General features: G+C 42.5%; 1 long non-coding RNA gene across 2 annotated transcripts; it reads left to right on the top strand.

The window, feature by feature from the left end:
* The first annotated feature begins 44400 nt into the window (after positions 1 to 44400).
* LOC126065876 (uncharacterized) lies at positions 44401 to 107470 on the top strand. 2 transcript variants are annotated; one of them, XR_007514946.1, is made up of 4 exons: positions 44401 to 44740; positions 72706 to 72834; positions 80366 to 80464; positions 106983 to 107470. It is a non-coding gene; the product is annotated as an uncharacterized LOC126065876 (long non-coding RNA). The 2 variants fall into 2 exon arrangements; XR_007514945.1 differs by lacking the exon at positions 72706 to 72834.
* The last annotated feature ends 36709 nt before the right edge of the window (positions 107471 to 144179 follow it).

Here is a 144179-nt window from a genome sequence, read left to right as displayed (position 1 = left end):
TGTGTATAACTTTTTGTATGAGAGACTGACTTGATTTGTAAACTTTTGCTTAAAGCACAATAAATAAACTAAAAACAAACAAACAAACTGGGACCCAGAGACACAAAGACACAGAGGAGTTGGGTCAAGACCACAAAGACCCTTAAGGTCAGACCTGGACTGAGTGTCACATCTCCTAATTCCCACACCAGTGCTCTTTCCATCAGCATTTTCTTTGCTGTTAAAATTCTGCTCTTAACTTCCTTTCTGTAATCATTCCACAGCAGGGCACAGCTCTGAGTTGTTTTCAGCAAAGATCAAATGTCCCCATCACCCTGCGGCTCCAGAAAAACCCAACTTCATGCCTCAGGGTCAGTGAATCCTCCCCAGAATCATAGCACTTTCTTTCTTCTTCCACCACCATACCTCCATCTTAATCTCAAATTCCTGGTTTAAGCATCAAGTATTTTTTTTTTTTTTTTAGAAGGATAAACTAGGTTACCTTCGTGTGCTCACTGAGATTCTGATCTGTGGTCCACAGGTCACCAGCCTACCACAGCTTATGAGGGACATTCTACCAGAGGGACAGGGAGCCAGCATTCATCACCCTTTCTGACAAGGACCTAAACCTAAGCCTGGATCCCTGGATATCTGGAAGTTCTGAAGAAAAACAGGCAATACCTTTGGTCTCTCCACCTGTCCAAGGCAAGGTGAAGTTTGGGACTTAAAGGCTTTTCAGTAAGCTCCAAGGAGCTCACCTTGAACTATACTCTCACATGACATTTCTGAAATTCTAATTGATCCCCATTCTGGTGAGTCCTATTTCAGTTTCCAAAACGACCTTCGTTTTATGTTAACATTTATCAAGTCTCTCATTCCAGGACCACTGCTTTCCCATTGACTGGGCCAGCAGACTATGGCATGGGGACACCTGTCTTTTTTGGGTAGGGTTCTAAAAGATATGGAAAAACACTCTAGGAGACGATTCTTCTCTGAGAACCCCTCTCACAGAAGTCTCATGTCTGGCTTTAGCCTGGCTGCTTCTCATACTAGTCATTAGCTCTTTCATCATTAAAAATTTCCATTCAGGACTAGACTGAAGATCATATGTCATTCCACCCTAACTATAGGAGAATGATTTGTGGAGATGTGTGAAAAGAAGAGATAATATCTATTCTTCAGTTCTGTCAAGGAGGAGTACATCAGGACCAGGGGTCCAGGGAGGAACAAGGGCTAGAGTCCTGAGGTCCTTAATCAGCCAGCAGCCTGGAAGAGTGATTGAACCTCTGGGGACTTTATTTGGTTCATCTGGAAGGGGTAAAATGATTCCAAGTCTACTTTGCAGCCCACCTCCTCAGAGAGAGGGTAATCAAAGAAAATGAAGTGTGGAGGAGTTGGCAGCATACCCTACTAGCAAGTGAAGTACCCAGGAGAAAATAAATAGCCTCTTGAATGCCAGGATAAATGTATCAAGAGATAAGTGTCACAGAGAGAATTGAAGTAAAACAAGAACTGAGGCCTGTTAAGTCTCTGAAATTGACAGAAAGAGACACAGTTGCCTTATAGGGTAGCCTGCGGAGGATTCAGGGGTTAAGAAATATGTTTAGAGATACTCAGAACCACAGCGTGCACAGAAGTCAAATATAGAAATGAAACTTAGATTACTGGAGAGTCTTCTCAAAAATTATCTCCTTTATGACACCACCTGGAGTCCTTGGGAGCCCTGGTGGCATAGTGGTTAAGAGCTTGGCTGCTAACCAAAAGGTTGGCAATTCAAATTCACTAGCTGCTCCTTGCAAACTCTATGGGGCAGTTCTCTTCTGTCCTATAGGGTCGCTATGAGTCGGATCCAACTCTTTTTTTTTTTTTTTTTTTGAGTACTTGGGTAGTGCAAATGGTTATCACACTCAGCTGCTAACTGGGAGGTTGAAGGTTCGAGTCTACCCAGAGGTAGCTCAGAAGAAAGGCCTGGCAATCTACTTCCAAAAAATCAGCCACTGAAAACCCTGTGGATCATAGTTCCACTCTGACATACATGGGGTTGTCATGAGTCAGAATCAACTCAATGGCAACTGCTATGACACTTTCCAGACTCCTCCAAGCAGAATGACTAGTTGTCTGCCTAGTACTTCCATGTTCCCAAAGTGCTTCTACCTGCTTCTCCCAGAGTACTCAGCACACTCCTTTATAAATATCTGATTCTAGGTTTACTCCTCCCTTGAGATCATAAGAGCCCCAAAGGCAGAGGCCAGGGCTAATTTATCTTTATAGCCCTGTGTTTGGCACATCGAAGTTATTCAATAAATGCTTGTTAAACTGATGAGAGGAATTTAGGGAGTGACCTGCCACAAATAACCAAGACTAAAATAGCCAAGAAAAGAGTAGAAGGCCTCACAAATAGGCAAGGCTGGGAGAGGAAAGGCAGCTTCAGAATTAGGTGAGTTTGGAAAAAGAGGCTTTGGGGAAGGGAAACCTTAGCAGGCAGTGTTTCCCGGTTGGCACTCTCAGGAATTATCAAACCACAAGTTTTCGAGGAAGGTAGCAATGACTGAAAAGAAAAAAAAAATCTATGGTCAACTGAGAAAATAAAGGACAAGAGCCTGGGAACCTATATTGAAATCTCCGTCTTGAAGGTTGGCAGAGAGGTACACATCACTCAAAGCTTGGCAAAGGATGTTTTAGAAAGGGAGAGGGTTTGATCCATTTCCCCAGGGCTAAGGTAAGGGAGCAAGTGCCACCCAGACAATATTCATTTGAAAGGGTCTACCTGCTTCAAACATCTTTTTCCCAGGACTTAGGACTACTGCTCTCATCTTTATGTTAGCACATACTCATTTACTAAGAACCTTCTGAGTACCAGACACTGTGAGACATATCCTGGGTTCGAAGAAGAATGAGTTGGGTCTTTGCTTTTAAAATGCTTAAAAACTCCTTACCTGGCCAGAATCCCTCTAAGTCAGAAACAAAACAAAACAAAACAAAACTATGCATTACCATCAGGAGACCATTTACACAAAACAAGAAGGGGAAGTGAGAGTCTCCTTTCTTCTTTCATTGGCACCTTTTCCACTAGTTGTACAGATGATGAGGGTGTAAAAATGGCATGGTGGCGGCATCTGAACTCCTCTAACTTCACGAGGAGGAGACAGAATCAGCATCAGCATCAGCCCAAAGCTGATTCCTATGAGGCAGAGGTCAGACATACTGCCCCTCTCCAAACTTTTTACCAATTCTGACACCAGCTGTCCCTCCCATGGCACTCTCTACTCCTCTGCTGGGTTTGAAAATTCATTGCAATGGCCACACAGAGTTCACAGACCACAGTCACAGTTATGGGGTTTATTAGGGAAGTAACAGATTATAATTCAGAATCAGAAATGACTCAGGATACATTTCTTTGATCAGGACGCCACTTCTCAGCTGTGCCTGCAGTCAGGCTTCTCTCTGACCCTCAGCCCCCTCGGTCCCTCACCCCTCAGCCTGGCCTTTGCTTGGGCAAGTGTTACAAAGCTCTTTAGCTCCACCAATAAGTACCAAGAGACACCCCACTCTGCCAGTAAGCCTCGGCCCGAAGATGCTCAGCTCTCTAGTTCCGTGGGCCGGCAAGCTACCTCTGCTGCCAAGTGCTCAGAGACATCCCACTTCACCAGCAAGCCTCCTGCCTGAAGGCACTCAGCTTTCTCGCTGTGTTGGCCAGGAAGCCCATCTCCTGCTGGTCTCCTGGTTCTGCTGCCTCTGCTGCTGCCATTTCTCTGCCACTGCTTCTCACAGTCTCTTGCCGTCTCCAGTGTTACAACTGTCTTCTGGGTCTAGGAGGCTTTCAGCACAGGTATCCCTGGTCTAAAGGACACACTCCACTCCTAGCTTTTTTTTCTTGGTAGTGATGAGGTCCCCTCTCCTGTCTCTGGGATGGCTCGTTTTAAGCCTAGTGGTATGGCAGAATTGACCAATCCCCTTGGCTAGGGTTCCATTCACTTTATTTGCATGGTTCCATTCCCATAAAAGCTCTGTACACCTTACTTGCATTAGCAGCAAGCTGTCCAATCCCCTTTGTGGGCCACAAGCACCTTATTTGCATAGTCCCACCCAATCGTTTCGATGCAGTTACAAGATCAGTGGTGAGAAAGGACATATAAAAGTGATCCATCACATCTCAGAGGGTCCGTATAGGTATAACTTGTGAGGAAGAACCTTCCAGGGGCAATTTCTGTTTGGGTAGGAGCAATACAGAGCATTAGAGTGGAAACAGCAGACCCTAAATGGTGGGGTATACCCAGGATTGGAGAGGGTGAAATCAAGATAAAGGTAGTGAGAGGTGGAGCCAACACGACATTATAGATGGAAGCCCCACACCATCCCTCCACAGCGAAGACCTGAAAAATTAAGTAAAACAGAGACAAACATCAATCCTGGAACCCTAAGTGTCAAATGAAGAGATAAAAAACTCAACCAAGCATGGAATGAACTAAGAAACTGACAGAGAACAGAGAGCAAGGAGAGATTCAAGTGGAGGTAACTATGAGCTAACGCAGCATGGATTCACCACCTTGGACTCCTATCCTATTGGAGATCGGTGGATAGGAAGTATGGAAAGCAGCTTCATGGAGCTCCCAGCAAGAGACAGAGCACTCAGTAACCAGCAATACATGCTTTCCCACCCCCCACCTTTCTTCCCCCTGCTTGGCCTCTGCAGCTTCCCAGAGGGCTGAGGTCACTTGGCCAGGAGGCACTGGCTTCGTGCAACTTGGATTTGCCCCACCCACACTGGCCAGCTCCTTCAGTGCCATTTCATTGTTGCTGATGTTGCTTTTGTCAGCTTCTTTTGGTTTCTTCCCTGCCTCTCACCTCCTTTCCCTCCTTTCTCTTGAGCACCTTCTTTTGTGTGCCATCTTGCTTCTTCTTGACAGGCTGTCAAGTGTCGCTCAGCTGAAGAACTGCTTCCTTGGTCCATGTTGCCACCCTGGTGGGATCCCCAGGGACTTTTGTTTTGTTTATTTGTTTGTTTTCTTCTTCTTTTCACAGCTTGAGAGTCCCTTCTAGCCGGGCTGTACTGTGCAGCTTGGGAACCACTTCCTTGGTCTGTGAAGCTGCATCAGTGGGATCCCTGGGGCATTTATTCATTTATTTTTCTTTTTTCCTTCTTCATTTCTCAGTTTCTCGTCTCTCTCTACTTACGTTCTTTTCCTATATCCTGAATACCTGGCATTCTGTGCCATCTATGCCCCTTCTAGTTGGAAGGTACTGAGTAGCTTGGGAGCTACTTCCCTGGTCTGCACAGCTGCACTGGTGTGATCCCCAGGGGCTTTCCTTCCTTCCTTCTTTTTTTATTTTATTATTATTTTATTTTTTCCTTTTTGTTTTTCTTCATTTCTCATCTCTCTCTACTTATCTTCTTTTCCTGTCTCCTGAATAACTGTCTCTGCCCCTTCTAGCCAGACTGTACTGTGCAGCTTGGGAGCCATTTCCCAGGTCTGCACATCCGTGCCAGTGGGATCCCTGAAGGCCTTTTTTTTTTCTTTCCCCTTTTCCTTTTTGTTTTTCTTTACTTCTCAGTTTCTTATCGCTGTTTTCCTGTCTCCTGAATATCTGGTGCTGTGTGCCATCTCCACCCCTTCTAGATGGGCTGTGTCATGCAGCATGGGAGCCACTTCCCTGGTCTCCAGTGGAATCCCTGGGGGCATTTCTTTCTTTCTTTCTTTCTTTAATCTTTTTTCTCTTTTCCTTTTTGTTTTTCTTCATTTCTTGGCTTCTTGTCTCTTCACTCCAATGGAAAACTCCCTGAGCACTTTTTTGTTGTTTGTTTGGCTTCTGTTTTCTCGCCTCTCTTTCTTCTTTCCCATACCCATTTTAATTCCACACATCACAAACTCCCCCCTCCCTCCTGTCTACCTGAACCATGCACTGAACATCATATCCCTCAGGAGCACAGGCACAGCCTACCAGAACCTGCCCTTCATTGACCCCCAGCCCACCCTGTCAGCCACAGTACATGCCACAAACAACCTATCCCAGTGCCTCCATTATAGCTGGACTTGCCCTGCTGAACCATAGCTGAACGACTGGCCCTTCCCATTTGACAAGGAGGTAAAAAGTATCATGCCCACAGACGAGCAAACAGCCACGCACAGTCCACCTGCTCAGACGTAGCCAAATAAAAGAAAAAAACAGGGCAAAACAAATAAATCTACAATCAGTAAATGAAGAAAATAACTACTGAATGCCTGAAAGACAGCAGACAATATCGAAACATATTTAAAAATAAAAGGACAGGATGGTTCCAGTAAAGTATCCAAAATAAAACAACAAATGACTTTCCAATAGAAGAAAAGGCATTAGAACTATGTAATAAGGAATTAAAATCTCTAATATTCAGAGCTATCCAAGAGTTGAAACAAAAAGCAAAAAAAAAAAATGAGAAAAAAATAGACAAATTCATGGGAAATGCAGACAAAAATATGGAAGAATTCAGGTAAATAATACAGGAACAAAATGTCAATATAAATTCACAACTAGAAATCATACAAAAGCAACAATTAGAAATCCAAAAGATAAACAACAAGATTTCAGAGCAGGAAGACAGGATCAGTGAAATTAAAGATGAATACTTGGATACCACTTTGTTTAAGGAAAAATTAGAAAAAGAACAAAGAAAAATAAAGAAACCCAAGAATTATGTGAAATACAACCAAAAGCAAAAATTTGTGAGTGATTAGAGTTCCAGAATAGGGAGAGAAAGTGGAAAACACAGAGAGGATCATTGAAGAATTGGTGACAGAAAACTTCCTTAATATCATGAAAGATGAAAAGCTGCCTATCCAAGAAACTCAACGGACCCCATATAGGATAGATCCCAAAAGAAAATCACCAAGACTTCATAATCACACTCACTAAAACTTAAGTCGAAGAAAGAATCCTGAAAGCAGCTTGAGAAAAGTGAAGAGTCACATACAGAGGAGAAACAATAAGACTAAGCTCTGACTACTTGGCAGAAACCCTGCAGGCAAAAAGGGAATGGGATGACATATATAAAACCTTGAAAGAAAAAAACTGTCAACCAAAACTCTCATTCAAATATGATGGTGAAATTAGGACATTTCCAGATAAACAGAAATTAAAGGAACATGTAAAAACCAAACCAGACTTACAAGGATTATTAAAGGGGGTCCATCGATTTGAGAACAAACAACATCAGACCATGAACTGTGTCTAGGGTGCAAGATCACACCAGCCAGATACCAACCTAAGAAATGAACTCTTAAGGACATTCAAAATCAAAAGATTTACAATAGGGAACCAGAAATGTTAATCTGTAAATGACAACAATGTCAGAACAATAAAAGAGGGAATAAAAGGTACAGGTATAGAACTTTCTAATGGAGAGGAAGGCAAGGTGATACCAAGTAACAATAGACTGATTCAAACCTTAGGAAGATAAGGGTAAACTTCAAGGTAACCACAAAGAAAGTTAACAAGCCTACTCATCAAAATAAAGAAGAAAAACATAAAGTCTCAATAAAAACAAAACCTACGAAAACAAAAGAAATGAAAAAAACAAATCCACGAACAAAAGGAATTCAGCACAGGAGAGTAAGAGGAACAAAGAAAACATCTACACCAGGGAAAAAGCACTACAAAATGACAGCAATAAACTCACACCTATCAATAATTACACTGAATGTAAATGGCCTAAGTGCACACATGGAAAGTGACAAAATGGATAAAAAAAAAAAAAACAGGATCTACCAATACGCTGTCTACAGAGACACACCTCAGAAACAAAGATGTAAATTTATTAAAAATCAAAGGATGGAAAAAATATATATCAAGCAAACAGCTACCATAAAAGGGCAGGAGTGGTAATACTAATCTCAGATAAAATAGACTTTAAAACAAAATCCACCATAAAAGACAAAGAAGGGAACTATACGATGATTAAAGGGATGATCCGTAATGAAGACATAACCATAATAAATATCTACGCACCCAATGACAAGGCTCCAAAACACATAAAACAAACTCTAACAGCACTGAAAGGAGAAATTGACAGTTCCACAATAATAGTAGGAGACTTCAACACACCCCTCTCAGTAAAGGACAGAACATCTAGAAAGAAACTCAACAAAGATACCGAAGATCTAAAGGCCACAATCAGCCAACTTGACCTCATAGACATACATAGGACGCTTCACCCAACAGCTGCAAAGTACACATTTTTTTTTTCCAACACACATGGAACATTCTCCAGAATAGAAGACATCTTAGGTCACAAAGCAATCCTTAACAAAATCCAAAACATTGAGATAATTAAAGTATCTTTTCTGACCACGATGCCATCAAGTTAGAAATTAACAACAGGAAGAGCAAGGGCAAAAAAATCAATTACATGGAAACTGAATAACACCCTGCTTAAAAAACACTGGGTAATAGAAGAAATCAAAGATGGAATAAAAAGATTCCTAGAATCAAAGGAGAATGAAAACACATCATATCAAAACCTTTGGGACACAACAAAGGCAGTGCTCAGAGGTCAATTTATAGCAATAGATGCACACATCAAAAAAGAAGAAAGGGACAAAATCAAAACATTAGCTACACAACTCAATCAAAAAGAAACAGAACAGCAAAAAAAGTCCACAGCCACCAGAATAAAGGAAATAATAAAGATCAGAGAAGAAATAAATGAAATGGAGAATAGAAAGCAATAGAAAAAAAAAAAACACAAAACCAAAAGTAGGCTCTTCTAAAGGATCAACAATATTGACAAACCACTGACCAAACTGACAAAAGAAAACAGGAGAGGATGCAAATAACTCAAATAAGAAATGAAATGGGGGACATTACAACAGACCCAACTGAAATAAAAAGGATCATAATGGAGTATTATGAAAAACTATACTCCAACAAATTTGAAAACCTAGAGGAAATGGACAAGTTTCCAGAAATACAGTACCTACCCAAACTAACACAAAATGATATTGAAAATCTGAACAGACCCTTAACAAGAGAAGAGATTGAAAAGGTAAAAACAATCAAACAAAAAACTCCCAACAAAAAAAATCCCTGGCCCAGATGGCTTCACTGGAGAATTCTACCAAGTATTCAGAGAAAAGCTTACACCAGCCCTACTCAAACTATTTCAGAACATAGAAAAGGAAGTGATACTTCCAAATTCATTCTATGAAGCCAGCATAATCCTGATACCAAAACCAAAGACACCACAAAAAAGAAAATTACAGACCAATATCTCTCATGAATATATAGATACAAAAATTCTTTCAACAAAACTCTAGCCAATAGAATTCAGCATCGTATCAAAAAAGAGTACACCACAACCAAGTATGATTCATACCAGGTATGCAAGGATGGTTCAATATTAGAAAATCAATCAATATAATCCATTACATAAATAAAAGGAAAGAAAAGAATCACACAATCATCTCAATTGGCATGGAAAAAGCATTCGACAAAGTCCAACACCCATTCCTGATAAAAAAAACTCTCAATAAAATAGGTATAGAAGGAAAATTCCTCAACATAATAAAGGGCATCTATACAAAATCAATACCCAACATCATTCTTAATGGAGAGAGGCTGAAAACATTCCCCTTGAGAACAGGGACAAGACAAGGATGCCTTTATTATCACTCTAGTCTTAGCTAAAGCAATAAGGCAAGACAAAGAAATAAAGTGCATCCAAACTGATAATGAAGAAGTAAAACTGTTCGTATTTGCAGTTGATATGATACTATACATAAAAACCCAAAAGACTCTGTGAGAAAAATACTGGAAGTAATAAATTCAGCAGAGTAGCAGGATACAAGGTAAACATACCGTAATCAGCTCAATTCCTATACACCTATACAGAGAATGATGAAAAGTAAATCAGGAAAGCAATACCATTTATAATTAAAAAAAACCAAACCCACTGCCATCAAGTGAATTCCGACTCATAGCAACCCATTTATAACAGCCCCTAAAAAAAAAAAAAGGAATAAATCTAACCAGGGATGTAAAAGACCTATTAAAAAAAAACCAAAAAAACTACAAAACACTACTGCAAGAAACCAAAAGATATCTACATAAATGAAAAAATATACAATGCTCATGGATAAGTAAACTCAATATTGTAAAAATGACAATTCTACACAAAGCAATTTACAAATACAAGGCTATCCAGATCCCAATACCAAAAACATTCTTTAGTAAGATGGAAAAACTAATCACTAACTTTATATGGAAAGGGAAGAAGCCCCTGATAAATAAAGCACTATTGAAGAACGATGAAGTAGGAGGACTCACGCTACCTGACCTCAGAACCTACTATACAGCTATGGTAGTCAAAACAGCCTGGTACTGGTACAACAACAGATACATTGACCAATGGAACAGAATTGAGGACTCAGACGTAAATCCATCTACCTGTGGTCACCCGATCTTCGACAAGGGCCCAAAGTCCATCAAATGGTGAAAAGCTAGTCTTTTTAAGAAATGGTGCTGGCAAAACCGGATGTCCATCTGCAAAAAATTAAACAGGACCCATACCTCTCACTACATACAAGAACTAATACAAAACGGATCAAAGACCTACGTATAAAGCCAAAAACTATAAAGATCATAGAAGAAAAAATAGGATCAATGCAAGAGGCCCTAATACATGGCATCAACAAAATAGAAACCATAACTAACAACACACTAACTACGCAAGATAAGCTAGATAACTGGGACCTTCTAAAAATTAAACGTTCGTCAAAAGACTTCACCAAAAGAGAAAAAAGAGGACCTACAGAGTGGGAGGAAACCCTGGTGGCTTAGTGGTTAAGCACTATGGCTGCTAACCAAAGGGTTGGCAGTTCGAATCCGCCAGGTGCTCCTTGAAACCCTATGGGGCAGTTCTACTCTGTCCTATAGGGTCGCTATGAGTCGGAATTGACTTGATGGCACTGGGTTTGGTTTGGTTTGGTTTGGGTACGGAGTGGGGAAAAATTTTTGTCTGTTACAAATCCAAGAAAGGTCTAATCCCTAAAATCTACTGGAAAATCCAACACCTGTACAAGTAAAAGACAAATAATCTAATTAAAAAATTGGGAAAGGAAATGAACAGACGCTTCACCAAAGAAGACATTCAAGCTAACAGACACATGAGGAAATGCTCACGATCACTAGCCGTTAGAGCAATGCAAATCAAGACCACAATGAGATACCATCTCACCCTGGCATTACTGGCACGAATCAAAAAAACAGAAAATAACAAATGTTGGAGAGATGGAAACTCTTATGTGGGAGATGGAAACTCTTATGTGGGAATGCAAAATGATATAGTCATTTTGGAAAACAATATAGTGCTTCCTTAGAAAGTTAGAAATACCATATGATCCAGCAATCCCACTCCTAGGAATATATCCTAGAGAAATAAGAGTTGTCACACGAATAGACAATACGCACACCCACTTTCATTGCAGCATTTTCCACAATGCAAAAAGATGGAAACAACCTAGATGCCCATTGACAGATGACTGGATAAACTATGGTACATATACACAATGGAGTACTATGCAACGATAAAGAACAATGATGAATCTGCGAAGCATCTCACAACCTGGATGAATCTGGAAGGCATTATGCTGAGTGAAATACGTCAATCACAAAAGGACAAATATTGTTTGAGACCACTACTATAAAAATTTATGATGATGGTTTGCACACTAAAAGAAACAATCTTTGATATTTATGAGGGAGGGGAGGGATGGGGATGGAAAAACACTAAATAGACAATAGATAAATGGTAACTTTGGTGAAGGGTAAGACAGTACACAATACTGGGGAAGCCAGCACATCTTGTCCAAGGCAAGGTCATGGAAGCTCCATAAACATATCCAAACTCTCTGAGGGACTGGATTACTGGGCTGATGGCTGTCGAGACCATGGTTTCGGGGAACATCTAGCTCAATTGGCATAAGATAGTTTATAAAGAAAATGTTCTACATTCTACTTGGGTGAGTAGCATCTGGGGTCTTAAAAGATTGTGAGCAGCCTTCTAAGATACTCCACTGGTCTCACCCTGTTAGAAGCAAGGGAGAATGAAGAAAGCCAAAGACACAAGGGAAAGGTTAGTCCAAAGGACTAATGGACCATAATTACCACATCCTCCACCAGACTCAGTCCAGTACAACTAGATGGTACCTGGCTACCACCACTGACTGTCTGACAGGGATCACAATAGAGGGTCCCCGACAAGAGATGGAGAAAAATGTAGAACAAAATTCTAATTAAAAAAAAAAAAAAAAAGACCAGACTTACTGGCCTGACAGAGACTGGAGAAATCCCAAAAGTATGGCCCCTGGACACTCTTTTAGGTCAGTAATGAAGTCAGTCCTGAGGTTCACCCTTCATCCAAAGATTAGACAGGTCCATAAAACAAAATAAGACTAAAGGGGATGCATTGGCCCAGGGGAAGGTCGGAGAAGGCAGGAGGGGACAGGAAAGCTGGTAATAGGGAGCCCAGGGTTGCGAAGGGAGAGTGTTGACATGTTGTGGGGTTGTTAACCAATGTCATAAAACAATATGTGTACTTACTGTTTAATGAGAAGCTAGTTTGTTCTGTAAACCTTCATCTAATGTACAAAAAAAAAAAAAAAGATAAAGGTGGTGGTACCCACTCTTACAAATGTGGCAATATTACAATTGTACCCTGGTTCTCCTGCCTCCATCCCGTTATAGGACAGGGCAGGAGAATGCTGCAGACTATCTCTCCATTCCAAAAATTCCCAAGTGTATAAGTAGATACATAGATAGCTACCATTTAGTTGGTTCCAACTCATGGCGACCTTATATACAACAGAATGAAACATTGTCCAGTCCTGCATCATTCTCATGATCACTGGCATGTCTGAGTCTGTTGTTGTGACTCTCATGCCAGTCCATCTCACTGAAGACCTCCCTTGCCCTCACTGGCCCTCTACTTCACCAAACATGATGTCTTCCTCCAGTGTTTGCTTCCTCCTGATGACATGTCCAAAGCATGTAAGTTAGACATTTTTCTGTCGTGATCTATAATTTTCAGAAGACGATTACCAAGTCTTTCTTCCTAGTCTGTCTTAGTCTGGAAGCTCCTCTGAAACCTACTCAGCATTAGTGACCCTGCTGGTATTTGAAATACCAGGGGTATAGTTTCCAGCGTCATAACAACATGCAAGCCACCATAGTACAACAAACTGACAGACAGGCGGTTGCCCTAGCATATTGTCCTACGTTTATTCAACACGTTTACTGAGAACTTATGATGTACCAAGTAATATTCTAGGAGCGGAAATACAGGAGTGAACAAAACAGACAGAAGTACTTGTGCTCAAGGAGCTTACATTCTAGTGGTTGGTGGTAGGCAATGAACAAATAAACAAGTACAGGGTTTACAGTAGGTCAGAGAGTGATAAGTGCAACAGAAAAACATATGGAGCAGGTGGATAGGGAATGGAGGGTCAGAAAATTTAAATAGAGTGGACAGGGCAGTCTTTACTGAGATCATGACTCTGGAGGAAAGATCTGAGGAAGTAAGAGAGCAAGCCATAGAATATCTAAGGTAAGGAGCATTCTAAGCAGAGAGAATAGCAAGAGTAAATAAAGCCCAGAGGCGTGATCCTATATCAAAAGGATTTGGATTGAAACTAGCCATTCTCTGGGTCAAGAGACTAAAATGGCTCCCAATTCTTTATAAACAAATCTAAATTATCCAACCTGATATTCTGTGTCTGTTGGAACTATCCAGTCTTACTTTCCTAACTCCCTACCATAGTTCATCTCACCCAACTAGGCCAGACTCTTTAATATTTCCTGTGCTAAGCTCATTCTATCTCTAGGTTGCTATCAGGCCCTACCCAATGCTCGTCATGAAGCATAATCATTTAAAGATGTAATTGGGCTTAGATGCAAAGGCTGAAGTCTGGCTATCAAGAAAGTTTTCGAAAGAAGGAATTTACCTAAAAAATTGGCATGGGATCCAGTTTCTTGCTCACTCAATCTGTCTCTTCCCAACCCCACTCACCATAGGCTGTTCCACCTCTTGCTTCCTCGTTTCAAGCTGGACTCACCTGGTTATATAGAGTCACCCAGCTTTAGCACTCTTAGTTTCTCAGCTTGGGTTGGATCTGGCTGTCCATTTTCTCCCCGTCCTCAGTGATAGCACTGTTTCTCCTGTGCCCCTTTCTAATCCTGACGTGCTTAACCAATTCTATCTCTTGGTCTCAATTGCCATTCCTATCACCCATTTCAATCCCTCTTGGTTTCAAGTCCACACAGTTGGAAGCCAGCTATTAAAATTAATTCTACCTGTGTAAACTTGAGCAGGCATCTTCCTCTCTCTGGGTACCCTGTTCTTCATCAGTTGGAATGAGGGTGCTGGACTTGAAAATGTTCAAAATCTCTTTTGGTTCTAGCATTCTGAAATTCCATGTCTAATTCTCACCCTCATCATTTTGCTCATACTGCTTTCCAATATTCAACCCTCAATCAGTATTTGTGAAACTCAGCACAAGGCACTGTGTCATGTCCTGGAGATGAAGATGAACAAAACACAGTCCTTGCCCTAAGAAAGCTCAACAAACCAGGCAACCACCAATGCAATACACCATAATGAGTGCTATGAAGGCATGTGCACTTCTGAGCTGTGGGAACATGGGATATGGAAAGGAAGCAGCAGAGAATGTCTGAGGAGTCTTCTTTGGTGTGATGCATAAGCTAGATTTTGAAGAATCTATAGTGTAGCCCTGGTGGCACAGTGGATAAGAGCTTGCCTGCTAACCAAAAGGTCAGCAGTTGGAATCCACCAACCTCTCCTTGGAAACCCAATGGGGCGGTTCTACACTGTCCTATAGGGTCACTATGGGTCAGAATCGACTCAACAGCAGCGGGTTTTCAGGTAGGAGAGAATTAAGTAAGGGAGTATAAAGAAGAAAGTGTTCCAGGAAGGGAAGATGGTTTGTGCAGACAGGCCTGGGAGAACATGAACTATTTAAGGAACCTCCAGTAAAAGAGAAAGGCTGAAGCATATGGTGGATGTAGGTGTACAGCAAAAGACAATGAGCAAGAGGTAGGTAGTGGCCAATTCATGTAAGTCCTTGAAAGCCGTTTTAAAGAATTTGGTTATTAGCATAAAAGGGAATGGGAATCTTTAAGGATTTGAAATGAAGATGTGGTACAAACGCATTTGCTTTCCAGAAGGACTACTTCAATAGCGGCGAAAAGAAGGAATTTGAGCTGGGCAAAGCAGGAGGCAAAAAGAACAGTTAGAAGACTGTTGCAGTTATCGCAGTAAATGTGATAAAAGCCTGAACAGAGAACAGAGGGGGGCCCAGAAATCAGACTGTGGGATTCACTTTCAGAGATAGTTAAGAGAGAAAATCAATAGGACATGGTGTCCAGTAGGTTTGGTGGTGAGGTAGGAGGATAAATCAAATTTCCAGCTTGAGTACCTAAATGAATGGTAACTGCCTTTAAGTGAAGACATCATGTATATTTCTCTGCCTGTAAATCTTTCTACCTCTTAATCCTTAATCCCTGATTGTCATATTAAGGCCACACTCTGGTGACTATATCTCTATCAGCACTTAGATATAAGATCATCTCTATCAATCTATCTACATTTAGTTTTTATCCCATGTGTACCTTATTTTTACGCAAATAACGTGTGCCTTCTGTGTTTGTTTACCAACAATGCCCTCCCTCAGAGATGTATTTTCATAAGTGCTGCTATGCCATTTATTTTTACATATCGCTATAAAAAAACTAGCACAGCACGCTTATGAAAATATCTCTCGGGGGGAGGGTGCAGTTGGCAAATGTAGGAGGTGTATGCTATTTGCGTAAAAATACAATATATCCATCTTGCATCTTATCAGAGAGCTCACCATCTGTTTAAGCCTCAAATCCTCTACATCCAGGTACCTATGGGGCCTAGCACAGTGCCCAGCTCAAAGCAGATGCTTTCTAAAATGCCTTGTTGTCAGGGCCCCAGGAAATAATGTGGGTGGGAGAGACCATGACTCCTCTCTCTCTCCTGCACTTCAAGAACACATGTCCTCCAGCATGGAGGGCAAAATCAAGCTGCATGTTTCATGTTCACTCTTTTATGTTGCCGTTTTAAAATTTGATGTTCAAAAGCTCACAAGCTGTAGTAGGCAATCAATCCAAAGGGAAATGTGTGAGGGCCGATGGAGCAAGGGGAACAGGGTTCTGAGGGTCGGGTTTTTCTTCCTTATGATTTTTCTTGTGCCACACAGAAAAATCTTTCTAATAACAAAGAGAAAACTTGTGAAGATGAATGGGATAATGAACTCCACTCTCTCTCCTTTAAGGATGGAAGTGGAACTGTTTCAATGTGAGTGTCTGGGCTGGAGCGTGAGGCTGTGCCTGAATTGTGTGTGATTTGCTGGGGTGACAAGAGACAGGCATGATTTACTGCAGGGTCTGGGAGAGGAAAGTGAGAAGGGAGTAGCAGACATAAGGGAAAGGGAAATGGGTAAAGAAAAGGTCAGGGGAGGAAGGAGCAATCTGGGCCAAGAGGAAAGGGAAATGTTTTGATCTAGTGTGTCACCTCCCAGAGGTAAAGAAGGGAGAGTGAATTGACATTTATTGAATATCTATCATGTGCCTGGAGTTCCTGGGTCACGCAGATAGTTACCATGCTCTGCTGCTAACCCAAAGACTGAGGTTCAAGTCTATCCAGAGGCACTTCAAAAGAAAGGCCTGGCAATCTACTTCTGAAAAATCGTCACTGAAAACCCTATAAGCACACTTCTACTCTGACCCACATGGGGTCACCATGAATCCGAGTCAGCAACTGGTTTTTTGGTTTATTTTGTGCCAAGACCTCCAATATAGTTTTACCTCATTCTCTCAACAACTCTTAGGCAGTTTTTGTTATAATTAAATCATTATCGTTATTATCATTTGAGGGACATCCTTAACCACTTGTCTCTATCAGAGGGTCTCAGGCATGACCTCATCCACTTTGAAATCCAAAGCCCCACTGACCTTTCCCTTAAACTAATAGCATCACTGGGGAGTGAGGAAGACATCCACATAGGGTAATTCACTCGAGAACTGAGCAAAATCTCAGGCTAAGATCATACCAGAGTCACCCCCACTGAGACACCATTAAACAAGGCTATGGCTGCCATGAAAAGGCTATCCATACAAGACCCCAAGGAAAGCAGAATCACACTCTGGGTGAAGATGATGAACTCCGAGTGGCTTCTGTGATCCTCCTGGAGGTCTGTGCTGCTTCCAGGCCCTGCTGGGGGTTTAGGGAAGGGAATCCTTACAGCTGCTTCCTCTACCTAATGATGACTGCACAGTCCTTGGACTTGCCACTTCTCTCTTTCCCTTCCTCCTCCCTGAAGGCTGGGAAAGTCTAGGAGGAAGGCTTACTCTCCCCACTGCCTCTCCAAGACATTGGTGTATACCTTCCAATCTCTGTTACCACATCTACAAAACTCTCCTTTCCCTTCTTGTTCGTTCTCAACAGACCTTTGCCAGATTGTCTCAATCGTGATGGTAACTGAGAAAAGGCATCTTATGTACAGAGAAGAATACCATAATTTCTTTCATGAGCCTAAAGTCTACATATTACAAATCAGAGATGGCTTCTCAGGGGTAACATTTGGCCACAACACTTGCTGTTGGAAGGGCACATGTCCCTAGCCTTCAGACTCCCACCAAGTCACACGGCAGTTGCTTATATCACATGCATATCAGGTGACAATCCCACCAGGGCCTGGAAGAATCGTTCTTTATTCTCCCATCACAGGTGTTCATTTAATCAGCCAGTGGTTCCGGAGATTCTGGCTACCTGCCTGACTGCTTACCAGGTGCAAGTAACCAGAAACAACCCCAGCACATTCCTGACTATTAATGAAGAGACTGGGCAAATCAAAGGCCAGTCTTCCAAGGTCAGTTTCCAGGGTACCATCGCCCCCAGCAAACACCAGTTAAGGTTTTGTGAAATTCTGTTTCACACTCCTCATGGCTGAAGAAACCCAGGCCTTACTAAGCCTACAGCTGCTTTTTTTTTTTTTTTTTTTTTTTGTTAAAGGCAAGGGGGGTCTAACTTTCAAATCTGCTGCTAAGGAACAGAAAGGGAAAAAAACCCAAAACATTTGTTTTAATGTTTAAGCATTCTTAATGACGATATCTTGGCATGTTAACATTTTTTTACAGATGAGGAAACTAAGGCTCAGCAAGGTTGATCTGTTGATTAGCCTCTCTGATAAGCCTTGGTTGGAGATCTATAGGGTCTTGGAAGATGTTTAAAGGAGAAGTTTGAATCAGGAAGAGAATAAGTCTTTGTTGTGTATTTATCCATACTTCAAGGTGATCTTTCTTCTAAGTCAGCTACCAATCAACAGAAAAACAAAAAACAACTCCTTTTATCCACCAAAGGGTGATCAAAGTATAGGAGAAAGAGAAAGGGAAAGCCACCAGTTCCCACCTAAGCCCCATGGATGTGGAAGTACTATCCAGAACATAAGGTACACACAGGGAGCTCCTACCACCACCACAAAACAGAAAAGGGTTGTGGAAGGATATAGAGATGATCGGCTCAGCACATTAGCAGACCCATGGTTGTCACTGGATGGTAAAGGTGTGGCAAATCATAGGTAACCAATGAGAATGGTGCTGTTCATTGAGCTCCTACTAAGTGCTGGGTACCTGTAATGGATTGAATTGTATCTCACCAAAATATGTGTCAACATGGTTAGGCCATATGTGGTTGTCCTCCATTTTGTGATTTTCCTAATCATAATCTCTGCCTGTGGTTAAAAGGATTAGGGTGGGATGGTAATGCCACCCTTTCTCAGGTCACCTCCTCGATCCAATGTAAAGGGAGTTTCCCTGGGGTGTGGCCTGCAGCACCTTTTATCTCTCAAGAGATGAAAGGAAAGGGAAGCAAGCAGAGAGTTGGGGGCCTTGTACCACCAGGAGCAATATGCATCCTTTGGACCTGAGGTTCCTGCACTGAGATGCTCCCAGATCAAGGAAAGACTGATGACAAGGACCTTCCTCCAGAGCCGACAGAGAGAGAAAGCCTTTCCCTGGAGCCGGCACCCTGAATTTGGACTTCTAGCCTACTGGACTGTGAGAGAATAAATTTTTCTTTGTTAAAGCCATCCACTTGTGGTATTTCTGTTACAACAGCTCTAGAAGACTAAGACAGTGCCTTACTTCATCTTTGTAATGCCACTCTGACAGGCATATATTATTATCTCTGATTTACAGATGTGGAGAACTTGAGACTTAGAGAAATTAAGTGACTTGCCCATGGTCACAACTCTTGATGACAAGTTGAGCAGAGATCTGAGCCCTGATCTGGTTGATTCTACAAACCACATTTTTCTCACTTCAACCATTATCATGGTGGGGTACATATAAACCCAAGAGTACCTAGCTATGGGCCAGGAGACAAACAAAGATGCAGGGTAAGCATAGGATGATTTCCTGGAGTACAACAGTAAAAATCAAAACATATTTTCATGTTAAAAACATATATTATGGAATAGAATGCAAAATTTACAAATATTTTCCAAGATAAAACACACGGCTTCAAAGAAATTTCACACTGACAGCTAGCTGCCTTAGGCAATACTCCAAGGCCCCTGGGGGTATGTGTTCCCAGCTCTGCTCTTAGGGCCCCTTCCTTGGAAAAATTGAAGATAGGCTACCCTGCATTAGTGCATGAGACCTGGGCTTTGGAGACACACCAGTCTGGGTTTGAATTGTGGTTCTCATTTACCATCCATGTGACCTTGAACTCTTTTTTTTTTTTTTTTTTTCACTTTAAGCAATTATTTAACCTCTCTGAGCCTCATTTTCCTTATCAATAAAATAGGGAAAAAATAGTGCACCTGCTTCATTGGGTTACTGTGAGGACTAAAGAAGTAATATACAAAAAGTGTTAATAATGATGCCTGGCACATGTTGTTAGGGTGTTAGGTGCCATTGAGGCAGTTTTGACTCATAGCAGCCCTATGTACAACAGAACAAAACACTGCCTGGTCCTGTGCCATCCTCACAATCATTGATATGTGTTGCAGGCACCGCGTTAATCCATCTCATTGAGGGTCTTCCTCTTTTTTGCTGACCCTCTACTTTACCAAGCATGATGTCCTTCTCCAGGGACTGGTCCCTCCTGATAACATGGCCAAGGAGAATTCTGGCTGTACTTTTTCAAAGACAGGTTTGTTTGTTCTTCTGACAGTCAATATTTTTTGCCAACACCATAACTGAAATGCAGCAGTTCTTCTTTGGTCTTCTTATTGACTGTCCAGCTTGCATGTGCATATAAGGCAGTTGAAAATACCATGGCTTGGGTCAGGCACACCATAGTCCTCAAGGTGATATCTTTGCTTTTTAACACTTTAGAGAAGTCTTTTGCAACAGATTTGCCCAATGCAATATGTCCTTTGACTTCCTGAGTGCTGTTTTCAGGGGCGTTAATTGTGGATGCAAGTAAAAGGGAATCCTTGACAACTTCAATCTTTTCTCTTTTTATCATAATGTTACTTGTTGGTCCAACTGTGAGGATTTCTGTTTTCTTTATGTTGTGGTATAATTCACACTGAACGCTGTGGTCTTTGATCTTTATCAGTGAGTGTTTCAAGTCCGTTTCACTTTCAGCAATCAAGGTTGTGTCATGTGCATATTGCAGGTTGTTAATGAGTCTTTCTCCAATCCCAACGCTGTGTTTTTCTTCACATAGTCCAGCTTCTTGGATTATATGCTCAGCATACAGATTGACTAAGTATTGTGAAAGAATAGAATGCTGACCCACACCTCTCCTGATTTTAAACCATGCAGTATTGCCTTGTTCTGTTTGAATTACTGCCTCTTGGTCTATGTACACATTCCTTGTGAGCACAATTAAGTGTTCTTGAATTCCCATTCTTCACAATGTTACCCATAATTTGTTACGATTCACACAGTCAAATGCCTTTGCATAGTCAATAAAATACAAGTAAACATCTTTCCAGTAATCTCAGCTTTCAACCAAGATCCATCTTACATCAGCAATGATATCCCTCATTCCACATCCTCTTCTGAACCCAGGTAGAATTTCTTGCTGTTCCCTATCAACGTAGTGCTGCCAACCATTGTTGAATTGTCTTCAGCAAAATTTTACTTGCATGTGATATTAATGATATTGTTCAATAATTTTCGCATTCTGTTGGATCACCTTTCTTTGGAGTGGGCACAAATATGGATCTCTTCTAGTTGGTTGGCCAGGATTTCTTGGCATAGACTACTGAGTGCTTCCAGTTTTGCACCTGCTTATTTAAACATCTCAATTAGTATTCTGACAATTCCTGGAGACTTGTTTTTCTCTAATGCCTTCAGTGCAGCTTGGACTTCTTTCTCCAATACTATTGATTTTTCATTATATGCTACCCCCTGAAATGGCTGAGTGTTGACCAATTCTTTTTGGTACAGTGACTCTGTGTATTCGTTCCATTTTCTCTTGATACTTCCTGTGTCATTCAATATTTTGCCCATAGAATCCTTCAGTATTGCAACTTGAGACTTGAATTTTTTCTTTAGTTCTTTCAGCTTGAGAAATACTGAGCGTGTTCTTCCCTTTTAGTTTTCTGACTCCAGGCCTGCCAAACAATATGCACTACATATGTGTTCTTCTTTTCATTATCTACTCTGACTCTGTTTTCTTATATATAATATTGGAAAACTAATATGTGCCTTGTAAGAGTGTCAAGGGGGCAGTGTTGGTTCAGCTGCGGAATTCTTGTCTTCCCTTCCTTTTGGGAGACTCAGGTTTGATTACTGGCCAATGTGCCTCAGGTACAGCCACCACCCATCTGTCAGTGAAGGCTCGGGTGTTGCTATGATGCTGAACAGCCTTTGGTGGAGCTTACAGACTAAGACAGACTAGGAAAATAGGCCTAACTTCTGAAAAATCAGACAATGAAGACCCTATGGATCACAATGGTCTGATCCATAGCAAATCATTGGGATGGTGCAGGACCAGGCAGAATTTCATTCCATGTACATGGGGCTTCTATGAGTCAGCAGTCAGATCAATAGCAGCTAACAACAACAACAGGAGTGTCATGAGCATTCAATTAGATATTACATGCAAGACACACAGCACAGTGCCTGGCAAATAGTAACTACTCTACAAATGGTAGTTATTCCAATGATTTATTATCAGTATATGTGTTGTTGCATCATGCCACCATTCCTATGTGAAGGCCAAGATGCACCTCTAATCTCCGGATGTGAGTTTCCTAGTTTTCACCTTCCTTGATATTTCACTCACTTTCTAAACAGGTCTCCATAGAAGATAGAACCCTGGTCTCTTTGAATCATAGATTTGAACCAATATGGCATTTCTGAAATTCTTATGAGTGTTGTTTTTTCTCTCTGATGCAAAGAAAAAACCCTAGGCAAGACATACACTTGGTCCTGATCTTTTCCATTCTCCAAGGGCCTCCTCAGCATCCTCCAGAAAGGCTTACTGGATAACCCCATCCCTTCCCTCTACGTCATCTCATATAAAACCTTTTAAAGGTTTATCTGGTGCCTTTTCCTTTGTGTCTCTTTTGTCCCTCCAAGACCTCCCTTTGGGATGCAGTTTGAGCCTGACAAAAGTATAAAACCCAAAGCAAACCCACTACAATAGAGTAGATTCCATAGGACAGAGTAGAACTGCCCCATAGGGTTTCTAAGGCACGAAAGTACAAAGTAGGGGCTGAAATCCAGCCAGCCCTCCACTCCCCAAAGCATGAGCTCTATTTCTAATCATTCGCCCAAAGAAGAGGCTTTTTTTAAAAAAAAAAATAATTGGAGGTAGCTTTTTGCCATTTTTCTGCTCTAAGGGGGCACCTTTTTGTAATTTGTACAAAACATCCAACATATAATGGTGCTGTGGGAATAGGCACCAAAAGAAGATTTAGAGTGTCTTAGAAAGTATTTAAAGGAGAGGTTTGACTCAGGAAGAGAAGAAAGCCTTTGCTGTATATTTACGCATAAGCTTCAAGCTGATCTCTCTTCTGAGCAGAAACACCAATCAAGAATGGGCAGTGTTGAGAACACCAGTGGTGCTCAGTAAATATTTGAAGATGGATTCCGTCAATTCTGAGTCTGAGTTTTTGGTTTCCTTAGCATCCTGAGGAGCCAAGGATATAGTAGTTCAGAACCTCAGGAGATATCAGGGAGCAAGCAGAACCTGAGTCTTCAAACTGGGAAGCCAGTAAAACTTCTTTGGGAGTGATTATTATGAATAGTAATAGAGATCTATGATACTACTGAATGTGTGGGACTTCACCGTCTCTGGGTATAAGTGTGGTCAAACCCTGTTAACAATAATCCCCAAATGGTCAGTGATTGGACCCTGACTACAGGATACCCACTTCCTACCTTAGTGCTTCCTCCCCAAGGTCTTCCCTATTGTTTCTGAAAATTCCTAGGGTACCACCCACATGCACAGAAGCATGGATGGTTTCCCTCTTTCTTCACTCAGGCCTCCTGAAAATGACTGTTGTTCAAGAATCCCAACCCTAATGGAGGTGCCCTCATTGTCCTCCGCTGCTGGTGGGAGATGCCTGCTCTTCCAGGTGCCCCAGGCTGTCCCTCCTTCCATGGTGTCCACGCTGAGCCCTCAGGGTTGAAGCTGTATATGGTCTGAGGGAGGGGCAGGAAGAATAACCCCTCGCTCCCAAACCCCAGGCACTAAACAGAACTATTTCGACCCAGACAGACAATGCCCAGTTTCTTCAGCTTCTGAATCTAACTGCTTCCTCCTCTCTTGCTGGAAAGAGTCACTCACCCTGGGCATCAAGGACATGCTGCCAACCCCCACCCTTCTCCTTACCATACATCTATTGCTGTTGAAGCAATTCCCACTCATAGCGACCCTACAGGACAGAGTTATTGCCCCATAGGGTTTCCAAGGAGCAACTGGTGGATTTGAACTGCCAAACTTTTGGCTAGCAGCTGAGCTCTTAACTGCTGTGCCACCAGGGCTCATACCTGCCCCCATCTCTTCTCATGCCCCAGCACAGCCACAGAAACAATCAGATATGCAAGCAAATAAACCTCCTGAGATCTAAAATAGGGAAACATTATATATGTGTGTGTATACATATATATATACACATACATATGCAGATTTAATACTATATATATATCAAAAAATCCATTGCCATCAAGTCGATTCTGACTCAGAGCAACCCTATAGGACAGAGTAGAACTGCCCCATATGGTTTCCAAAGAGCGCCTGGTGGACTTGAACTGCCAACCTTTTGGTTAGCAAACATAGCTCTTAACCACTATGCCACCAGGGCTGCAATGCCATATATATAGTATTAAAATCTCAAATGTAGAAGAATGTATGCAAATGTCAAACTCCCTGAGTCCTCCTGTCACCACCTACACAAAGGGCAAATGAACCGGCTCAGCTAGGACACCTGGATGCATTTAATTTATTTAGCTTTTACACCACAGAAAACACAGTCACATATATTATCTCAATTGATCCTTATAAGAACTTTGTGTTGTGGTAGATGTTTTTAGCCAATCTATTTTTTTTTTTACATTGCTCAGAGCACAGAAAAAAAGCACCAAATTAAGTAGGCATAAGCATTAGGTGCACAGATAAGTTCTCAGGGAGGAGCTGGAAGAGTTTAAAGCTTATGCAGAACTATAAGCAAGGGAACAAAGCCTTTGGCTCCTGGGCCTGACCCATGTGAGTGTGTGTGTATGTCTATGTATGTGTCTGTATGTGTGTGTACATGCCGGTCGTGGGCTGCAGAGCCATGAAGGAATGCCTGAAATGTTCTCTTCGAGGTTCAGGCTGGGAATGGAGAAGGTAAATCTCAAAGAATCTAGGGAGATGAGTGGTTTCATTGTCTTGTATCATAACAAGAGCCCTCGAAAGCTCCTGGGCACTGTGCCACCCATCCCAGTTTCTGTCCAAGAGAGAGGCCAGATGGAGGAGGCCAGTGGAGGGGCAGCCATTCCCTCAGCCATCTCCAGGCTGTCAGCTCTAAATGATCAACACAAAGAAAGCAGTTTAGCTAAGGTGATGTCATACGTTGAATGAGAGGTGGTGAACATGGAGAGGAACTGTAGGGGAACAGGTAGTGGACTTTTTCCTCCTATTGGGGGTGGGAGGACTGGCTTCCATGTGAAGGTGGGGAGGAGGGACTGAGAGGAAGGCTAGAAGAAGGGATCTGGGACAGACAATGTCTGCAGAGAAAATGATACTCGCCTCATCAGCCAACTGTCCCACCTGCTGCTGAGTCTCATTAGAATCAGATGTCTTCTCCCACATTATTCCTAGTATGGGGCAGAACCTTCTGATGCCAGATTGCTGTCCAGCAGCATCAGCAGTGAGGATGCAAAAAAAAAGCAAGACATGGAACGAGTTACAGAATAAGAAAGAAGTGGGGAAATAGAGAGATGTGAGATATAAAGAAATGTCTTATACCTTACATACCCATCATATTGCACTTAATGAATGTTGGAATGAAAGGGGGTGAATTGGGAGATCAAGGAAAATGTAGGAGGTGGAAGGAAGACACAAAGAGTAGGAGAAGGAGGAAGGCAGGAAAGGGGAAGAAGAAGGGATGTATCGGAAAGTTGCAACAAAAGCAAGAGAGAAGAGGGAAAGGAGTAAGTAAAAAAAAAAAAAATCATGAAATAGGTGAGATTTGCCTTCAGAGATGGAGCAATGACGGAACAATGGTTAAAGTGATCGGCTGCTAACCGAAAGAGGTTGGCTGTTTGAACCTACCCACTGCTCCGCAGGAGAAAGATGTAGCAGTCTACTTCCTCAGAGATTTACAGCCTTGGAAACCCTGTAGGGCAGTTCTACTCTGTCCTAAAGGGTCAACTATGAGTCAGAACCTACTAGACAGCAACAGGTTTGGAGATGAGGTGATCTAAACCTTTAACTTTATACAAGAAACCACAGTTCAAAGCAGTGAATGGATGAAGACAAAATGTCATGTAGTAGAAAGACCATGGATGTTGGAATTCCAACCCAGGCCTTAGCAACTGTGCGACCTCTGTCAAGTAACCTTCTTGAGCATCAGTTTCCTCAACCATAAAATGGAAATAGAAGAACTCGGTTTCCAGAGTTTCTTTAAGGATTAAGAGAAATAATGGCTCTGCAAGCTGTAAAATGGGTCAATGTTAAGTGTGGGCTCAAAGCTTGTTTCAGCCATTGTATTAGTTTTCCATTGCTGCATAACAAATTACCCCAAATTTAGCAGATTAAAACATAAATTTATTCACAGTCTCCATGAGTTAGGAGTATGGGCACAACTTAGCCCAGCCCACTGTTTAAAGTCCCATCAGTCTGCAGTCAAGCTATTGGCCAGGGATACAATCTCATCTGAGACTTGAGGTCCTCTGCCAAGCTCATTTGTTGTTGGAAGAATTTAGTTCCTTGTGATTGTTGGACTGAGATTCTCAGCTCCTAGAAGCCACCCACAGTTCCCTGCCATGTAGCCCTTTCTACAACATGGCAATTTGCTTCTTCAAGTCCAGCAGGAGAATGACCCGTAAGCTACGACAGAGTTTTACACAACATAATCACGGGAGGGATGCCCCATCACTTTTGCCATATTCTATGTTTTTTTTTTTTTTTTTATGGGTTAGAAGCAAGTCACAGGTTCTGCCCACACTCAAGGCAAGGGGGACTATGCAAGGACATGACTCATTAGAAGTCACCGAGTGTGTGTCTGGCATGGCCATTTACTAGCTATGTGTCCCTGGGCAAGTCAATCTTCCTGGTCTTCATTTTCCGTCTATGGAAATATGGCGATTTATAAGAGTATCTACTCCATAAGTCACTGCGATGGTTCAATGAATTAATATTTGTACAGCACTTAGAATGATATCTGGTTCACAGTACATATCGCATGTGTTTATTCAATTTTTTTTAATAAATTAATTGATTTTTAAAATATCTGTCACATAGCAGGCACTCAATAGAGGAAGCAATTACTGGAGGCCATGAAGCTGGGTAGTGCTAAGAGCAGGTTCAGGACCCAGCCACCCTCGCACCCACCCAGGGCCCTTACTCTCTCTGTCGTTATATCCCTTGGGGAATAGAGACCTGGAGGTTTATACTTAAAAATATAGAATTCCTGGTTCAGGGTCTTTTTCCTTCTAATCAATTGTCACAGTGCATTTCCTGTTTACTTCCCAGGGCCCCTGAGGTGGCAAGAGCTTCCTCACAGTCAGGCTCACAGCACACACCTCTCCCAGCCCCACCGGGCTCTGAAGCGGCCTCCAGCAGCAGAGGGGGGTCAGGCCAGGAGCCAGTGCCTGGCCGCTCAGCCCCGCCCGCCTCTAGCCCCGCCCACCGCTACCCCGCCCACCTCACAGCCCCGCCCACCCATCGGCCCTCGCCCACCTTTCAGCCCTGCCTGTCTCCTTGGCCAAAGCCCCCATTGCTTTCCCCATTTCTAATCTAATTTATGCATAGCTTTTCTCATATTTGCAAAACATAAAAAATCCTTAAAACTAAGAGGCTGTTTTCCATTTCTGAGGTGGGCTCCGCTTGCTGCCACGCAAACTCACACGCATATATTTGAACAAGTTTGATTCAGTGTAGCTGACACAAAAACCACTTAGTCGTTTCTCCTACATCATCCCAAGTTAATACCTCTGACAGGCTGCAGGAGGCTTTTCAGCAATTTTTCTATTTCAGCTTTTTTTGCCTCTGCCTCCCGCCACCTCCCACCTCCCCCTTCTCCTCGCTCCCTTCCCCTGCTGCAAAATTTGCTTTCGACTCAAAAGCTGACCAAACCTTTGCAATTTGTATCCATCGCATCTTAAGACCAAATTGAAACGCGAGCAGTAGCTCTAAATGGGAGCGGGGCAGCCCAGCCTTGCAGGGATGGAATCTATTTGTGCTTGAGGTAGGGGAATTTGACTGTTCTGGAAAGATAAGGAATGCGCTTGCTGGAGTCCCTTCATCAAGGAGCCGCTGCTCGGAGGGGGCGCCGCAGCCTCTGGCCGCCTGTCTCTATAGTTTACCTGCTTCAGCTTCCTGCCTAAACTAGTCCGTCCCTTTGTGGCCTGCAGTGGGCAGCCGGCAAGTGATTTTCAAAGCTTTGGGCCCCTTTTCTCAGGTGTAAATCTCTGGGCCCAAAAGGAAGAATGCTGAAATGTGCTAAACAAACACATTTTCTCCTCTCTCTAACATACACACACGCACCGGTGCACACATACGCAGACACATGCGTGCATACACACACGCACATGCACAAACATGCACACACAGTCAAATTTGTGGGCTTGTGGCCCCGATGCACAATTCTACCTTTCACCTCCCCTTCTGCTTCACCCCTTTTACCCACCCCTGCTCTTTGTCATTTTCTATTGGATCAAGCTGCCCTTGGGGTTCACTTCTACCTGGATAGTGTGTGTGGAAGGCATTTGCAGATTGGCCCCTGAATTCAGCTTCATCAATAAAGCAGTTTCTTCCGACAGGAAAGTGGCTGCTGCTGTGTTCCCATGTCCTCAATTTGCCCCCACTTCAGCCCTGGCTGAAGGCTGACCTTTCACCTCTGCATCTTCCGCCCCACAGCCTGGGAAGCTATCTTGACCAAGGCCCAAAGCAGCTTTCCAGGGTTGGGTGGCCAGCAGGGGGCAAGCTGGCTGCGCTGCTGGCAGCCCTGGAGCCTGGTGACAGGCAGGAGGGGTGGGGAAGTGGCAGCAACTAACCTTGTGTGAGGAGGCAGTTATTTAGGGCCCAAACTTCTCTGCTGCGGCATCGTATTTCCTGAGAAGGAGCCCTAAGACTGAGGGCCAGCCAGGAAGAAGCTCTGTGCTCATTGAAAGCCATTAAAGGGGAAGCACAGAATTAATAACACCTCTTTTTTTTTTTCTCCATGGGACATTTTTTTTTTTTTTCGTTGTGGTGGGTTCTCCATGGGACATAGCCAGTTTACAGGTGCAGGGCCTGGGCTGCTGAGGCCTAGAGGAAAAAAAAAAAAAAACTCCATTGCCATCGAGTCGATTCTGACTCAGAGACCCCTGCAAAAATGGTACACTTTCAGAAAAATAGTGAAGAGAAAAAAGCATGGGTATCGAGTCGGAATTGACTCAATGGCACTGGGGTTTATCATTATTTAATTGTCCTATGTGTGTTGTCTCCTTTAATTTGCCACAACATCATAGGCATTAATATGGACTCCATTGTAAAAAAAAAAAAAAAAAATTTGTAAGGATGTGAATATTGAACCTCAGAGAGGTTAATTAGCCCCCAAAAGTTACGTGGCAGAGAAAGGATTTGAATCCAGGACTGGCTGAGCTTTGAAGCCCACTCCCAATACAACGGCACACTGCCGCTTCATGGGTAAAGCTTCAACCCATCCTCCTCCCTGATATGGGGCCATCTTGCCCTCAGCCAGCTTCTGCACAGGCTCCTAGTTTAGAGCCAAAAGTGTTTCTACCCTTCCCCCAGGGGCTTTCTTATTTTCAGTGGGAACTTCAGGCTCACAGCACACACCTCTCCCAGCCCCACCGGGCTCTGAAGCGGCCTCCAGCAGCACAGAGGGGTCAGGCCAGGAGCCAGCGCCTGGCCGCTCAGCCCCGCCCACCGCCCGGCCCCGCCCACCTCACAGCCCCGCCCACCCATCGGCCCTCGCCCACCTCTCAGCCCTGCCTGTCTCCTTGGCCGAAGCCCCCATTGCCTGTAAAAGGTCCCAGGACCCAAAGATTTAAAGAAGCATCGGAGATGAACTGGAATGAGGGTAAAAACATGTTGGTCTTTGCTCTGGGTTGACCATTACTTAACTGAGTGACCCTAGGTAAGTCTCTTGACATCTCTGTGACTCTATTGCCTTGTCTTAAAAAATGAAGAGCTATTACTACATCCAGGAGTCTTAGTCTGGAGCCTGTGACTAGGTTTGGTGGATGCATGAATTCTCTACAGTTGAATACAAACATTACTGTGAATGGATATACGTACATGTGCATTGATCTGGGGAAATCTTTGGTAGCTTCCGTCAGATTCTCAAAGGGGCCTGTAATCAAAGACAGTTTGAGAATGACTAAATCAGATGACCTCTAAATGGCTGACATTGGAGACAGATGAGTGACTCTCTAATGAAGGAATTTCAAGACCATTCAGACTAGACATCTGAAGGCCAGGGAAGGACTTCCGAGAAATCCCCTAACCATGACGTTTAGGTGTCACAGGCTATGTGACAGTCCAGCTGTGGTAATCCAAAGTATCTCCTGAGCCTCCCTCTCACCTGATTACAGGTATTCTTACACAGGCTTGTATTGTTTAAGTAACAGGGAAAAGGATTGCTCACAGGAGACTCTGATAAATGGAGACACCCCTGACTCAGCCCCGTGGTGACAGTATCTCACTGATCTTCTCAGTCAAAGGCCATTTTAACTGCTTGTCAGTCTCACCTGAACTAAGCCAGGCCTTTTTGTAGCTAGATCTCTAAAGATATTTGCAAGGTTCTCTGTGGAACTTCCAGAGAGTGATGAAATATTGGTCCATGTCTTGGGAAACCCAGACTCATGCTGCGTAAGGTAAGACGGAGGTAAATCTTACTGTCCATTATCCCAGTTGGCTCTTATTGCCAATGTATCTATTCTAAGATCAGATCAGATTAAAATAATGATCATATTTGTCCTTGATGAGAAAGAAGAAGAGAGGAGGGTGCTATACATTAACAGCAAAAGTAGTTTAAGGAGTGTAATGGTGGGCATGGAAGGAGAGTTCTGTCCCCTTTGTATTGTGACAACTGCGATATAGTGAGTTGGTTATAAGGCTGAATGTCTCAGATGTATCTGGCGCTGAGTGGCAGAACGACTTCCTTCTCCCCAGGTTGCATCCCTAGTCATGTCAGAAGACCAGCGATTGAAAGCTGCAGGAAGACAACCCACCATCAACCATCCCACCACTCCCCCCCAACCCGTCCCCCTCCCCAGCCACCAGCCTAGTCAGGCTCTTAGGCCTATTCTGCACGTAACATGTGCAACGTCCCCTCTGCACCTCTCAGGACACATTCCCTCTGTGTCTCTGCAGGGCTGGGCAGTCAGGACCCAAGCATGAGTAGAAGCTTGGGATTTACTTGGGTACCAGGCAGCTCTGCGGGGCAATGCCTAGGCTGAGATTAATGGCATTGTGCTGTTCCACTTTCATTAATGTAAGCTAATAGGATATCATTTCATAATGACTTGACTTTCCCTCTTACATTGCAAATATTGGTAGAATACGAAGTTTGCTCAAGTTCCACTAAAATGTGTCTTTGGATCACCTGGGATTTGAAATTGAAATTGTTAATAGCACTCCAAGTCAGCCAGTGCCCACCAGTCCAGGGAGTCTCATCTGGCGGGGCCATAAAGGTTTCTGTTGCCGTCTGAAGTTGAAACATGTAGACATACACCAAAGCTCCAGGTATACACCACATACCCAGGTATAAGCAGGCAGGGAGAGAAGGTTTGGCTCTGAAGGGCATGGTCAGTGTCAGAAAGCTGCTGCCAGGGTCAATGGGCAGTGACCTAGAGAGAAGGTGGAGGAGCCTGTGATATGGACTCAGAGGCTGTGATGTGTGAAGGTGAAGAAGCAATTAGGTTGTCACCATCAGAGAAGTCTGAGCGGAGACAGCAGGGTTCCTGGGGTTCAGAAGCAGAAACCCAAAGGACTGGTGAACACTGGGAAAAGCGAAGTGGGAACCCAGCCCTGAGGCAATGGAGTGCTGTGCAAGTGACCCAAGTAAGGTCTCCAGGCCAGGTATTGGGACTTCTGTATGCCTGTAAGTCTTGGTCTTAGAAACAAGACAAAAAACAGATGTCTGAACCATGGCATAAGGTCAGAGAAATTCTCTGAGTTGATGCTAAGGACAGGATTGTCCTGAACCTAGGTTTGGCATTAAACTATAGGTAGAGCTCGAAGATGGCTCTGAGTGGTGGTCCTAAGGACCCAACTCTGGGGAGAAAAGAGAAGTAGAGGCAAGAGCATTGTCTCATAAAAAAGGAAAAAGAAACAAATACATCATCTTCCCAAATGGAAATGGAATCCCTGTGTTCCTTTTGTGGGACAGTCTGACACCTCCGTTGCTGGAGCTAGACTGTCAAACTTGGTGGCTCAGCTGAAGGTACCAAACCCTGTGATGCTCTGCATATGTGAGATGTCTCCAGAAGGCACAGGCAACTCTCCCCACATATAAAATCACTGGAGGGGCTGCAGACACTGATTCCATAGGTAAAAGCAGGGAGCTTTCATTTGGCCCCCTCTGATGCTCTAGCCCAAGACAGACTGACTCAGGAGACACCTCTCTCATAGGGGCAGAGAGTCATGGGTCAGGAGTGGTGGTGGTGGTGGTGAGGGGGCCTTAGGCATGATTCCGCTCCGGTTTCACAGGGAACTTCCGAATCCATAGTGGGCTGCACAACCAAGTTGGTGGTGACTTTATAACGAATGGAAGTGTTTGCAAAGACAACTAGATTCTGATTATAGAAGTGAGTGATGAGTGGATAAGCAACTCTCTCCCACTCCCTCCAGCCCTGGTGCCTTGACCATTTCAATGTCTCTTGGCCAAGATTCAAGAACGCTTGTCTTCACATGGCAGATGAGCTGCTCTGGCAACAGGCATGGTGGAAAGAGCATGAGCTTTAGAATCAAGCCCTAGTTCAAACCTAGCTCTACACCAACGAGCTTAACACCTTGGAATAGTTACCTCACCTCTCTTGAGTTTCAATATATTACCTATTTAAAAGGTATAATGAAACCTATTTCATAGAGTTTTTATGAAGATTAACTAACAGCAACAACATTTATTGTTAGATGTGTTAGGCACCATGCTAAGCGACTTACATGAATTATGTCATCCAAATGGGCTGTGTGCTTCATTTCAGTTTCCTATTTTTATGCCTGCAAAGGTAATAGTTAAAATATTGCAGACCTTGTGTCCTTGAGCAAATGAACAGTCCCTAAGGGGCTGGCCTGGCAAGTCCGTTTCTATTCAGTAAGTCCAAATATGATGGTCAAGCAGGGTAAAGCTCTAATTCTGAGTTTCAGAAAACACTGGTAACTCCCCAGCGCCTTAAAAACGAAACCAGGTTCCTTAATCAGCCACATCAAGCCCTTTCTGATCTGGTCCAGACTCTCTTCTCAATCCGAGCTCCCACTAAGCTCCAGGAATGAATGCCTATTTCCCCCAGCATACACTGCCTGCCCCCTCTTCAACACTCTGTTAATACTGTTCTCTTTCTCTATCTGGGAATACTTTTTTTTTAATTTATTCATTTGTTTTATTCGTACTTTCTTTTTTAATTTTTATATTGTACTTTAGATGAAGGTTTATAGAACAAACTATTTTCTCATTAAACAGTCAGTACACATAGTGTTTTAAGACATTGGTTAACAACCCCATGACATGTCAACACTCTCCCTTCTCAAACTTGGGTTCCCTATTACCAGCTTTCCTGTCCCCTCCTGCCTTCTAGTCCTAGCCCCTGGGCTGGTGTGCCCCTTTAGTCTCATTTTGTTTTATGGGCCTGTCTAATCTTTGCCTGAAGAGTGAAGTTCAGGAGTGATTTCATTTCTGAGCTGAAAGGGTGTCCAGAGGCCATACTCTCAGGGCTTCTCCAGTCTCTGTCAGGCCAGCAAGTCTGATCATTCTTTTTGAGTTAGAATTTTGTTCTACAGTTTTCTCCAGCTCTGTCTGGGACCCTCTATTGTGATTCCTGTCAGAGCAGTCAGTGGTGGTAGCCGGGCACCATCTAGTTATACTAGACTCAGTCTGGTGAAGGCCATGGTAGATGTGGTCCATTAGTCCTTTGGACTAAATCTTTCCCTTGTATCTATAGTTTTCTTCATTCTTCCTTGCTCCCAAAGGGGTAAGACCAGTGGAGTATCCTAGATGGGCACTCACAGGCTTTTAAGACCTCTATCTGGGAATCTTGCTGAATCCTTAAGCCCTCACTGAAAACGCCTTCCTTCCTTGGGCCTTCCCAGATGCCCCTGGACAGAATCTAGTTAACTCCTCCTCTTCTGCTCACTTGATCCATTTTAAACTTCTGCTCTAGTCCTATTTAAGTTTGTCTTACCTCAGCCATCTGTGGGTGGATCTGCTTCCTACACTAAACCCTTTTTCCATTGAGACGTATGTGATCACCCCCATGATGGAATCTGCTTAGTGGTACTGGGGGGGTGGGGCCTGCAGTGGCTCACCACGCCCTCAGCCTTCATCTCTTCACCTTCCGCCGTCTATTTCATTCCTTCCCACTTGCCTTGCAAAGGTTGTTGGCTTGTTCTGGATCCAGCAGCTATCTCTTGTCTGACCTCTGGTTCTCGGGACTTGAGCTAGCAGATTACCTGTCCATCTTGGGATTCACCAATCTTCACAGCCTGCGAGCAAGAGTCCTGCTCTCCGATCTGCCTATTTTGGGTTCACCTGCAACTGCAGCTAAATGACTCAGGAGAAACCTTAAGGTCTTGACCTTGGGGATTCCTCCACTGTCACAGCCTGTGAGTAGGAGCCCTGCTCTCCGACCTGCTTATCTGGGGTTCACCAGCTTCTGTGGCTCCATGAATTTGGAAAGGACTCTATCCTGATCCAAGGACTTGAGGCATTCCAACCGCTACAATCGCATGAGCTGTTTCCTTGATATAAATCTCTCTTTATATATTTATACGTAGTGCTGGTTTTGCTTCTCTAGAGAACCCAGCCTAAGACAATCCACTTGCCTCCTGTAGGAAGTAAGGACAAGTGATATTGTATCCTAGGTGGCTTTAGACAAACAATGAAGTGGGTTCATCATCAGGTGACTCCACCCTCCTCTTTAGGCCTATGTTCCTGTCTCCAGGACCCCATGCCTCCCTGTGCTTTCCCACTGCTGTTCCCCCATGGGCTTCCTGAGCAGTGCTTTAAGCTCTGGTACATGTCTTCTGCTCCAATCCTACAACTTATTCAAAACTTGTCTACCCTGAGTTGCATTTCCTGAGACTGTTATCTTATACAGGGATAGATCTGACAATGAAGTCAGTCAAGTGTTATTGACTGTCTATATGTAACACGCCTGTTCAGGGGGTATGCAAGGAAGGCCTTGGAGGGGCCTTAGCCCCTTCCTGTGATTTCCCTCATCTCTAAGACCTCCCCAAAGAATCACATGCTCTGCTCTGGGGATGGAGGGACAAGAAGGGATGATCCCTCTGTTGCGTAGCAGAGCCTCCTTTACCTTCATGTCCCCTTCACTTCCTCCAGAGTTTTGCCCTTACTGACTGCAACACAGGCTGCTCCACCTCAAGTGCCCCACAAGCAGCTGGGGCAGTGCCTGTTGCTCTCGGACAGAAAGATGCTCAGCCTATGGATTACTCCTTCCTCTCCCCGCTGGGGTACTGCCACACATCCATGACTCAGGCACATGTGCCATTTCAACTACCATCTCTTTTATATCTTTTCTAGAGGAGGAAGAAGGTGGTTATGAGCCTGATCACTTTTCCTTAGACAAAAACAACCCGAACATTAAAACTGAAACAAACAAACAAAAACTGCTATTGAGTCAAGTCCATGTGTGTAGAGCAGAACTGTGGTTTTCAATGGTTGAAAATCAATGGCTGATTTTTCAGAAGTAGATCACCAGACCTTTATTCCAAGGCACCTCTGGATGGATGTGAACTGCCAACCTTTCTGTTGGCAGCTAAGCATGTTAACCATTTGTGCAGTCCAGAAACTTCACCTGAACAACAACCCCTAAGTAAAAAGGATTCATTTTCTAGCATATTGAGTTTCAAGGCAAGTCTCTTAACCACCCCTCCCCATTCTTACAAACCAACTGTTGGTCTCAAGCCTATTCTATACAGACCTTCTGGAGTATGCCCTCCAATCAATGGAACTGAACAGCAAGCCCCAGGGCTCAGGCTCAAGGGAATGTGCAGAGTGGAGATTTCCAATCTGAGACAGGCTCATGGGTGAGGGAGATTGAGTGGGGAACAGAAGAGAGGGAAGATGCTAGGGAGAGGTGAGATGTGCAAAGAAACAGAAAATTTGACATAGGTGGCAAACTCATTTGCTTTCATAACTTGCCTAGAGCTGGCCGAGGCAGAGCAGCTCCTCTGTGGCACCACCCTTCAGGGCTGGCCAGCTTGCTGCCACAGCTGGCAGGCGCTCCTGCAGGTTCAGTCCTCAGCCTTGCTTCCACTCTGCCCTCCCTCTCTCCCCCTCAGCAGCTCATTTGCTTTCAACAGCTTCTCATTTCCCGGTGTTGGTTTAGTCTCAGGCCTAGACCCGGTTCAATATTTGTCTCCTCAGCTCCGCTATTTGCTCTCATTTCCATATGTTTAACATACATATTAGCTACCTCCTGCCTTGTCCCATAGCTGTCACTGGCTCTTTCAGCTTCAGTCTTGATCCCAGGGCCACTGGGCACCCCAGGATCTGCAGCATCACTCTTATCCCCTCCCCTCCAGAATGGTGCTGGCGAGCTGCAGCTAGAGCTGAATGACTGTGCCCAGCCCTCACCCTCACCTCCAGGCCCCTCCCTATAGGGGACCCAGGCCTGGTTGGCAGTGTCTTGGAGCTATCCCCAGTGCTTCTCCTCATCCCCTCAAGTTGCCTTTTCTTCCTTCTAGCAACATATCATTGACTGATAGTCTAGAACTATAATTTCTCCTTTAATGAGAAGCCAGAGTAAGAATACAATTAAAAGTTTTAAAAATGGACTCTAAGGCCCTATTCTGATTGTCCCTTCCCTTACCCATAGCCCTCATCTCCTGCTAAACTCGTTTGATATCCCCACACAGTCTCGGCCAAGCTGCCTTCCTCACAGGAGTCTGAATTCATAGACACTTTGAAACAAGCCTTAGAGATCATATAGGCCAAGCACTGAGCTACAACTTGAATGCTCCTTCAATGTCTTCTCCAAGCACCTTCTGTGTGCCAGGCCCTACATCAGATGTTGGGGAAACAGGGATGATTGCAGACTAGGCCTTGCCTGGAAGGAGCTCATATCTAGTCAGGGAGGCAGAGTCACACTAAGTATAATGCAATGTGATGTTTAAAACAGAGGTATGAAGGGGCTGCCAGAGGAGGACCCTGCCTTAGCCCAGGACATCAGTAACAGCTTCCTGCAATCCTTCACAATTGAATATTTCAAGTTAAGGAAACTCACTTCCTCTCCAGGTCTCATTCTTTCTCCTTCTGAGTCTTAACACATATACTTTTCTCTGTATGTTCCTACTGCCTGCAAGTGACAAGCTAAAAGTTTAGTAAAGAGATTCAGGAGCCTTGAATGAGCCATGTCTTTCTGCCCAATGTGGATCTGACCATGTGTGACTTCTGAGGCTTCTGCCTTGCTTCCTCTTTGATCACCCACTCTGGGACTGCCAGCAGCCATGTCATGAGACATGCAAACCACCTGCAGAGAGGCCAATGCTGGCCAGAGCTGAGGTCTCCTGCCACAACCTGCATCAACCTGCCAGCCATGCGAGTGAGCCATCATCACAAGTGAATCCTTTAGCCCAGTTGAACCTTCAGATGACTGCAGCCCTGACCGACACCTTGCCTGAAACCTCACGAGAGACCCTGAGGGAGAATTATCCAGTGAAGCTGCTCCCATTCTTAATACGGAGAATCAGTGAGAGATAGCCAAGTCTCACTGCCTCAGTGCCCTCATCTATAGAAAGAAGAGGATCAAGCTCAGTGGTTTCTAGAACCTCAAATCCTATTGGCTCCCAAACTGCCCTCTCCTCCTCATCCTCAGATTTAGAGCATCATATTGCACAGCATTAGGTAAAAAATTCAATAACTTTTACCATCTTGCTTTAAAATATATGTTTCTTACAGGCTTCTCTGCCTAGTTTGGCAGCATCTTTGAGAACAGGACACATGGCATTCATCTCTAGATATATAAACCCATTGCTATTGAGTTGATTCCTACTCATAGCAACCCTATAGGCAGAATAGAACTGCCCCTAGGTTTCCAAGGCTGTAATATTTACGGCAGCAGATCACCACCTCTTCCTCCTGCGTAGAGGCTGGTGGGTTTGAACCTCTGACCTCTGAGTTAGCAACCAAGTGTTTAACCACTGTGTAACCAGGGCTCCTTCTGGATATATAGTGCCTAACAAACTGTGTGATGCAAAAAGTAGGCAATAAATACATCCTGGTGGCAGAGCGGTTAAGAGCCATGGCTGCTAACCAAAAGGTTGGCAGTTTGAATCCACCAGGCACTCCTTGGAAACTCTACAGGGCAATTCTACTCTGTCCTAGAGGGTCACTATGAGTCGGAATCTACTTGATGGCAATGGGTTTGGTTTTAGTTTTTTTTGTCTAATGTATTAATTAACTAATAATTACTTTTCAAAAACCCTAAATATCTAGTCTATGTATCTCCTTATTCAACTACTTGGTACTTCAATTTGACTTTCTTTCAGGGTCCACCTGTCCCCTCTTCCTACTCCACACCCTAAGGCCTTCACCTCCAATTTACTGACCACTTTGCAGCTTGAAAAAAACCTTTTATTCCTATAATGACCTTCTGAGGTTTGCAGAACAGAAGTTATCAGGTATGCTCTACATATAACTAAGTAGAAGCATGAACAGGTTAAGATACATGCATGAGCTTTTAGATTAGAGAGTCCCAGTTTTCCTGACCGAAGTTCAATCTCTGTGACACCATACTGTCTCCAGTAGGTAAGCTGGATGCTACAGGTATGCTGCTGCTTCCCCCTGATAGCCTATTGCTGGAGGTTTCTGAAGAAGCCCAGTCTCCCTGCTCCCTGCTCCCTGCTCCAAGTGGCGAACACCCTTAGAAGGTGTCATGGATTAAACTGTGTCCCCCCAAAATATCTGTCAACTTGGCTAGGTTATAATTCTCTTGTAGGACTGTATGATTGTCTAACATTTTATCTTCTGATGTGATTTCCCTATGTGTTGTAAATCCTATTACTATGATGTAACAAGATGGATTAGCAGTGGGTATATTGATGATGAGATATACAAGATTAAATAGTGTCTTAAGCCAATCTCTTTTGAGATATAAAAGAGAGAAGCAAGCAGAGAGACATGGGGACTTCACACCACCAAGAAAGCAGTGCTGGGAGCAGAGTGTGTTCTTTAGACCTGAGTTTTCTTTGCTGAGATGTTCCCAGACCAAGGGAAGACTGATGAAAAGGACGTTACTCCAGAGCTGACAGAGAGAGAAAGCCTTCCCCTGGAGCTGGCGCCCTGAATTCAGACTTCTAGCCTACTGGACTGTGAGAGAATAAACTTCTGTTTGTTAAAGCCATCTAAGACAGAAAGGTTTACTGCCTGCCTGTCCTTCTCACCCTCCCAGGCCAGGAAGCCTACCCACCCTGGGCTATGCCAGGACTGAGTCTGGGGCCTCAGATGTTACGTGGTATACTAGCTCCTGTCACCAGCTGATGCCACTGGAGCCCAGTTAAGGCTGTGCACACACACTACAGGCTTCCTGCAAGGACCACTGTTGTGTTTGCTTTGGGAGATTGTCTGGAAAATGACCTCTCTTCCAGGCATCCAGAAATAGTTCTTGATAATATCTTAAAAAACAATTTTGGAACCAAATTTAAAATAAAGCTGAGGGTCAGTAAATGCTTACATAACTGCTCCCAAAGGGAACCAGAAAAAAAATTTCTAGAGCTGCTAATGAGTCCAACTCATGGCGACTCTCTGTGTGTCGGAGTAGAATTGTGCTCCATAGGGTTTTCAGTAGCTGATTTTTCAGAAGTAGATTGCAAAGCCTTTCTTCTAAGGCACCTCTGGGTGGACTGGAACCTCCAACCTTTGGGTTAGCAGCTGAGTATATTAACCGTTTGCACCACCGAGGGACTCCAATATATGCCACACATATACTATACTGGACACTTTGCATCCCTTAACTCATTCAAGTTTCACAGCACTGGTGTGAAATAGGCATCTCTCTTTTTCAATAATCAATAAACAGAAACCTAGAGTTTCTGCTCACCATACAGTAAATCAGTGACAGAGCTGGGCGGCAAACCTTAGCTCTTTCCACCACACCAGGACGTCAAGTAAGACAATATATTCTAATGTGCTTTAAACATAAAATTCTTTTTAAAAAATTATAACATGATAGAAAACTAAGAATCTCCTCATTGGGAGGAACATTTAAGGTTTGAATAAATGGGCCAGCATTTGGAGACAGGCCCGTGATACATGCCATTCTTCTTGGTCTTCTTTCAACATCCTAAGGCAAAAAGTACACCCTAAAGCCACAGGAGACAATCCCTATTCTTGTGCTTCTGGAGAGAGGGAGAGGGAAGGATGTGTCCTCACACCCTCCACAGACCAGCCAAACCCCACTCTCACCTGCCAGTCTTCAGCTCAACCTAAAACCTAGACCATCCACAGCACACCCAAGATTCACAGCCTCCCGTGGGTGCTAGAGATGGCTCAGTTTTGCATTCTTTCCCTCTGAAAAGTACTGCATGTGAATTTTTAAAAGTAAAATCGATTGAAATTGATTCTATTTAAATTTTCTTTTTTATTTTAAAGGTTTCACATGCCTCTAAGGGTATCTGCAGCGTCTACGTGTGTTCAAAAACGAACCTGGGAATGCCATATTGAACACACATATAACTCCTTGTAGGTCACAAAGGTTGTTCATTTCAAAGCTAAAATTCTATATTCTGTCAACTCCCAGTTCTCCTGTGGGAGTGAACTCTGTGAATAGCACAGCGGCCTAAGACCACACTTGGCTGATGTTCAGGAAAAAGCCCAGAATTCAATCTTTTACCTGTCCAACATTTTTCTTCCAACTCAGATTCAAAGCTTATTTGTACACTTATTTGTTTGTTTAGGGAATTCCACACAGAAGTCAAGCTGTCTTCATCTCTGCCACCATTCCAGTGTTTGACTTTGATCGAGTCACTGAACCTTCTCTGTGCCGCAGTTTGCTCTTGATGATAACTGTCACTTGTGGATATGCACAGTCCACAGCTTTTGTGAGGATGACATTAAAGATTCCACATGATGAGCCAAGCCATCGTCAGCTCTCATAGTCACTGGGCTGAAAGAGGCACTCAGGACTAGACTCTTCTCCAGCCACACCTCAAAAGCTAAAAAAACAAAACAAAAACCTGTTGCTGGTGAGTCAGTTCTGACTCGTGGTAACCCCATATGTGTCAGGGTAGAACTCTGCTCTATAGTGTTTTCAATGGCTAATTTTTTCAGAAGTAATTGCCAGGCCTTTCTTCTGTGGCACCTCTTGGGGGACTCAAACTTCCAGTCTTTCAGTTAACAGCCAAGCGTGTTAACTGTTCGCTCCACCCAACCAAAAAACCCAGACCAAACCAATTGCCGACTAGTTGATTCTGACTCATGGCAACCCCATATGTTGCAGAGTAGAACTGCATCCTATAGGGCTTTCATGGCTGTGACCTTTCGGAAGCAGATGCATGTTAATCACTTGTACCACCCAGTGACTTGGTGCAGTGGTTAAGGGCTAGGCTATGAAAAAAAAGGTCGGCAGTTCAAATCCACCAGCATCTCCTTGGAAACCCTATGGGGCAGTTCTACTCTGTCCTATCTACAGGGTCGCTATGAGTCAGAATTGACTCCAAGGCAACCGGTTTATTTATTTTTATTTTTATATTTGGGGGGAGGGGTTAAGGACTCCAAAAGCTAAGGCCTAGAGAGAGAAAAGCTCAGTTGACCATTTCAGTTTTCTCTGCTTAGTTTATCATGCCTCATCCCCATTCTCTAGCCCCACCCTTCATCTGGCTAACTCATGTCAATTCTGCTGGGAAACCTTACCTGGTCAGACCCAGTCTGAATTAGGTTCCCTTTTCAAGAGATCCAACATAATTCTATCGTAACCATCACACTGTGGTAGAACTGTCTATTGGTTGGTCTTGTCCACTAAACTCTAAGCTTTGTGAGGGCCAAGACCACTTTTACCTTGTTCACCATTGTATGCTCAGAGCCTAGCAAAGTGGCTGGCCCACAGCACGCATAGAAAATGTCTGTTGAATACACCCGCTCATCTTGCCACCTTCACCAGGCTGTTAGGAGAATTAGGAGTGAGTCTTTCAGCAAGCCATTTGCCTCAATTTCCTCATCTGTAAAAAAGAATGGTTTGAACTAGATGTTCATTGTAATTCTCTCCTGCATAATAATCTATACTTCTGTGATTCTAAATAAGGCAATACGTTTGAAAGAACATGGACAACTATAACATGAGGATTATGTTTAACGCTACTATTATTATTCCACAAGGTTTTTTGGAGCTGTGCATCCTGGCAGCTCACCCCTTAGAATGGATGCAACCTCCCTCCCACAGTGAAAAGACTTGCCTTGCCCAAGACTGCCCCACAAGTCAGCAGCGGCACAGCCACCAGCCCCTCGGGTCTGTCCTTTCCTTTTCTCTTTCCTCTGAAGGGCCTTGAGAAGTTGGTGACAGTTCATTTTCCTGACATCTGAGCATTGCCCGAGTCCGGTGGCTCGTACCGTGTCTTTTCCAACACTCTGGTGACCTCACTGAATTTTCTAATCTGGCTTGTTGGTTTTGAGGGTGTTTTTCTTTTTGCAGCAGCAATAAAAAAAGAAAAAGAATTAAAAGTCAATAATGCAAAAAAAAAAAAAAAAAGAAACCCAAAAACTACTAAAGGAGAAGACAAACCAGTCAGTGGCCCTGAAGTTTAAAATAGAATACAACGCTTTAATGCTCCCAAAGACCAGAGTATTGTTTCTTATCAGATTTCCCCTTGAACAAGCAATTGTGAAGCCAGCCTGTCCAGAGGAATGAGTTGTCATTCCGCCAGATGAGCAAACACCATTGATTTTTATGTGCGTGAGGGAAACAAGCAACACTGAGTACTCCCTCCACATGCCCTGTGCTGGACACTGTTCAGCAGAAAGCAACGGCCTGTTTTGTTAAGTCTCCAGAGAAAGCACTAAGTGGCAGGGGAGGGTCCAGCACTGGATGGAAGGACACTCCTCTAGACAGAACTTGGACCCTGGGAGCCCCTGGGTTGTAGGGAAGATGCTGAGTTATGAAACATGGGCTGTCAAGAGATCCACAGGTGGAAAGCACTGGAGCCAGGGAGGAGAGGTGGGGGGTGGGGTGCAAATCCCCTGTGAGGATTTGAAAAGGAAGTCAACACACCATCTCCCCATCTGGAAGTCTGCAGAGAGCCACTAGCTGGGAGATCCTTAATGGTGAAGGCAGGCGCAGGGGTAAAAAAGTGGTGGGTAGCAATGGCAGGATCTGTTAGAGGGGGCTTGCAATGAACACCTGGCCTCAACTGTGAAGAGAGCAGGCCTTGGGGTTTTGCCAGTGAGTTATCTGTTATCAGAGGACAGTGGTAGAATTCTCACCTTCCATGAAGGATAGACCCCCAAAACCAAACCCACTGCTGTTGAATCGATTCTGACTCACAGCAACCCTGTATAGCACAGAGTAGAACTGCCCCACAGGGTTTCCAAGGCTGTAATCCTTCTTGGCCAATGCACCTCAAGCACTGCCTCCAACTGTCAGTGGAGGCTTGCGTGTTGCTATGATATTGAAAAGGTTTCAGGGGAGCTTCCAAAATAAATAGGAAGAAAGGCCTGGGGATCTATTTTGGAAAATCAGCCAGTGAAAAACTCTGCGGATCACCACGTCTGATTGGCAACCAAGCGTGGGAATAGCATAGGGCTGGGCAGTGTTTTGTCCCATTGTGCATGGGGTCACCTTGAGTCAGGGACTGACTGGACATCAGTTAACAACAACAATCTGTTTTGAAAACTAGAAGCCTACCACTGTACTAACGAGGATTTTATGAGTAATGAAAGATAGCATTTCCCTAGCAACCAAAGAACCTCCCTCAAAGCCCCTCCCCAAAAAGATTCTATGGTATACCATCACTAGTAAATTTCTGCCAACCAAATAATCACAGGAAACCCTGGTGACCTAGTGGTTAAGTGCTACGGCTGCTAACCAAAGGGTCGGCAGTTCAAATCTGCCAGGTGCTCCTTGGAAACTTTATGGGGCAGTTCTACTCTGTCCTTTAGGATCGCTATGAGTCGGAATCGACTTGACAGCACGGGGTTTGGTTTTTTTTTTCTTTAAATATTCACAGGTTTTCTCTTCAAAGACCATGACCTCAGGTCTGTGGCCTTTTCTGTGTACTTGGTTAATTAGTAGGTATCAAATATTTGTCTATTCACTGACTCACATTCTGAAATAAACGCACGGCAATAATACCGGAAGGAACCAGCAGTTAACACATGCCAGGAGACTGGTTACACAAGGGGCCTGGGTGAGACCAAACAAAATCTAAGCAGACAATATTGGCCATTGATAATCAGGTAAACATTCTCTGCACTTTCCAAAATACCTTACTGTCCTGGAACCCGGGGGAGAGAAGAGAGGCCTTTTTAGTCTGGAAGGAAGGCTCCAGTCTGGAAGCCAGAATCTGGCTTTGTTATCAACAACACAGAGCAAAGACATACTCCAGGGTTTATATAACCCTTCAGGGTTCTGACAGCTTTTCCATGAACGTTGGCAGTCTACAAAAGGGTGGCAGTGAAATGCTCAGAGCCCCAAGAACTTGACGATGAGGGAATACACTGGCCCTCTGGGAGTTAAACCTAGTGAAACTCACACACAATGGAAGTGATTAAACAACTGTGAAAGTAAATGCAGAGATTATCTATAATTATGTGGCTGAAGAGTTTGGGAACACCCAAAACCCCAGTCAAGGAGAGCTGGAAGCAATCTAAGGGAGATAAAATTGGAACGAGATTGCCATTCGGTAAGCAGAAAACTAATCAACAGTATTTTGCCTTCTTAGGAGAAAGACCTCTTCAAAAGCTGCCCTGTCAGGGTGGTATGAGTGTCCGTCCATCTGAGGGGCAAGTACCTGCTGTGGAAAGAGAAGCATCAGGCTATCAAAGCCAGGAAATATTTGAGTCATAAAATCATTTTCTCTGGTTCTGATTCCATGATCCTCAAACCATCTTCTGCTCATTTTTCTTTTTCTTTTTCTTTTTGTCCACATACCTTCTTTGCAGAGAAAGAATGTGCTGGAGAGCCTTGTGTAATTTATATCCAGTCCATCTTGTAGCAGGATTTCTCATTTTCGACGAATAAATTGGCATTCTCTCTTTCTACGTATGCCTCTTGTGACTTTTGTCAGTGTGAATCCATTTCTCTGAGTTCAGGTGACAGGACGGCGGGCGGATGAGTGCACAGTGCTGAGGTCCAGGCCGCAGAGGGGCAAATTCACCAGGGAAATAAACGGAGGCTTGAAGCCTGAGACTGGGTGGCCAGCTGGCTTTCACAGACCACACTCCCAGGGAAAGCTAGGTGTTGGATAGACCTCTTTTTTCTGAAAGGAAGCATTCAGTCATTTAATCCTCACCATTATATGACATAGGTTTTAGCATTACTGTCCCATTTATCAATGAGGAAACTCAAGGTCACACAGCATGTGATGTTTTGACTTTGTTGGTGTTAGCTGCCAATCAAGTCTAGTCCAACTCCTGGCGACCCCATGTGTTACAGAGGAGAACTGTGCTCCACATGGTTTTCTTGGCTGTAATCTTAACAGAAGCAGATGGCTGGCCTTTTCTTTCAAGATACTGCTGGGTGGGTTTGAAACACCAATGTGTAGAGCAGTCTAGGGCAAATCGTATGCATTATCCAGGGACCTTTTGATATGACTTCACACAACTCTGAAACTCCTTTGGTAGATAGGGACAGGCCTTCTCATCATAAAAAGAGGCATAGAGGACTTCCAAAGATCCCTGCCAGTCTAAACAGCCTGGGAAAATGCTCCTCATAGTCCTATTCAAAAGGGTGGCCAGAATGGGGAAGCCTCTTCAGTCAGGCTTTCTTTGTAAAGACAAAGGTCAAAAGGCACTTTTAAACAGCCCTATGGCCTATTTTAAATGTCCTGGCTGCTGCGGCTTCTAGCCTTCTTGAGAAGCCTCAAGTTCATTCCGGAGACTCTTGGCAATTAGGTCCCCCTTGATGAGAACTGGAAACCCTTGTGGTATAGTAGTTAAGAGCTACGGTTGCTAACCAAAAGGCTGGTAGTTCAAATCCACCAGGCACTCCTTTTAAATCCTACGGGGCAGTTCTGTTCTGTTCAGATAGGATTGTTACGAGTAGGAATCGACTCAATGACAACGGGTTTGATTTTTTTGGTTTTGATGAGAACTTGGAACCCTGGTGGCACAGTGGTTAAGAGCTTGGATGTTAACCAAAAGGTCAGCAGTTCAAATCCACCAGCTGCTCCTTGAAAACCCTATGGAGCAGTTTTACTCTGCCCTATAGTGTCGCAATGGGTTGGAATCAACTTGATGGCAATGGGTTTGGTTTTGGTTTGATGAGAACTGGAAGGCATGGCCAAGAAGGGGTCTGTTGGCTAGCTCTGAAGTGGCTCCTCCTGAGCGTTCCTTTTCAGTCATAGACCTGGAGCCCCAGGCCTGAAAAACAGCAGTACTGGTATGTGACCGTGGAGGAGGAGCTTCAGGAAAGGGGGAGGATAGCCAATGGCTTCCAGGTACTTCAAAGTGACTGGAGAGGCAGACCTGCTTTTCTCCTCCTTTCCACTGGCCTTCCCCAGTCACAGCTGACAGACACTCCCTGGGGAATCTCCCAGGGAGCTGTAACCTCAGGATCACAACTTTCCACAATCCCTGTAGCTCTTTTCTGGATGATTAGCCCATCAACATCACACGCAAAGTCCAGGTTTTCTAAGAGTAAGGGTCTCCTTGGTGGCTGCCCATGAGGGCAATATGGGCATTGGATTTTACATGGCAGATTTTAGGTTCGGAGTTGTGCCTTAAAGGGTCTCCCTCTTGGTCAGCATCCCTGCCACCACTACCAGCTGCTGTCAAGTCAACTCTACTCGTGGCGACTCCATGTGTGCAGCGTAGAGCTGTGCTCCTTAGGGTTTTCAAGCAGATAGCCAGGCCTTTCTTCTGAGGTCCCACTGAGTGAGTTTGAACCAACAACCTTTTGGTTAGTAGTCCAGCATTTAACCATTTGTGCCACTCAAGAACTCCTTTCAGCATCCCCACCAGGCCCTAAATCTGATTTTTTTCTCAGGCCAGGACTCTTGCTCCTATTCCCAATTATGTTTTCACCCTTCAGAAGAGTCTCAAAAGTCCTTTTTCATCTCCTGCTTCAGCAACCTTTTCCAGTTTATCACCTGCCTTCCTCTCACTCCCTCTTGGGCGATTTTTCTCTTTTAAATGTCTGGCACCAGCATTAAATGCCTGTCACTACCTCCCCAAACTCAAAACTCCAACTGAGACTCCTGCTCCCTCTGCTTCCCCTTTCCTCCCCTCCTGGCCTTACCATCCACTTCACCATCTCTTAAAGCATTTGTGGCTGACCTGGCAGACGGCTTCCTGCGATTGATTTATTTATTTATGAAAAACGAGCTTTCAATTATGGCACATCCGTACAGAAGAATGCAATGGAGCCATTTAGGATGAAGGGGGAGAAAAAATTTAATGAGGTGGAAAAATGTTCACAACAATATGTTCAGTGGAAGAAAAAAAGAGGCTTTAAAACATTGTGTACAGAATGTTCACATTTTTGTAAAAAATATGTGTGAATTTTTACATACAGCACTGAAGGTAGAATTACGTGCCTAAATGATGACAGTGGTCACAGCTGGGTGGCAAATGATGGCTTTTTCTTTGTGCTCTCCTGTATTTTCTACTTTGTTTTAAAGAGAGGAAGTATTACTTTTATAACAGCGACGACAAAAAAATAACTGTGATTTTTTTTTTTTTTTTTTCCCTTGAGATAACAGTGAAATGCCCTTCCGAAGCCATCTCTCTCTCTGTGGCCTTCCTGTTTTTATCCACGTTGGCATATGTACTTGTTATTTTCAGCAAATGAGCCAATTGAAATAAGACTCAATTGATGTGAGCAGAACGTGGCTGTTGGTAGTCCGAAAAATGGTGTCGACACTAAGTAATGGTTCCTTCAATTGTACTCAAGGAACAATTTTTCTCCAGTCTCTCTCCACCTAGGTCTGTTCAGCTCTTCCTGAAAGTGCTACGGACAATATTGCTGTCAGAATTCTTCCACATAATTAGAATTCTCCCTTTGCCTTGAAGAAGCAATGTTGTATAGTGGTTAAGGGTGTATATTTTTTTTCCCCTAAGATTGACATCTTGCATTCAAGTTTAAGCTCTACCTTTCAGCTATACCATTTATTGACTCTGACTACTGACCTTCTGAGCCTTGATTTCCCCATCTGGAAGTTGATAATAATGACAACGCCACTTAAAACTAAATGAATAAGTATAATACAATGCCTAGCACAGTGCTTGACATGTTGTTAGTTGCCATTGAGTTGGCCCTGATTCATGGTGCCCTTATGTATAACAAAAAGAAACATTGTCCAGTTGTGTGCCATCTTCCAGCACTACATGGGACAATATTTATTATGATCCATAAAGCTTTTCATTGACTAATTTTCAGAAACAGATCACCAGATCTTTTTTCCTAGTCTGTCTTAGGCTGGAAACTCTACTGAAATCTGTCCACCTTGGGTGACAGGTTTCAAATACCAGTGGCATAGCTTCCAGCATCATAGCAAGACCTAAGCCATCACGGTACAACAAAGAGACAGATGGGTGGTGGACATATAGTAAGTGCTTAATAAATAGGAATCATTAGTCACCTCTGAAAAACTCCATTCTTTGGAGGAACAACACTTAGAGTTGTTGTTAGTCTTTTATGCTTCATTTTGGATAAAGGACTTGAGAGTAGGTTTTGACAGTTTAGAGAGGAAAAAGAGGGGAGGGGTTAAGGGGATGAATTCTGCTTCTGTTGCTTCCATCTCAGAAATATTTGCAGGTACAGACAGGGTGCATGAGCAGATAAAGTTCCTTCAGAAGGACCCTTCTTTAAAAGGTCACCAGTCTAATTTCCTGTGTCCTGAATTATTTCCTGTGTCCTGTGTCCAATTATGACCTGCTTAAAATCACCAGAAAGTCTTCAGAAAAATAGAATCTGAGGGTCGAAAACAACCATAACGCTCATCCAGATCAATTTCCAGAGTGATGGATGTTTGAATGTCTTCTAAAGCACACATCCCACATCACCATCTGGTCTGTACTTGATCACTGCAAGTGACTAGGAACTTTCATTTTTTCATCATGCCTTTGGTAAGTGTATTAGACTGGGTTCTCTAGAGAAGCAAAACCAGTAAAGTGTATAAATCTATATACATATATATACAGAGAGAGAGAGATTTATATTAAGGAAACGGCTCACATGGTAGAGGCTGGAATGCCCCAAGTCTGTGAGTCAGGCTGGAGGCTTCTCCTGATTCACTTAGCCGCAGGGGCTGATGAACCCAAGACAGGCAAGTCAGACGGCAGGGCTCTGGCTCACAGGCTCTGGAGACCAACAAATCCCAAGATTGGCAGGTAAGATGGCAGGTAAGCTGCCAGTTCAAGTCTCAAGAGCTAGAGGTCAGATGAATAGGAACCAGCTGCGGGATCCAGTGCAAGCAAAAGCGCACAAGCCTTGTCAAAATGTCCACCTATATTGGATACAGGCCACACTCCCAAGGAAACTCCCTTTCAACTGACTGGCTACTCACAGAAGATCCCATCATGGAGGTGATCACATTATATAAAATCTTATGATGGAGGTAATCACATCACATTGTTATACAACTCCCAAATTACATCACAGCTGCCAAACCACTGAGAATCATGGCCCAGCCAACTTGACATACAGCCTTAACCATCACAGAGGGGCACTCAAAAAGTTAACCTAAATCTATCTCTCTGTCACTTTCAAGTTTTGTCCCATTTCTAACACTTAGAGGAAAAAGAAAAGACTACTTCTTTTCCCTATGTCATCTTTTCAAATATTTGCAGCCAGAGACTATGTATTCCTCTAAACTTTATCTTCTCCAGGCTAGATATTACCAAATTCCAAAATAATTACTTACATGTAAGGTTTTTGTGGATTGTTATCATTCTGGTCCCTCTCCTCTGAACTTGGTCTAGCTTAAGTATGGTGTCTGGAACAAGAATCCCTCCATATGTGATTTAATTTACACAGAATATAACAAAATTTTCATTTCCATCACTTTGAAGTTTATGCTGTTGTTATTAGGTGCCATCCAGTAGGTTCCAACTCATAGGAACCCTACGTAGAACAGAATGAAATACTGCCTGATCCTGCGCCATCCTCACAATCGTTGCTATGTTTGAGCCCATTGTTGCAGCCAATGTGTCAATCCATCTCATCAAGAGTCTTCCTCTTTTTTTGCTGACCTTCTACCTTACCAAGATGATGTCTTTCTCCATGGAATGGTCCCTCCCGATAACATGTCCGAAATACGTGAGATGAAGACTTGCCATCCTTGCTTCCAAGGAGCACTCTGGCTATACTTCTATAGTCCAATTAATGTAGCTTAGAGTACATTTGCTTTTAAATGATCACAATGAATTTAATCTCAACTAAATCCCAGATATTCTTTTCCTTTATATGTACTACTACTACATTGCGATTTTCCTATCCTGTAACAGTGGGGTTGTTTTTTTAAACTCGGTGTAGGATGTTACATTTTCCTTGGTTAAATTTTATCATTTTGGATTCACTCCATTCTTTCAGCTTGTCCAGAACTTTTGGGGACCTGATTCTGTCCTCCAGCATATTTGCTAAGCATCCTAAATTGATGTCATCCACAAATTTGATGACTATGTCTTCCGTCTTCATAGAAGTCATTGATATATAGATATTCTGGCAAAACTCGCTTGCTTGCTGTGGATCCTGCATCTGGTTTGTCATTATCTGACCACCCGTTCTTGGGACTTCAGCCAGCAGCCTGCCTTATTGCCTGCCAATCTTGGGATTCATCAGCCTCCATAACATGTGAGCATGCAGCCTACTGTCTTACCAGCCGATCTTGGGTTCATCAACCCCTTCAGCCATGTGAGTCAGTAGAAGCCTTCAGCCAAGGTCTGACCCATGGACTTGGGACTTGCCGGCCTCTACAGCCACATGAGCCATTATTTGAGATACGCCTCTCTCTCTCTATATATATATATACATTTCACTAGGTTCTCTAGGGAACCTAGCCTAAGACAATGGGGTTCCATGGTTTGAAAGTCAAAATACTGATGCAGTATAAGTATTATGGCAACTGAAGTAAAAAGGTAGCAGTGTTTAATACAAAACTAAATGATCAAGCTCATGATTTTGGAGGTGGTGAAGATTCTGGTAATGATTATATCCATGGAAGTGAGTGATGAAAGTCATCAGACATGAGAAATTCAAGAAACCAAGAGGCCAGGCATAGATGTACAGTTCATGTGGATGTCGACTTGCCTAGGACAAGGGCAGGAGTTGGAATAGAAGTGGAAGATGGTGACCTAAGTGCTAAGTCTTAATGAATAAGTATGCATGATAAGAAGTTCCTCACATGATTATTAGGAGAAAGGGGAGAAAGTGGTATGGATATTTGGCTTGAGCCTGAAGATCTAAGAACTGTTACAAAAGGAGGGAAAAATTGTCTGGAAGTGGCAATGGGAAGGAAATTAAACACTTGCCATTTATCCCAACTTTAAAATATGAGGGACATGAGAGAAAAAAAAATCTGTATTTGAATAAAGTCAGCCAAATTTTGGCTAGGGCAGAAGATAAGAACTGAAGCATGGAGGTTAACCACTCTTGTCCAGAGTCATACAGTCCATAAGTGATAGAATCAGGATGGTCCCAGGCTGTCTTATTGCAGAGTTCACACTCATAACCCCCAAGCTAGAGTGCCTCACAATAGGTTTGTCAGAAAAGGAAAATTTAAGCAAAATGTATAAATGTACACATACATCTTGATCTTCTCTTGATGTTTCATCAATTCATTATAATTTTGTAGGGGCAGAGTGGTCATATAAGTTTGAGAAATATGGATATAAGCTGTCATGTCATGGAATTAGTAAATAGATGATGAAAGACATGGCATCATAGAGAAGATGGGCACATTTTTACACAAAATAATTCTTATTCAGGTACAGGCCCCAATCTCAAAAACATTAGTTATGGGTTTATCTTTGGCAACCTCCTTTTGCATTCTCTCTCCCCACTCTAAAAAGGACTGTTGTTGTTGTTCCGTACTGTTGAGTTGATTCTGACTTATAGTGACCCTACAGGACAGGTACAACTGCCATGTCATATGGTTTCCTAGGATGTAATCTTCATGGGAGTAAATCACTAGACCTTTTCTCCTGCAGAATGGTTAGCTAGTTCGAACCACCAACTTTTCAGTTAGCGGCCAAGCCTTTAACATTGTGCTGCCAATGCTCCTTTCAAGAGGACTGGAGCCCTCAAACTGCTTGAGTGACTAGGGTCACCCATTTTGATCCTCAGTCCAGTGATGCCTCCTCTTACACATGCTAAACTCTGAACCTTTCTTTGCTTCATTCCATCAACACCTACCCTATAGGCATTGCCAGTTGACTGGTTTCCTCATATTTCCTCAATTCTATGTGGTTATCTATTTAATAGCAGCTCCTTTTTTTTTAAAGATAGAAGATAAACTATATTATATGTAATATATACGATAATTGTAAGATTTGATTTGTAAATCTTAAACATGTGAAAACAAATAGTACTTTAAGATTTGAGGAAATAAGGTATGGTGTTTAACAAATTTCGTCTTTAGGTTTCTTTTTATAAATTGAGGATACTATTGATATTTCTTAGGATTATTTTAATATTAAAATGATCACATATACAAGGATGGTGTGGATATTAAGTAGAATTAAGGAGCGACTAGTAGATTCAAACTGCTGACCTTTTGGTTAGCAGGTGAGCTCTTAACCACTGTGCCACCAGCATTCCATATACATATATATGTATATATGACAATTGAAATGACATAATGTGCTACCCTTCCCAGAGGAAAATGAGAAGTGGTCACTTGTCACCTGGCAAGCAAAAACATAATTTCTCAGAGCAATATGCATGTGACAGTGGGAATTTGAGGCTGCACTTCGGAACAGTACAGGCTTTATGTTTGAACAGGCCAGATATTTACTGTTGCCTTGAAATCTTATCAAGGAGATACGTGCCAAGCACCTCCACCTGAGTTTGAGATGTGCCTGCCTGTTGCTTCCCTGCAGTCACTCCATCCCATCCGATGACAAAAGCAGCTGCTTAGGGTTGCAGAAATTAGGTTCCACCTGGAATCGCTTTTGTTGTTTGTGTATTTATGCTCATGACATGGGAAGTGCCAGATTCTGTCATGGAGTGAAGCATAAAGTCTCAGCATTCATCAGTTGAGGCCATTCCTTTTCCTTTGATGAGCTGAAGCCTGAAACAGCACATATTATCACACTTCCTGCGCAGCCAGTGGCAGCCTGCATATACCATCTCGCCAAGGAGCCCGTCGCTGGGGCGAGAGGGAGTCATGTGGTGTGGCTGTAGGGATTGATGGCTTGTTAATGCAGTGAGACAGTTACATTGTCTCATTCTGACAATACTGCCATTTAACATCCCCACGGGCGGGCACCGTGACCCAACCACACAGCTAATGAGGCTTGGCACACCCCGGCTCAGTCTCATCCTGGGAATATTAGTTACCTTCAATATCTACAAGCATAAATGCTCAGCAGACCCATGGTGGGTGCAAAATGGTACACAGAGGCTCTTGGATGTGGAAGTGGTGCCACTGGAGCCCCTGACCTTTTGGAGTGATATGTGTGCTACCAAGAGGGCAAGGAGAGAGCGAAAAGATGAACATTCCCCAGCCCTTCTTCATACAGAGTCTTATACGAAGGTCCTGGAAGAAACCTCAAAGCACATCTTGTCCGTCATCTTTGCTTCACATATATAGAAGCCTGGATTGGAGGAGTAACTTGGTTAAAACTAGTGTTGAAACAAGACTTCAGCCAAAGGCTTTTGAATCCCTCAGCCACTGCCTCTTCCCAAACAGAAAAGTCCTTTACATGGAGCCTCTTTCAAAATGAAGATAATAGCTTGATTGTATCTGGGCTTAAACTATGGGCCCATCCTTGATATCCCACCCTCTCGCCCTTCATAGACACTCAGTCACTAGTCCACTGTCTCCTGAATTGCCCCCCTCTCTCAAGCCCTTCCCTTGCTTTTCTACCTTCACCTTGGTTGGGTGCTCATGACCTCACTCCTTGACCATGAATTTGCTCCACCAGTTCCTCTGCAAGCCACTCCTAGATGCAGTTTCTGAAAATTCCTTTTATTCTCTGCTCAAAAATCTACTATGGTTCTCTATGACCACTGGACTAAGATTCACACTCTAGGTTAGCACTCACGGCCTACTCAACCTGTCTTAACTCTTCAGTGGTTTCCTATGTGCTTCCAATCAAAATGGCCTTCCTGTCAACCTGCCCCTCCAACACTCTTGCCATGTATGCCGAAATAGTTTCCTCCTCCCATTTAGAAGGTCTTCTTCATTTCTCCCTAGATAAATACTATACTCTTTCAAGCCCACTCTTTCCCTCCTGCACTGAATGCTTCCTGAATACTGCAGATGCCCTGTCTCTCATTCCTCTGATTTCTGACTTCCTGTAGGTCTTATGAAAATCCTGGTGGCACAGTGGTTAAGACCTATGGCTGCTAACCAAAAGGTTGGCAGTTCGAATCCACCAGGCATTCCTTGGAAACCCTGTGGAGCAGTTCTACTCTGTCCTATACAGTCACTACGAGTCAGAATTGACTCAGGAGCAATGGGTTTGGTTTGGTTGGTTTTTGGCAGCTCTTATTGTCTCTCTGCTCACGTGAGCCTATATTATATATTATATTTTTTTATATATAGTCTTTATTATCAATTTTCTGCATTTTTATGTGTAGCTGTGCAACTATATTCTGTGTCTTTTCAAGCAATTGTAAATTGCTTAAAGCTGGGGGTGATGTCTTCACTTTTGTCTCCCATAATATCTAACAAGAGGCCTGCACCACAATGGGTACTTAATATATTCCCGTCAATTGAATTTTAAGCAAAACGTAGGTCCACTTTATCTCTCAGCCCAGCATTTATTGGCATCTTCTCCATGTACCTTCCAAAAGGTAGCACTAACTCTACAGAAAAAAGAAAAAAAAAATCCTGTAATTCCCAAAACCAATTATACATTCCAACTCCCTGTTAATCATAAAATAATTCAAGGCCCACTTACCTCAACGAATGTGAGGTACAATCAAAATCCACAGAAAAATCAAAACAATCCCCTAAAGCTTATCATAATGGATTTGATGTACCCGGGGAAAACTCTTCACGGTTTAATATAGAATATTGTGTAATAAATCACAAATCAACCAAACTGAGCCTTGTGCTAAGTTATTCAACATTTCTGGGTCTTGGTTTCCTTACCTATAAGACTTAATAACACACACACACACATACACACAAACCTTTGCCTTCGAGTAAATTCCAACTCATGGTGATGCCAAGTGTTGCAGAGTAGAACCATAGGGTTTCCTGGGGTGTAATCTTTACTGAAGTAGATTGCCAGTCCTCTTTCCCCTGGATGTTGGCTGGGTTCAAACCGCCAGTCTTTTTTGGTTAACAGCCTAGCACAAGCTTTTTGCACCATCCAGGGATCCCTTTTAATCGAGTTGAGGATTAAATGTGTTAGCATTTGTGCATTTGTGTAGCATGATGCCTGAGATATAGTAGGTGTTTATAAAGTGTTTTGTTTTCTTCCTTGTAACTAATCATCTAGCAGGAGAGCACCAAGGAAATAGCAAGCGCCTTACTTTGTATGGTAGGATCAAGGGTGATGGATAAGTACTTTGGTCTTTTCACAGGGACAGCAGAAGGATGAGAATGCTCTTTCCACATCTCCACGCCCGGCTCATCTGACCCTCCCCTCCACTTTCTGGAATCAGGTTGGCCATCCTTTAGCTCCCGGCAGCCTAGCTACCTGCTAGTTTCCCAGGTCCTCTCTCTGTCAGCTTTTGCCTCTCTGCTGCAGATTCTGGGGTGGGGCTGTGAGAGCAGGCAGGAGGGCAGGCAGCCAGGCAGAACACATGAATTTTACTCACCTCCCACTCCTCTGTCCCCTGCGCTGAACAGGCCTTGAACAGAATGCCCTGTTAATTCATGGCTTATTCATAGAGCTGTCCTTAGGGAGAAAAAATTATGGTGGATTGAGGTAGTTCAGGGATTCCAGAGAAGAATAGGAGGAGAAAATGTGCTACCTGTCACCTCAATGCAGCAAAGTATTTTCTAGGGGACACCTAGCCCACTTCTGGGGGACTTTATAAAATGGTTTTCCCTTCTCCACTCTGTGACAAGGCAGAAATGGGACAACTCACATGTCCAAGCTATTCACTGCCATTGCCCCCAGCACTTCACAGATTTCCTTCTTTCTGTGAGAAAGTTGGCATTTCAGAGTTGACAGCTTCTCTCTCAAACTATGTGTTTGCTTTGATAAGTGATAAAATTAAGTCTCCCCCAGGGATGGGTCATTACAAACAAGGACTGCACAAGATAAATTGGGGAGATCTGGTGGGGTGGGATGGAGGCAGGAGGGAATATTTGGCCCACTTCTTCCAGAAAAGAATTATCAGGAGAATCATGGCAGAGTAGACCCCTATGGAGGAAGGAAATCAAAGTGTCCAAATTACAGAGCACTGGAGTGGAGTCAGATCTTGCATCAAATCTAGTTTTTTTCTGCCACACTGGAAGGTCAAAAATTCATCACTCCCCCAGCACTTTGTAAAGCAGAGGCCCTTGACTTGACCTGTTCTTATCACTAGCACAAGAGGTTATAAGCTTATAGAAAAAAATGCTCTTCTCTTCTTTGCCCCCATTAAAGCTACTTAGGATGAATCATCTTGCAGGGAACACACATTCAGAGCCCTGACTTCCACAGCAGGAGAAATGACATCACTGCAGCCAGTGGGTGGGAGATAGAAGGAAAAAGGTCTCACAAACATTTTAGGCAAAACTCTAACAACTGTGGCTGCTAATAATGGAACCAACTGTACAATAGCCAGTGAGGTCTCTACCAATAGAGGTGTCCAGGAAGAGTGGGGCAGAGTCATTAGTGACAGCATCTCTCACTGGGCAGTAGATTGGGCTAGGTGGTCTCCAATCTCAGGCATCTTCTGACTCTAATGTTCTATAGGAAAGCCAACTACCTTCAGAGGAGGTGATAAAAAAGGATAGAATAGATTCTACCCAATTCTGTGAACCTGTACTGAGGTATGGCATGCACAAGGCTCAAGGTTTAGTACATTGGAAGTTCTTTGCTAGGCCTCCCTGCACTTCTCCTATCTCCTTCTCTGGCCTACCTAGTTGGTTCCACACAAGTTCCTATTTCTTTTCTTGGAGGGGAGTATTAAATGCTAATGACCTCTTGGGTGGAGGATTTTCTCTTGGATCTCCCTGTTGCAGTGACTTGGAATCCATCATCTAGAGAGAAACAGTGCAGAGGTGACAAACTGTACTGACTCCAGCCCTTCTGACTCTCATTTCACTTGTGGCTTCTGCCAGAGTCTGAGGGCCTTTTGAAGAGACTCCAGTGATTCTTTCTGAGGCCCTAGCCCAAGTGACCACAGACCCACCTCCCATAGAGACACCAGAAGAGTAGTGGCTCTGACTGTGGGATCTGAAGTCAGGAAGATGTGGGCTTGGATCCTGGCATTACCACTTTTACCAATTACTAGTCATTGTGCGACCTGGGGCAAGTCATTCCAGTCCCTGAGCCTCAGTTTCCTCATCTGTAAAATACAGACGATGATAACCTCCTGTCATGGATTGAATTGTGTCCCCAAAAATATGTGTCAACTTGGTTAGGCCATGATTCCCAGTGTTGTGTGGTTGTCCTCCATTTTGTGGTTGTAATTCTATGTTGAAGAGGACTAGGGCAGAATTGTAACACCCTTATAGGGTTGCTATGAGTTGGAATCAACTTGATGGCAGTGGGTTTGGCTTTTTGGTTTTACTAGGGTCACATCCCTGATCCAATGTAAAGGGAGTTGCCCTGGAGTGTGCCCTGCACCACCTTTTATCTTACAAGAGATAAAAGGAAAGGGAAGCAAACAGAGAGGGAGACCTCATACCACCAAGAAAGTGGCACCGAGAGCAGAGCACATCCTTTGACCCAGGGTTCCTGCACCTGAGAAGCTCCTTGACCAGGGGAAGATATGACAAGGACCTTCCTCCAGAGCCGACAGAGAGAGAAAGCATTCCCCTGGAGCTGATGCCTTGAATTTGGACGTGTAGCCTAGTAGACTGCAAGAGAACAAAATTCTCTTTGTTAAAAACATACACTTGTGGTATTTGTGTTATAGCAGCAGTAGATGACTAAGATACCTCCTCATCAGGATTGTTCTGAATCCCTTATATAAACCATTTAGTACATTCTACATGTGCAGTGAAAAGTGGTTGTTATTATAGCACAGCATTCTATTCACCAGCAGCATCTGTATCCACATGCTCTGTCTTCCTATATGTTACTACAGATCTGAGCCCCATTAAAGCCAGTCTGTGCACTTGTGCACTAGCTTCCATTCCCCTCTTACATGTTTAAGAGCACTGCTTCAGCAATTCTGCCCCACCCTCTCTTGCATCATTGATTTTTCATTTTCTACTGAACCAGTGCCATCAGCATACAAAAATATTGCTATTTCTCTCATTATAAAAAAAAAAAAAACCTCTTTTGATTTTCCCTTTCCTGCCAGCTACTAACCTATTTCTTTGTTCCCCTTTGCAGAAAAACCCTTGAAAGTGTTATCTATATTCACTGCCTTCAATTCCCCTTTTACCATTCTCTTCTAAACTCACTCCAATCAATCCTTTGGCCACACCAGTTCACTGGAACTACTCTTATCAAGGTCACCAGTGACCTCTGCATTGCTAATCAATTCTCTGTCCTCATTTTAATTGACCCTTCAGTAGGACCTGAACCAGTTGATAACACCCTCCATGTTTATACATTTTCGTTGCTTGGTTTTCGGGACACCACTCTCTCCTGATTTTTCTTCTGCCTTACTGGCTACACTCTTTCAGACTCCTTTGCTGATACTTTCTATTTACTTCTACCTATTCATGATACAGAAACCCTGGTGGCATAGTGATTAAAAGCTACAGCTACTAACTAAAAGGATGGTAAAAGTTGGTAGGTGCCATCAAGTCAGTTCAGGCACATAGCGACCCCTATGTACAACAGAATGAAACACTGCCTGGTCCTGTGCCATCCTCACAATTATTATTATTATTTTTTTTATTAACTTTTATTAAGCTTCAAGTGAACGTTTACAAATCCAATCAGTCTGTCACATATAAGTTTACATACATCTTACTCCGTACTCCCACTTGCTCTCCCCCTCTTGAGTCAGCCCTTTCAGTCTCTCCTTTCCTGAGAATTTTGCCAGCTTCCCTCTCTCTCTATCCTCGCATCCCCCCTCCAGACAAGAGTTGCCAACACAATCTCAAGTGTCCACCTGATATAATTAGCTCACTCTTCATCAGCATCTCTCTCCCACCCGCTGACCAGTCCCTTTCATGTCTGATGAGTTGTCTTCGGGGATGGTTCCTGTCCTGTGCCAACAGAAGGTCTGGGGACCATGGCTGCTGGGATTCCTCTAGTCTCAGTCAGACCATTAAGTCTGGTCTTTTTATGAGAATTTGGGGTCTGCATCCCACTGATCTCCTGCTCCCTCAGGGGTCCTCTGCTGTGCTCCCTGTCAGGGCAGTCATCGATTGTGGCTGGGCACCAACTAGTTCTTCTGGTCTCAGGGTGATGTAGGTCTCTGGTTCATGTGGCCCTTTCTGTCTCTTGGGCTCTTAGTTGTCGTGTGGCCTTGGTGTTCTTCATTTTCCTTTGATCCAGGTGGGTTGAGACCAATTGATGCATCTTAGATGGCCGCTTGTTAGCATTTAAGACCCCAGACGCCACATTTCAAAGTGGGATGCAGAATGATTTCATAATAGAATTATTTTGCCAATTGACTTAGAAGTCCCCGCAAACCATGTTCCCCAGACCCCCGCCCCTGCTCCGCTGACCTTTGCAGCATTCATTTTATCCCGGAAACTTCTTTGCTTTTGGTCCAGTCCGATTGAGCTGACCTTCCATGTATTGAGTGTTGTCTTTCCCTTCACCTAAAGCAGTTCTTATCTACTGATTAATCAATAAAAAACCCTCTCCCACCCTCCCTCCCTCCCCACCTTGTAACCACAAAAGTATGTGTTCTTCTCAGATTTACTATTTCTCAAGATCTTATAATAGTGGTCTTGTACAATATTTGTCCTTTTGCCTCTGACTAATTTCACTCAGCATAATGCCTTCCAGGTTCCTCCATGTTATGAAATGTTTCACAGATTCGTCACTGTTCTTTATCGATGCGTAGTATTCCATTGTGTGACTATACCACAATTTATTTACCCATTCATCTGTTGATGGACACCTTGGTTGCTTCCAGCTTTTTGCTATTGTAAACAGAGCTGCAATAAACATGGGTGTGCATATATCTGTTTGTGTGAAGGCTCTTGTATCTCTAGGGTATATTCCGAGGAGTGGGATTTCTGGGTTGTATGGTAGTTCTATTTCTAACTGTTTAAGATAACGCCAGATAGATTTCCAAAGTGGTTGTACCATTTTACATTCCCACCAGCAGTGTATAAGAGTTCCAATCTCTCCGCAGCCTCTCCAACATTTATTATTTTGTGTTTTTTGGATTAATGCCAGCCTTGTTGGTGTGAGATGGAATCTCATGGTAGTTTTAATTTGCATTTCTCTAATGGCTAATGATCGAGAGCATTTTCTCATGTATCTGTTGGCTGCCTGAATATCTTCTTTAGTGAAATGTGTGTTCATATCCTTTGCCCACTTTTTGATTGGGTTGTTTGCCTTTTTGTGGTTGAGTTTTGACAGAATCATGTAGATTTTAGAGATCAGGTGCTGGTCGGAGATGTCATAGCTGAAAATTCTTTCCCAGTCTGTAGGTGGTCTTTTTACTCTTTTGGTGAAGTCTTTAGATGAGCATAGGTGTTCGATTTTTAGGAGCTCCCAGTTATCGGGTTTCTCTTCATCATTTTTGGTAATGTTTTGTATTCTGTTTATGCCTTGTATTAGGGCTCCTAGGGTTGTCCCTATTTTTTCTTCCATGATCTTTATCGTTTTAGTCTTTATGTTTAGGTCTTTGATCCACTTGGAGTTAGTTTTTGTGCATGGTGTGAGGTATGGGTCCTGTTTCATTTTTTTGCAAATGGATATCCAGTTATGCCAGCACAATTTGTTAAAAAGACTATCTTTCCCCAATTAACTGACTCTGGTCCTTCATCAAATATCAGCTGCTCATACGTGGATGGATCTATATCTGGGTTCTCAATTCTGTTCCATTGGTCTATGTGCCTGTTGTTGTACCAGTACCAGGCTGTTTTGACTACTGTGGCTGTATAATAGGTTCTGAAATCAGGTAGAGTGAGACCTCCCACTTTCTTCTTCTTTTTCAGTAATACTTTACTTATCCGAGGCTTCTTCCCCTTCCATATGAAGTTGGTGATTTGTTTCTCCAACACATTAAAAAATGACATTGGAATTTGGATTGGAAGTGCATTGTATGTATAGATGGCTTTTGGTAGAATAGACATTTTTACTATGTTAAGTCTTCCTATCCATGAGCAAGGTATGTTTTTCCACTTAAGTATGTCCTTTTGAATTTCTTGTAGTAGAGCTTTGTAGTTTTCTTTTATAGGTCTTTTACATCCTTGGTAAGATTTATTCCTAAGTATTTTATCTTCTTGGGGGCTACTGTGAATGGTATTGATTTGGTTATTTCCTCTTCAGTGTTCTTTTTGTTGATGTAGAGGAATCCAAGTGATTTTTGTATGTTTATTTTATAACCTGAGACTCTGCCAAACTCTTCTATTAGTTTCAGTAGTTTTCTGGAGGATTCCTTAGGGTTTTCTGTGTATATAATCATGTCATCTGCAAATAGTGATAACTTTACTTCCTCCTTGCCAATCTGGATACCTTTTATTTCTTTGTCTAGCCTAATTGCCCTGGCTAGGACTTCCAGCACGATGTTGAATAAGAGCGGTGATAAAGGGCATCCTTGTCTGGTTCCCGTTCTCAAGGGAAATGCTTTCAGGTTCTCTCCATTTAGAGTGATATTGGCTGTTGGCTTTGCATAGATGCCCTTTATTATGTTGAGGAATTTTCCTTCAATTCCTATTTTGGTAAGAGTTTTTATCATAAATGGGTGTTGGGCTTTGTCAAATGCCTTTTCTGCATCAATTGATAAGATCATGTGGTTTTTGTCTTTTGTTTTATTTATGTGATGGATTACATTAATGGTTTTTCTGATATTAAACCAGCCTTGCATACCTGGTATAAATCCCACTTGATCATGGTGGATTATTTTTTTGATGTGTTGTTGGATTCTACTGGCTAGAATTTTGTTGAGGATTTTTGCATCAATGTTCATGAGGGATATAGGTCTATAATTTTCTTTTTTTGTAATGTCTTTACCTGGTTTTGGTATCAGGGAGATGGTGGCTTCATAGAATGAGTTGGGTAGTATTCCGTCATTTTCTATGCTTTGGAATACCTTTAGTAGTAGTGGTGTTAACTCTTCTCTGAAAGTTTGGTAGAACTCTGCAGTGAAGCCGTCCAGCCCAGGGCTTTTTTTTGTTGGGAGTTTTTTGATTACCGTTTCAATCTCTTTTTTTGTTATGGGTCTATTTAGTTGTTCTACTTCTGAATGTGTTAGTTTAGGTAGGTAGTGTTTTTCCAGGAATCCATCCATTTCTTCTAGGTTTTCAAATTTGTTAGAGTACAATTTTTCATAATAATCTGAAATGATTTTTTTCATTTCATTTGGTTCTGTTGTGATGTGGTCCTTCTCGTTTCTTATATGGGTTATTTGTTTCCTTTCCTGTATTTCTTTAGTCAGTCTAGCCAATGGTTTATCAATTTTGTTAATTTTTTCAAAGAACCAGCTTTTGGCTTTGTTAATTCTTTCGATTGTTTTTCTGTTCTCTAATTCATTTAGTTCAGCTCTAATTTTTATTATTTGTTTTCTTCTGGTGCCTGATGGATTCTTTTGTTGCTCAATTTCTATTTGTTCAAGTTGTAGGGACAGTTCTCTGATTTTGGCTCTTTCTTCTTTTTGTATGTGTGCATTTATCGATATAAATTGGCCTCTGAGCACTGCTTTTGCTGTGTCCCAGAGGTTTTGATAGGAAGTATTCTCATTCTCGTTGCTTTCTATGAATTTCCTTATTCCCTCCTTGATGTCTTCTATAACCCAGTCTTTTTTCAGGAGGGTATTGTTCATTTTCCAAGTATTTGATTTCTTTTCCCTAGTTTTTCTGTTATTGATTTCTAGTTTTATTGCCTTGTGGTCTGAGAAGATGCTTTGTAAAATTTCGATGTTTTGGACTCTGCAAAGGTTTGTTTTATGACCTAATATGTGGTCTATTCTAGAGAATGTTCCATGTGCGCTAGAAAAAAAAGTATATTTTGCAGCAGTTGGGTGGAGAGTTCTGTATAAGTCAATGAGGTCAAGTTGGTTGATTGTTGTAAGTAGATCTTCCGTGTCTCTATTGAGCTTCTTACTGGATGTCCTGTCCTTCTCCGAAAGTGGTGTGTTGAAGTCTCCTACTATAATTGTGGAGGTATCTATCTCACTTTTCAATTCTGTTAAAATTTGATTTATGTATCTTGCAGCCCTGTCATTGGGTGCATAAATATTTAATATGGTTATGTCTTCCTGATCAATTGTCCCTTTTATCATTATATAGTGTCCTTCTTTATCCTTTGTGGTGGATTTAAGTCTAAAGTCTATTTTGTCAGAAATTAATATTGCTACTCCTCTTCTTTTTTGCTTATTGTTTGCTTGATATATTTTTTTCCATCCTTTGAGTTTTAGTTTGTTTGTGTCTCTAAGTCTAAGGTGTGTCTCTTGTAGGCAGCATATAGATGGATCGTGTTTCTTTATCCAGTCTGTGACTCTCTGTCTCTTTATTGGTGCATTTAGTCCATTTACATTCAGCGTAATTATAGATAAATAAGTTTTTAGTGCTGTCATTTTGATGCCTTTTTATGTGTGTTGTTGACGATTTCATTTTTCCACATACTTTTTTGTGCTGAGACGTTTTTCTTAGTAAATTGTGAGATCCTCATTTTCATAGTGTTTGACTTTATGTTAGCTGAGTCGTTACGTTTTTCTTGGTTTTATCTTGAGTTATAGAGTTGTTATACCTTTTTGTGGTTACCTTATTATTCACCCCTATTTTTCTAAGTAAAAACCTAACTTGTATTGTTCTATATCGCCTTGTATCACTCTACATATGGCAGTTCAATGCCTCCTGTATTTAGTCCCTCTTTTTGATTATTGTGATCTTTTTCCTATTGACTTCCATGATTCCCTGTTATGTGTATTTTTGTTTTAATTAATCTTAGTTTGTTTGTTTTTGTGATTTCCCTATTTGAGTTGATATCAGGACGTTCTGTTTTGTGTCCGTGTGTTGTGCTGATATCTGATATTATTGGTTTTCTGACCAAACAATATCCTTTAGTATTTCTTGTAGCTTTGGTTTGGTTTTTGCAAATTCTCTAAACTTGTGTTTATCTGTAAATATCTTAATTTCACCTTCATATTTCAGAGAGAGTTTTGCTGGATATATGATCCTTGGCTGGCAGTTTTTCTCCTTCAGTGTTCTGTATATGTCGTCCCATTCCCTTCTTGCCTGCATGGTTTCTGCTGAGTAGTCTGAACTTATTCTTATTGGTTCTCCCTTGAAGGAAACCTTTCTTTTCTCCCTGGCTGCTTTTAAAATTTTCTGTTTATCTTTGGTTTTGGCGAGTTTGATGATAATATGTCTTGGTGTTTTTCTTTTTGGATCAATCTTAAATGGGGTTCGATGAGCATCTTGGATAGATATCCTTTCGTCTTTCATGATGTCAGGGAAGTTTTGTATCAGGAGTTCTTCAACTATTTTCTCTGTGTTTTCTGTCCCCCCTCCCTGTTCTGGGACTCCAATCACCCGCAGGTTATCCTTCTTGATAGAGTCCCACATGATTCTTAGGGTTTCTTCATTTTTTTTTGATTCTTTTATCTGATTTTTTTTCAGCTATGTTGATGTTGATTCCCTGGTCCTCCAGATGTCCCAGTCTGCATTCTAATTGCTCGAGTCTGCTCCTCTGACTTCCTATTGCGTTGTCTAATTCTGTAATTTTATTGTTAATCTTTTGGATTTCTACATGCTGTCTCTCTATGGATTCTTGCAACTTATTAATTTTTCCACTATGTTCTTGAATAATCTTTTTGAGTTCTTCAACAGTTTTATCAGTGTGTTCCTTGGCTTTTTCTGCAGTTTGCCTTATTTCATTTGTGATGTCTTGAAGCATTCTGTAAATTAGTTTTTTACATTCTGTATCTGATAATTCCAGGATTGTATCTTCATTTGGGAAAGATTTTGATTCTTTTGTTTGGGGGGTTGGAGAAGCTGTCATGGTCTGCTTCTTTAAGTGGTTTGATATGGATTGCTGTCTCCGAGCCATCACTGGGAAACTAGTTTTTCCAGAAAATCCGCTAAAAAAAATGCAGTCAGATCCCTATCAGAGTTCTCCCTCTGGCTTAGGCTATTCGGATGTTAATGAAGCTGCCTGGGGAGGGTGGCGGAGGGAACAGAGAGATAGGAGAGTAGCACCTCAGAGTATAGCCAGAGTTGCTTGTCTTGCTTGGAACGACTATTATATCTGAGATTCCCGCGGGGCACGTCGCCTATGTATGCTGGCTGTGTGGAAATTGTCCCCGGGGGGTCTGGCCCGCTGGAGTCACGGTCAGATCTTCTGCTTCCAGCCCCACGCCCAGGGTCAAGGCTCCCCCGCTGGGACGGTGCACTCTCGACTCCAAAATCAGTCGCTGCCTCCCGGGGTTAGTTCAGGTCAGTGGAGCAGCTCCCCGTGCTTGTGCTGTGACCGAGTGTCCCAGCTGGGACCCTGCTCTCCCGCTCCAATACCAGTCGCTGCCTCCCGGGGACTTCTTCTACTGGCTGTGTCCCACGCCGCCCGAGCGAACCAGTTGGGCCCCCTCCCGGGGTTAGTTCAGGGGGGTGGAGCAGCTCTCCGTGTTTATGCCATACCTGCGTCCAGTCCAAATCCCGGCGGGACGGTTCCCCGGCTGGGATGCTGCTCTCCCCGCTCCAAGACCAGTCACTGCCTCCCGGGGACTTCTCCCACCGGCTGCGTCTCCACGCCACCCGCGCGAACCGGCTGGGCCCCCTCCCGGTGTTAGTTCAGGGGGGTGGCGCAGCTCTCTGTGCTTGTGCCGTACCTGACTGGTATGCTGGCTCCAGGCTCTGAAAACAATCACTGCTTCCCCGTATTAGTTCGTTCTCTGTCTCTAAATCTGTGTTTGTTGTTCGGGGTTCGTAGATTGTTATGTATGTGATCGATTCACTTGTTTTTCCGTGTCTTTGTTGTAAGAGGGATCCGAGGTAGCGTCTGCCTAGTCCGCCATCTTCCTCACAATTATTTTTATGCTTGAGCCAATTGTTGCAGCCACTGTGTCAATCCATCTCCTTGAGGGTCTTTCTTTTTTTCTGCTGACCCTCTACTTTACCAAACATGATGTCTTTCTCCAGGGGCTGGTCCCTCCTGATAACATGTCCAAAATATGTGAGATGTAGTCTCATCGTTCTTGCTTCTAGGGAACATTCTTGCTGTACTTCTTCCAACACAGATTTATTCATTCCTTTGGCAGTGCATGGTATATTCAATATTCTTCACCCACACCACAATTTAAAGGTGTCAATTCTTCTTTGGCCTTCCTTTTTCACTGTCCATCTTTCACATGCATATGAGGGGCCTGAAAACACCCTGACTTGGTTCACGTGAACCTTAGTCCTCAAAGTGACAACTTTGCTTTTTAACATTTTAAAGAGGTCTTTCGCAGCAGATTTGCCTAATGCAACGTGTTGATTTCTTGACTGCTGTTTCATAGGCATTGATTGTCGATCCAAGTAAAATGAAATCCTTTACAACTTCAATTTTTTCTCCATTTATCATTATGTTAAACCCTGGTGGCATAGTGGTTAAGTGCTACAGCTGCTAACCAAAGGGTCACCAGTTTGAATCCACCAGGCACTCCTTGAAAACTCTATGGGGCAGTTCTGCTCTGTCCTATAGGGTTGCTATGAGTCAGAATTGACTCGACGGCACTGAGTTTTTTCATTATCATTATGTTGTTTATTGGTCCAGTTGTGAGGATTTTTGTTTTTTTGTGTTGCAGTATAATACATGCTGAAGGCTGTGGTTTTTGACCTTCATCAGTAAGTGTTTCAAGTCCTCTTCACTTTCAGCAAGCAAGGTTGTGTCATGTGCATATTGCAGGTTATTAATGAGTCTTCCTCCAATTCCGATGCTGTGCTCTTTTTCATATAGTTCAGCTTCTCGGATTATTTGCTCAGTGTACAGATTGAATAAGTATGGTGAAAGGATACAACCCGGGTGCACACTTTTCCTGACTTTAAACCACACACTATCCCCTTGTTCTGTTCAAACAACTGCCTCTTGCTGTAAGCTCAGGTTCCTCATGAGCACAATTAAGTCTTCTGTAATTCTCAGTCTTTGCAATGTTATCCGTAATGTGTTATGGTCCACACAGTCAATGCCTCTGCAAAGTCAATAAAACACAGGTAAACATTTTTCTGATATATTCTGCTTTCAACCAGGATCCACCTGACATCAGCAATGAAACCCCTGGTTCCATGTCCTCTTCTGAATTTGGCTTGAATTTCTGGCAGTTTCCTGTCGATGCACTGCTGCTGCAACCACTTTTGAATGACCTTCAGCAAAATTTTACTTATATGTGATATTAACGATATTGTTTGATAATTTCTGCATTCTGTTGAATCACCTTTCTTTGGAATAGATACAAATAGGGATCTCTTCTAGTCATTTGACCAGTTGGCTGATTTCCAAGTTTCTAGGCATAGATGAGTGAGGGCTTCCAGGGCTGCATCCTTTTGTTGAAACATCTCAATTTGTATTTGGTCAATTCCTAGAGCCTTGTTTTTTGCCAATACCCAGTGCAGCTTGGACATCTTGCTTTAGTACCATCTGTTCTGGATCATAAGCTACCTCCTGAAATGGTTGAATGTTGACTAATACTCAACCAGAATTGGTCAAGTACATTACGACTTTAAAAAAAATATTTCTAGGATAAGGCCACTTTTATGGCTACTGCCCCTGGTCTGATTAACCATCTCCTCTTACAATTTCCTCTCACCGTAGCCTCCTAACTAGTCTCCTAACTTCCACCATCCTTTGACCTCTTTCTGTCTACTCTCAACAGAGCAACAAGATGAATGTCTTAAAAAGCCAATTAGATCATGTCACTCTCCTACTCAATTTCTTCCAGTGACTTCCCATCCTACTAAAAGTAAACCCAAAGTATCATAATGTTGAACAGAACCACCTGTGGTCCATATCCCTGTCACTTCTCTTATCTTATCTCTCATTCCCCTGCTTCACTCTGTTCTAATCACATTGGCCTTCTTGATGCTCCATGAGTGCTCCAAGTACATTTCTGCTTTGAGACCTTTGCAATGGCTGTTCCCTCTGCTTAAAGCACTCTACATCCAGACATGGGCATTTCTAACTCCCTCAGTTTCTTTCAGTCTTTGCTTAAATATCCCTTCTCACTGATGTCCTCCCTGACCACCATATTTAAAATTGCATCACCATACCCTCATGTAGCACTTTCAATTCCACTTATTCATGTCTACCTTTTTGTTTTTCTATAGCACTTACTTCCATTTAACAGGCTATATAATTTACATATTATTATATTTAGTGTCTAATGTCTGCCTTCTCCTTTTCTCTCCCCTCTCCCTTCTACCCTGCTTGAATGTAAACACCATTAGGACAGAGATCTTTGTTTTGTTTACCGATATATTACAAGAACATAAAACAGTGGCTGGCACAGAATAAGCACTCAGTAAATCTTTGTTGAATGCAAGAATTAATTACCATTAAACAATTTTAATTCCCCTCACAGTAACATGTTTAGACACAACCCTGTCACATGGAACTATGTGCAAGAGTTCATTTCCTCAAAGATGCTAACATGCAGCAGGGGTAAATCAAGCAGTAAATGCTACTGTTACCAGGCAGGTCCAAGGGGGTCAGCTGCACCAGGCTGTATATTAGAAGGGGCCTGGACCATCCTCCTGCTAAGGATGGCTTCTCCATCAATCTATCAACTAAGCAAGTGCACTAGTCACTGTGAGAAGACAGGAGAAGTTAACACAAGATCCTTGCCCAAAAGGCGACATTTACCCACATAAAACAATAGGAAGACAACAGCAGGCAATATATCATCAAGTGCTAAATTGGGTGTTATTGACTCTAAGTACCGTTAGAGTTCAGAGAGGGGAGAAATCAATGTGCACTGAAGCTGTCCACGGAGCTTGGGGCCATCACTCCTCAAGTTCCTTGAGGGCAGGGGCTATGTCATCGTTTATTTTCTTTCTATTTCTTTTTCTTTCTTCTTTGCTTGCTTTCTTACTTGCCTCTTTATCCCTTTGTCTTTTCTTCCAAGAACCCAGCACAGTGATCTGCACCGTGTGTGTGTGTGTATACACACACACGTGTGTATATATATATATATATATATATATGTATATGCCATATATAAATTATTCAGAACATACGTGTCTTGTAGAATATAGGTATATATATTTATCTTTATTTCTATATCTTGTTGTCGTTAGATGGCAAAAAGAATAGGTTCCAGCTCATAGTGACCCTATGTACAACAGAATGTAACACTGCCCAGTCCCGTGCCATCCTCACAATCATTGCTATGTTTGAGCCCACTGTTGCAGCCACTGTGGCAATCCAACTCATTAAGGGTCCTCCTCTTTCACTGACCCTCTACTTTACTAAGCATGATGCCCTTCTCCAGGGACTGGTTCCTCCTCATAACATGTCCAAAGTAAATGAAAAGAAGTCTTGCCATCCTTGATTCTAAGGAGCATTCTGCTGTACTTCTTCAAAGACAGATTTGTTTGTTCATTTTTCTGGCAGTCCACGGTACCTTCAATATTCTTCTTCAACCCCATAATTCAAACGCATCAATTCTTCTTCAGTTTTCCTTATCATTGTCCAGCTTTCGCATGCATATGAGGTGATTGAAAATACCATGGCTTGGATCAGGTGCACCTTAGTCCTCAAAGTGACATCTTTACTTTTTAACACTTTAAAGGGGTCTTTTGCAGCAGATTTGCCCAATGCAATACGTTCTTTGATCTCTTGACTGCTGCTGCCATGGGCATTGATTATGGGTCCAAGTAAAATGAAAGCCTTGACTACCTCAATCTTTTCCCTGTTTATCATGATGTTGTTTATTGGCCCAGTTGTGAGGATTTTTGTTTTCTTTATATTGAGCTGTAACATATAGTGCAGGCTGTAGTCTTTGATCTTCATTTGTAAGTGCTTCAAATCCTCTTCACTTTCAGCAAGCAAGGTTGTGTCATCTGCACTTTGCAGGTTGTTAATGAGTCTTCCACCAATCCTAATGCTGCATTCTTCTTCAAATAGTCGAGTATCTCGGATTATTTGCTCAGCATACAGATTATATAAATATGCTGAAAGGATACAACCCTGACACACACCTTCCTTGACTTTAAACCACGCAGTACTTATGCCTCTTGGTATAAGTACGGGTTCCTCATGAACACAATTGTTTTAGAATTCCCATTCTTCTCAAGGTTATCCATAATTTGTTATGATCCACACAGTCAAATGCATTTGCACAGTCAATAAAACACGGGTAAACATCTTTCTAAGCAGCCCTGGTGGCACAGTGGTTAAGTGGCTACTAACCAAAAGGTTGGCAGTTTGAACCCTCCAGCTGCTCTGAGAGAGAAAAATGGAGCAGTCTACTTCTATAAAGATTACAACTTTGGAAACCCTACGGGCCAGTTCTAATCTGTTCTATAGGATCACTATAAGTTAGAATGGACACCAATGGGTTTGATTTTTGTTTATATATAACAAAACCACAAATCTGATTCTAAGCTTTCAAACAGACTATTTGAGAAGAAAAACCTGATTAATTATGCTATTTGCACTGATTTTATGACAGAAATAGACCAGTTGTTCGACAGATACAACTATTCCAGATACTTAAGCTTTCCAGGTATTTCTCCCTAGGGTCCTCATAGAGCAGACATGCTATAAGGTAATGAACAATACCCTCAATGAGCTTCTTAGAGCAGCCTCAACCACGAGTTTCACATGGCTGTTTGTTTCACAAATACTTTCAACTGTCTGAGAGTACTCTTATTTAATCTTGACAGTTATGGGAAAATTTGTACATTTAGTGTAGTCGGAATCTACAAATTTAACAAAGTAAAAGGGAGTAGCACAAATTTAAGAGGAGCTGCTCTTGGAACATTATAGGATTCAAACAAATACAATACATATACACACACAGTCAACCAAGCTGGTTGTTAACTGCTGCTGAGTTGGCCCCTGACTCATGCTAACCCCATGCACAAAGGAACCAAAAACTGCCTGGTCCTGTGTCATTCCCAGCATAGATTGTGGAGCCAGTGTTGTGATCCATAGGTTTTTATTGGCTGATTTTCAGAAGAAGATGACCAGGCCTCTCTTCCTAGTCCATTTTAGTCTGGAAGCTCCACTGAAACCCACTGAGTATCATGGAAAACCAAGCTCCACTGACACCAGAGTGGCTATGTATGAGAGCACTGGCTGGAAATCTAACCCAGGTCTCTGGGAGGCCAGAATTCTACAACTGAACCACCAATGTCCTCATATACATAAAGTGATAGACTCTAGTTCAGAGGGGGGAAAAAAAAAACTACAAAGGGGCTACCAAACTTGAAAAGAACCTTGGACACTAACACAGTTGCTTTATTAGGACTGGAAGGCAGGAAAGGACAATGAAAACAGGTGGTTTTTGGAAAAGACCACTTAATACATTAAAGTTGTGCCTACCTGTGCCTGTGGAGGCAGTGGTGGCACTGAAAGGTTTCAACCAGAGCTTAGTGTCTTCATTATATTTATGACACCCCTCATTGCATGTGGTGTATATTTTAAAGCCCCTTCCCCAACATCAAAGCCAAGCAGTGTACCTCATTTCTGTGGACTGGACCACAGTGGGGCATGTGAAGGAAAGGGAGTGCTCTACTAAGAAAATCAGAGTGAAAATAGGGCCAAAACCACAAACAGTCTTCAGTGGCTTTTTTTTTTATTTTTCGGTGTAATGAAACTCATTCCCAGCTAGAGTCAATAACTTATCTTAGGTGCTTGACAATGTCTATGTCAACATTCCCTTTAATATTTTACTGTTTAATTTTCCCATTTTGTATCATACTTAATTTTATACTTAATTTTAAATCCCACTGAAAACAGAAAGGCTATAATGCCCCTCCCCCCTCCACGCACACACCCTCACATCAATAAAAGTGGAAGCAAGGAAGTATACCAAATCAAAGAAGTGTGGCTATTCTCATTGCAGGGTCTTTGACAGTGATGATCTCATGCTGTCCTGCAGGCCACAGAGGGGATGGGATCAGTGATCTTCTCTGCTGGCTCCTCACCAGCTCTAGTTTTGAGCTACTCAAAGCCAGCTTGTGGGCAACCTGGGACTGCCATCCATTAACATTTTTCAGTCTTTTGCAGTGTACTATAATTTATCCCTGTCATTTAGACCCAGGCAGTGGTCTTTAGCTTATTTCTGAAATCTTATTACATTTTTTATTCATAGAGAAATAAGGTCTAGGTATCGAAGATCAATAGCAGCCTCCATCATGCTTACATTATTAATAAGAAAGATGTTGTATGAAGACAGACTGGTGTATTGGATTTGTTCAGCAGCTGGGCTCATTTCAGACAGGTAAGAAAGTTTTCTTGTATTTCACTCTCTCTCTTCTTCAGTCCATGCACTGTTTACGTCTTCTGGGAGTGTGGTCTCTAGCACTGACATATTATTTAACATCTTGGTTTGGCCCAGCCAGGCTTCAAAGAGGGAAAGAAGTCTGATTATTGGACAAGGGCCCAAGAAGCAAAAGACCTGGGCTTTCTTGGATGCCCTGGGTCGTTGTGGTACAGACTGCCTTGAGTCAGTCAACATCGACAAGGTCAACAAGAACAACAAAACTAGGTTAGCAGTTTTCCACTTATAAAGCTCTTTTCCCATACATTCAAAGACAGAATTTCCTTACCTAACCTCAATTGTTGTCTAACACCAACAGCTAGTGGCTTGATATTCACACTTCTTTCATACCCTAAGTTATCTTAATGCAATAGTAACTCCAGTCATCAAGCCAAGCCAAGATTTTGTTACCTCTCTTCTGCCAGTTTCCAGAGGAAGTAGAGAAAACCTCAGAGTAGGAGAGCAGTCAGTACTCCTTGGGCAAGAAGGGCAAGGGCCAGGGAGCATTGTGACATCTGTGCTCCCAAATTTGTTTCAAGCAGTAGAATTGACTCTGCTGTAGTCCTACAGCGAACTCACAGTATAGTTAAGTGAAATCCTTGGGAGTTGTCTGCACTGAGGGTTATAAGCTGTAAATGTGACCAGGCCAGGTCAATGGACAACTTTCTCAGTTATTCTATTAAATTGATCTATGTGACATTTGACACCATTGACCACATTCTTCTTGACACTGACTTTCTCTCTAGAGGCTACTGAAGTCCACTCTGTACTGTAGCTCCTTTCACTTCTACAACCACTTTTCTTGGTCATGTTTTCTCATACCTTCTTTGTCCAATCTCTTAACAACTGGGCTCCCCAAGGTTCTATTCTTGACTATTTAAATCAATTCTTGTACTCTTGTTGGGCAATCTCATCCTTTCCATGATTCGAACTATTCCTATTGGATGTTGACTCCCAAATTATTATCTTTAACTCTGACCTCTCTTTGGGGCTCCAGAGTGACTCTCTGTGACTTTTTGCTTAACATTACCATTTTGAAATCCAATAGGCATTTCCAATCTAATATGTTCAGAACTCAATTTTCTCCCCTAAAACCTTATTCCTCCCGCTGTTTCTAAGTGATTAGAAGCGCTTTGACAACCAACTCAGAAACCAGATAGTCCATGTACACTCTTTCCCCTTAGCCCCCTTTTCAGTCTTTGCCTCCCTTCTATCTGTTGTATCTGCATAGCCCCTGCCCCAGGTCAGTCCTCGAGTTTCTCTTGCCTGCACTGTTCTAAGAGTCTTGTAATTCATCTTCCTGCTTCTTAAATGGCACTCCAGAGTGATTGAACTAAAACACAAATATGATGATGGTATTGCCGTAATTAGAACCTGTCAGTGTCTTTTGCTACTTTCAAGAAAAACTCAAACGCCCCAGTATGGTGTTCCAGATATTTCTCCAATTCCACAGATGCCCACCTCAGTCTTCTCTCTCAATACCAAACATAAGCTCCAGTCATCCCAACCAGCTTGCAATTCCCCAACTATGCTTTGCTATTTTGTGCCCTGTAACTTTTACTTTTGCTTCTTCCTCTGCTGACCGTATCCTCCCATTGGCCATCACCCTCCTCCCTGTCCACCTGGAGAACACCTCCTTTCTTTCAAGGGTCAGCTCATAGTTACATCTCCCTTGAATCCTTTCCTGACTATACCACCACCTCCTCTCCTCCAGGTGGAATAATTTATTTCTCTTTTGTAATCTGAGCATACTTTACGTGTTGTTGTTATTACTTTTTGTTGAGCCAGCTCCAGCTCAAAAAGATGGCCAGCCCTGCACCATTTTCATGATCATTGGTATGTTTGAGTCCACTCCTGTGGTCATTGTGTCAATCCATCTCATTGAGAGTTTGCCTGATTTTTGCTGACTCTTTACCAAATATGATTTTCTTTTCTAGCAATTGATCTTTCCTGATGACATGTCCAAATAAACAAGCAGAAGTCTTCCCATTCTTGCTCCTAAGGAGCATTCTGGTTGTATTTCTTCCAGAACCCTATGTAGACTTCTATTATAGTACTTACAAACTTTTATTACACATTTTTGTTTATATAATAGCATCTTAATTTTCTTTGCATACCTAGACTTAATGGTAGTAAATATTTATCAAATACTCTGCCCTGGTGCTGTTCTAACAACTTTAATGACTCAGTTAATCCTCACAACAACTCTATGAGGTAGGTAGTATTATTGACCCTATAAGATGAGGAAACTAAGGCATAGAATATTTAAGTAGCTTGGCCCAAGGTCACACAATTAGTGGCAGAGACAGGCTTTGAACCCATTTGGTCTGACTCCAGAGCCTGTGAATTTAACCACTGTATTGTACTGCCAATGCCTACTGTATAATAAGCAACAAATGAGTGCTGACTGCATGAATTAATGAGATTAGATGCCTGGGGAAGAGTGAGCTAAATGCCAAAAACTGTGAGAGGAGAGCAAAGTTGCAGGCTAGTCAGGATCAGATAACTCAGCTGAAGCATTAAATCTGGACTGGGCAATTAACTGCAACAATCAAAGCCTGTGGGCATATTCTGAGACCCAAACCAATGGTTAGCAGGAGGTAAGGCTCAAGTCCTGGGGCAAGCCTACAGCAGACCAGATGACCTCATGTGGTCCAGAGCCTAAGACTACGGAAGCTCCTTTGAAGATGTGAGCCAGCCTCTGATGGTCGGTCAGGGGCAAAGTCACCTGGCCATGTGCCTGAGCAGGGTAGAAAGCCTCCAGAGAGCCTGCTCCTTGATGTGCAGGACTCCATTGTGAGGAAGCCCAAAGTCAACTACAGAGTTAAGACTCTCTAGACTGTAAGTCCATGAGGTCAGGCAGAATTTGTTATGTGACTGGAACATTTTGAGCCTAGCAAATGATTCATGGTAGGCATCCATTAAATGCTTGTCAAATTAATTGGATGAAGACAGTAGAAATAAATCCCAGACAGAGATCAAGGCCTTCCTGTCTTTCTCACACTTCCTCCACAAAACCTGTGACACACAGATGTTCAATAAGTTACAGTTGTTAAGTAACTGTATCACCTTTTGGTGATTATCTACCTGTAGAGAAATTTATTTATTTCTCATTATTTCTTTTTCTCTTTCCATTGATGAACTCAGAGTCCAAAAAGCAGCAAGAATCCAACAGTTTATGGTTGCCAGAGGCTAACCTTGAGTAAGACTTTCCAGTCCCAAGACAACATATTTTAAATACTGGACCACTCTTTTCTCTTGGGTGGATGTTGGCAATAACAATAATGGAGGAAAACAACTCTAGGATTTCTCTTTTTAATGTATTTATTTTATTTTTGTTGTTGAGAATATACACAGCAAAACATACAACAATTCAACAGTTTCTTCTTGTACAATTCAGTGACATTGATTATATTCTTCAATTGTGCAACCATTCTCACCCTCTTTTTCTGAGTTGTTCCTCCCCCATTAACATAAATACATACCCCCTAAGGTTCCTACCTACCTTTCAAGTTGCTGTTGTCAATTTAATCCCATATAGATAGTTCTTAAAAGAGCATAATACTCAAGGCAGACTTTTTTTTTTTAATAGTTAAGTTAAGCCATCGTTTGGATTTAATAACACTTCAGGGGATATTTTTGGTTTAAGGCTTAAAGATTATCTCTGGCAATAGTTTCAGGGGTTCATCCAGCCTTCGTGGCTCCAGAAACTCTGGATTCCATGAGAATTTGAAATTCTGTTCTGCATTTTCCCCCTTTTGATGAGGCTTCTTCTGTAAAATTCTTGATCAAAATTTTCAGTAATGGTAGCCAGGCACCATCAAGTTCTTCTGGTCTCATGGCAAAAGACACAGTTATTTATGGAGGCAATTAGCCACATATCCATTTCCTCCTGCTATTCCTGATGTTCCTTCTGTTGCTTCCAGGTGACTAGAGACCAGTTGTTGTGCCACTTACAAGCTTTTAAGAGTCCAGACACTACATGATAAGCTAGGAACAAGAACAGAAGAACTAAAGATGTTATTAGACCAATTAACTGGGATGTACCATGAAACCATGACCCTAAAACTCCAAAGAAACAAATTCTATGAAGTGTTTGGTTGCAAAAAAGCAGCCTCAGCAGCTACTCCTTTTTTTTTTTTTTTTGTCATTGTTCTAAATATATCTATCACACTTTTTTTTTAAATAATTTTTATTGTGCTTTAAGTGAAAGTTTACAAATCAAGTCAGTCTCTCACACATAAACTTATATACACCTTACTACATACTCCCATTTACTCTCCCCCTAATGAGTCAGCCCGCTCCCTCCTTCCAGTCTCTCCTTTTGTGACTGTTTTGCCAATTTCTAACCCTCTCTACCCTCCCATCTCCCCTCCAGACAGAAGATGCCACCACAGTCTCAAGTGTCCACCTGATACAAGTAGCTCACTCCTCATCAGCATCTCTCTCCAACCCATTGTCCAGTCCCTTCCATGTCTGATGAGTTGCCTTTGGGAATGGTTCCTGTCCTGGGCCAAGAGAAGGTTTGGGGACCATGACTGCCGGGATTCTTCTAGTCTCAGTCAGACCATTAAGTCTGGTCTTTTTATGAGAATTTGGGGTCTGCATCCCAGTGTTCTCCTGCTCCCTCAGAGGTTCCCTGTTGTGCTCCCTGTCAGGGCAGTCATTAGTTGTGGCAGGGCACCATCTAGTTCTTCTGGTCTCAGGATAATGTAAGTCTCAAGTTCATGTGGCCCTTTCTGTTTCTTGGGCTCATAATTATCTTGTGACCTTGGTGTTCTTCATTCCCCTTTGATCCAGGTGGGTTGAGACCAATTGATGCATCTTAGATGACCACTTGTTAGCATTTAAGACCCCAGATGCCACACTTCAAAGTGTGATGCAGAATGTTTTCTTAGTAGAATTTATTTTGCCAATTGACTTACATATCCCCTGTAGCCATAGTCCCCAAACCCTCGCCCTTGCTCCGCTGACCTTCCAAGCATTCAGTTTATCCAGGAAACTTCTTTGCTTTTGGTCCAGTCCAGTTGAGCTGACCTTCCCTGTATTGAGTATTGTCCTTCCCTTCACCTAAAGTAGTTCTTATCTACTAATTAATCAGTAAATAACCCTCTCCCACCCTCTCTCTCCCCTCTCGTAACCACGAAAGAATGTGTTCTTCTCAGTTTAAACTATTTCTCAAGATCTTATAATAGTGGTCTTACACGATATTTGTCCTTTTGCATCTGACTAATTTCACTCAGCATAATGCCTTCCAGGTTCCTCCATGTTATGAAATGTTTCACAGATTCATCACTGTTCTTTATCGATGCACAGTATTCCATTTATCACACAACATTTTACAATTCAACTTCTTACAGGTGTACGGCTCCAGGATTTCTTCATAACAATGAGATAACAATTCTCATCTTGCATTGCCTACATTTTTCTACTATCCAATTCCTCCCACCTCCGAAGTTAGTTTCTCCAAAAGTCCCTCACATTTAGATACTGGAACCTCTGTTCTTGGTCAATCTCCAAGGATTTACTAAGCATATTCTATGTTCTCAGCATGGAGATTGATATATATATATATATATATATATATATATATATATATATATATATATATATATATATATATATATATAATTGTATATTCTATCCAATTCTCAGCATGGAATCAGATAGAAGAGACTTTGGACATGAATCCTGCTCATTACCTCACTTGGAGATATTATTATTATGCCAATGTTGTAAAGATGAGAAAATGAGCTTAGAAACACTAACTAACTTGACCAAGGTCAAACAGCTAGGAATACCCCAATTGGAACTCAAAGACAGATTTTGCTAACTATAAATTCTGTCTTCTTAAAGACTGTACTGTACTAATAATAGGAATGCAAAATAGAGAGATAGTATTTGGAAAGAGATATTCAGGGAAGGCTTCACAGGGTAAGTGAGGTCATCAGCTGTACCCTGATCTTTGGGTTTTGGATTGATAGACAGGTAGGAGGAAAGCATTTCAGAGGGAGGGATTAGCATGAGTAATGCACAGAGACAGGGATGTGCCCAGTATCTGTAGGGAAAACATGGGAACAAGAGTAATCTGTAAATAAAGGCAGGTGCAGAAGAGAAGCCTGTAGGAGAGTCATGCCTAGTGATGTCTCTTCCTTCTGTGGTTTAGCCAGTCCAGCTCTCTCCTCTGTATGTGTCCAAGTACAGACAGATTAAGCCTGGCACTTTCTCCCATTTTTCTCCACTGCCTTTCCCTTCCTGAATGCCAACCAATGGGCAGCCCAAACACATTTCTCAAAGTCTAATTAGCATCAACAATAGTTCAAGTTAATCGCCATAATTAATGGAAAGACAAGGCTATGACTGGGAGAATTATAAATGGGAATAATCGAATGTGATTGAGTCTGAAGCAGCCTCTATTCAGGAAAGCTGGAGGGGAACATCCTCTATTCCTTTCAGTTCCCCTGACTGGGCCCCCCCACCACCCCAGTCAGGCAGTATGAATACAGGCAGAGTCAGTCTCATCAAATCAGATTCCATCCACAATGCAGGCAATGACCTCTCCCAGCAAATTACCATTATTAGAGGTAATTATATAATAATAGTTGCACAATGGCCCAAACCCCCTCCTCTGACAACATCAGCACACCCGCGGTGACAACGTTCTTAGAATGGAATCATGTTTTCTCTGTCTTTCTTTTCCTTTTTTCTTTCATTACATCGCTCACATTCAATTTTTTTATTCCTCTTTGTATTGCTGGCTGCCCTGTTTCTCTCTTTTCTTTTCCTCTACCCTTACTTCTTCACCTTCCTTCTCTCTATCTTCCCTTTCTTTTCATCTTCTCTTTTTCTCTCTTCTTTTAGTTTCTTTCTCTTTCCTTCCCATTCTCCTTCCTCTCTTTTGCAATTCTTATGTAAAGACCAGGTTTCAGGAAAGCCAAAGACTTCTGAACCAGTCTCCTCTACATCACTCCCTTTTCCAAAGAGTTTTCTTTTCTCCAGCCCCTTTTTTTCCATTTGTGCAGAAGGGAAATGTGGTGATGATGTCGTTATCTGTGGGGCTTTCTTTCTTTTTAGCATCACTGTAGCAGATATCTTATTACTTTTACCCTAAATTGGTATCTCCAAGTCTTCATGAGATGACTCATTCATCCATTCACTCATTCTTTCAATATTTACTGAATTCCAAAAATATGACAGGGCCATATAAGTATGGAAACAGAAAACCCTGTGGCTAAAACAGGTCTATCCTACCTACAAACTTACTCTTTGTTTGTGAAATTGGATTTTTCTCCAACTGGGTTATTCAGAAAAATGATATGGTTTGAGGTACTCAGGTCTTTCTCTTCTTTATTTCCTACATAGAAACTATCAGCAAGCTGGACTACAGTATCTTTTTTCTTTTGAAACTCTCCTAATGCTCCTATTCTCTCCAGCTTCACCTCCACCAACCGAGCCTGTTCCATCATACCTGACACCTACATTGCACCAACAGGTTCCTGGAGACCAGAGGCCCCAATTCCAGCATTGGCCTCAGAGCTGAGCATTGAATTCTGAGAATCTAGAAGATAAGAATTCCTTGTGCCCAAAGCAGGTGAGCTAAATAATTGTTTTTTTTTCCCTTACTCTAAAAAAAAAAAAAAAAAATGCAGAAAAGTGTAGTTGCAACTATACAAAGCCAAATGGTATAATTTTACATAGAAGCTATGCCAGTTTATAACAACAAAGACAACGTGAATTATCATCTGGCACCATTTTTAGATCCACACCCAGACACCTCCTGAGGACCTGAGGAGAATTTCATCAGGAGTATATAGGTAGCAGTTGGTTGGACAGAATGGGGTTAACAGAAATAGGAAAACGTCAGTGAAAGGGAGCCTGGCTTTCCTTTTGTGTAAACGGTTTCAACTCTGTAAAGCAACAGGAAAAAGAAAAAAAAAAAAGGGAGAAAGAAGAGTTGAGTGTGGCCAGTATAAGGGTTAACCTCTAAGATCTTGTTGGCACTTCACTAAAATGAGGAAATGTTCGGAGTTTGGAGCTTTTTCTAGCAGAAAGAATGACTTGTTTGCCCTTTCATTTATATATGCAACCTAGGGGCCAGCAAGATTTTTGGAATTCATATTGCATATAGTTCTAGATATTCAGCAATAATCTTCAAACACCATATCCCCGCTAGCATGTATTTGTAAGAGGCAGAATGGAATTGTAAAAACAGCATGGAATTTAGAATCTAAAGACCCTGCTTCATGACTTACCACATACTAGCTCTGCGACCTCGGGCAAGCTCACTTAGCTTTCCTGTGCCTTGGGATTTTCTTCATAAAGTGAAGATTGTAATAATGTAAATTAAAATAATATTTAAGATTATATTTGTATGTGTACCTATATTTTGCCTGACTGTGCAGGTTTATTATGAGGATCACACATAAAATACATAAGATATAAATAAATGATATACATGATATAATGTTCTGTAAATTGCTAAGTATTATACATGTCAGTTACTATTTTGTGTCCCAACAGAGCTCAGCAATCCAGGTGTTGGCCATGTATTAAGTGCATAGTAAATATGTGTTGACTGATTGGTATCTGCTTCTCTCACTTAATACAGAAAGGAATGATTATGGACTAAGTAACAGTTTCCAGGCATATGAAGGTCATATCACATAGAGAATGATGGAAAGGAGAGGTCTCTATCCCCCCTAAAGTGTGGCCCTAAGAAAACCAGTCTAAAGTCTGTAGTGATCCCAAATGCCATTTATTTCATTTAGCAGAAATAATCTCTCTCTCTATCAGGAGGGGTACAATATCTTGTGGTTTAAAACCTTTGTGTCTCAATTTGCCTTTAGCTCTTTGAAAGCACACACTTTACTCTGTAGTGTTTTATAGTCCCCTGGGACTTGATGGCACTGGGTTTTTTGGGTGTCCAGTCTGAGTATAAGCTCTACTAAGTAGGGACAGAGTCTCGTTCATCTTTGGACTGAGTCTGTGCCTCACCTGGTATATGTCACACCCTAGGGCCCCCCGTTCATAAGTTGTGCTGAGTTACATAAAGTTGGCAATAAAGTTTGCTAAGCAAGTTATGAAGGGAGGTTCTGAAGACCCCTCTAATGAAGGCAGCATTAGCTCCATGTTCCCTAGGCAAAGAGGTTACCGCCTTCTCCCTTGAAAACAAGAAGTAGTTGTTCTTTAGTGAGGGTGTAGTCCAGGCTCAGTGGAGTTTCAAGTGTGGCTGTCCTGTGACTCATCCACAGCCCTAATGTTACCTCTCGTTCTTAGTTTGGGTTCTCTGGAGGAGCAAAATCAACCGTGAAACACATACATAGATATACAGAGAGATTTACTTCAAGGAAATGGCTCACAGGATTTTGAGGAAATGGCTCACATGATCATGGAGGCTGTTAAGTCCCAAATCCACAGGTCAGGTGGCAGGCAGGAGACCTCAGCAGGGTTGTGGGGACAGGTGAATCCCAAATCTGCAGGTCTGGTAGCAGGCCAGAGGTTTCTGCAGGCTTGTGTCCCAAGAACTGGAGGTTATGTGATGAAAAGACTGCAGGGTTGAGAAAGCAAGCTTTGCCAGAACATCCGTGTGTATACTGGAGGCAGGTCACACCCTCAGGGAAACATCCCTTTCAATTGTTGGCTGATCCCATCAGATCACATCATGGAATGTGACTGCATTATATTACATTGTGAAAGAGCAACTAGTCCAGTATCTGCCAAACCACTGAGAATCATAGCCTAGCCAAGCTGACACATAACATTAACCATCACACCACCTCTGGAAAGCCAGACGGCCAGCTATTACTTCCTCAGCACCTTCACCACATTCTGTTCTGTCTTCTAGCTCAGGTCTCTACTGCAAACACACCTGACACTCCTTCTAGACCGTAGTGGCTTGAGGGGCAGAGAAGGGGCTTTTTCAGCCCAGAGGCCATCTGGTTCAAACCTCTGCTTCTAGACAGATTCACACCTCCACAGTTCCCAGCTGATGTATATCTTCAAGGCTCACAGACTATTTGAAAGTGTTGAAAAGATCCTCTCGTGTCCAAACATCTCCCCAGAGTTACCTGAAAGCCTGCTTTTCATGACCTATTCCTTTTGGAAAAATATTGTCTCTCCATTTACTACAGAAGGAAAGAGAGTGGAAGACAGAACATTAGCAGGGAGGGAATAAAATATTGTCGAGCTACTGTTATATGCCAGGCACTCTGCTAGCTACTTTGTGAAACTGCATCAAATTCTCCCAACAAACCTGAGAGGGCTGGTGTTAAACCCATTTTACAGATGAGAAAACTGAGGCCCAGAGTGGTCACATGGCTAGTGAGTAGGAGAATCAGGATTCGAGGACTGCAGGGTTCCTGTTCTTTGAATCACCTGTGTTGACCTTTTCCCATACAGGAGAACTGAGACTGTGAGGAGGAACGGGGCAGCATTAGCCCCCTGCTCCCCAGGCAGAGAGAGGCAGCCTGGGAATTAGTAGAGGTGTGGGCAGGGCCCAGAAAGTATGTGGCTCTGTTCATCTGAGACACTGTGTCCAGGCCCAGTGCTGGCCAGAATATACTAGCAGAGCACAGTTGTTCCACTCAGTGGGAAACCCACCCAACATCTACCCTGGAACATTCTCTTGTAAAGAACCCACACTCAACTCTAATTGTGTCTCAGAATTTTAAATTGTTGATATTTTTCCCCCGCACTAGAAATAAACTGAGTTCCTGATGGGACTGAAATAGAGAATTGAGAAATGTTAAGTACTTTAAAATACACTATTTATTATGCCATGAATTGTATTCTGTTACTAAGATTCTTCTGCCATTATGTGATTTTGGAGAGGGTTGGGTTCTTTTTACATGTGTTTTTTTCTCCCTGTTCTCCAGGGAGCTTGTAGTACTTAAAACTGTGTTGTATAATAGACAGTATAATCACCGTAAATTAAATGTGCCTCTGCCGAGTTGCGTTTTATGTTAATTCCATTGTGTGGTGGCATCTGCTTGGGAAGGAAGCTATAGATTGGCAGGGGATATGGGTTTCCAGCTTAGCCAAGTACTCACAGCTATAGGTTCTGTGCCACAAGTGGCCGTTACCCTGGGAGGCTGCCAATGCTTGAGAAGAGGGCAGAGAATGGTTGGGGTAGGGCTAGGAGCACCATGATCTGCATTGGGAAAGAACAACATGGAGTCTCAGGACAAAAGCCAAAAGGATTTTTCCTAAGGACGATTGGGAAATAGGATCAGGGAATGATATAGGTTAAGTCAAGCCGAGGCCCACGTCTATAATGGCAAAGTGACTTCCGGAGCACAAGACATTATTGTTATCCCCTTCCAGTTAGTCTAAAGCAATATGCAGTGAAACTCATAAAATCAAAAGAGCCTTGGAACTTGTCTGTTGTTGTTAAGTGCCACCAAGTTGATTTTGACTCATAATGACCCAATGTGACAGAGTACCACTGCCCCCTAAGGTTTTCTAGGCTATAATCTTCACAGGAATACATAGCCAGACCTTTCTCCTTGGAGCTCCTGGGTGGGTTTCAACTGCCAACTTTTCAGTTAGCAACCAAGTACTTTAACCTTTGTGACACCAGAGCTCCTTGTGAACTTGTTTAGGGAACTACAAAGTATCCATAAAGACAGAGCCCCTCTCTGTTAGGCAGCCATGGAGGCTGAAGAACCCCCTAGGGCAAAGAACACCTAGGAAGAAACAAGATTGACAGATCAAAGAAAGGTACCCTGCAAACCCAGCCTGGGAAGGAGGAACAGACCAACACTAGAGACTTAAACAACCAGAGGTGCCAAGTGATGCTAAGCAGGCCAGACCACAGAAGACTAAAGTCACTAGTGTGGGGAGCATACTCTGGAGGGCAAAAAAGCATTTTTTTTTTTTTTTTTTTTGCTTTTAATTGAGTATCTACCCTTTACCAGACACCACAAAACCAAACCCACTGCCGTCGTGTTGATTCCGACTCGTAGAGACCCTATAAGGACAGCGTAGAACTGCCCTGTAGGCTTTCCAAGGAGCGCCTGGGGGATTCGAACTGCAGACCTTTTGGTTAGCTGCCGTAGCACTTAACCACTATGCCACCAGGGTTTCCTACCAGACACCATGCTGATAAATATTGTCCTATTTAATCCTCATCTCATTTAAATGATGCCAAAATTAATAGTCTGTTATACAGATAGAGAAACTAAGCCTTGGTGAGATTAAATAACTTGGCAAAGTCACACAACCAATTATGGGTAGTATAAGTTATTGTGTACATTTTTAGCCGAGAGAACAGAAGTTCAGAGAAGTTAAGTGACTTGACTTGGAATCTTCAGACATGACTTAACTTATAAAAAAGAAAAAAAAAAGGCTTTCTCTTTTGGCTCTGGGGGAAGGTCCTTGTCATCAATCATCCCCTGATCTAGGAGCTTCTCAGCACAGGAGCCTTGGGTCTAAAGGACATGCTCCACTCCCAAAATTGCTTTCTTGGTGGTATGAGGTTCCCCAGTCTTTCTGCTCTCTTCTCTTTTTTATATCTCAAAAGAGATTAACTCAAGATACAACCTAATCTTGTAGATTGAGTCCTGCCTCATAACATCACTACGTCTAGTCCCGTCTCATTAACATCACAGAGGCAGGATTTATAACACATAGAAAAATCGCATTAGATGACAAATGGTTGACAATCACACAATACTGGGAATCACGGCCTAGCCAAGCTGACATACATTTTGGGGGGAAATAAGTAAATCCATAACAGATACTTAGGGGAATTAAATGAGAAAATACTTTGTAGCATCCAGTGAAAAGTAGCATTAAGTAGAGAAGGCAAGAGGGAGGAAGGCCTTTAGCCAAGCAGAGAAGTGGAAAGGTCTTCATGAGCCACAGAACTTTGTGAGCATGAGAACAGTGTGACAATGTCAGCTCCTCCCATCATGTTGTAGAAGTAGGTTTGCTGATACGGAAATATACATGATACATTAAAGAGGAAAATGAAAGAAAAAAAAAGCTAAAATTCTATGTAGAGCATAATTTTACTTTTTAATACATATATGCATAGAAATTAGATGTATTTACCCCTAGAAGGATAGGAAACAAAATATTATGGGAAGTTTTTTTCTTCTTTTTGCTTATCAATTTATCTGCAGTCAGTATGCATTAGTTGTCTATTAGAGAAAACAGTTAAAAATAATTTTGGCCCATTTGACCTCAGGGCCCGGGTGCCTGGCTAAAGCTGTGCGCACGGTGACTGCACTATGTCCATCTGCTCTGCCTCCCAGCTGGTTCCAGCATGTTCCTATGTAGGAATTGAGGGCGAAGGCGAGGGCAGAGAGGGGTGGAGAGAAGGATCCCTGGAACAGGCAAACACACAAACCCCATGCAACGCCTGTGCGCTTCTGCTAGCTGTCTCTTACACATTTGGGCCACCCCTTCTTCCCTGTCCTTCCCAGACCTTGATTCCATATTGAGATCAGGGGCAACTACCCAAAAAGGAGGGCTGAGATAAGCAACAGGCTGCCAAGCAATTGATATGCAAGAAAGAACAGTGGCAGTCTTTGTATCAGAGCCTTACAAAAGCAATTCTCTGCAGTTAATATAAAAAGGTGTCAGTTCTGGTTTAAGTACTGTATTACCAGCAAAGATTTATCTGCCTCAAAGACAGGTCTCATGCCACCAAGGGAATAAACAGCTCTTCTGCTTATCTATTTCACAGAGCACAATATTTCTCTGGTCGTCTCTGCCTCCAGAAGGACTTTTTCTTTGTCTTTCCCAGTTCATATCTAGCAATTTGCAAACAAAAATTACCCAGGCCCAGTGATGACCAGAGATGCTCCTATCCACACTCTCCTCACCAAATTTTTACAGCAATGAGAATTTCTTTTGTTGGGATCTTTTTTGTTTGTTTGTGTGAGTTCATGATATGGGGGCGGGGGAGAGTTGAATAAAGAAGAGGGAGGGGACTTAGGGAAGGATGTGCTGATGAAGAGGAGACCATGGTGTAGGAGACTGGGAGGACTACAGAAGCACTGAATGAAACCACTGGCAGGGTCCTAAGAGGTCATATATGGCAGCCCCCTCCCCTCCTCATCTTAGAGTTGCACTTAGGGGAAGCTGAGTTCCACTGAGGTCCAGTTCAAGACAATAAATACAATGGGGCACCTGCTAAATACAATGCAGGTGCCAGAAATGAATAGAACCTGACTTCCTTTCCTCAAGGGCCTCTTGAAATAGAGACCTGAACATGACAATAATGATAGAAAGTATTTCAAGTTCTGTTAAGATCCCAGAGGAGAGAATGGCCAGCTGAGTCCATAAGCCAGGGAGGGTGTTACTGATTAGAAGACAACGTCTAGGTGAAGTCATTTATGTCCCACCTTGAACAGAGTTAAAGGTGCTTGTTCTAGGGACACACAGCACTTTATAAACCCCTCAAGCTTCATTTGCTCTTGCTTTAAAAAGAGTTAAAGGAATAGTTACATATCTGATTTGCCCATGGGATTCTGAGTTCCATAAAGATAGCCTGATCAGAGTTGTATCTCCCACAAAGTATATCACAGTGCCTGGAACATAGCAGAGACAATATCCAATGGTTGGTTGGATGGATGGATGGGTGGATGGATGGATGGATAGGTGGGTGGATAAGTAGCTGGATGGAGGGGGAATGAGTGGATAGATTGGTGCATGAGTAAGTGGGTAGATGGATGGAGAAAAGCTCTGAAGTTTGTCTCTATGTTCTCCCCTAGATTACAAGTCCCTGGAGAAGAGAAACTTGCTATATTGTGCATATCTGTACACTCTCAGGGCCCACCACAATGCTTTGCTCATAGTAGGAGTTCAAGGATGTTTGTCAAATAATCTTGATACCAGTCACATTTGTCTTACTTTATGACCAAGGAGATCACCATGATGTAATGGAAATAGACTGAGCCTTAGGGTCAGACCCAGGTTCCAAAACCAGTTTTAGCATTTCTTAGTTATGTGACTTTTAGAAAGTTACTTAACTCTTCTGGATTTCTATTCTTTCATCTGAAAATGTGAAAAGTAATCCCTACCCCATCAGATACTTATGGGAATTAAGTGAGAAAATACTGTATAGCACTTAGCATAGTATCTTTTTCATGTTACAGGCTCAACAGGTAATAGGAAGACCACCTCCTGCTCCTTGCCCAGGAATGCCATAGCATTAGTGGAGCTAGGGAGCAAGCCTCTAACTAGACCACTGCGCAAGTAGCTGGAGCCTGGAATGTAAAGTTCCTTCTCTGCAGTCAGAGAGGGAGGGCAGGGAGAGACGACCATGGAACACAGACCCTGGCTCTTTCAATAGTTGCCATTTTTCTGCCAACAGGATATCCTGCTTCATTATAACTGCTAACTTAGCCAGAGTCCTGGCTGGTCTCTGGGGAGGCTGCACAAAGAGAAAAAGAATATAGTGAGAGGGGCTTTTGAACAAGGTGCAAGTGGGAATATCAAATTCTGATGGTGAGAGGCTGAAGGATGTAGATAAACAAGGCAAATCCCTTTGCCCTTACAGGCTGGTAAGAGATGGGTGACTTAGGGGAAGATGCCTTTAGGATTGGCTGATGATGGCAACTAGAAGTATCCCTAATATCCTAATGACATAGCAGTGCCTTGCACAGAAGAAGGTAAAACCACATGAGGGTTTGTCACTTTGAGGATCCTGACTTCCAGATGAACATGTGGGGACATTTACCACCCATTGGCTATGGGACTTTCTACCCAATGGGATCATTCCTGCTCAAAGACACAAAACTACTAAATGCCAAGGCTGGAATTGTAGGAGGCTTGGCTGAATTCCTCCTGTGACTTAGACAAACCGCTTATATTACAGAGGTTTCTTTTTCTGTAATATGAAGATGCTACGAATACCTTTTCTATCTCATGCAGGTATTGTAAGGATCAAAGGCTATAAAACACCCAGAGTTTGGATATTGCAGATACATGCATATGTGTGCGCTTGAATAGCATATCTATTCGTTGATGCCTGAAACTTTAACAGGGGACAAAGTCTTTCATTCCACAAGTAGTAGAAAATTTAATTGGCAAATATTCCTGGGAGATGTAATAGAGGTGCTTAAATTCATGCTCAGGTGTAAATGACAGAAATCAGATCCTTTCCTAAAAGCACTGCGCTGGGTGAGACAGCTTAGTGCCTCCAGGAGGGGAGGAAAGGAAGAGTTGCAGGAGAGATAAAGAGTAGAGAAATGGCAAGTGTGAGAAGGGCATCTGAAGACGAAATCCCCTGCTTATAGACTTGTTTTCTCCTTGGCTGACCAGTTTTCAGGTTTTCCAAACCACATCAGCTAAGCACAGTGTGCTGGGAAGGTTGGGGGTGGGTGTGCTATAAAGCCTCAAGTGCCCATCTTAGGCACAACAAACTTGAAAGAAAAAGTGGTTCCAACAGTTATTTTCTATATAAGCTGTAATGGCTGCTGCCATGTGCTTTATTAGGACAAACAGCCTGTCATAGTAGCCATGGCTGGCTGGCCTGGGAACAGTACACAAAGTGAAGATAACCACACAAAAGCAAGGGGACGGCTCCCACATGCCTTCAGTCTGACCTTCAGGAACTCTGATCAATCCAGGCGAATAAATAAAGATGGGCCACTCCACATGGGCTGTTGGGTGAGTTCCATCACTTTCTCACATTCCCATGAATCCCTGCCAAGAGCAAAAGTGCCCACCTTCCAGATGGGGGCTCAGCCTCATGGCAGTAATAAGCCATCTAGACACATACACACAGACATGTGTATACAGCAGGACACGTCTCCCAGAACCTCAGAAATGATCCGGCCATACGTCTACGCAGCACCTAATCCTGAGTAGCCGAAATTGCTTAGAAAAATCTCCACTTATTCTCAGAGGTTCCCTTATTGCTAAGGTATCCTGTGGTTTATGCTAATTAACTGTAGCAATTGGTGAACCGTTCTTAAGGAAACTGACCTCAGGGAACTTTGAGGGGTGTGACTTCTGTGGGGGAAAATGGCTTTGTTATGCCTCTGTCTTCAGGCCTGTCCCTCACGTATAAGCTTTCTTCCAAATATGGTCTTGTCCAAGAGCAGTTCCTGAGACAGGTTTGGGAAAAGTTGGGCATCTTCCCTGGTCAGGCACAGTGATCTGAATGGCATTTGAAGCATCAGTGGAGAATTTGTGTCTTTGTACCGGGAATAGGGAGATGACTGAGTCGGCAACATATATAGCTATCTATAGTAAACCTGCTAATTCTCTGATTCAATATATACTTATTGAAACCTATTATGTGGTGACATTGTGCCTTAGCACACTGGGAATATAAAAGTTAGTTAGCATGTTCCCTGCTCTCAAAGAAGATGCAGTCGACAAAAAAAGAAACCAGTTGCCATCAAGTCAATTCCGACTCATAGCAACCCTATAGGACAGAGTAGAACTACCCCATAGCGTTTCCAAGGAGCACCTGGTGGATTAGAACTGCCGACCTTTCAGTTAGCACCCATAGCACTTAACCACTATACCACTGGGGTTTCCAGTCCACAAAAAGAACTGGAAGTAATGCAATGGAGATATGCTAGAAGTATGTTCAGAGCAGAGTGGAGACACAAAGGAGACTGTACAAGTCATAACACCTCAATGAGGTGGATTGACACAGTGGCTGCAACAATGGGCTCAAGCATAAGAACAACTGTAAGGATGGTGCAGGAGTGGGGAGTGTTTCGTTCTGTTGTGCACAGGGTCGCTATGAGTTGGAGCTGACTCAACGGCACCTAACAACAACAACAATCCTAAGGATGGAAAACTAAACAGGTGGGAAGAACTTAATTCCTAATGATATTGTAGCACCACTGAATCAACCAAACCTGAAACTACCCTGCCTCCACACTTAATGCAGAATTGGAGCTTAAGATAGACACTTATATGAAAGCATCTATCTAGAAGTGATTGTCTCAGGGTACTTTAGAGAAACAGAACCAACAGTTTATACACATGAAAGAGATTTATTTTAAAGACTTGGGTCATGTGACTGTGGGGGGTTTCCAAGTCCAAAATCTATAGGTTAGGCGACAGGCTGGGAACTCCTACAGGGTTGCATGCCAAAATCCCTAAATTAGGCAATAGGAAGAGTGCAGAAAAAGCAATTTCTGGCAAAATGTTTATTTATAGTCTGGAGGCAGAACACGCCCTAGGGAAACTCTCTTTTTGCTCTTAAGGCTTTCAGCTGATTGGTTTGAAATCCACCCACATTATAGAAGGTAATCTATTTAAGGCCAATTGATTTATCTTATGCAACTACCTCATAAAATCAACTCTACTAATATTTGCCAAACAACTGGGCACCATAGCCTAGCCAAGGTGACTGATGAAATTAACCATCACAGTAATATGAGTGGTGAAATGGTGATGCAGTCAACACGGGACATTAAATAACAATAAAAGAACACAACAATGGTTCTCAATGCTGTGGAGAGGGTGAAGAAGAACTGTTGGTTGGCCAACAGTTGGTGACCTTTGGTTACCTTTTGGAAAGCAGCTTTCCTGGAATAGTGTAGGATGCAATCATACTCAATCACTAACAAGTGGGTGGGTAGACAGAAAATGATAGCAGAGGGTTCCTCTGTTTTCAAAATGTGTTGGTGGAGGAAAGGAGGGAGGTAAAATGGTAGCTTAAGAGAACAGCAGTTCTGAGGAACGCGATTGTAAGGATGAAGAGTGGGTGTAGACAGGGAAAGGAACTAGTAGACACGCAGAAAGTCAGGGTAAGGACAGCAAACATGCAGTGGTATGAGCATGAGGGATAGGAGCAGAAGAAGAGGGACAGCGCCTTCTGAGATCTTGAGGGAAGGGAGAGCAGGAAGTCAACATGCAGAAAGATGAGGTTGAGAGCAGATCACACTGAACAATCCATCATGGTTTAGAAAGTGTGTTTACCTATATTATCATATTCAATCTCCACCAAAATTCTGTAATTTGGGAGCTATCATTAATCCCCATTTTAGATGAGGAGCCTGAGGTTTGGAAATGTCACACACCTAAAAATTATAGTGCTAGGGTAGAAGAATCAAGCTCTGCCTGACCTCAAATCCTGTGACCTTTAGTTCTACTGGACTGAGGCAGTTGGTTTCTTCCTGGGAACACCAAATGCAATAGAGCAGTTGTTCCTACCCTCGCTGCTCATTAGAGTGCCTGTGCAGCTTAAAAAAATATAGAGTACCAGACTCTCTCCTTCGATATTCTGATTCTATTGGCCTGCAGTTGTGTGTTGTTAAAAGCCCTATAACTCTGTGTTGTTAAAAGCCCTCTGTGTTAGGGAACTACTGCTCTAGAGAATTAATGAATCAATGAACATTGATTCCTAGGAGAGTCTGCCTCTCTTGTCTTTAAACCTTAGCCTAGTGACCTGTATTTACGAATTGCTCAGAAATATTTGTGGAAGGGATAGAAGGAAGCAAAGAAGGAGAGAGTGAGAAGGCAGAGATGTTTGTGCTGTATCTCATTCATCTCCACTATTCCATTGATTCAGGAATCCCTATGTCTTCATACCGAGTTATTAGTAGAGTTGATGTTATGAAGTAGTTGCATGTGATTTTATTTCTAAAAACACTATATTCCAGTCACAAGTCTGATTGGCCTTGTCCTCAGAGAACAGCTGCTGTCTTCCATCCCTTGTTCTATTAACTGCTTCTCAGTTAATTCTTAAGAACAATTTGGTATGCATCATAGTTTAAGTTTCTTTAACCTCTGTTGAACAAGAGTAGAGGATGAACATGGAGGTAGACATTCTAAAGAAGCAGCATCTAATGTGGGGATGAGGTAACTGGACAATGCAGCCAAATTCTCCCCCCTGGAATATATCTGTGAGCCTGGAAATGAAGAGTCCATAAGTGTTCAGCCATCAAGCTCAAACTATTTACTTCAAGGGAAACAAATGAGGCCCCTCTCCAGCAAGATCATCATTCTAAGTTCCTGGGGGGCTAAAGGTGAAAAGACATTCTATGCATTGTATGTGATATACAAATTGGCATCTGTGACTTCAGGTAAGTACTGTGACCAGATACATGCCTAGACTGACCAAACACTGCAAGAGCCTAAGGGAGAGGTTACCCCAACTCCCAAGAACTCAACAGGTGTATCCCAGCAACTTGAAAACTGAGTCACAGATGGGCAAAGCAAAAAGAAGAAGCCTTTATTATTATCATTTCAACTTATTATTATTATTATTACCCTTTCCCCTCCCATTCTTTCATCTACCATGGAAAGTCAGTACAGAGGTAATTACCATTGTCCTTGTTCTCAGAAAAAAAAAAAAAAAAACCTCTCCTCTTTGCTGTCCTCCAGTCCAAACAGTGTGAGGAGCTAAGGCTGCACCTTTCCCCACCTCATATGTCTGCCCAGTCCCATACATTTTACATGCCTGCACAATAATGCATTTTATGAGGAATATAAAAACCAGACAGGAATTATCTCCTTCCCTTGTAAGGGCTGTCTCTTTCTGGGGGAGAGATAACAGAGACCTATTTCATTTTGCTGCTTGCTACTGGATGCTCTGCCATAAATTGAGAAAAGAAGCTCTTTTTGAAAAATGCTTTCTTTGACCCCACTGTCACTGGGAAACCGCAGTGAGAGAAATGCCATTCTCTGTACCGTCTTCATGTAGACCCCAGCAAGTGGGGGCAAGGGCAGGGAGGAAGTCAATTCTTTTTTCTCTCTTCTCTCTTTCTCCTCCTTCACATTTACCTAGGGAAGGAGGCGGGGGGAAGAGTGGAGTTCTATTCCTTAGAGGAGAGCCTGCCAAGCAGACATGAAGAGCACAGGAAGTGAAGCTCTGGCTGTTCTAACTGACCCCACTGGCCCAGGCAGAAAGGGTGCAGCCTTCCACAGGAATGCATTCGTTTGGCCCCCGGGTGTGTGTTGGCAAGCTCGGCACGTTATCAAACATGTGGCACCAATAATGCATTCAGCCTCCTTTGCAGCCCCCGTCCATGCCTCGGTGAGCTTAGAAATTAAACTGTACTTTCACCTCTAAAGAATGTTGTCCCTGACAGTGCTGAAGAGGAGTGAGATTGCCAGGCCACTGGGTTGTTGAGTGATGGGTAGGGATGCAGAAGCCCTCCTCTTGGGGCTGGTGAGGAGGTCTGCCTGAGTCCACATTCCCGGAGCTTCTGTGCAAAGTTGACAGGCACATTCACAGTGTGACTGCAGCAGAGGGGAAACTGGAGAACCCCTCACTGGTGCTTGGAATGAATGTCTTCTTATAAGATAAATTGTTTTGTACTCATCTTTATCCTCTCCAGCATCCACCACTAAATAAAATCCAAATATCCCATCCTATCCTCCACCTGGAGTCCCTGGGTGGTGTAAACTGTTAACGTGCTTGGCTGCTGAGAGGTTGGCAGTTCAAGTCCACTCAGAGGCACCTGAGAAGAAAGGACTGACAATCTACTTCCCAAAAAATCAGCCATTGAAAGCCCTATGGAGCACAGTTCTACTCTGACACACATGGGGTTGCTATGAGTTAGGGTTGACTCAGCAGCAGCTGGTTTTGTTTGTCCTCTACCGACCTCGTTGTCTCTAGTAGCACAGTGTTATGGACTGAATTGTGTCCTCAAAAAGATATGTTGAAGTCCTAACCCTTGTACCTGTGAATGTGACTTTGTTTGAGGAAATAGGGTTTTTCTTTGAAGGTATTATCAGTTAAGTCATATCAGAATAGGGTGAGTCCTAATCCTAATCCCTTTTTAGTGGTGTTCTATAAAAGGGGAGAACAGACACAGAACCAAAGCCACATACACGGAGGGAAAACAGCTGCCATGTAAAGCTACCTCTACAAGGCAAAGAATGCCAAGAAACGTCTGGGGCATCCAGAAACTGGAGGAGCTAAGGAAGGCTCTTCTAGAGTGAACAAAGGGAGAGCATGGCCTTGCTGACAGGCTGAATTCAGGCTTCTAACCTCCAGAACTGTGGGAAGACAAATATCTGTTCTTCACAGCTACCCAGCTACCCATTTTTCACGGCCACCTTACAAAACTATTGCACGTAGCGTGGACAAATTTATCAAAAACTTCTCTTTCTAGAAGAAGTTGTCCAAAACTGTTCAAGGGTGTTGTATATCTGAGGGAAAAGAGAGGGAGCACAAATAACCTGACAAAAAATGAGATAGAAACCACACTGAGTTATCACCATGGTTTTCTTGAGATTAACCTTATCCACAGAGCATCCTTTTTGTACCTGGTGGGCCTTTGCAGTGTCAAGAGAAGAATGCCGAAGACAGAGACTATAGCGGGAAGGGGCTGCTTCCCTACATGAACTGCCAGAGCCAAGAGGGCTGGAAAGTGTGCAAAGTAGACAGGACCTGAGAGTTCTTTCCAAAATGTAAGTCTGATCATGTCACCCCTCTGCTCAAAATCTTCAATGGCTCCCAACCTCTTACAATTCAATCCCAACCACCCTGTGGTCTGGTTCCCGGGTATCTTCATGACCTCCTTGTCCACCAGTCTTCCCCTCCTCAACTGCACTCCAGCCTCTATGGCCTCCTTGATATTATTAGAACACTCCCAGCATGAGGCAACCTACTGCAGGGACTGTGGCAGAGAAAATGCTACAGGCTTTCCTCCTGGTTTCCATCTCTTAGGTGCACAGGAAGATGACCTCTCCCATCCCTCTTCGCATTAAATTGAGGGTCATGTAACCAAGTTCTGCCAAAGGAATGGAACTATGTCTGACCCTTAAAAGGCCCACATGATTCTCCCTTCCCATTTCATAGTGTCCTCAGAGGCAACAGATCCCAAATGGAGGAGTTAGATCCTTGAGTCACTGCTTGAAAGACAGCTGCCAAGCAGAGGTATTTGTCCTGCACAGGACTGTGACATGAGTGAGGATAAACCTTTGTCACATTGGGTCCAACACAGGCCAAACACAACAGTGCTAATCTTGGGCTTCCATGATGGGATTCTGGACAAGAAGCATTCATACCATAAAGTAACAGGGCCTCCGTGAGCTTGTAGGGTCCTGGTTAATAAATTTCAGACATCTGGGAATAGCATTGGGATCAATACCCATCAAAACCTATTTCCAGAGCCTTATTTAAGTGCATATCCAGCCCTGAGGTAGGCTTCATGGGGAACTCCGAGATAATGCATATGTCGCTACAAGTCTGACCTCAAGGAACTTTGCAGGGGGATTAAGACTTAAAGATACGAAACTGTAAGAGAAAAAACACGTAAAATACATGTAATGTTCTAGAACAAATAATGAGTAATACAGGAAGTTAAGAAGAGTTAAATTTTATCTGGGTGATAATTGGAGTTGACCCTTTAAATATAGGTAGGATTCAGAGATACAGATGGTTAGAATTATCTTATTTGATTTTGTCCCACTTTACATATGGGAAAGAGGATACCAAATATCTAGACACATGTGAAATTGTGTTTATGACCTAGAGTTTGTCTATGTTGTTTTATGCAGAGTTCTGGTCCTCTCTGGCTTGCTCCCCAGGAAAGGACCTCTCACACTAAAACACACATTTCTGCTTCAGTGCTAAGCTTATAGCTGAGAACAGAATAAAAGACCCTCTTTCTTCAGCTCTAGGTGATACCTGTAACAGGATTTTCATCCCAACTTCCTAGGATGGAGAAGTGAGACTTCAGAATGGCTAATCCTAAGAGATGACCCACTGTGACCAGGGCAAGGTCCTAGGGTCAGCTCTCTTCTTCCCATACTCAGAAAGCAGGGCGGAACGGATGAACCATGATTGCTTGATTGATGATTGAGAGCACTGAGATAAGAAACTCATTGCCACTGAGGCCACCTCTCTTCATTACCCACGAAAGCCTTAGAAGTACAAGTGGATAATGGGAATATATTTTTTTAATCCCTTACTTTGGGAGTACCAATGGAAGGTGTTAGCTAACTGATGTCACATAAAGCTGAAGACCCTTAACAGGTGTTTATATGCATGACATTCATCCCTGCTTCTATCAATGAACATTTCTATAGAAGTTATTTTAAGAAAGGAAGGAATATAGTTAATTATAAAGTTTCCATTTGATCAGGTTTTGTAATGAGATTTTGGTCATGGACTCTGTATTTCTATGTATGTTAACAGACATATACAGAGTTAGGCAAACAGATATTGGTACAAAGATAGACAGATAGATAGACAGGCAGACAAACAGACAGATATATAGATAGATGACTCCTAGCCGCATTTATGCATTCAGCATCCCAAGTCCATTTACTAGAAGCTAGTCTGTGCTTTCTGAGCAATTATACATGCAGACACAAACCACTGCAGTAGATGCCAGAAGGACCTCATGTCCCACCTGAATACAGATAAGGCCTGGAGTCCAAAGTAGCCCCAGTCACCCGCTTCCACAGAAGACAGCCACCATCATACCATCAGAAGCAGAGCTCTCGGCCAAAGATCTGAGTATGCTGAGCTTCTTAGAGGCCACAGCTGCTGGAGGCCAGGATCTCTTTAAACAGCTCCTACCAATACCGTCTTAAAAGGCAAGGACGCAGGGCCTCCAGCCCTGGGGGATGCTGCGATTCCACATGGTTATTGACGGAAGCCAAGTGTCTCTGTCGACACCTACCCTGCCTTCCTCAGATCTCTAGCCAGTTTCTGCCAGCCTGAAGGCATACAGCTCAGTCTCAGAAATTTGTGAGGGATGAAGAAAACCCAAGGCTTTCTCAAAGCTAGCTGGTTGTGTGGCTCTCTTCCCTTTTATCTGGAGCTGAAAAAGATCACAAAGGAGAGGCAAGTGAGGAGAAGGGGAGCAAGGGCAAATTCCTTCAGCTGGCTGAAGAATCTGGCCAGTGCCTAGCAGAGAGAGAGAAGGCAATGTTTTAGAAGAAGGGGATTTATTCATGGACACCTGTCAGAGCCTGTCATTCCTCTGGCTGAACTATAGCCTGAATTTTACTATGACATAAATCAGTTCCTCCTGGACTTAATAACTCTTCTTTATAGGTTTCTTCCCACTCATAAATAAGCCTTATTCCATATGTATATACTGCAAAGGGCCTACTTGATTTGCAGCACCGTTCCTCGCAAGAGGTAGACGCAGGACCCCTTTTTTACAAAGGGGCTTTTCTATGGTTACTCCCTCCAGGGAGAACCCTCCTTTCTCTGGGGCAATATAACCTCTAAGAAGGCTCCTTCCTATCAACTCCTCACTGTCTCTCTGTCAACCACAGAGAAGACCATGGAGAAATGGTGTTTCCTTTCAAAGAGCTGGGGTGACTTCCAGGATCGGTCCAAGTGTGGTAGGGCTGGAGGCCCAGATGTGAAAGGGATTTATGCCTTTCCTTGCTGGGGGCAATGCCAGGCAACGGCACCATGTGCCTGCCCAGTTCTGTTGGCAAATTTATGAAGTGGCAGAGTCCAAGGAGATGGGCCAGCTAATTGCAGCCAGAGCCCAAGGTGCTCTGGAACTCTGCTATGGAGTTGAGGAGTCAAGCTGGGAGGCGCACTCACCCTCTGCATCCCACTGTCTCTCCCAGAGCAGTGATCCTCAGCATGCTGACTTGTAACACCCCATATGGTTGGATTTTTGGACACCGGCTCCCATTCTCCTCTAATGTGGCGAGATAACAAAATCCATTTTGAAAATGAGGCATTACAATATTCTCAGAGTTTTGTAGGCTTTGCCAAAGACCTCCATAAATATTCAAATTCTAATTTTACAAACTTAGTTGAAAAGGACGTTAGCAACCATCTTGTCCAATATCCTACCCAAGGAAGTAAACAACTCCACAGCAACCCTAGCAGATGGGCACTAGGTCCTTCCTATTCCTCCTAGTGTGAGAATTATAAAGGGATTCGGCTGTATTTCCACTGCCAGTCTCGAAATTAAAATTAAATTACAATTAACTTTGTTTCAACAATATTTTGAAATTCTATAGTCGTTAAGATCAGTGAACACTCCCTGGGAATCCATACTTTTAGGAGACAATATATCAATAAACTCATCAATATGGATACTATGCCTTGTATTTCGCTAGGTACTATGAGTAATTACAAAAACCAAACAAGTAAAAAATGTAAGGCACATCCTGTAACCGCCTAGGATCAGAGCAGGGTCTGAAAGCTGAAAATCTCTCTTCAAGTCCCACCTCTAACTTTAATTTTTTCTGTGTCTTTGGCAAGTCACTTCTCCGGGCCTCTGTTTTCCCATCTACATGTAATCCAGGTAAAACTGATTGGCTTTGTGGCCAGTCTCAGCCCAGCATCATACTTACAGCAAACGCAACACGGATACCCCAAAAGTTCTCAAAAACACTTTACAATTTCTGGGTTAAAACCGTCATTTGAAACTGCTTCGAAAAATTTCCCTCCCCTACTAGCCAACAAAATAATCTTTTAAAAAGAAAAACATCCTTATCCCCCCACCTCCCAAACACACACACAAAATCACTGGCAGAAAGCAAACAAGGGAAAGACACATACCTAACGCCATAAACTTAAAAATAAAAGGGAAGAAAAACTTGAAGCCAAAGAAAGAAACACACATTTCTGTAGGTCAGTGAAGAGGTGAAACGAAACATCTCCCAGCTCCACCTCTCCAGCCCCACAGTGGCAGTACTGATGGATCAAAAATAAAAAAAAAAAAAAACCCTGAGAATTCTTACTAATGTTTCCGAATATAAAAAGAAGAAAACTGAGCAGGTAGCCTTATTATTTATTTATTTATTTGTTCTCTTTTGACTGAGGAGTCAGAATGGCTCAGGAGAAATCAGGAAATTGAACTGCAGGAATACCTTTCTTCAAGGCTATTCCATAAAATGATCTAAAGTCCAGCCATGTCCCTTTCCTGGAATAACCTTAACTTGAATGAAGGAATGAACCCTGGTAAAGAAAATTCAACCAAATCACAGAAGAGAAAACAAACCCAAGTATTATAACAGACTCTAGTCGTCTTCAGATGAGTTCTTCCCATCCCTCCTTACCTCCTCCTTTGCACCTTTGTGCTTCTGCATTCTCAAGTGGATGGAAGATAAAATACGCAAACAAGCTCGTAGAGGAAAACCGACTGGTCTTAAGTACAGGTAAAAGGAATCCAGAGGTAGCAACCCTGTATCAAACAATAACATGTTTGGACAGAAATGCTCAAGTATAAGTAAGAAGGAAAGAAATGAAAAATGGGCAACATACAATTACAAGAGTAATAAATGCAAAAACCAGAAAGCTATTCAGCTCAGGAAACAGAAGAAATCTAACTCAAGGACAAAAGAAAATTGTTCATAATAGCATCTATAGCATAATATTCTATAGGATAATGCTGGGAACAGGGGTTGGCAAACTGCGACCTGAGGGCCAAATCTGGCCCACCCTCCCGTTTTGTAAATAAAGGTCTATTGGAACACAAACACCCTCATTTGTTTATGTACTCTCTGCAGCTAACTTTCACACTATGATGGCAGAGTTAAGTAGTTGCTACAGAAACCCTGTGACTTGCCAAGTCTAAACTATTTACTATCTGGCCCTTTACATAAAAAAGCTTTCCAACTCCTGTTGTAGAATAATCTAATAAGAAGTCGTCAGTAAAACAAGATCTCATGGCTAAGATAATAAGGCAACAAAATGACATAGAAAGTGAGATTGAAGCCCTAAGGAAAAGAAGCAAACTGGGGACCAAAACATCATTTTGCAACCAATAAATAACATTTTGAAAAACAAGGAACACAACAGACACCTCTGATAACCAAATTACTGCTGTGTGAAAGTAGCCTAGGTAGTCACTGTGAATGCAGACGACAAAAAAATTTAAATTAAATTTTTAAAAGAAAGTCAAAGTGACTAAATGGGCAAATGTCACCTAAAAATAATAACTCTTACCTCTTAATGTTTTCATAATCTCTCGTTTTAAATTCAAGGGAATCTTTTAGGAAGAACTCTCCCTTGTGGTGACAACACATTTATATGAAGTTCAATGATTCTATTTTTTTTCCTTCTGTTAAATTCAGGCAAAATTAGATTAATTAACTTTATTTTAAAACAGTATCTATTAAACTCACTCTATTTCCCTAAAATTGTTTTGAATCAATTCATTTTTTTTTTTTTAACAAAAAAAGTAACTTTCCTGAAAAAAGGAGAGTCAAGGCAAACATGCTAAGATGTTAATTTCTGGGTGATGACATATGAATGACTTGTAACTTTGTATATTTGTAAATGTCCCTAATTTTTAAACAAAGACCCTAGTGGTAACGGTTAAGTGCTTGGCTGCCAAATGAAATGTTGGTTTTTCGAATCCTCCCAGTGGCTCCATGGGAGATAGGCCTGGTAATTTGCCCTTGTAAAGATTACACGAAAAATCAAACCCATTGCTGCCACATTGGTGCCCCACAGGGTTTTCAAGGCTGTAATCTTCAGGGAGGCTGACTGCTACATCTTTCTCCCATAAAGTAGCTGGTAAGTTTGAACCGTCAGCCTTCTAGTTAGCAGCTGAACACATAATCACTGTACTGACAGGTCTCCTATAAAAATGGTAGCCTAGAAAACCCTATAGGACAGTACTACTGTGTCACATGGGGTCACTATTCATCAAAATCGACTCAGCAGTAACTAATAACAACAATTTTTTAACAATACTTGAAAGGATTTTTTTTTTCTTTGTTCCTCTCACCCCTTTCTCCAACCTTTTTGGTCCTATTTATTTCTTCTCTCTTCTTTTTGAGTAGTTCTTTGCCTTTTCTAATGAAAACAGTCTTGAACATATTAGGATCCATCATTCTTCTCTCTACTTATTACCTAGATCAACAAAACAGGACACGCCTGGTAGAAGAAAGGAGAGAGCTCTGGACACTCAGGAATAAGAGCAGAGGGTCTCCGAGTGCTTCTCTAACTCTTAATTTTAGTTATGACTCTAATCTCCCTCGAGGAGACTGCAATTTATTCAAATCATTCAGACAAAATACAAGGGAATATATAATTAAGTGTTCCAATGTGTATGTTATTTGTTCCATGAAGAGGGTGATCAATTGATCAAGTGGGCTGGAATAACTGGAGAAGCCTGCTTGAAGAAGGAGGGGCTTATGTTGGATCCAAAAAGAAGGTTTAAAAAAAAAAAGAAAAGTTGCCATTGAGTTAATTCCTACTCATAGGGATCCCAGTGCATCAGAGTAAAACTGTGCTCCATAGGGTTTTCTTTGTGTAGTTTTATTTATTTTGTTGTTGGTGTTGAGAGTATACACAGTAAAACATACACCAATTCAGCAGTTTCTCCATACACTATTTAGTGACACTGATTACGTTTTTCGAATTGTGTAACCATTCTGATCCTCTTCTGAGTTGTTCCTCCCTAATTAACATAAATCCACTGTCTCCGAAGGTTCCTATCTAATCTTTCAAGTTGTTATTGTCAATTTGATCCAATATAGATAGTTCTTAGAAGAGCATAAAGCTCAAGACATTTTTTACTAGTTAAGCTAAACTATTGTTTGGTTTTAAGAACCAAACGATAAGGGGGTATTTTTGGTTTAAGGTTTAAAGATGATCTCAGGGCACAGTTTCAGAGATTCATCCAACCTTCATGGTTCCTGGAAGTCTGGAGCCCATGAGAATTTGAATTTCTGTTCTGCAGTTTTCCCCTTTTGATCAGGGATAGTCTATAGAATCTTTGAACAAAACGTTCAGTAATGGGAGCCAGGTCCACCCAGTTCTTCTGGTCTCATGGCAGAGGAGGCAGTTGTTCATGGAGGCAAGCAGCCACACATTCTACATTCTCCTTCTATTCCTGATGCTCCTTCTTCCTCTGTTGCTTTAGACTTAACTAGAGACCAATTGCTGTGCCTTGGATGGCCACTTGCAAGCTTTTAAGATCCCAGGCACTGAGCAACGAACTAGGAGGTAAAGCAGAAGCACTAAACGTATTTTTAGGCCAATTAACTGGGGTGTCCTGTGAAACCAGGACCCAAAATCTCCAAACCAAGAAACCAAATTCCAAATCCCATGAGGACTTTGGTTGTACATAAGCAGACTCAGCAGCTACTTTGTGTGTGTGTGTGTTGCTGTTATAAAAATGTATATCACACAAATTTTTCCAATTCAACTATTTACTGGTGTACGACTTGTTGACAGCAGTTAATTGGCTGTGCAAACCTACTGTCTTAGGCTGGATTATCTAGAGAAGCAAAGCCAGTGAAACATAGTTATGTGTATATATAGAAAGAGAGAGAGTGAAGGAGAAAGAGAGAGAGAGTTGTTGTTAGGTGTCATAGAGTAGGTTCCGACTCACAGCGACCCTATGTACAACAGAATGAAACAGCCCAGTCCTGTGGCATCTTCATGATTGTTGTTATGCTTGAGCTAATTGTTGTAACCACTGTGTCAATCCATCTCATTGAGGGTCTCCCTCGTTTTCACTGACCCTGTACTTTACCAAGCATGATGTCCTTCTTCAGGGACTGGTCACTTCTGACAACATGTCCAAAGTATGTGAGATGAAGTCTCGCCATCCTCACTTCTGAGGAGCATTCTGCCTATACTTCTTCCAGGGCGGATTTGTTCATTCTTTTAGCACTCTGTGGAATATTCACTATCGTTTGCCAACACCATAATTCAAAGGCATCAATTCTCCTTCAGTCTTCCTTATTCATGTCCCAGCTTTCGCATGCATCTGAGACAATTGAAAACACCAGGGCTTGGGTCAGCTGTACCTTAGTCCTTAAAGTGGCAACTTTGCTTTTGAAAACTTTAAAAAAGTCTTTTGCAGCAGATTTGCCCAATCAATGCATCTTTTGATTTCTTGACTGCGCTTCCACGGGTGCTGACTGTGGATCCAAGTAAAATGAAATCCTTGACAACTTCAATATTTTCTCTGTTTATCATGGTGTTGCTTATTGGCCCAGTTGTGAGGATTTTTGTTTTCTTTATGTTGAGGTGTACTCCATGGAGGTGATTACATTATATCCAATCTCATGATGGAGGTGATTGCATCATTACATAACTGCCAAAATACATCATAACTGCCAAACCACTGAGAATCATGGCCCAGCCAAATTGACACAAAACCTTTACCATCACACTTACTCCTAATCAACATGAAATTTCCATCACCATTTAACCCTCCTTCTCCTCCTCTCTCCCACCTCTGGTAACCACTAATAAACTCTGCTCTCTATACATTTGTCTTTTCTTTTTGTATAAGTGAACCCATTCAAACCCACTGCCGTCGAGTCATACAATACTTGCCCTTTTGTGATGTACTTATTTCACACAGCATAATGTTTTCCAGCTCTATCATATTGTAGCATGTATTAAGACTTCATTTCTCCTACTATGTAATATTCCATCATATGTATGTACCACATTTTGTTTATCCATTCATCTGCTGATGGGCATTTAGGGTCACTATGAGTTGGAATTGACTTGATGTCAACAGATTTGGGTTTTTGTTTTATAATTTGCCGATTTTTTTCTTCTGCCTGATCAAACCTGTTGGTATTTTTACTGTGTTTCTCATTTCAATTATTGTCTCTTTCAGTTACAATATGTCTTTTCTTAGATCCTCATTTTGTTCTTGCATTGTTTTCCTTATTTCTTTTAATTCTTTGTCTATGTTTCCCCTTAGTTCTTTAATTATGCTTAATGTTGTTGTATTATATTCTTCCCTTCTTTTCATTATTTGGTCATCTCTAGATGCCGTTTCGCCCCCTCTGTCATATTCATTTCGATGGGCCATGGTTTCTCTGTTCTATGCATGTCTTGTGGGTTTTTTGGGGGGGGTGTTAGAATTTTCAAAGGTGTTAACTTTCTCAGTTTTCCCTAGTACTTGGTGTTTTTTGCCCTTACTACTTTCTGCAAAAAAGTCTTAGATGGGCAGAGCCTTCAGCCTTTGCTTACTGTTTCCTCTCTCTCTCTCTCTCACTGTGATAGCTCCTTTTCTCTCCCTGGTTTAATTAGGATTTGAAAGTTCCAGATCTCAATTCTCAACTTTTAATCTCTCCCAAACACACCAGAGAACATGCTCTGGTCAGTCTGTCCATCAGCAGGCACTGCCACTCAGGTGAGGTATCATGTACTAATTGATCTGTTCACCAGGGGGTGCGATTCTCTCTCGCTGGTTATTACTCCCTTTCCTTCTCTGTTTCTGCAAACATATTTATAGTCAGAAAAACTGCACCCAGCAAGCCCCCTTAGGGGATGGGTGTTGCCCTTCGGTTTTGCCTGAGGCTTTCTTTCCCAATCTGTGGGGGCTGCTTATTTCTGAGCTGGCATTCAGGGGAAGCACAAGCAGGCTTTTCTCCACTTCAGGATTAGGAAGGACTGGCATTCCCCAGAAGGACATCCGAGGGATCTGTCTTGTTGGTTTCAGAGCCCTAGTGGCCCTATGGTGGTTGAGGGAGTAGTCTCTACTTAGGTGACCCAGATTCGGACTCCACTGTAGGGAACCTTCTGTAGGAATTTGTGTCAGTCCAGAAGCCAACAGTTACATGTTGGGGGAGAGGTTGTCACACTCCAAATGCACCCCCAGGGAGGTCTGCCTTGTTGCTATCAGAGCCTGCCTCATCGTATGTTGGCTGTGGATGCAGTCTCTACTCAAGATGCCTGCTTCCTAGCACACAGCAGCCTCAGTCACCAGTCCTCAGCACCAACTGGAAGTGGGGGCAGACTAACCCTAACTGACTGACCCCTAATAGGGAGGTTTGTCCTATTGGTTTCAGAGGCCAGAGCTATGGGGTGTGTGGGGAGTCAGGTAGAGTGCTGACTATGGGAGCAGACTCAACCGCACAGACCTGTAGAAATTCACAGCAGGCTTGCAGCCAACCGTGTCCACGTGAGGGAGGTGCTGGCACACTCCAAACAGACCCCTGGGGAGGTCTGCCTTGTTGTTATCAGAGCCATCCCCCTTCCCCATGTTCGTTGGCTGCGGATGTAGCCTCCACTAAAGATGCCTGCTTCCTAGCACACAGCAGCCTCAGTCTGCAGTCTTCTGCACCAACCAGATGGGGGGTACAAACAGACCTGATGTGACTCTCAGGAGGTCTATCCTGATGGTTTTATAGGCCTGAGCAATAGGGTGTGCTGGGAGGCAGACTGAGTGTTGACTATGAGAGCACACTCCACTGCAAGGCCCTTCTATAGCAATTCCCGGTAGGCTTGCAGCCAATGGTGTCCAGGTGGGGGAGGTGCTAGCACACCTGAAAAGGACCCCTGTGGGATTCTGCCTTATTGATTTTAGAGCAGACGCTTGGGGTCCTGTCCCTTTGTACAGGCAGGGGTTGTGGTGGTTAGGGAAGCAGGCTCCTTTTCTGGGACTACTTCCCCAGTTCACAGGAGCCAGTGGTGCAATGGCTGGAGGGAAGGACAAGGATGGTGTGAGAAGTGACTTGATGATTTGTTGATTCTTGCCTGTCTGCAGTTCCCCACTGCTTTCCTTTGCTCCCTGATTCAGAGTCCCTCAAAGCTGAGCACCATTTCCTTGTGTATTTCTTGTTACATTCGTGGAGGAGGGTTGGAACGATGGTCTGTTTATGGAGCCATCTTCCCAGAATTCTCTTTCATAAGATTTTCAATGGCTGATTTTTTCAGAAGTAAATTGCCAGACCTTTCTTTTGAGGTTCCTCTAGGTGGTCTCAAACTGCCAATCCTTCTGATAGCAGTTGAGTGGGTTACCCATTTGCACCAAAAAGATGGTAAGATTTACTTAAATAAGGGGGGAAAGGAGAAAGGACATTCTCAATGAAATAGCATTAGCAAAATGCAGAGGTGGACATGGGCATGTCAGGCTCTGGATCCAAGGATGGCAGGGGAAACAAACAGATATGTTGAACTGAATCAAGCAGGAAAAAAATCAAGATCTTTTGTACGTTTATGTATCTGGTATCTTAATAAGCGTTCAGAAATATGTACTAATTGATAGCCATATTCAGTCACAGGCAGTTTCTTCTAGAGGATCATCCTTTTTTCTTCTTCCCCTACCTTAGTTCCTCTACCCCTCTCATGGCTGCTGTATCAGCAACTTCACTTTTATCTTTCATTCCACCAAGAAAAGGAGATGGATGAAGTAGATTGGGTAGCCAGTATGGCCATAGCTCAATGAAATGAAGAAACACTGGAGAGCAGAAAGAAAAAGGCAAACAGAAAAAAAACGGAGGAAAGAAATCATCTCTTACCTTTTCCTCAATCTTTTCCCCCACAGATAGAAGCTTGTAATTATTGACAAGAGACTCCAGCATCACCGGATGTGGAGATACAGCCATCTTTCCTGAAGCCGGAATGCTCTCCTGAGCTCCAGGCTTGTCTATCCAACCACCTACCTGACAACTTCCCTTGATAGAATTAAACATCAAGCCCAACATGGACAAACCGAGCTTATCTTCTTCCTCATCTTCTGCTCCTGCTCCTGGGTATGTTCTCACACCATCATCTTTCTAGCCATCTAAACTGGTCCTCTCACTCTCTCAAATCCCACATCCAAGCAGCTCCCAGACTATGGCAATTCCACCTCAAGTGCATGTCTTGATTCCATCTTATCCTTCTCACTCCCATTGTTCCTGTTCATTTCTATCCTTGTTACCTTTATGGCAGCCATCTTTTAATTGTTCTCCCTGCCTTCATCTTCACCCCTCATCACTTTCTTGATGCCACAGCTAAAGTTGACTTTCTAATGCTACAAGTCTTGTCACGTCTCAGCTTTAAAAAATAAGATGGATCCTCATCGCCTGCAGCAAAACGTCTAGATTTCTTGATATGCTCTATACAGTCCTCTGAATTCTGACTCTATCCACATTTTTGGCCTCATCTATGACCCTTTTCCTCCATTTTCTGCTTAACAGCTGTTATGGTTTGAATTGTGTCTCCCAAAAATATGCTTTGTAAATCCTAACCTCTATACTTGTGGTTATAATCCTATCCGGGAAGAGGTTTTCTTTGTTATGTTAAAACCCAGTAACCCAGTGCTGTCGAGTCATGTTATGTTAATGAGATGATATTAGTGTAGAGTGTGTCTTAAGAGATATGAAAGAGATTAAACAAGCAAGTGAACAAGCAGAGATGGGGGAAGAGAGATGCTGAGTCATATGAAGCTTGCCAAGGAGCGGAAGCTCAGAAGAGACAAGGATCGTCCTCCAGAACCAACAAAGAAAAAAAACTTACTCAAGAGCCAGAGCCTTGAATTGGAATTCCGGCCCCCTAAACTGTGAGAAAATAAATTTCTGGTTGTTAAGGCCACCGACTTGTGGTATTTCTGTTATAATAGCACTAGATAACTAAGACAACAACTAGCTCACTGCTTCATGTATTTCCGTAGCCTTTACTCATGGTGTTTCTTTAGCCATAATGTGTGCCCTGCAATTCTTCCTCATCTTCTACCAAAGTATTTCTCAGGTCAATGTCTGATCTTCCTTGAAGCCATGTTGAATTCTCACCTCCCTCTCCCTCCAGCTATAATGTGCTAGAATACAATAAAACACAATGAATTTTGGTGAAGGAATGAATGATTCAATCAATCAATGAATAAAGAGATTAATAACAGGTAGAGTTCTTGTCCGTCTTTGAGGTATTCTCCTGCATTCGAAGCCATTTCTTCTTGTCCAGGCTGAGCTTCTCCAGAGCCTGTCCTTTCTGATCGATCCACAACATCTACTAAATTATGAATGATTCACCAGTTAAATATAGGATTTGACTAGTTTTTGTTGCAGGCACTTCAGCACAGGGCATGTAAGATCAGCTAAGGTTGGGCTTTAGCACTGTGCTCTGAGTTTTCAGTTTGACATTCCAGGTAGGAGAAAACACTAGCAAGTTCAAAGGCAGACCAAACCTGAATGCAATATTTAGAGGGCTTACTCTGAGACTATGCTCCTGGACCAAAATGCTTAATGCCCTGGCAGCTCCCTTGGCACTCCATAGCGGGCAGGTGCTAGGAGACAGGCTTGACATAACATACACACTTTGTGTATTCTTCAGCTTTCTGTTCTCTTCCATCTGACCTGGCCTGCAGGCTTGGGTGGATTTGAGGGGCTCTGACCCAGTTAGAGAGGCATTCCTTCATTGTAGCATGTGTTATGAAGCAGCACATACTCCGAGGGTGACACTTATGTCATTACTGCCTTACCCTGAAAGAACCCTTTAAATTATATGGCTGAGGGTCTCACAACCCCTAGGGAAATGAACAGAATGGAAACATCTGGGTTTGTGCATAGAGCACACGAACAGAGTATGGAGGACTCCTCCACAAGGTGCCTAGGGAACAACATACGCAGGTGACAGGAAGGCCATAGAAAGTGAGGGCTAAAAAGACAGGGGACCGGAAAAGGAAGGTAAGAAATTGCCAGAGAGACTGATAATATCTCACAAAGTTTGTAAAATGTTTCTATAGTTCTTAAAATAATTTTGAATATGTCTGTGGATTCTCACAGTATCACTATGTGTAAGAGAGGGCAGGTATAATTTTTATCCATTTTACAGATAAGAAAGCTGAGGCTCAGCGAGGCCTAGTGACTTACTCAAACAGCTAAACAAGGGCTAATCCAGGACTGGGCTAATGCAGTCTTCTGGCCTCTGGTTGAGTGTTCTTACTACCACACCACGCTGCTTCTGAATGTGTCTTTTCGGTAGCAAGCTTCTCTGTAAATCTAGTATCCAAGTAGTCTTTTACAACAATGATGACAAGTCTGGGGAACCAAGGAATCCACTTCCTGGTCCACTCCCAGGCCTCTCAATTGCCAGAGTCGCAGTTATTCTCAAGATATGATTAATTTTACTAATCCCTGTGGCCAGGTCAAAAAGTGTCTCTTGATATCTATGTGCCAGCAAATGCCTCAGGCCAAAATCAGCCCCAGGTGATTATTAAACGGCTGCTGTGAGCTCCGGCTGCTCCTCCTGCAGCCATATTGAACCATTCAAAATGATAATTTGGCATGCGGTAGTAACTCTGACTGAACAGATCCATCACTCACAGAGGGATGGGTGGCAGCCTCCAGGGTGTCTGTGTCTTTTCCCGGAGCCAGAATTTCTTCTCCAAGCCCTCAGTCATCCTCCACACAATTTATTTCTCCAGAGCACCCTTCATACACATCAGCGGGACTCACTTTACCCAGAGAGTCAATCACTAGTTGCCAAGAGAAAGGGAAGGTTCCTTGGGGGAGATTTAAAGAGAGGCTTAGACTCAAGGTCTGAGGGAGGGTGAGAGCAGGAGAGAAAAGTGGCAGCACTGGAGTGAGAGAGAAGACTGCGCTTGGACCTTGAGGAAGGGGAGTGGAAGGTGGTCATGGTGAGAACAGAGAGCAGGGCTAATCCAGCCCCCTCCCTGCCGCACCAACAGCTGCCTGTGCTTACTCTACAGTTTCTAGTGGGTTTAACTTAAATTATGTTGCCCAAGGGTGGGAGCTGCTTGATGCCAGTCCCAGGATTCAGAATACAAAGAATTCTGGGATGGCTTTTAATAATAGCAATCAGAGTTGCGAAATGTTAGGGTTGAGGGGACTCAATCAAAAATATTCTTTGTCTGCATTTGAATTCAGAACCAAACGAGAGAGAGGCTCAGGAGTAATACATATAAAGGCAGATCAAAACAAGGTCTTTATTACCAATGAAGGCGAGGGCGGAAACTATCTTAAGCATATCAGGCCAGTTGGCTTGATATCACCCTATGCTGGCTGTTGAACTTTGTCTACCCAAGCCTCAAAACCAGGCCTGCCTCTGTGAACTGCACTGATAGGAGGAGCAGAAAATTGGTGCGTCCTATGGGTAGGCTGGAGCCCTGGTGGCAGAGTGGTTACAGAGCTTGGCTGCTAGCCAAAAGGCCGGCAGTTTGAATCTACCAGCCGCTCCTTGGAAACCCCGTGGTGCAGTTCTACTCTGTTCTATAGGCTCACTATGAGCTGGAATTGACTCCACGGCAATGGATTTGTTTGTTTGTTTTTGCGGGTTGGCTGGCTCTAGAGAGAAGGACAGGGGAAGGGCAGATCCATGCCTTCAGTACTCATTCTCCCAAACTCACTGATCAGAGAAGTCAGAGTATGGGTTCAGAGAGGCTAGGAAAGTTCCTCTAATGGAAGCTCCTACACCTGGAACAGGATGAGTGGGGAATAAGCACCCTGTTCCCCAACATCTAACATCTGTAATGTCCATTTGTTGCTGTTGAATCAGTTCCTGACTCATGGTGACCTCACGCATAATACAACAAAATGTTGCACGGCTCTGCACCTTTCCCAAGACTGGTTACAGACCAAACTGTTGTGATCCATAGAGTTTTCACTGGCTGATTTTCAGAAGTAGTTTTCCAGGCCTTTCTTCCTAGTCTGTCTTAGTCTGGAAGCTCTGCTAAAACCTGCTCAGCATCATAGCAACAAGCAAGGATCCACTGTGCACTGGCCAAGAATTGAACCTGGGTCTTCCACGTGGAAGATACAAATTCTAACACTGAACAATCACTGCCTCATGTTTGTAAAATAGTGCACTACATTTGAAGGAGGGGCCTTATAACAGCCCTATAAGTGATCTAAGGAGCCCTAGTGGCTCAATGGTTAAGAAATTGGCTGCTAACTGAAAAGTCAGCAGTTAGAATCCACTAGCCTGTCTGTGGGAGAAAGATGTGGCAATCTGCTCCCATAAAGATTATAGCCTTGGAAGCCCTATGGGCCACTCTACTCTGTCCTATAGGTGTGCTATGGGTGAGAACTCACTCCACAGCAATGGGATGGGACTAAGTGATCTAAACTATGATTTTCATACCTACTTTATCAATGAGAAAAATGAGGCTCAAAATATGAACTGACATGGCCACCGCCTTCCAGTCTGTACATGGCAAAGCTGGAACCCAAACCCAATTTCTGATGAGTTTTTGAAACCAGGTTTCAAAAATTAAAACAATGTAGGTCAGGATAAGTGAACAGACAGATTGAAGTGAACAGGCAGATTAGTTAAGGATAGCTGAAACCCAGGGAGTAATCTTTTATTTATTTACTGAACACCAACTGCATGCCAAATCCTTGGCTGTAGGTAGGTTTGTGAACTAGATAGAGATGGCCCCTGCCTTGTAGAGCCAGGGTGGGACAGGCCAGTGACTAGGGTTCAAGTAGACCCTTCAGGGAAGGAGGTAGTTGCAGAGGTAAGGTATGTGTAGCTCAAGGCCCACGGCAATACCGCTGGGCTCTCATTCTGAGAGAAACTCAAGACTCAGGACCAGCGCCAACCAAAATTGGCCTTGGATGTGGGCTTTGAGAAGCCATGTCTGGACTGATGGGATGAATAAAGTAACTGAAACCCTGAGTGTCCATTAAACTGTGGTAGTCAGTATGGCCTCATTATAGTAAGATAAGGCCCCCTGCTGTGTTGCCTCATCATTTCTTTGTGTTTGCATTTTTTTTTTTTACTGTTTTGTTATTCTCTGGATGTGCTAATAAAGTTCCTTCTCAAAATATCCCAATAAAACCAAAATATATAATTGTCTTAGTTATCTAAAAAAAAAAAACTGCTATAATAGGAATACCACAAGTAGGTGGCTTTAACAAACAGAAATTAATTTTCTCATAGGTTAGGAGGCTAGACATCCAAATTCAAGGTGCTAGCTCTAGGGGGAGGCTTTCTCTCTCTGCTGGCTCTGGAAGAAGGTCCTTGTCTATTTGAGCTTCTGCTCCTAGGTGATTTTCATGTGGCTTGGCATCTCTCTTCCCCATCTCTGCTTACCTCACTATGCCTAATCTGCTGTTTTTTATATGACAAAGGTGATTGGCTTCAAACATACCTTACACTGATACGGCCTCTTAAGAAAGCAAGCCCATTCCCAAATGAGATCATAATCATGGGTATAGGGATTAGAATTTACCACACATATTTTTTGGGGACACAATTTAATCCATATTAAAAAAAAAAAAAAAAATTTTTTTTTTTTTTAGTTAATAACATAACACCAAAATAAAGGGGAATTGTCCATACTTACAGTCCCTGGGTAGTGCAAAGAGTTAACGTGCTCAGCTGCTAATTAAAAAACTGGAGGTATGAATTCACTCAGAGGCTCCTCAGAAGAAAGGCCAGGCAATCTTTTTCCCAAAAATCAGCCACTGAAAACCCTATGCAGCACCGTTCTCCTCTGACACAGATAGGGTTGCGTGAGTCAGAATCAACTCAAGGACAGCTGGTTTGTATACACTCGGGCTACGACTGCTGGAGAGGGCCTAAGAAGTGAGGTGTGTGGAGACAACACTCTGGAAAGCCTGGGAAGGACCTATGAGTGGGATCAAACCATTTGTTAAAAATCCACCGAAGGGGTTCCAGGACAGCTTCCATGTTTTGGATACCCTCTGCTGGACTTGAAAACTCAGCTAAATTCAGCACTTGAAAATAATGGAGCTGCATAGCCCTCTCATTCTACATGCTTCCCTGTCTGTCTTATGGATAACAGGACAGTCAGAGAGAGGAAGTCAAGATCCAGCTCATGCTCAATGAAGACAATTATTTGGAAGAGGCCTTTGGTGTCTTTTCAAAGAGGAATATGCATCATTCTTTTCAAGACTTCCTACTGGCCTAGAATCTATCTTAGACTTGATAAAGATCATCCATAGCCCCTAACATCTTGATATCTCACATCTAAGGTTATCTGGTTTGCTGTTTGCTCCCCAATTTTATAGAGCTTTAATGTATGTACAATAAATATACTTACTTGAAGGGTACAGATAAATACATTTTTAGCATCAGTTTATTATTACTTATTTAGTAAAAAAATTACAGAAAAGTTGTGTGGAGTAAATCAACAAGTGTGGATTTTCCCAGGTAGAGTATCTATATGCCCATCATAATTAGCCTCTTGCTTTTGCTACCAATTAATCAAAATGCATGTATTATTTAATTTTTACCTTTTTCAACAGATTTACTGAGCTATAACTGAAACACAATAAACTGCATACTTTAAGTGAAAAATTTGATAAATTTTGACATATGATACATCCATGAAACTATCACCAAAATTAAGGCAATAAACATAAATATCACCACCCCCCAAATTCATCTCACGCTGCTTTTCCCATTCCCAACCCTCTCCCCACCTCCACTATCCCCAAGGAACCCATGATCTGCATATCTGGATTCCATTATTATAGATTAGGTTGTATCTTCTCTAATTTTATGGAGATGGAATCACATAGTATGTACTCTTTATCTTTTTTTTAACTTGGCATTATTATCTTGAGATTCATCCATGTTGATCTGTATCAATAGTTCATTCCTTTTTATAGCTGAAATGTATTCCGTTGTATGGACCTACCAAAAGTGGGTTACTCCTTCACCTCCTGATGGACATTTTGCTAGTTGCCCATTTGGGGCTATTACAAACACAGCTGCTATGAACATTTTGCACAAGTCTTTCTATGGACATACACTTTTACTTCCCGTGGGTAAATACCTGGGGGGCGTGGGGGGGAGGGGGAGGGATGGCTAGATCATATGGCACATGTATGTTTAATTAAAAAAAGAAAAAAGGCGGGGGCCAAGATGGCGGACTAGGTGGACGCTACCGCGGATCCCTCTTGCAACAAAGACTCGGAAAAACAAGGGAATCGATCACATACATAACAATCTACGAACTCTGAACAACAAGCACAGACTTAGAGACGGAAAACGAACAAATACGGGCAGACAGCGACTGTTTTCAGAACTAGGAGCCAGCGCACCAGGCAGGTGACCTTCGGAGCTCGATCGGGGGCAGAGCCCAGCGGGGCAGACGGCACAGAAAGGGGGCCCACCCCTTCCCCCCCGAACCCATCCCGGGAGGAAGCCTAGCAGGTTGGCGCGGGCGGCGTAGGGGCGCAGCCGGAGGGAGAAGCACCCGGGAGGCAGTGACTGATCTGGGAGGGGGGAGAACAGCGTCCCAGCTGGGGTGCCGTCCCGCCGGGAGTTAGGCGAGAAGCCGACGGGGCGCGAGCGGGTGGGGGGTCAACTACATTTCCCTAAAGTGACCCCAGGGCGGGGCCCACACGTTCGTGCGGGAGGACGCACACCCAGTCCGCGCGTGTGGCACGGCACACCAGAGGGAGAAATCCCCGGAAGTGTCTGGTCTCAAAACAGGGAAAGCAGCATCCCAGACGGGCAGCCATTCCGCTGGGATCTGGGCACGCGCGCGCGCGCGGGCGGGGCATGAGCGCGGGGTCCATTTTTATTACCCTGAATTGACCCAGGGGGCGGGACCACCTGGTCGTGCGAGTGACGCCCTCCCAGTTTGCGCGAGAGGTGTGGCACACCAGAAGGAGAAGTCCCCGGGAGGAACTGATTGGTCCCGAAGCGCAGAAAGTAGCGTCCCAGACAGGGTGCCGTCCTGCCGGGGCTTGGGCGCACGCATGAGCGGGGCGTGAGCACGGAGTCCATTTTTATTGCCCTGAATTGACCCAGGGGGCGGGCCCACCTGGCCGTGCAGGTGACCCCAAACCAGTTCGCGCGAGAGGTGTGGCGCTCTGGAAGGAGAAGTCCCGGGGAGGAAGTGACTGGTTCCCATACAGGGAAAGCAGCGTCTTAACCCGGAAGTCATCCCGCTGGGATTTGGGCGCGCGCACAGGCGGGGCGTGACCGCGGGACCTAATTATAATAGCCTGAATAGACCCTGGGGGCGGGCCCACCCGTTCGTGTGGGAAACGCCCACCCAGTGCCCACGAGCAGTGCCGCGCACCGGAGGAAGTCCCCAGGAGGAATTGACTGGTTTCCGAACAAGGAAAGCAGTGTCCTAGCCAGGGACCCGTCCAGCCCGGATTTTGGCGAACGGGGCGGAGCGTGAACGTGTTGTTCAGCTCTATATTCTGTGGTGCTACACTCCTAGCTCTCAGATCCCTCCCCCACCCTCCCCAGGCGACCCCATTAACATCCGAATACCCGGAGCCAGAGAGAGAATTCAGATAGGGATCTGACTGCATTTTTTTTTAGCTGACTACTTGGAAAATCTAGTTTCCCAGTGATGGCTCGGAGACAGCAGTCCATATCAAACCACATAAAGAAACAGACCATGACAGCTTCTCCAACCCCCCAAACAAAAGAATCAAAATCTTTCCCAAATGAAGATACAATCCTGGAATTATCAGATACAGAATATAAAAAACTAATTTACAGAATGCTTAAAGATATCACAAATGAAATTAGGATAAATGCAGAAAAAGCCAAGGAACACACTGATAAAACTGTTGAAGAACTCAAAAAGATTATTCAAGAACATAGTGGAAAAATTAACAAGTTGCAAGAATCCATAGAGAGACAGCATGTAGAAATCCAAAAGATTAACAATAAAATTACAGAATTTGACAACGCAATAGAAAGTCAGAGGAGCAGACTCGAGCAATTAGAATGTAGACTGGGACTTCTGGAGGATCAGGGAAACAACACCAACATAGCTGAAAAAAAATCAGATAAAAGAATTAAAAAAAAGGAAGAAACCCTAAGAATCATGTGGGACTCTATCAAGAAGGATAACTTGCGAGTAATTGGAGTCCCAGAACAGGGAGGGGGGACAGAAAACACAGAGAAAATAGTTGAAGAACTCCTGACACAAAACTTCTCTGACATCATGAAAGAAGAAAGGATATCTATCCAAGATGTTCATCGAACCCCATTTAAGATTGATCCAAAAAGAAAAACACCAAGACATATCATCATCAAACTTGCCAAAACCAAAGACAAACAGAAAATTTTAAAAGCAGCCAGGGAGAAAAGAAAGGTTTCCTTCAAGGGAGAATCAATAAGAATAAGTTCAGACTACTCAGCAGAAACCATGCAGGCAAGAAGGGAATGGGACGACATATACAGAGCACTAAACGAGAAAAACTGCCAACCAAGGATCATATATCCAGCAAAACTCTCTCTGAAATATGAAGGAGAAATTAAGATATTTACAGATAAACACAAGTTTAGAGAATTTGCAAAAACTAAACCAAGACTGCAAGAAATGCTAAAGGAGATTGTTTGGCCGGATGACCAATAATATCAGCTACCAGCACAATACAAGGTCACAAAACAGAACGTCCTGATATCAACGGAACTCAAACAGGGAAAGCACAAAAACAAACAAATTAAGACTAATTCTAAAAAATAAATAAATAAACAAAATAATACACACAACAGGAAATCATGGAAATCAATAGATAAACGATCAAAATAATCAAAAAGAGGGACTAAATATAGGAGACATTGAACTGCCAGATGGAGAGTGATACAAGGCGAAATAGAAGGATACAAGTTAGGTTTTTACTTAGAAAAATAGGGGTAAATAAAAAGGTAACCACAAAAAGGAATATCAATTCCATAACTCAAGAAAAAAGCCAAGAAAAACGTAACGACTCAATAAACACAAAGTTAAACATTATGAAAATGAGGATCTCACAAGCTACTAAGAAAAACGTCTCAGCACAAAAAAGCATGTGGAAAAATGAAATGGCCAACAACACACATGAAAAGGCATCAAAATGACAGCACTAAAAACTTACTTATCTATAATTACGCTGAATGTAAATGGACTAAATGCACCAATAAAGAGACAGAGAGTCACGGACTGGATAAAAAAACACGATCCATCTATATGCTGCCTACAAGAGACACACCTTAGACTTAGAGACACAAACAAACTAAAACTCAAAGGATGGAAAAAAATATATCAAGCAAACAATAAGCAAAAAAGAAGAGGAGTAGCAATATTAATTTCTGACAAAATAGACTTTAGACTTAAATCCGCCACAAAGGATAAAGAAGGACACTATATAATGATAAAAGGGACAATTGATCAGGAAGACATAACCATATTAAATATTTACGCACTTAATGACAGGGCTGCAAGATACATAAATCAAATTTTAACAGAATTGAAAAGTGAGATAGATACCTCCACATATATAGTAGGAGACTTCAACACACCACTTTCGGAGAAGGACAGGACATCCAGTAAGAAGCTCAATAGAGACACGGAAGACCTACTTACAACAATCAACCAACTTGACCTCATTGACTTATACAGAACTCTCCACCCAACTGCTGCAAAATATACTTTTTTTTCTAGCGCACATGGAACATTCTCTAGAATAGACCACATATTAGGGCATAAAACAAATCTTTCCAGAATCCAAAACATCGAAATATTACAAAGCATCTTCTCAGACCACAAGGCAATGAAGCTAGAAATCAATAACAGAAAAACTAGGGAAAAGAAATCAAATACTTGGAAAATGAACAATACCCTCCTGAAAAAAGACTGGGTTATAGAAGACATCAAGGAGGGAATAAGGAAATTCTTAGAAAGCAACGAGAATGAAAATACTTCCTATCAAAACCTCTGGGACACAGCAAAAGCAGTGCTCAGAGGCCAATTTATATCGATAAATGCACACATACAAAAAGAAGAAAGAGACAAAATCAGAGAACTGTCCCGACAACTTGAGCAAATAGAAAGTGAGCAACAAAAGAATCCATCAGGCACCCGAAGAAAACAAATAATAAAAATTAGAGCTGAACTAAATGAATTAGAGAACAGAAAAACAATTGAAAGAATTAACAAAGCCAAAAGCTGGTTCTTTGAAAAAATTAACAAAATTGATAAACCATTGGCTAGACTGACTAAAGAAAAACAGGAAAGGAAACAAATAACCCGAATAAGAAACGAGAAGGACCACATCACAACAGAACCAAATGAAATCAAAAGAATCATATCAGATTACTACATAAAACTGTACGCTAACAAATTTGAAAACCTAGAAGAAATGGATAAACTCTTGGAACAATACTACTTACCTAAACTAACACATTCAGAAGTAGAACAACTAAATAGACCCATAACAAAAAAAGAGATTGAAACGGTAATCAAAAAACTCCCAACAAAAAAAAGTCCTGGCCCAGATGGCTTCACTGCAGAGTTCTACCAAACCTTCAGGGAAGACTTAACACCATTACTATTGAAGGTATTTCAAAGTATAGAAAAAGACGGAATACTACCCAACTCATTCTATGAAGCTACCATCTCCCTGATACCAAAACCAGGTAAAGACATTACAAAAAAAGAAAATTTTAGACCTATATCCCTCATGAACATAGATGCAAAAATCCTTAATAAAATTCTAGCCAATAGAATCCAACAACACATCAAAAAAATAATTCACCCTGATCAAGTGGGATTTATACCAGGTATGCAAGGCTGGTTTAATATCAGAAAAACCATTAATGTAATCCATCACATAAATAAAACAAAAGACAAAAACCACATGATCTTATCAATTGATGCAGAAAAGGCATTTGACAAAGTCCAACACCCATTTATGATAAAAACTCTCACCAAAATAGGAATTGAAGGAAAATTCCTCAACATAATAAAGGGCATATATGCAAAGCCGACGGCCAATATCACTCTAAATGGAGAGAACCTGAAAGCATTTCCCTTGAGAACGGGAACCAGACAAGGATGCCCTTTATCACCACTCTTATTCAACATCGTACTTGAAGTCCTAGCCAGAGCAATTAGGCTAGACAAAGAAATAAAGGGTATCCAGATTGGTAAGGAGGAAGTAAAGCTATCACTATTTGCAGATGACATGATCGTATACATGGAAAACCCTAAGAAATCCTCCAGAAAACTACTGAAACTAATAGAAGAGTTTGGAAGAGTCTCAGGATATAAAATAAACATACAAAAATCACTTGGATTCCTCTACATCAACAAAAAGAACACCGAAGAGGAAATAACCAAATCAATACCATTCACAGTAGCCCCCAAGAAGATAAAATACTTAGGAATAAATCTTACCAAGGATGTAAAAGACCTATACAAAGAAAACTATAAAACTCTGCTACAAGAAATTCAAATGGACACACTTAAATGGAAAAACATACCCTGCTCATGGATAGGAAGACTTAACATAGTAAAAATGTCTATTCTACCAAAAGCCATTTATACATACAACGCACTTCCAATCCAAATACCAATGTCATACTTTAAGGGAATAGAGAAACAAATCACTAATTTCATATGGAAAGGAAAGAACCCCCGGATAAGCAAAACATTACTGAAAAAGAAGAAGAAAGTGGGAGGCCTCACTCTACCTGATTTCAGAACCTATTATATAGCTACAGTAGTCAAAACAGCCTGGTATTGGTACAACAACAGGCACATAGACCAATGGAACAGAATTGAGAATCCAGATATAAATCCATCCATTTATGAGCAGCTGATATTTGACAAAGGACCAGTGTCAGTCAATTGGGGAAATAATAGTCTTTTTAACAAATGGTGCTGGCATACCTGGATATCCATTTGCAAAAGAATGAAACAGGACCCATACCTCACACCATGCACAAAAACTAACTCCAAGTGGATCAAAGACCTAAACATAAAGACTAAAACGATAAAAATCATGGAAGAAAAAATAGGATCTACCCTAGGAGCCCTAATACAGGGCATAAACAGAATACAAAACATTGCCAAAAATGATGAAGAGAAACCAGATAACTGGGACCTCCTAAAAATCAAACACCTATGCACATCTAAAGACTTCACCAAAAGAGTAAAAAGACCACCTACAGACTGGGAAAGAATATTCAGCTATGACATCTCAGACCAGCGCCTGATCTCTAAAATCTACATGATTCTGTCAAAACTCAACCACAAAAAGACAAACAACCCAATCAAGAAGTGGGCAAAGGATATGAACACACATTTCACTAAGGAAGATATTCAGGCAGCCAACAGATACATGAGAAAATGCTCTCGATCATTAGTCATTAGAGAAATGCAAATTAAAACTACGATGAGATTCCATCTGACACCAACTAGACTGGCATTAATTCAAAAAACACAAAATAATAAATGTTGGAGAGGCTGCGGAGAGACTGGAACTCTCATACACTGCTGGTGGGGTTGTAAAATGGTACAACCACTTTGGAAATCCATCTGGCGCTATCTTAAACAGTTAGAAATAGAACTACCATACAACCCAGAAATCCCACTCCTCGGAATATACCCTAAAAATACAAGACCCTTCACACAAACAGATATATGCACACCCATGTTTATTGCAGCTCTGTTTACAATAGCAAAAAGCTGGAAGCAAACAAGATGTCCATCAACGGACGAATGGGTAAATAAATTGTGGTATATTCACACAATGGAATACTACGCATCGATAAAGAACAGTGACGAATCTCTGAAACACTTCATAACATGGAGGAATCTGGAAGGCATTATGCTGAGCGAAATGAGTCAGTTGCAAAAGGACAAATATTGTATAAGACCACTATTATAAGATCTTGAGAAATAGAAAAAACGGAAAAGAACACATACTTTTGTGGTTACAAAGGGGGGAGGGAGGGAGGGAGGGAGGGAGAGGGCTTTTTATTGATCAATCTGTAGATGGGAACTGCTTTGGGTGAAGGGAAAGAGAACACTCAAAACATGGAAGGTCAGCCTAATTGGACAGGATTAAAAGTAAAGAGGTTTCCGAGATAAAATGAAAGCTTCAAAGGATAGCGAAGCAGGGCCTGGGGTCTGGGGAACTTGGTTTGAGAGGACTTCTAAATCAATGGGCAAAACAATTCTATTATGAAAACACTCTGCATCCCACTTTGAATTGTGGCACCTGGGGTCCTAAATGCCAACAAGCAGCCATCTAAAATACATTAATTGGTCTCAACCCACCGGGAGCAAAGGCAAAGGAAGAACACCAAGGTCACACGACAACTAAGAACCCAAGAGACAGAAAGGGCCACTTGAACCAGAGACCTACAATATCCTGAGACCAGAAGAACTAGTTGGTGCCCGGCCACAATCGATGTCTGCCCTGCCAGGGAACACAACAGACAACTCCTGAGGGAGCAGGAGACCAATGGAATGCAGACCCCAAATTCTCATTAAAAGACCACACCTAATGGTATGATTGTGACTAGAGGAATCCCAGAGACAATGCTCCCCAGAACTTCTGATGGCACAGGACAGGAACCATCCCCGAAGACAAATCATCAGGCATGAAAAGGACTGGTCAGTGGGGGGGAGAGAGATACTGATGAAGAGTGAGCTAATTAAATCAGGTGGACACAGGAGAGTGTGTTGGCAACTCTTGACTGGAGGGGGGATGGGAAGATAGAGAGAGAGGGAAGAAGGTAAAATTGGCACGAAACGAGAGACTGTAAGGGCTGACTCAATAGGGGGAGAGCAAGTGGGAGAAGGGAGTAAGATGTATGTAAACCTACATGTGACAGACTGATTGGAATGGTAAATGTTCACTTGAAGCTTAATAAAAATTAAAAAAAAAAAAAAAGCACAATTGTTTTCCAAAATGATGGTACCATTTTACATTCCCAGCAACAATTTATGAGAGTTTCAGTGGTTACACATCCTCACCAACACTTGGTAGGGTCAGTCCTTTCAATTTTGGCCGTTCTAAAAGGTATGTGGTGGTTTCTTATTGCACCTTTAATTTGTATTTCCCTAATAATTTTAATATTGTCGAAATAACTTTTCAGGGCTTTTTTTTTTTTTTTTTTTTGCCATCTCTACCTCTCTTTGGTAAAGTACCTATATTCTAGATATACATGTCCTTTATTAGGTCTTTTATCAGATATATGCTTTGCAAAATTTTTTTTCCCAGGCCATGGATTGTCTTTTTATTCTTTTAACAGAGTCTTCTTCCAAAGATCAGGAATTTATTTTGATCAATTCCAATGTAACAATTTGTTCTTTTACGGATCTGGATTTTGGTGTCATATTTAAGAAATCTGTGCTGAGTCGAAGTCACTAAGATTTTTCCTAGATTTTCTTCTAGAATATTAACAGCTTCAAGTTTTACATTTAGGTTTATGATCCATTTTGAGTTAATGTTTTCTATGATGAGAGATGGAGATCAAAGTTTATTTTCTTCCATATGGTTGTTCAATTGTCCCAGCACTATTTGTTGAAAAGGCTATTCTTTTTCCATAGAATTGCCTTTGCACCTTTGTAGAAAATAAGTAGTCCATATTTGTATGAGCCTATTTCTGAGATCTCTACTCTATCCAATTGAACTGTCTATCAGCAGTGATACCACACTGTGTTGATCACTGCAGCATTACAATAAGTCTTGAAGTCAGGTAATGCTAGTCTTTACACTTTCTCAAAATTGTTTTAGTAATTCTAGATACTTTGCATTTCCATATGCATTTCAGAAAATCAGCTTTTCAATTTTTACCTAAAAACTTGCTAGGATTTTGTTTGGGAGCACATTGAATCTATAGATCAATTTGGGGAGAGCTGATACCTTAACAGTATTGATCCGCCAATTCATGAGCACAGTATCTCTCTGTATTCGTTAGGACTTACTTAATTTCTCTCAGCAATGTTTTCAGTGTACATGTCTTGCATACCTTTTGTCATATTTATCCTTAAATATTCATATCTTTCATGGTATTATAAATGATATTTTTAAAAATTTCTAGTTGTTCATTGCTTAATATATAGAAATACAATTAATTTTTTGCAGGGATATTATACTCAGAAATTTGCTGAACTCACACATCAGTCCTAAAAAAAAAAAAAAAAAAAAACCCATTGCTGTTGAGGAGATTCTGACTCATAGTGGCCCTAGAGGACAGAGTAGAACTGCCCCACAGGGTTTCCAGGGAGCATCTGGTGGATTTAAACTGCCGATCTTTTGGTTAGCAGCTGGACCTCTTAACCACTACACCACCAGAGTTTCCTTTTCAGTCCTAGTACTTTTAACAACATATTTTTCTATGTCATAGGATTCTCTACATACACATTTATGTTGAAGTAGACACTCATGTTGTCTGCATATAAAGCCAGTTTTACTTCTTTTTTTCTCCGCTTTCTCTCTTTCCAATTATTTTTCTTGCTTTATTGCACTAGCTAGAACCTCCAGCATAATGCTGAATAGAAGTGGTGAGGGTGGACATTCCTGATCCTAGAGAAAGAGCATTAATTATGATATTAGTTGTAGGTTTGTATAGATGCCCTGTATCAGGTTGAGGAAGTTCCTTTCTATTCTCAGTTTGCTGAAAGATTTTATCAGACATGGATGTTGGATTTTGTCAAATGCTTTTTAAGAGCATTGCCATAATTACTCACAACTAGTGATAAACAGTCAAATCTTAAAAGCAGCTAGAGAAAAAGACACATTGTATACAGAGGAATAAAGATAAGGATGGCAGCAGATTTCCCATCAGAAACAATATAAGCAAGAAGATAGTGAAGCAACGTCTTTAAAGTACTAAAACAATAAAACTAGTAACCTAGCATTCAATACCATGCAAAAATATCCTTTAAAAATGAAGGTGAAATACTTATTCAGAGATACAAAATCTGAAAGAATTCATCACTAGCAGATTGACACTACAAGAAATGTAAAAAGAAGATCATACTAGATGGAAACACAGGTCAACACCAAGGGATAAAAAGTACCAAAATATGGTAACTATGTGGGTAAATGAAGGATTTTTTTCCCTATATTTTTAAACATTTTCAAAACATAATTATCTACAGCAAAATTAATAACAATGTAGTGTGGTTTATATAACACGTATAAAAAGAAAATGTCTGATAACAATGAAAAAAAGGCCAAGAGGAGAGAAATGGACATATGCTGGTATATAGTTCTTATACTATACGTGAAGTAATATATTATCACTTGAAGGTTGACAGTGCTAAGTGTTAAGCTAAATATATATCTTATAACCCTAAAGCAACCATTACAATCACACAGCAAAGAATTTTAGTTAATAGTTCAATAGAGGGAGATAAATAGAATAATACAAATTAATCACTACAAAAGAAGATATAAAAAGACCAGATGGGAGATGTTATGAATTAAGTTGCATGCCCAGAAAATGTGTATCAACTTGGCTAGCCACGATTCCAAGTATTGTATGATTGTCCAACATTTTGTCAACTCATGCAATTTTCCTATGTGTTGTAAATTCTACCTCTGTGATGTTGGAGGCAGGATTAGAAGCAGTTATGTTAATGAGGCAGGATTCAATCTACAAGATTAGGTTGTATCTTGAGTCAATCTCTTTAGAGATATAAAAGAGAAGCGAGCAGAGAGAGAGGGGGGCCTCATACCACCAAGAAAGTAGTGCCAGGAGCAGAGTGTGTCCTTTGGACCCAGGGTCCCTGTGCTGAGAATCTCCTAGACCGGGGGAAAAATTGATGACAAGGACTTTCCTCCAGAGCCGACAGAGACAGAAAGCCTTTCCCTGAAGCTGGCACCCTGAATTCAGACTTCTAACCTACTAGACTATGAGATAATAAATTTCTGTTTGTTAAGGCCACCCACTTGTGGTATTTCTGTTATAGCAGCACTAGACAACGAAGACAGGAAAAATTAAAAAAAGGAAAGACAACAGATTTAAATCCAACCATACCAATAATCATATGAATTATTCACATGACTATTCAGGGCAAGATTGCGGCTTCACCTCTCACTTGCCCCATGGTATCTAGCGCAGGTGGCACACAAAGGCTTGCTGAATAATGTTGAATACGTTATTTCATTCAGGCTTCAAAACAAAGGCTTGCCATGCCTGTTTTACAGAAAGGTGATGAAGTTACTCACCCAAGCTCACACAAAATGCTGTGGCTGTTTATGACTAGAACTACCTCTCCAGATTCCAAGTCTGGGCTTTTTCTATGAACCACAAACTCCTTGTTGAGAGCATCAGGAAGTCTGGGGAGTGAGGCAGAGGACAAAAAAGCACCATGGGTCTACAGGTGGATTCCCTGAGTGGTACAAATCGTTAATGCGCTTGGCTGCTAATCGAAAGGTTGACAGTTTGAGTTCACCTAGAGGTACCTTAGAAGAAAGACTTGACAATCTACTTAAAAAAAAAAAACCCAGCCATTGAAAACCCTAGGGAGTACAGTTCTACTCTGGCACACAAGGGGTCACCATGAGCTGGAGCTGACTCAACAGAACTGGTTGGTTGAGTCTAGACGTGGAGGACCCAACATTAGCAGCAGTCTCTTTGAGCTTCCTTAATTCTATCCCTTTGCCCTCTGGGAAGGGCAATGTTTTGCTCACATTTACCCACTCCTTCTTCCCCTCCTGTGCTCAGGGTATACATCTGCTTATGTAGACTTACTACACCGGGTTCCTGGGTGAGCTGCAATCCTACCCAGATCCAACTTACCAAGCTGTGCTTTCTGGTACAGGGCTGCACGCGCTTGGAGAGTGGGGAACGTCCTCTGAACTTGCCCAGCGGTTTCCTACGGGCTAGCAGTGGCTCTGCCTGTTCCCCTGACCTGTCCCTGGACAGGGAATTCCTTGTAAGTGGGAGCTGCTTAACTCTCCTTTGTACCACATTGCGGATTCTCAAAAAGGCCTGGCTCCTGGTCTACGATCCTTGTTGAAAGGAACGACAAGCAAAGAAGTCTGACTGTTCTCCCTTCCCCTACCTCAATGTGTCTGCATGAGCTGCTGCCACCACACGCCTACGGCCGCTCTGCCTCTGGGAGTCAGGCTGCTTTAATCAGTCACGGATTTACCTTTTCCCTTCACCCCACCCCCCAGTTGGTGGGGGAGCATCTGGTTTCAACGTCTGCCATCTTGAATGGTAACCAGTGTTCCATCAGATGTGGCTCCCTGTATCTTTGACTTTATTTTAATAAATATTCCAACATTTTTCACAGAAATCATTGCATCTTTGTTTAGGGATTAAGGCTGGAGATATATTTAAACTGCAACGAGCACCAGTAATCCTGAAAGGGCTGAAGTAATCCTGATATCACGATGGGGCCACAGCAGTTAGTGCACTCACTCAGCTGCAGCTGTTATTAAAGCAGCCGCCTGTGCTCAGCACAGAGCAGATAAGAGAAGATCAGTATGTGTGTGCACATATGTACCCAGGCTCTCTTTGGCATGCATAGGGGCATGCAAACACACATGCCTCCCACTCCAAATGCACGAACTCATGAAAATTTACTTGCAAGCCTATGCAAACTCATATGAGCTCATACCACACACATATGTGAAACATGTATATGCATTTTAGCACGTATATACCCATTCCTGTAATTTTGCAAGTAAACATAGAGAAATGGCTATGTACATGTGCACACGTGGCCATTTCCCTATACTTTTGGTGGTGCACGTATGCAAACAAATGGCTGCTCTGTAGCCCTCTGGTACTGGGCACACTGATGACAATGTGAGTCCCTGAGCTCCAGATATACAGTTTGCAGGCAGTGCTGGGTCTTTGGTGGCTGTTTCTTCCTTTATTTGCACACAGCAATCTCCATTTCCTGGATATTTTTAGCAAAGCTTTTCTTGGCTGCCTATGCTTCCAGGAATTAGTGGGAAATCCTACTAGAGCCTGATCAAGTCAGCTTCCCGTTACCCCAGAAGTTAGGATACCACTAATGCCATTAAAGCATTTCAGTTACCTGCCCACAGTCTGCCATAAGGCCACTGCCTCAACAACTAGTGGCCTTGATGTTTCTTTCATTTATTCATTCATTCTCTGCACAAGTGTTTCTCAGGCTCCTGCTAGGTGTCCAGGATTGTGCAATGAGTTAGACAGGATACAAATACACATATGGTATGTTTCTGTCTTTCAGGATCTTGTGAATACAAGGCATACATACATATACAGAGGAAGCAGTTACATAAAAGGCAGTTTTACAATGGTACAATAATGCTAAGTTCCCAAATGAGCATGTGTCAAGGGTCCCTGAGACCACCTCCACTTTTGAAGATTCACCAGAAACACTCAACTCTCAGCATATAATTGTACTCATGGTTAATGTTTACCACAGTGACGCAGCAGTTGGATCATAAGGGAAAATGACACAGGAGGGGTCTGGAGGAATCCACGTGCAGGCTTCCTTATGCTCCTCCTGCTCCCATGAGAAGTTACTCAGAACACATTATTCTTCCAACAATGAAAATGAGACACGTGTGATGCTTTCTGCCCAGGGAAGCCCATTAGAGACTTAGTGCCCAAGATTCTTTGGGGCGGTCATGTAGGTCCCCTCTGCCTAGCATATACCAAACTCCAACCTCCCAGAAGGAAAGAAGATCGTTTGTACAAGCAGTCTAGGCACAGTGAGCTGCCCTCATAATTTAAAGGAAGTTTTATATCAGTGTGGGGAACTGTTTACCAGCCAAGTTCCCAGATGCCAGCCAAGGGCCAACTTTGTAAGCAGGCCTTTCTAAGGAAAACAGTCTCAGTCCTGTGCTGATCACTCTTCTCTGCACATTGCAATTAGGAAAAATGAGCACTTCTAGGAAGAGAAATATGAGCATGAGCTGGGAAGCTTCGTGGAGCAGGCTCGTCTGGAACTAAGTCTTGAAAGATGGCTGGAATTTGAGTAGGCAGAGAGGACTGGAGGTGGGGAAGAATACAAAAGTTGAGTTTGAAGGGAGAAAAAAACTAACTTAGCTGGAAGGGTGGGGAACAGAGAGAATAGGCTGCTGGACCTACAGAACTAACATTAATAGGGGTATCATACAACGGCACCTAACAACAACTATGAGCTAGAAACTCTACTAGGCCCTGGGGTGGAAAAGACACAGGAGTGGCCCTTAAAGGGCTACAAACTGAGGCAAGTAGAAAAGCAGTCCAGCAGCATTAGCATGGGATTATAGGAGAACTCAGTCCTGTATCAGGAAGTCCTTGAATATTTAAATCAAGCTGAGACCTGAAGGATGAGTAAGTAGTTTGCCAGGTGAAGATGGAAAGGAGGGAGAAGACTGTTTCAATATTGCACTTGGAAAGGCAGAGAGAAGAGACAGCACGGTGAGTCCCACCAAGCCCCTAAAGCCAAACACATTGCCATCAGGTCGATTCCTACTCACAGTGACCCTATGGAAGAGAGTAGAACTGCCGCACAGGGTTTCCGAGGAGCAGCGGGTGGCTTCGAACTGCCGACCTTTTAGTAAGCAGCGGAGCTCTCAGCCACTGCACCTCTAGGGCTCCAGTGAGTCCCCAAGTCTATACCAAATTATTGCCCTGGAGCAGCCTGGGGCACTATAGGCTGTGAATTTATTTGTTTCATTTTGTTTTTTGCTATCATGAGATTCCAATCAGCAGGGCCGGGTTTACATTCAGTTATATAGCTGCTTATATTGTATAATATCCATCAAATATGTAACCATTTTATAGGGAAGACACTGGAGCTCAAAGTGGTTAAGGGACTTTATCCTGGTTACTCATGATTCATCCTTTCTCTCACACATCCAGTAGATCAATGAGTCCTATCATCTGTATTTCAAAACATATCCCCAATCAAATCATTTCTCACCATCTGCACTATTAAAACTGGAGTCCAAGTCACTGTCATCTCTTTCCTAACTGGTGTCCCTAGAGCGGTCAGAGTGTTCCCTTTAAAATGTGAATCAGATCATTTTCCTCTACTGCCTAAAACCTTTCACATGCTTAACATTGCCCCTGCCTGCCTCTCCAAGCTCACTCTCCCTGCCATTCACTGGGCTAGACTTGTGCTAGCCATCTTTCGGTCCCTGGGACACAGCGAGCTCATATTTGCTCCAAGGCTTTGTACTTGCTATGCCCTCTGCCTGGAACTCTCTGTTCCCAGGCCACCTGGCTTCTCCTCATCTCATCACAGGAGTGTCTGCTCAGGAGCTCCTCCTCAGCTTAGACCTGCCCAGAGAGAACCTCTCCATCTGAAGTCCCTCTTTACCACCACCCTCATTCTAGTTACTTACTATTCAGTTACCTGGTTTTATTTTCTTTATATTACTACTTTTCATTATCTAGATTGTTTTCTTTTGTTTGGGGGTCTGTTTTTTTGTTTGTTTGTTTTTGCTTATGATATTGCCGTCTGTCTTCCCTCCATTGTAACAGAAATTCCCTGATGGCAGGGGCCTTGCCTGGCTTGTTCAGCGCTTAGAATTATGCCTGGCTCCACGCTCAACAAATATTTGTTGAATGAATGAAATGTCCCTCAGCTAGTAAGTGACTGAACACTGGCATTAATAGAGAGTCCTGGACTCTATCATATTCTACCTGTGTTGGGACACAGAACATTCAAATCATTCCAGCAGGCAGATAAGAGGGAAAGGCCTTGGGGATGTGTTTCAGCAAGGAAACCTGGGGAGCCAATGGACAGCAAAACAGTGGGTCCTATGGCTTACCGCGGCAGGACTGGGGCCTGCAAACTAGTCCATTACAGACATTTCAAGGGAATCCAAAAGGAACGGGTGAGCATAAAAGCTTTCAGAAGGAGTCAGGTGGTAGGTGAAGTCCAGGTAGGTGGTCAGAAAGGCCATCCAGGCCAACGGGGCAGTCTATTGATGCAGGGGAAACATGGTACTAAGGGAAACAGGCAGGCAGACGATGTCAGAGATGGTAGTCTGGACTTTAGGGTCAGAGCTCTCTTCTCTTGGAGGGCTGCAAGAGTGAACAGGTCTAACCTGGAGGGGCTGAGGAACCCACTACAGTGGCAACTCAGAAACCTCCATAACAGCTGGTAGCATTATGAAAATGGCTGGGATGTTTAGGCTGGACATAAGGACAAGGTATGACAAGCGAAGGTGGACTTGATAGGAATTACTCCTTTAATTCCAAGGATAAGGCCCAGGTTGGTCTCAAGGCCAAGGCCGCAGAAGCCTGCACATCATAGTCAAGTGGCAGCAGCTGTAGCCATTAGGCGGCAAGAGCAGCAGGGGCAGAGAGCGAGGAGGCCATTATCCCAGGGAGCCAAACACAAACTTCGCCTGGTTCACATTTTTGCCAGGGGCCAGCCCTAAATGGGCTTCTCTGGAATCAGCAAGAACATAAGCTGGAATAAGGCTTTGGAGGCAGACCTCTTTCGAAGGAGCCCATTGCCAGTGGCCTTCCCCACCACCGCCAGCCAAGCTAACCTCATTGAGGCAGTGAGCTCAGTACTGCAGCCACTTACAAAGCCCTTGCCTCCATCTCCATTCTGAGGGTCTGCAGAAGATGACGTTATTTTGTATTTTTATATCAAACCACAGGCACTCCAGCTTCAAAGAGTTAAGTGGGGAAAAGGAGGGCAGGGAGAAAGGTCCCAGGACCCATGAGTACAGCCCCTTCTGCAAGTGCAGTAAAATATGATGGAAGAGCCCTGCCCATGGACATCTCTGGGGGCATGGGTGGGCCTCTTCACCCCACTCATTCACTGCCAGGGCATAGCACCACTCTGTTTGCATGGATGCAGCTCCCCAGCAGATGGTGATTCAGACCTCGATGTCTCTGTGTGTGCTCTGTACATTTTACTTGTTGGTAAGAAATTTACAAATCTTTTAAGTATGGAAAACAGGGGCTTCCCATGAGCTGAACAGATGGAAGAGAAGGCTTTCTAAAGGCTTTTCAAAGTGGGCTTTTATTTTTTTTTAACCCCTCCTGGTTTAATATTTCTCACTATGTCAATAATGTATTATCAGCTAGAGATGAGAGAAAATCTGTCCTGCCTTTCTTTCTCTGGCTCTCTGGAAAATACTGGGGAGGCCTTTCCCAGTCAGGAACTCATTAGCAAGATGGCACTGGTCCCTGGCCAAGAATCCTGTCTAGGTAGACATCCTATATCCCAGAGGGAGGCATGGTCCTTGGTGGGATGAAGGGGCGGCAAACTTCCTGCAGAGCTGACACTCACTTCTCAGGCAGGTGAAGAGACAGGTCTCCCTTCTGAGCAGCAAGCCAACTATCATCTTCTGGGTTTTAGTCATAGTTACAAACTTGTGGTGGATTCCATTAACGGCCCCAATTTTTTACCCTTCCCTGTAACCATCCCCTTTGACATACCACTTTGCTGTGGGATGGGGTCACATGCTCTGCCCCTTGATGCTGGACTCAGTTATGTGACTCATTTTGGACAATGGGATGTTAACAGACCTGACTCAAGTAAAGGCTTTAAACGACTTGCACACTGAAGATTGTTCTCTTGCTCCATGAGAAGGGCAGACCTGGGAAAGCTTGCTGGTCACAGGAAGAAAATGAGACACTTCAAACAGAGCCAGCCTCCTGCCAACTATAGACGGTAAGACTCTAAAACAGACCATGGGGCCAAGAGTGGCAATCAAGTGCCCATCTCAGCACAAAGCCCCCACCTAGAAGAAACAAAAGTATACAAATGGCTACACTTTGCTGAAATTATACTAAATAAAACCACTATCACTGTATTAATCACACAAAAGAGCTATTTTGAAGGTTAAATGCGAATATACTTAAAACATTTAGGACGGTTCTTGGCCCATAACAGGCACTAAATAAAATCAGTTATCACATTATTTATGTGCATTGATTTTCTTTTTTATTGTCCTTTAGATGGTTTACAGAACAAACTAGCTTCTCGTTAAGCAGTTACTACACATACTGTTTTATGACATTGGTTAACAACCCCACGACATGTCAACACTTTCCCTTCTCGAAATCGAGTTCCCTATTGCCAGCTTGCCTATCCCCTCCTGCCTTCTAGTCCTTGCCCCTGGGCTGGTGTGCCCCTTTAGTCTCGTTTTGTCTTATGGGCTTGTCTAATCTTTGGCTAAAGGGTGAACCTCAGGTGTGAATTCATTACTGAACTAAAAGGGTGTCTGGGATCCATACTCCCAGGTTTCTCCAGTCTCCGTCAGGCCAATAACTCTGGTCTTTTTTTTGTGAGTTAGAATTTTGTTCTACATTCTTCTCCATCTCTTCTTGAGGACCCTCTATTGTGACCCCTGTCAGAGAAGTCAGTGGTGGTAGCCAGGCACCACCTAGTTGTACTGGGTTCAGTCTGGTGGAGACTGGTAGTTGAAGTCCATTAGTCCTTTGGACCAATCTTTCCCTTGTGTCTTTAGTTTTCTTCATTTTCCTTTGCTCCAGACAGGGTGAGACAGGATGGAATATCTTAGATTGCCACTCACAAACTTTTAAGACCCCAGACGATACTCACCAAAAGAGAACGTAAAAAACATTTTCTTTATAAACTATGTTATGGCAATTGAGCTAGATGTTCCCCAAGACCATGGTCCCCACAGCCCTCAGCCCAGTAATTCAGTCCCTCAGAGGGTTTGTATGGGTCCATGGAGCTTCCATGACCTTGCCTAGGACAAGTTGTGCTGGCTTCCCCAGTATTGTGTAATGTCTTACCCTTCAGCAAAGTTACCACTTATCTATTGTCTATTTAGTGTTTTTTCATCCCTACCCCTCCCCTCCCTCATAACCATCAAAGATTGTTTCTTTTGTGTGTAAATCTTTTTATGAGTTTTTATAGTAGTGATCTCATACAATATTAGTTCTTTTGTGATTGACTTATTTCACTCAGCATAATGCCCTCCAGGTTCATGCATGTTGTGAGATGCTTCCCAGATTCATCATTGTTCTTTATCGCTCCATAGCACTCCATTGTGTGTATGTATCAAAGTTTGTTTATCCATTCATCTGATGATGAGCATCTAGGTTGTTTCTATCTTTTTGCTATTGTGAACAATGCTTCAATGGACATGGGTGTGCATATGTCTATTCATGTGACAGCTTTATTTCTCTAAGATATATTCCTAGGAGTGGGATTGCTCAATCATATGGTATTTCTATTTCTAGCTTTCTAAGGAAGTGCCATACCATTTTCCAAAATGGTTGTACCATTTCATATTCCCACCAGCAGCACCTAAGAGTTCCAATCTCCCTGCAGCCTCTCCAACATTTGTTATTTTCTGTTTTTTTTTTTTTTGGATTCCTGCCAGTAATGCTGGGGTGAGATGGTATCTCACTGCGGTTTTGATTTGTACTTCTTTAATGGCTAGTGATCGCAAGCATTTCTTCATGTGTCTGTTAGCTGCTTGGATGTCTTCTTTGGTGAACTGTCTGTTCATTTCCTCTGCCCATTTTTTAATTGGATTATTTGTCTTTTTGCTGTAGAGGAGTTGGATTTTCCTGTAGATTTTAGAGATTAGAACTTTGTGGAATTTGTAACAGCCAAATTTTTTTTCCCAATCTGCAGGTTCTCTTTTCACTCTTCTGGTGAAGTCTTTTGTGAACGTGTTTAATTTTTATAAGATTGTCTTAGTCATCTAGTGCTGCTATAACAGGAATACCACAAGTGGATGGCTTTAACAAAGAAAAGTTTATTCTCTCACAGTCCCGTAGGCTAGAAGTCCGAATTCAGGGCACCAGCTCCAGGGGAAGGCTTTCTCTCTCTGTCGGCTCTGGAGGAAGGTCTTTGTCATCAGTCTTCCCTTGGTCTGGGAGCACCTCAGGACAGGAACCTCAGGTCAAAATGACGTGCTTTGCTCCTGGCACTGCTTTGGTGTTTTGAGGTTCCTGTGTCTCTCTGCTCACTTCTCTCTTTTATATCTCAAAAGAGATTGGCTTAAGACACTACCTAATCTTGTAGACCTCATCAATACAACTGCCGCTAATCCATTTTATTACATTATAGTGATAGGATTTAAAACATACAGGAAAATCACATAAAATGGTGGACAATCATACAAGGGAATCATGACCTAGCCAAGTTGACAGGTATTTTGGGGGGACACAATTCAATCCATGACAAAGATCAAAGTTATCTAGCCTATCTTCTGGAGTTTGTGTGTTGTTAGTTATGGTTTGTGTCCTCTTAATGCCGTGTATTAGGGCCTCTAATGTTGATACTATTTTTTCTTCTATGATCTTTATAGTTTTTGGTTTTAAATTTAGGTCTTTGATCTATTTTGAATTACTTCTTGTGTATGGTGTGAGGTATGGGTCCTGTTTCAGTTTTTTGCAGATGGGCATCCAGTTTTGCTAGCACCATTCATTAAACAGAATGTCTTTTCCCCATTCGATGGACTTTGGGCCTTGTCGAAGATCAAACCCTAGGTGAATGGATTTATAGCTGGCTTCTCAATTCTGTTCCATTGGTCACTGTATCTGTCCTTGTACCAGTACCAGGATGTTTTGACTACCATGGCTGTACAATAGGTTCTAAGGTCAGGTAGTGCAAGTCCTCCTACTTTATTTTTCTTCTCAGTAGTGTTTTATTTATCCAGGGCTTCTTTCCTTTCCATATAAAGTTAATGATTAGTTTTTCCATCTCGTTAAAGAATGTTGTTGGTATTTGGATTGGGATTGCATTGCATTTTTAAATTGCTTTGGGTAGAATTGTCATTTTCACAATGTTGAGTCTACCTATCAATGAGCATGGTATGTTTTTCCATTTATGTAGATCTCTTTTGGTTTCTTGCAGTAGTGTTTTGTAGTTTTCTTTGTATAGGTCTCCTACATCCCTGGTTAGATTTATTCCTAAGTATTTTATTTTTTTTAGGGGCTATTATAAATGCTATTGTTTTCCTGATTTCCTTTTCATTGGTCTGTTTATCAATGTATAGGAATTCAACTGATATTTTTATGTTTATTTTATATCCTGCTACTCTGCTGAATCTATTATTCCAGTAGTTTTCTCGGGGAGTCTTTTGGGTTTTCTTTGTAAAGTAGTATATCATCTGCAAATAGGGACAGTTTTACTTCTGCATTACCAATTTGGATGCCCTTTATTTCTTTTTCTTGCCTTACTGCTCTAGCTAGGACTTTCAGGACAATGTTAAATAGGAGTGGTGGTAAAGGGCATCCTTGTCTTGTTCCTGTTCTCAAAAGGGAATGTTTTCAGCCTCTCTCCATTAGGAATGATGTCGGCTGTTGGTTTAATATAACCAAAAAAAACCCACTGCCATCGAGTCGATTCTGACTCATAGCAACCTTATAGGACAGGGTAGGACTGCCCCACAGGGTTTCCAAGGAGTACCTGGTGGATTCAAACTGCTGACCTCTTGGTTAGCAGCCACAGCACTTAACCACTACGCCACCAGGGTTTCCTGGTTTTGTATAGATGCGCTTTATTATGTTGAGGAATTTCCCTTCTGTATCTATTTTATTGAGAGTATTTATCAGGAATGGGTGTTGGACATTGTCAAATGCCTTTTCTGTGTCAATTGAGATGATCATGTGATTCTTTCCTTTTATTTACGTGGTGGATTATGTTGATTGATTTTCTAATGTTGAACCATCCTTGCATACCTGATATGAATTCTAGTTCGTCATGGTGTATTATTTTTTTGACATGATGGTGAATTCTACTGGCTACAATTTTGCTAAGAATTTTTGCATCTATATTCATGACAGATATTAGTCTGTAATTTTTTTTTTGTGGTGTCTTTGCCTGGTTTTGGTATCAGGGTTATGCTGGCTTCATCGAATGAATTCAGAAGTATCTCTTCTTTTCTACATTCTGAAAGAGTTTGAGTAGTGCTAGACTCGACGGCACTGGGTTTTTTTTTTAGTACTGGTGTAAACTCTTCTCTGAATGTTTGGTAGAATTCTCTAGTGAAGCCATCTGGGCCAGGCTTTTTTTGCAGGGGAGTTATTTTTATTACCTTTTCAATCTCTTCTCTTGTTATGGGTCTGTTCAAATTTTCAACATTTTATGTTAGTTTGGGTAGGTAGTGTATTTCCAGAAACTTGTTCATTTCCTCTAGGTCTTCAAATTTTTTGGTGTATAGTTTTTCATAATACTATAATGATCCTTTTTATTTCAACTGTTTTTGTTGTAATGTTTCCCATTTCATTTCTTATTTGGGTTTTTTGCATCCTCTCCTGTTTTTCTTTTGTCAGTTTGGTGAGTGGTTTGTCAATTTTGTTGATCCTTTCAAAGAACCAACTTTTGGTTTTGTTGATTCTTTGTCTATTGTTTTTCTCTTCTCTATTTCATTTATTTATGCTCTGATCTTTATTATTTCCTTTCTTCTGGTGGCTGTGGGCTTCTTCTGCTGTTCTTTTTCTATTTGTTCGAGTTGTGTAGCTAATGTTTTGATTTTGTCCCTTTCTTCTTTTTTGATGTGTGCATCTACTGGTATAAATTGACCTCTGAGCACTGCCTTTGCTGTGTCCCAAAGATTTTGGTATGACGTGTTTTCATTCTCTTTTGATTCTAGGACATTTTGATTCCATCTTTGATTTCTTCTATTACCCAGTGGTTTTTAAGCAGGGTTTTATTCGGTTTCCATGTAATCAATTTTTTTTCCTTGCTCTTCCTGTTGTTAATTTCTTCTTTGATGGTGTTGTGATCAAAGAAGACAGTTTGTATTATCTCAGTGTTTTGGATTTTGTTGAGGGTTGCTTTGTGGCCTAAGATTTGGTCTATTCTGGAGAGCGTTCCATGTGCAGCTGCTGGGTGGAGTGTTCTAAATGTGAGTTCAAGTTGGCTGGTTGTGCCTTTTAGATCTTCTGTATCTTTGTTGAGTTTCTTTCCAGATGTTCTGTCTTTTATTGAGAGGGGTGTGTTGAAGTCTCCTACTTTTATTGTGGAACTGTCCACTTTTATTTTCAGTGCTGTCAGTTTGTTTTATGTATTCTGGAGCCCTGTCATTGTGTGCATAGATATTTGTTATGGTTAAGTTTTCATGATGGATTGTCCCTTTAATCATGATATAGTGCCCTTCTTTGTCTTTTATGGCGGATTTTGTTTTAAAGTCTCTTTTATCTGAGATCACTATTGCCATACCTGCTCTTTTTTGGTAGTTGTTCTCTTGACATATTTTTTTCCATCCTTTGATTTTTAATAAATTTATGTCTTCTTTCCTAAGGCATGTCTCTTATAGACAGCATACTGATGGATCCGATTTTTTTAAATCCATTCCGTCACTCTCTGCCTCTAGCCTCTGTATAGGCACAATTAGGCCATTTATGTTCAGTGTAATTATTGACAGGCGTGAGTTTATTGCTGTAATTTTGTACTGCTTTTTTTTGCGGTGCTGACGTTTTTGTTGTTCTTCTTACTCTCCTGTGTTGAATTCCTTTTGTTTTTAGATTTTTTTTTCATTTCTTTTGTTTTTGTAGATTTTGTTTTTACTGAGACTTTATGTTTTTCCTCTTTATTTTGATGAGTAGGTTTGTTAACTCTCTTTGTAGTCCCTTGACATCTACCCTTATCTTCCTAGGTTTGAATCAGTCTTTTATTACTTGAGATTGCCTTGCCTTCCTCTCCATTAGAAAGTTCTATACCTGCACTGTTTATTCCCTTTTTTATTGTTCTGATGTTGTCATTTACACATTAATCTCTCTGGTTCCCTGTTGTAAATGTTTTGGTTTTGAATAGCCTTTAAGAGTTCATTTCCTTGGTTAGTATCTGGCTGGTGTGATATTGCATCCTAGATTCTGGCTGTCATCTGATGTTGTTTGTTCTCAAACTGAAGGACTCCCTTTAATAATTCTTATAAGTTTGTTTTTTACATATTCCCTTAATATCTGTTTATCTGGAAATGTCCTAATTTCACTACCATATTCGAATGAGAGTTTTGCAGGCTATATTATCTTTGGCTGGCAATTTTTTTCTTTCAATGTTTTACATATGTAATCCCATTGTCTTGTTGCGTGCATGGTTTCTGCTGAGTAATCAGAGCTTAGTCTTAGTGTTTCCCCTCTGTATGGGACTTTTCACTTTTCTTGAGCTGCTCTCAGGATTCTTTCTTTATCTTTGGTTTTAGTGAGTGTGATTATGATATGCCTTGGTGATTTTCTCTTGGGGGTCTATCCTATATGGAGTTCGTTGAGCTTCCTGGATCTTCAGCTCTTCATCTTTCATGATATTAGCAAAGTTTTCTGTCAACAATTCTTCAATGATCTTCTCACTGCTTTCCATTTTCTCCCCCTGTTCTGGAACTCTGATCACTTGCAAATTTTTGCTTTTGATTGTATCCCACATTATTATCAGGGTTTCTTCATTCTTTTTTTTTCTGATCATTCCTCAAACAAAGTAATATCCATGTATTTTTCTTCAATTTCACTGATCCTGTCTTCCATTGTTTCAAACCTTCTCCTCAGACCTGTTATGTTACTGTCCATTTCTGAAACCTTGTTGTTTATCTCTGGATTTCTAATTGTTGTTTTAGTATGGTTTTTGTGAATTTATTTTGACACTTTGTCCCTGTATTATTTTCCTTAATTCTACCATTGTTTTGTCTGTATTTTCCATGAATTTATCTGCCCTTTCCATGTATTTGTCTATTTTTTGCATGTTTTTTGTCTGCTTTTTGCTTCAACTCTTGGATAGCTCTGAATATTAAAAACCCACTGCCGTTGAGTCAATTAGAGGTTTTAATTCCCTATTGGGTAGTTCTAATGCCTTTTTCCTACTGGAAAGTTATCTGGTATTTTATTTTGGATGTCTACTGGAACCATCCTGTTTTTTTTTTTTTTTAATATGTTTTGGTATTGTCTGCTGTTTTCAGGACATTCAATAGTTATTTTCTTTATTGACTGTAGATTTGTTATTTTTGTCCTGCTTTTTGGTTTTATTTGGATATGTCTGAGCAGGTGGGCTGTGCATTCTTTGTTGTTTGATTGCGGTCATTATAATTTTCACCTCTTTGTCTAATGGGCAGGGCCAGTCACTCACCTATGGTGCAGCAGGGTAGGTCCAGTTGAAGGGGAGGGGCTGGGATGGGTTGTTTGTAGCATGCACTGGGGCTTAAGAAAACAAAAAATCTTCACAACTGAACCAATAGGCAACATCATGATAAATGGAGAAAATACTGAAGTTGTTAAAGATTTCATTTTACTTGGATCCACAATCAGTGCCCATGTAAGCAGCCGTCAGTAAATCAATGGACACAGTGCATTGGGCAAATCTGCTGCAAAGGACCTTTTCAAAGGGTTAAAAGGCAAAGATGTCATTTTGAGGACTAAGGTGCATCTGACCTAAGCCATGGCATTTTCAGTTGCCTCATATGCATGCAAAAGCTGGACAATGAATAAGGAAGACCAAGGAAGAATTGATGCCTTTAAATTATGGTGTTGGTGAAGAATATTGAATGCACCATAGACTACCAAAAGAATGAACAGATCTGTCTTGGAAGAAGTACAGCCAGAATGCTCCTTAGAAGCAAGGATGGCAAGACTACCTCTCACATACTCTGGAATGTTTATTTTAAAAAGCTGGCTGGATACAACTTTGATACCATCAACGTGAATGAATGGCGATAAGAAAGAATAGGTGTATCTTAGTTCTTAGTTTTTAAAATTTTGAAAATTGTGCCATGTCAAAATGATCCTTGGAGAAGGACAGAATGCTTGGTAGAGGGTTAGTGAAAAAGAAGAGGACGCTTTTCAAGATGGATTGACACAGTGGCTGCAACAATGGGCTCAAAAATAGCAATAATTGTGAGGATAGCACAGGACAGGGCAGTGTTTTGTTCTATAGGGTCTCTGAGTCAGAACTGACTCGATGGCACCCAACAGCAATGAAGACCTCTAAAGTCCTTTCTCAACCTAAGGGACCCTTCATTAGGGCCCAGGAATAGAAACTGAAAAGAAATTCCCTTCTAGTGCTTTTTCCAACCTGCTTTCTCTTTCGCTTCCTCCTAGTTAACCTCCCATCCTTGTAGAATCAGCCGTGGGCTTCTTGTTAGAACTCCAGCCTAATAAATGCCCCCATGGCCATCAATTGTTTGTCTAAAAATGTAATATGCAAGCAAGCTCAACATGTAGAACCCCACAACAATTGAATTTTTCTTTGCCCAAAATCAATTGTAAAATTGCATGTAGAGCTACAATAGCACTAAACTTCACATAATTAGGTGATTGTGCTAAGTGAGCATCTGATTTAAGGAGTGGCTCAGCGGTACAGGGCTGCAGAGCACAATCTAATCAGGCTGAAGCAGGAAATGGACTGGTTTCCAGGTGAGCAGATAGCACTGGAGGTGGAGGGGGGCACAATGCCAGTCTGGAGGCACTGGGGGAGAAGCTGGGCTCACAAAGGAGGAGGCACTCCCTTATGCAGGCCCCCTTCATTCTGCAACCTCTTCCCTAGCCCAAGAAAAGTGGAAATTAAAGCATAGAGGACAAAAGAGAGAGAATGCACAAGTGAAAAGGGGGCCCAGCAGGGCCAGAGGCTGGAGGCATAGATACAGAGTTCAAGCAGGAGGTGCTGCTGGAGAGGAAATGAGCTCCAAGGAAGGGGGTGTGGTGGGAACCTTGTCTATAGGACTGACCTCAGCTCCAGGCACAGCAAAGCCCTGGAAGGTCAGAACCTGCCCTATGTCTACATTTGACAGGAAAGGAGACAGACTCAGAGGGACAGGATAGTGTTAGTCATATGGCTGGTCTTCAAAAGAATGAGGGTTCATCATAGGTATCATCTGTCCGGTGGGGCCTCCTCAGTCACTCCACATGGGGGAGACTGTCTGGGCACTGGGGAGAAGTCTTCATGCCCCAAGATATTTCCACACCCTGCTTGTCACTTTCCCCATACAACTTTTGGATGAAATTTGGCTGTCTCCCTCTGTTCTCTCCTTAAAAAGCCACAGCCACAAGAGAAGTAATTCTTAATACCTTATTAGTTCAGGTACTAGAGAAGAGGTGGGGTGGAGGCATTGGAGGAAAACATGCATTCCCCAAATATGAATTAAGCACCTGGTAAATGCCAGGCATGGGGCAAGGTTTTTGGTACATCACAGCGAAGATGACACTGCACTTTCCTGACACTCTCAATTTATTCAGGAAGAGGCTGACAACTCCATATACTAAGCACTGAGGAAGGTATGCACAAGCTGAAGGGAAATAGTGGAGAGAGGAGTTAGGGCCATTGCTTAGAGGAGGAGGAGTTCCAAGCCGAGTCTTGGAGGAAAGGAAAGGTTTAGTGAAGTGAAAAAGGGAAGAAGAAGAGCATCTACAAAAGCATGGAGGCCAAGAAACAGACTGAAGAAACTCAAGAAGCTAGGAATGTCTGGAATAGAACTTAGTGTCCATAGAAGGTGCAAGAATTGAGGTGGGATAGGTAGATACAGATTGCTACACAGTCTGACTTGACAGAATTTTCTGGGTGAGGAAGAAGGTCTTCCCTAGGCTAAGATAGCTTCTAGATTCCTCTTTTCCTAAGATTCCTTAAAATCTTAATACCGTCCCTGCTTTTTACCTTTGGGCCAGTCACTTAACTTATCAGACCTCACTTCCTCTCCAGGATGTCTTTCTCTCAGGGTTGGGATAGCCAAAGGAGATCATCTAATTGACAGTAGATGGTGGCTGATGACTTACCACAGTAGAGAATTTTGAGAGCCTGTGGTGAAAATGCTGGAGGTGGTAGTGATGGTAACGCTGTTGGTAACACAGCCCTTGCTCCATCTCCAGGAATACTGACTGTCTGTTCCAACAGTTCAAGCTGTATTAGCCCAGCAGTATTCTGTAGTGGACTGTGGAGTTACACAGAACTGGGGTGTAGCTCAGCTCCACCAATTGCCCTCTCTACGCCCTGGTGGAACAGTGGTTAAAGCACTCAGCTGCTAACTGAAAGTTCAGCGGTTTGAACCCACCAGCAGTTCTGTGGGAGAAAGATGTGGCAGTCTGCTTCTGTGAAGTTTTACAGACTTGGAAACCATATGGGGAAGTTCTACTCTGTTGGGATGCTATAAGTTGGAAGCGAGTCGACGGCAATGGGCTAATGAGTACGCTCAATTTCCTCATCTGTGGAAAAGGAATTTTAATAATCTGTGCTTTAGTGTCATTGTAAGGATTAAATGAAATAATGTAAATGTAAAGCACTTGGCCCACTATTTAGCACATAATGAACACTCAAAAGAGCTAAAATAATAAGTACCTACTACTTTCAAGACATTGAACAAAGACAAAGGAGACATAGATCTGCTTATAAGCACTTTCAATCTCCATGGTGACAAAAATTACTAAAACACAAAAGAAAATTTACCACATAACAGAGGTAGAGACCAGTCTTGGACTGAGACTACTGGGAGAGACTCACAGAAGAGGTGGCCTTGGAGTTACTCACATCTGAAGTGTGAGAATGATTTTGGCAGGCAGAGAGGGAGAAGGAGGAGCTCAGACAATGATGATGGGCACTGCCTTAGGCTACTTACATTCTCTGTCTCTCTAGCTAAATATAGGCCATCAGGATCAGGCACTTGGATCTTCCATTTCTTTGTGTCCCTGGTGGCCCCACACATGCCCTGCCCCTAAGGTACTCAGGGAAAACTTACCCATGATAATGAGACAAAGGGCTTGAGAGGGCAGCAAGCTCACAGGGAACCAGGAAGGGAGCCCCAGACTGCAGGAATGCCTCTAACGACACTATCTGTCCTCAAAGTCCAGCCAGGTTGTGGAGCAGAGGCATCTGGGCTTGAACCCTGACTTCCCCACACTCATTAGTGGCGTGGTCTCCTTATACTTATCTGTAAAATCAGGATAATAGTAGTACCTTACCTCATAGGGTAAGAGGAGGATAAAATGAGGTAATGTATGTTCGGTCTTTAGCACAAAGCCTGGCACACAGATATGCTCAATAAATATTAGCCAAAAACAAAACCAAAAGCAAATCAATTCATTGGAAATGTTGCTCAGGCTGGCCTAGAAGCTTGTGAAGCTTGGCTTTTATTGACATCTCTTGTGCCAACCTACATTTAAGAAGACGAGTGGCCCAGCCCCTTGGAAAGTTTTTCTTCCTGCTCAATGAGGCTTGCTGATAGGAAAGGCTATCCTCAAAGCAGGTCTGAAGCAGAGAGGGAATGACTATGGAACCTGCCAAAGGGTAGAGCAGATTTCAAAAGGAGTAAGTTGCTTTGCCAAGCCTCCTAGTAGAAGCTCAAAAACAAGAAACTCTTCTGCTGAAAGGTACTTGACTACTAGAAAGAATTTTACAAACATTATTTTACCTATACTTCAAGTGATTGTCAAAAGTAGCCTTAGCTGGTAGCATTATTCCATTTTATTTACAGTGAGGAAACTGAGGTCTGTAGGAAGCAAGTGACTTTTCCTAGTTACAAGTGAGCAACAAGGAACTGGAGGCCAGACCGCCTAACTCCTAGTGTAGGTCTCACCTTGCCTTCAGCCTGGTTCCTGAAGTGTGCTTTGGTGGCTCCTGCCCTGGCAATGGTGTATAGTTAGCATTTTGCTATTGCTTCTGTTTGTGGCTGAGTGATGACACCTGATGGGGTCTGGCTTGACCTGGTCAGAGCTCACTGGGGAGGATCACTGGCACGTCCATGTGCCCACTGTGTCATTCCAGTCAGAGCACACCAGCACTCTCCAGACCCAAGTCTGCCATCTCTGGGGTGGTGCAGTTCAGGCAAGGGCAGAAGGATAGGTTTGACAATTGGCTTCTGATTAAACCATCCTTGCATTAATGAGGAAGTTATGACTATGTCTTTAGCCTAAGGTAATATTGGCCATCAGTGCTAGACCCCAAGGCCCTATCCTTTTCCAGGATGGTTTCTGTCAAAGACCAAAATCTCTTAGCCTCCTTTTTCTCCTCCTCCCTGCTGTAGGTGGGGTTAACCATATAATTTATCTTCCAAATGGTGACGCTTCAAAGTAAAAGGAGGTAAAGAGAGCAAAAGAGTGAAAGGCTTGGTAGCTCGACAAGATGCCAGGCCAACAGGCATAAGGTTAGGGGGATCATCCAGGCAAACCAGGACATGTGGTCACCCAACTAAGGATCCTTCACATTTAACCCTGATTC

Source organism: Elephas maximus, chromosome 22 (assembly GCF_024166365.1).
Source record: "Elephas maximus indicus isolate mEleMax1 chromosome 22, mEleMax1 primary haplotype, whole genome shotgun sequence".
Classification (NCBI taxonomy): Eukaryota; Metazoa; Chordata; class Mammalia; order Proboscidea; family Elephantidae; genus Elephas; species Elephas maximus.
Note: the sequence above shows the minus strand (reverse complement) of the source record. Positions and strands in the feature narration are given on the sequence as shown.